This window comes from Phyllobates terribilis, unplaced genomic scaffold, assembly GCF_046119375.1.
Source record: "Phyllobates terribilis strain yellow unplaced genomic scaffold, ASM4611937v1 Scaffold_3__8_contigs__length_932513732, whole genome shotgun sequence".
Taxonomy (NCBI): domain Eukaryota; kingdom Metazoa; phylum Chordata; class Amphibia; order Anura; family Dendrobatidae; genus Phyllobates; species Phyllobates terribilis.
The window spans coordinates 353,176,808-353,320,986 of record NW_027362763.1 but is presented as its reverse complement, the minus strand read 5'-3'; the positions used below and the strand labels follow the sequence as shown (position 1 = coordinate 353,320,986).

General features: G+C 44.4%; 1 protein-coding gene across 1 annotated transcript; it reads right to left on the bottom strand.

Moving 5' to 3' along the window:
- Window positions 1–33,481: 33,481 nt before the first annotated feature.
- PDE6D (phosphodiesterase 6D) lies at window positions 33,482–111,957 on the bottom strand. Its single transcript, XM_073675262.1, has 5 exons — window positions 111,059–111,957; window positions 45,031–45,119; window positions 39,336–39,461; window positions 38,006–38,111; window positions 33,482–36,116 (listed from the first exon to the last, which is right to left on the bottom strand). The coding sequence occupies exons 1-5, from the start codon at window positions 111,103–111,105 to the stop codon at window positions 36,035–36,037; spliced, it is 450 nt and encodes a 149-aa protein (XP_073531363.1). The 5' UTR covers window positions 111,106–111,957; the 3' UTR covers window positions 33,482–36,034.
- Window positions 111,958–144,179: the final 32,222 nt, after the last annotated feature.

Genomic DNA, 144,179 nt, shown 5'->3' with positions numbered 1-144,179 from the left:
TCTCCCTGCTCTACCTCGGGGCTTAACTGTATCGGCGCTCTGCACACTCCAATACAGTTAAGGGTAGAGTAGATCTGTGTAGGCCCCTCTGAGAGCAGGGCCTGGGGGGACCACACCCTCTGCCCCCCCGGTAGCTAGGCTACTGGGTCACATGGGAAAGCCTCACAAGCATTTAGTACCCCTTGGGATGTTTTTTTCCAACTACAATGCTTATTTGAGCCAAGTACCGATGGCTGTCAGCCAACATACTTAGGGCTATTGAAATATGACTGCCGTCTGTGTGCTGTTCATGATTTTCATGTAAACATGCAGACACATTATATTCTACAGGGTTATTCACATGTATGTTCCTTTGTTTACAAGGTTAGTCACATGCATATTCGACAGAATCCTTAATAATTAATCAGGAGAACCAGTGTTTCTTTGGCCAGAAAGGGGCTACCAGAATTATTTGTGGTCAATCCTACCTGATCTTTTTTAGAACCCTCAAAATCAGTGCTATTGCAGGGATTGCACAGGCCAGGTGGAAATTCCATTCCTGTAGAAGAGTCTACTGCATGGGGACTTTCCCGTTGTTATAATTACTGGGTATGAGTTCTTCCAGGAGATTTCCTTGGACAAATTTTCTTTCTGTAGTTACCATTGGAGAGACTGACGAGTTGAAGAATATAGGATTACTTTGTTGTCCAGGTGACCCCTAAGAAGTCTTGCTTCTGAAAGGATTTCCCACTGTAGTGCCTATGCCACAGCCGGAATACAATCAATCAGGGTACCCAGCACTGACAAGACATGACTCAGTGATGTAAGCAGATTTTCCACTAGATCTGAAACTCGAGAAACCACTTTCACTATTTTCTGTCTTGAAAGAAAACATTTTTGATGACTTGAGTCCTAGGTGATTCTTAAATACGTCTGCACCTTCTCTCGAATGAGCCTTGACTTTTCTGGGTTGACTTTCCACTCCTGCCTTGTTATTATAATTTTATAATGGTACTGTAAGAGTCATCTGTTGTTTTTCTTTACTAGAAAGAGAGGTACATAGTAAACTATGCTTTCTTCTTGTACTGGAACTAACACAAATACTGCTTTCTTTAGCAGATTTGAGGCTTCCTCTTCTAGCGCTGATTGTACCACCCGGGAACCCTGACTTCTTCTAAGCATGAATTTTTGAGGTGGCGTAGAGAGTAACTCTAGTTTCAGGCCCAGTGGTTCGATTATATCTTTAGTCATTCAGGAATTGGTCTGTGGCATTGCTGGGTGTTTTTCTTCTGCAAACAGGAAGCCTGACCCCTGAACATAAAGCCTTTATTCTTCTTTTTAGAGTCCCCCCAACTATCATTATCTTTTGGTAGTTTTCCTTGACTGTACCTCCTTTTGACCTGAAAGGACTTCCTAAAGGCTGAAAAGAATATAGTAGAAAAACCTGTCTCCCACCTTTTCTAAGATGTCATCCAGAGCAGGCCCAAAGAGCAACTGTACCTGGCAAGGTATGGTGAACAATCTGGACTTAGATTGGACTAGCCTAACATTCTAGCCATAGAGCTCGACGAGCTGCATTTGATAGGGCTTCGGACCTTGCGATCAGGCTTACTGTGTCGGCCGAAGCATATGCTAGAAAGTCTGCTGCTCTCTGGATCATAGGGAGAGATGACGGGATATTTCCTCTAGGGGCTTCACTTTTTATCTGTGCCTCCAATTGATTAAGCCAGGTGGTTGCTGTGGCTGATTTGAAGGTGCCTGCTGCACATTCACAGGTATTTTTAAGGAACTATCAGCCTTCCTGAATAAAGAATCGTGCCAAATATCAGCTATCTCTTCCTCAAAAGGATATTTGTGTTTATTCATGGACGGGATAAAACCTTTCTTGTTTGGTTTCTTCCATACTTGCTTTATTAGGGAGAGAACATTTTTGTGCATAGGGAAAGACCTGCGTTTACGATGCTCCAGCCCTCCAAGCATTATACCCTGATCGGATCTAGGAGTTTGTGTTCCTCAGTATTCATGGTAATTCTAACTACCTTGATCAGCTTATTGGTATCCTCTACTTGGAAGCAAGGTGTTATGCTAGAGTAGCAACTCACTCAGGATAATAGTTAAAGCTGAAAAACTGCAACTGACCCTGCCGCTTCCTGTCCAGACTAGAGATCCTGACCCTGCAGTGATTCCTGTGTGAGCTGAGATAGCTCTAACCACAAACTAGAAGATGGCAGCTCTGACCTATGCTGCACAATGTATGTCCCACTCCCATCTGAATTCTCCAACATCTCCTCAGTCCAAGGGGAGTGACACCGAGCACCTATTAAAGTGAGCCATAGCTTTAAATTAATTATTTATGTCAGTTTTAATCATAGATCTGATATCCGTGCCAGAGAACGGGGTTTCTTCATGGATAGTTTTCTCTATGCATGACTAACAGCTTCTTGTCAGATTGACTGAATAGTTTAGCCTTACAAAGTGTGCATTCTCTGTGTTTAGTTTTAGAGACTCAATTTGTAGGTCTATCCTATAACATAGAACATAAAAGGGCTATTAGAATAGGTGCATTTACGGAGGATCTCTTACTGACATAAAATCATCTATAACACTGGGAGGATGGTTTGGGTCTTCGGAGTGGTCACCTCTGGATGCTGCTGAATCATCCATGTTCAAACTGGATGGAGATTTTCATTCTGTAGTGAGGCAACCAACACAGGCCACTCGGCATCGCCGGGAGAAAGAGAGCCATTGACTGAGGGACCTGTAACTCTTTTATCCATTGTTTCCACTGCCTTCACAGCCCCATACTTCTGGTCTAGGAAGTAAGTACATGCTGATGATGTCATCCAGATGTGACTGGATGTCGGCATGGTGATGGTGTTTCGGCACAACCCATGCTGCGTATGCACACTTACAGGGAATTCCGAGCCGGTTTCACTGGAGCACCTATTCTGGGAGCTTCCGTACAATGCCATCAGTGGGAAATTCTGTCTTGGAAGCGCTGCGGCACCCAATTTCATGCAGAATAGTGAGCAACCACACACTGCTCAGGGAAGCTTGTCTAGAATCAGCAGGACTGTACGTAAGATGATCGAAGCAGCAGCTACTGCTTCCATAAAATTCCATAGATCCCTATGAAGCGCTAGAGAGGCTCCACCTTTTTGTCTTGTAGGTTTCCTGTCCTTAGAGGTGGATTCTCTCTCATGTGCTGTCACAGATGTCAGGAAAAATTTAGTTTTTTTCTGGATGAAAAACGGATGATTTTTTATTAGGTCGTCTGAACTCGGCCTAATGCGGAGGACCAGAAGGCCTATAGATCATGTCCATCTCTGCTGAAGTGTTAAAAAAACAGGTGGACAAGTTGGAGACCTACTGGTGACTGGCACTCGCCCCAGGTACTTTTCATTAGATTTATATGTGTACTTTGTGTATTTTGATATAATGTACCATTTTATCTAGGTTCACATGGCCATGTGAAACCTATAGTCCTGGTGTCCACTATAGATATACTTTTGTATTCTGTCATTGGAGATGTGATACATGTAATTGTATATGGGTACTCCCGCTGTGTGCTTGTCTTTTCACATTTTAATCGTTCATTCTTGTCCCCTATATCTCCCCAATTGCCTATATGACTTTTATCCATAAAGTTTTCTATTTTTGTTCACTATCTATGGACCTCTTTGATCATCTGTTCTGGCTATCCAGCCTTCCCCTTTGCATAGTATACAGTGTATAGTGTCAGTGTATAGGTAATACCGGGATCACCCGTGACATTATACACAGGAGCTCTGTATATAGTGTCAGTGTACAGGTAATACAGGGATCACCAGTGACATTATACACAGGAGTTCTGTATATAGTGTACAGGTTATAAAGTGATCACCAGTAACATTATACACAGGAGCTCTGTATGTCAGTGTACAGGTAATACAGCGATCACCAGTGACATTATACACTGGAGCTCTGTATGTCAGTGTACAGGTAATACAGCGATCACCAGTGACATTATACACAGGAGCTCTGTACATAGTATATAGTGTCAGTGTACAGGTAATAATACACTGACTCACCAGTGATGTCTCTAGTTGAAATCCTTCATCTTCGCTTTTCTTCTTCATCCAGGACAGACCGCCATCACTTTTTCCAGCCAGGACTTGTCTGTGCAGAAAATAACGCACAGTTATCTAGAGCACCGCTTCCAGAACAAATTCTCAATTTTTTTTCCCAACTGCTACACTACACCAGTTGAAGAAATAAAAGCGACAGTGTCGCCCTGCATAGTAACAGGAACCCCCCCCCCTAACTGAAAAGAGTATCTTCAAAAATAAAATACATCACAGCAGTAATAATATCCCTTAATTAGCCCCTACAGTAATAATGTTTCACATATTGGTTCACATATTGGTCCCATATGTACTCCATTCTGGACCCCACATGTCTCATTCCTGGCCCCTTGTGTTCTCCCATTCCTGGCCCCTTGTGACTTCATCCTGCCCCCCATATGTCTCCATTCTGCCCCCAAATTTCTCAATTCTGACCCCTTGTCATCTCCATTCTGCCCCCTTGTCCTCCTTTACAAAAAAGTAAAAAAAAAAAATGTTCTCCTTACTTGCTGCAGTCCAGCTGCGTCCTCTCCCTCATCCATCTGAGGTGCGGACACATGACAGGGACGTCATACGCCGGCAACGTGCACACCGACGTCAGCTGCTGTCCAGTGTTTGGCTGGTGGCTGTTATCTATTGTCATTCGGGAAGCCACCGGCTTCCCACACAGCAATAGATTGCAATTGATCGTGCGTCCAAGGACCCACGTTCAGCTACTGAACCGGCAGAATCCTGCTGCTGGGGCCCGGTGAGCAGAAGCAGAAAGAGGGGGCCCGATCCGGGTCCCCCTCTGCTCTCCGGGCCCTATACGCCAGTAAGGGCAGTAATGCCCTGATGGCGGCCCTGACAACAGTCATAGCAATAACCACTATATGCTACACATTTCTTAAGGATTTATCATGAACTATTTCCTAGCATGAATTTTCCACCTTGTTCTAGAAAATAATCAGTGTGAAGAATAATGGGTTATGGTAAATGTTACGTTATGGTTCTGTACAAATTCCTTTTGCTGCCAAGAAGAATATTTTCTCAAGAACTAATACTTGTAGTAGAGAATACAGCATGCATTTATGCATACCAATTTTTTTAATATTTTATAAAATGCTGGTCTTGAAGGCTTTTTAGGACTTGGCTGTTAAAGGGCTAAATCTCCAGCTTTTCTACGGTCAACATTTCAGTTGTCCACACCAGTCTTTGTATACTTTTCTATGACAATGATGTCCTCTAGCTGCACTTAACTGCTGAAGTAAATAACGGGCCTCAGCAGTGATCTTAGTATGTACAAACTTTGTCCTCATATTTTCTGAAACTGGTTTATTTACCTTTCAGAGACTACTCCTTTAAAAGGTGATGTTGCATTTAATATTATGACCACCAGATGGCACTGTTTCACTAAGCTTGATGTAGAGTTGATGTTAATTGGACTTTCACATAATCTTTAGTGGTATGTTGAGTAGACATGCCAGTAATGTCTGAACAGTGTGCACAGTGCGGCCACTAGGACATTCACTTGGTAATGCCCAGGAACCCATCTGTACCAACTAGCATGTGACGATGACAAAATATAATCGGAAAACTCCAAAAACATACTGATAGGGAATTTAGATTGTGAGCCCCAATGAGGATAGTGCCGATAATGTTTGTAAATTGTCTGAATTGTAAAGCGCTGCGGACTATGTTGGCGCTATATAAAAAGATTATTAAAGCCCCATTAAAGGATCACAATTATAATTTTTACCTAAGCACCTCTGTCCTCAAAACTAGAAAATCTTGACTGCTTCACATCCGATATATATATATTTGGGAAATCTGCATCTTTTACGCTCAGCTGTAATCTTATAGCAGGAGACATGAGTGTCATCACTATTGGATGCAATGCCTTCATTCAATACTGCAAAGGCTTTCAATATCATCCTGGAGACAGCCATTAGGAAGGCTTTTATCAGAATCCTTTTGTCCAAAAGGGTTACGGCTGCGTGCCCACTATGCGTTTTTCAAGTGTTTTTGCAGCGGAATTTCCGCAGCGAAAACGCTTGGTAATATGTGCCCCATGGTTCCCAATGATAATCCACATGTGCTGTGCACATGCTGCGGAAATTTCCGCTACGGATTATCATTGCAGAAAAATCCGCAGCATGTCCATTAATTTTGCGGATACGCAGCGTAATTGCTGCCATTGACTTGCATTTAATCGCTTAATATCCGCATGACTACACGTGCACATGCGGATATTAAGCGATTCAATGCGCAGATGGTACCCGGGTCTGGAGAAGAGGAGACTCTCCTCCAGACCCGGGTACCATAGAACCTGTTAAAAAAAAAGAATTTAAAATAAAAACGTCGGCGGTAGCGTGACCTGTCACATGATTAAATGATGTCATGGAAGGTCCTTTTACACCACCGCGAGCCATACAAGAGACCGGACGCACTGGAGAGAAGACCACGGGCCACCAGAAGGTGAGAATAATGGGTTTTTTTTTACCATTTTTATTCTTTTTTTAACTATTACTTGGTCACACTATATAAATCCATGCCGGTTGCATGGATTTATATAGTGTGACCAAGTTGTCAAGTACTTTTCCAAGTGATGCTAAAATTGCCTGGAAAAGCGCTTGATAACCCGCATGCAGGAATGCATGCAAAAACGCTTGACAAACGCTTCTACCTGGCAGGAAAAAAAGCATGTAGAATCCACATGTGTTTTTTCCTGCCCGGGAGATGCAGAAAAAAACTGCAGCATTTCTGCATCGTGGGCACTTAGCCTTACAAGGCTTTACTTCACCTTAGCAGAGGCACGGAGATCCTTGGCAGATGTGATGAAATTTGCCTACTATGGAACAAGAAATGAAAAGGTCATCATGCCAATTGTGTTTTACTGTACTGCAACCAAATCTCTCATTGGTGATTTTGGGGAATATTCTGGTTCATATCAATTGATATGCACAAATATGGCTCCCAGTTGCTACAGCACACCTGCCCGCCTCTATATTCCTCTCCAATATGCGTTTTTAGCGAGATGAAGGCAGGTCATAAGAATGGCCATTTTACATATGTATGGGTAAATGTTAAATGAATATTGCAGTTCCTTTATCTTCCATACTGTGAGGTGAGTGGTGTATCATGGGTAAACATACAGTATCTTCTGGAACGTGTGTGTGATTATTTATTATTATAACGACATTTATTCCATGGCGCTTTACATGTGAAAGGGGTATACACAGCAAAAAGGGGTATACACAGCAAAAACAATTACAATAATCTTGAACAATACAAGTCAGCGACTGGTACAGGAGGAGAGAGGACCCTGCATGAGAGCTGACAATCTACAAGGGATGGGTGAGGATACAGTAGGTGAGGGTAGAGCTGGTCGTGCAGCGGTGTGGTGGAGTGAGGGTTACTGCAGGTTGTACGCTTGTCGGAAGAGGTGGGTCTTCAGGTTCCTTTTGAAGGTTTCCACGGTAGGCGAGAGTCTGATATGTTGGGGTAGAGAGTTCCAGAGTAGGGGGGATGCACGGGAGAAATCTTGTATGTGATTGTGGGAAGAGGAGAAAAGAGTAGAGAAGAAGATCTTGTGAGGATCGGAGGTTGCGTGTAGGTGAGACTAGGTCACAGATGTATGGAGGAGACAAGTTGTGGATGGCTTTGTATGCCATGGTTAGGGTTTTGAACTGGAGTCTCTGGGTAATGGGGAGCCAGTGAAGGGACTGACAGAGAGGAGAGGCTGGGGAATAGTGGGGGAGACAGGTGGATTAGTCGGGCAGCAGAGTTTAGGATAGATTGGAGGGGTCAAGAGTGTTAGAAGGGAAGCCACAGAACAGGAGGTTGCATAGTTGAGGCAGGAGATGATGACGGCATGTACTAGTGTTTTTGCAGATTCGTGGTTGAGGAATGTGTGGATCCGGGAGATACTTTTGAGTTGGAGTCGGCAGGAAGTGGAAAGGTCTTGGATATGTGGTTTGAAGGAGAGATTAGAGTCCAGGGTTACCCTGAGGCAGCCAGCTTGCAGGACTGGGGAGAGTGAGCAGCCGTTGACTATGATGGATAGGTCAGATGAGGGGGTTGAATGAGATAGTGGAAAAATGATGAATTCAGTTTTATCCATGTTAAGTTTTAGAAATCTATCAGAGAAGGATGAAATAGTGGACAGACATTGTGGGATTTTGGTTAGTAAGGAGGTGATATCAGGTCCAGAGAGGTAGATCTTTGTGTCATTAGCATAGAGATGATACTGAAAGCTGTGGGACTCCATGAGCTGTCCTAGGCCGAAGGTGTAGATGGAGAAGAGCAGGGGTCCTAGAACTGAACCTTGGGGGACACCGACAGATAGCGGGTGAGATCAGGAGGTGGTGTTTGAGTGGGAGACACTGAAAGTCTGGACTGTTAGGTATGAAGAGATCCAAGATAGGGCCAAGTCTGTGATGCCAGGAGATGAGAGAGTTTGTAGTAAGATAGAATGGTCCACTGTGTCAAAGGCAGATGACAGGTCCAGGAGGAGGAGGACAGAGTAGTGTCGCTTGGATTTGGCAGTTAGTAGGTCGTTTGTGACTTTAGTCAGGGCAGTTTCAGCGGAGTGATACGGTCGGAAGCCAGATTGTAAGCGGTCAAAGAGAGAGCAGGAGGAGAGGTGGGAGGACAGTTCAGAATGGACGTGTTGTTCCAGTAGTTTTGAGCTCTAGGGGAGAAGTGATATGGGGCGATAGCTAGTCAGAGAGGATGGGTCAAGGGAGGGCTTTTTGAGGATGGGTGTGATCGAGGCATGTTTGAAGCATGAGGGGAAGACACCAGTTGTTAGTGACAGGTTGAAAAGGTGGGTTAGGGTTGGGATGAGGATTGTGGTAAGGTTAGGGATGAGGTGGGATGGGATTGAGTCAAGTTCGCAGGTCGTGAGGTGTGATTTGGAGAGTAAAAAGGAAACTTGATCGTCCGTGATGGTGAAGAAGCCAGTTTTGGAGGAGAGTTGTATAGTTATGAGGAGGGGCTTTAAGCAAAAGCTTTGCCTTATGTTGTCAATCTTCTGCTTGAAGAATGAGGCAAAGTCTTCAGCTGAGATGAGAGGAGAGGGAGAAGGCGCTGGGGGACGGAGGAGAGAATTATAATTTGTTAAATTATTATGAAATGGTATTTTCCCTGATTTTCCTAAATGATCAATGCAAATGAGTCAGTATAACCATTCGAATATAACTTACATTTTATTGGACAAACCTCCCATTAATTACAGCATTTTTTTCAAAAGTAAAAAAACCCTCAAAATCCACTGTTCAAAATTACTATGCACAATATAGTTTCCAAACATTTTATAGGTTGCAAAGAACTGAAAAAGGTAGTTTGTTTAATTTGCAGCATTAAGAGGTCACATTTACTGAAATCAAAAGCTTTTTGAATCAAAAACATCTTAACAGGCCAAGTTACATGTTAACATAGGACCCTTTCTTTGAAATCATCTTCACAATTCTCACATCCATTGAGCTTGTGCGTCTTTGGATGGCTTCTGCCTGAATTTCCTTGCAGGATGTCAAAATAGCCTCCCAGAGTTGCTGTTTTGATATCAACTGCCTCCCACCCTTATACTGTAGATATTTTGCATGAGGATACTCCAAAGGTTCTCAATGGTTGAGGTCAGGGAGGATGGTTGAGACACTATGAGTTTCTAATTTTATGCCCATAGCAGCCAATGACTCAGATATTCTTTACAGCATGAGATGGTGCATTACCATACATGATAATTTTGCTATAGGTGGCATGGTTCTTCTTTAAGTACTGTGGAAGAAAATGGTCAGTCAGAAACTCTTATTTTTCCAAGGTCATTTTCACATCTTCAGAGGCCCTAAAAGGGCCTACTAGTTCCCTCCCCATGATTCCAACCAAATACATGACTCTGCCACCTCCTTGCTGACATCACAGCCTTGTTGGGACATGGTGGCCATCCACTACTCCATCCCATTGGACCATCTAAGGTTGCACGTCACTCATCAGTAAACAAGACTTTTAGAATTAGCCTTCATATATGTCTTGACCCACTGTAACCATTTTTGCTTGTGAGCTCTGTTAAGGGGTGGTCAAATAGTAGGTCTATGCACAACCTTTGGCCTTTGGAGGATCCTACATCTTGAGGTTAGCAGGGCTCCAGTAGCTTTAAATACCTGTTAGCTGCTCTCTTAATCTGATGAATTTGTCTGGCAGATACCTTCCTGCCTTTATCTGCGCTAACCCATTTGTGCTCTGTACCAGCCAAAAATCTCTTTACAGTATGATGTTCATGTTACATTTTCGTGAAATATGTTTTCATACCTTGTCTAAAACATTTGCACTGCTTTTTGGTAGCAGATAGATCTTTTTTCTTTCCCATTTTCATTGAAACCTGTGGCCTACTTAATAATATGGAGCATCCTTCTTAAATAGTTTTACTAATTGGGCTCACATGGCAAACTAATTATCACAAGTGTTTGAGATTGATTTCAGTGATCCAAAGAGCCCTGAGACACAAGACAAAACCATCCATGAGTTTATTTGAAAAACACAAAATTTAATCCTTATGACACTTAAATCCAATTTGTACAATAATTTGGAATGTTGTGTATATATAGAGAGATGTCATCTTTCATAGTAATCATGACTGCTAAAAAGTCTCTCTATAGAACAGTAAGGTTCTATTATAAGGCTCATGCCCTTGGTGCAATTTTTTTTTCTATTGACTCATTTCATATAACGCATATAATGCATCTATAAAAGAGGTCCAACATCTTATACAGTAGTGTTCAAAAACATGAATTAAGCCCAAAATCTTTATACTAGTTTTTATTTACATGCATTGGGAACATTGCACACTGTTTTCTAATTCAAAACAAGGAGAAATGTATATAATTTTTAACTATTTTACAGAAAATAACAAAAAATGAACATTGGGCTGTTCTAAAAAATAGCAATGTCTGCATTTCTTTACAAACTCATAATATGTACTCTTTTTTGGGGATTTGCATTCCTGTGAATCAGTAACCTAATATTTAGTTGTATACCCACCGTTTTATAGAACTGCTTCACATAAATGTTGAGTAGAGTCAACCAACTTCTGGCACCTGTCAACTGTTATTCCAGCCCAGGATGCTTTGACTATTTGACTACATCCCACAATTTTTTGGCATTTGTTGGCTTTGCCTCAGAAATGGAATTTTTTATGTCACCCCACAAGTGTTCTATCGGATTAAGGTCCAGGGATTGGGCTGGCCACTCCATAACCTCAATTTTGGTGGACTGGAACCAAGATTTTGCTTGTTTACTGGTGTGTTTAGGGTCGTTGTCTTGTTGAAACACCCATTTCAAGAGCATATCCACTTCCGAGTAAGGCAACATGACCTCTTCAAGTATTTTAATATATGGAAACTGGTCCATGATCCCTGGTATGCGGTAAATAGGTCCGGCACCATAGTAAGAGAAACATGCCCATATCGCGATGCTTGCACCACCATATTGCACTGTCTTCAGAATGTACTGTGGCTTGAATGCTGAGTTTGATTTACGGTCTATGGCCCTTGGACCCAAAAAGAACAATTTTACTTTCAGAAGCACAAAATGTTTCTCCATTTCTCTTTAGGCCAGTTGATGTGTTCTACGGCAAATTGTATCCACTTCAGTACATGTATTTGTTTTTCTTCTTTTTTTTTTTGTTTTGTTAACAGCGGGACTAAAGGCCCCGTCACACTAAGCGATATCGCTAGCGAGATCGCTGCTGTGTCACGGTTTTGGTGACTCACCAGCGACCTCACCAGCGATGTCGCTATGTGTGACACTTTGCAGCGATCAGGCCCCTGCTGTGAGGTCGCTGATCGTTGCAAAGTGTCCTGGACCATTTTTTGGTCGTTGGCCTCCTGCTGGCCAGCACACATCGCTGTGTGTGACCAGCGGGACCAACGATCTGGCTGGTAACTATGGTAAACATCGGGTTACTAGGGGCACACGCGCACTTAGTAACCCGCTGTTTACCATAGATACCACTCTGCTACAGTGAGCGGAGGCTCCAGCGCACCGTAGCAGAGTGGTATCCATGGTAAACAGCGGGTTACTAGGGGCACACGCGCACTTAGTAACCCGATGTTTACCATAGTTACCAGCCTGCTCCTGCTTAAGCAGCAGGCTGGGAACGGGAGCAGGACATCGTGGAACGATTCTTTCCACGATATCACTGCTCCCCTCATCGCTGGTGAGCCTGCCTGTTTGACAGCTCACCAGCGATGTATTAGCGATGCAGCAACGATTCCTGACAGGTCGTATCGTTGTCGGGATCGCTGCTGCATCGCTTAGTGTGACGGGGCCTTTAGTGGGGACTTCTTGCTAAGAGATTAGCTTCTCACCTGCATCTTCTAACTGTCACAGTACTCACAGGTAACTTGAGACTGTCTTTGATCATCCTGGAGCCTGATCATTGGCTGAGCCTTTGCCATTCTGGCTATTCTTTGATCCATTCGAATGGTAGTCTTCTGTTTTCTGCCATGTATCTGTGGTTTTGCTTTCTATTTTAAAGCATTGGAGATCATTTTAGCTGAACAGCCCATCATTGGTAAAACTTATAAAGAAGTGCAGACAATCAACTTTTTAATCGAAGTACGCTGTTCTTCTGAACAATGTCTCGAATGACCCATATTTCTCAGGCTTTCAAGGAGAAATGCATGTACAACATGTGCTTGCTTCACCCTTAAATAAAGGTCACCTGGTTCATACCTGTTTCTTCACAGAATGATTGACCTCACTAATTGAACTCCACACTCCCATTATTTTGAACACACACCCTTTCAATTAATTATTCAAATACACAAACGCAAAAACATGCAGATTATGAATGCTGAGTCTGGTGGTTTTCTTAGAATCTACTGCACCAACTGGTAAATTGTTTGACATGTGGTAATATAATTTATACCAAAAACAATGATTACTCTGGTTAGGGTACGTTCCCATGATCTGGAGCCACCTGCGGCCCCGACGCAGCCTTGTGACTTCCGTCCTCATATGCAAATCGGAGGCGATTTTTTTTTCCCACATGCAGACTTCCATCATAGATGTTAATCTACAGGGAAAGTCCACATGCGGACCCACAAGAGAAATTAACATGCTGCGGGTCTGAAAGAAGCTCCACATGTCAGTTCCCGCGGATGATCTGCAGGTGCACAGAGACGCATAGTGGACATGGGATTTCTAGAAATCCCATCCACTACACTAACATCTGGCCACAGCATAAATACGCAGCATCAAACCCGCAGCAAATCTTGATCGTGGGCACATACCCTATGTCATATTGGACTGCTATTATTTTGAACACTACTATATGTGGCTTGGGTTTCTGTTTCTCTAAAACATCACTTCAACCTCCTTGTTTCACTTTCTCCGTTATCCCTTAGGCAACAGGGGCTTTTTTAATATTTTTCTCCTCACCTTTCAAGAATCACAATTTTTTTTATTTTTCTGTCGACATGTCCGTATGAGTGCTTGTTTTTTGTGTGATGTGTTGTAGTTTTCAATGACACCATTCATTTTACCATATAATGAACTGGTAACTTTCTCTATAGGACAGTGTGATTATGGTGATAAGTGTATATACAGTGCCTACAAGTAGTATTCAACCCCCTGCAGATTTAGCTGGTTTGATAAGATGCAAATAAGTTAGAGCCTTCAAACTGCAAACGAGAGTAGGTTTTATGAACAGAACCATAAATCTTACAAACCAAAAAGTTATTCTGCTCAGTTGAATTTTATTAAATTTTAAACATAAAAGTGTGGGTCAATTATTCTTCAACCCCTATGTTTAATATTTTGTGGAATAACCCTTGTTTGCAATTACAGCTAATAATCGTCTTTTATAAGACCTGATCAGGCCGGCACAGGTCTGTGGAGTTATCTTGGCCCACTCCTCCATGCAGATCTTCTCCAAGTTATCTAGGTTCTTTGGGTGTCTCATGTGGACTTTATTCTTGAGCTCCTTCCACAAGTTTTCAATTGGGTTAAGGTCAGGAGACTGACTAGGCCACTCCAACACCTTGACTTTTTCCCTCTTGAACAAGGCCTTGGTTTTCTTGGCTGTGTGCTTTGGGTCGTTGTCTTGTTGGAAGATGAAATTACGACCCATCTTAAGATCCTTGATGGAGGAGCGGAGGTTCTTGGCCAAAATCTCCAGGTAGGCCGTGCTATCCATCTTCCCATGGATGCGGACCAGATGGCCATACCCCTTGGCAGAGAAACAGCCCCACAGCATGATGCTGCCACCACCATGCTTGACTGTAGGGATGGTATTCTTGGGGTCGTATGCAGTGCCATCCAGTCTCCAAACGTCACGTGTGTGGTTGGCACCAAAGATTTCGATCTTGGTCTCATCAGACCATAGAACCTTGAACCAGTCTGTCTCAGAGTCCTCCAAGTGATCATGAGCAAACTGTAGACGAGCCTTGACATGACGCTTTGAAAGTAAAGGTACCTTACGGGCTCGTCTGGAACGGAGACCATTGCGGTGGAGTACGTTACTTATGGTATTGACTGAAACCAATGTCCCCACTGCCATGAGATCTTCCCGGAGCTACTTCCTTGTTGTCCTTGGGTTAGCCTTGACTCTTCGGACAAGCCTGGCCTCGGCACGGGAGGACACTTTCAAAGGCTGTCCTGGCCGTGGAAGGCTAACAGTAGTTCCATAAGCCTTCCACTTACGGATGATGCTCTCAACAGTGGAAACAGGTAGGCCCAACTCTTTGGAAAGGGTTTTGTACCCCTTGCCAGCCTTGTGACCCTCCACGATCTTGTCTCTGATGGCCTTGGAATGCTCCTTTGTCTTTCCCATGTTGACCATGTCTGAGTGCTGTTCACAAGTTTGGGGAGGGTCTTAAATAGTCAGAAAAGGCTGGCAAAAGAGATCTTTAATCCACACATGTGAAGCTCATTATTCTTGGTGCCTGAACTACTTCTTAATACTTTAGGGGGACCAAACAGAATTCTTGTGGTTTGAGGGGTTGAATAATAAATGACACTCTGAATTAACGTTTTAAAAAAAAAAAAAAAGCAAAAACAAAATTTGCTGCAGTGCATTTCCCACTTCCAGGCTGATCTACAGTACAAATGTCACAATGCCAAGTTAATTCCGCATGTGTCAACCAGCTAAATCTGCAGGGGGTTGAATACTACTTGTAGGCACTGTATATATATATATTTTTTGCTTTAAAAAAAAAAAAAAAAACTTGGCTTCAGTTGCCAAGTTGTGAAAGCCATATCTTTTTTTTATATTTCACTTCTTGTTTTTGAGAGGGTAGCAGTAGATGATGCCATTATTGCTGTGATTTTGGGTTCATGTGACTTTCTAATCTCTTTTTATTGCATTTTTTTGTAGCTGACGTGACTGAAAAACAGCAAGTCTGACATGTTAATTTTTTTCCCAGTTTGGCATTTGCCATATGCGATATTTTATTATGTCAAACAATTACACACACGGAAATACTAAATATGTAAATGTGTTTTTGTTTTTTTTTCCAATTTTGGTACTTACAGTGGCTTTCGAAAGTATACACCCTTTGGTTTTTTACCTATTTTGTTTCATGACAACTTGTGTTTAAATATTTTTGTAATCCGATTTGTGTGTGATGCATCAACACTAAATAGTCTAAGTTAGTGAAGTGAGAAAAATATAGGCATAAATTAAATTTATGGGTTCAAATAACTAAAAATTGGCATGTGCATATGTACTCACCACTTTTGCAATGAATCCCCTAAAAATTTCTGCTGCAAGCAATTACCTTCATAAGTCACATGCTTAGTGAAGAGAAGTCCACCTGTGTGCAATCTAAGTGTCACATGGTCTGTCAGTATATACACACCTTTTCTGAAAGGCCACAGAGGCTGCAAAACCATTAAGCAAGAGACACCACTAACCAAACAACACCATGAAGACCAAGTAGATCTCCAAACAAGTCAGGGACAAAGCTGTTTAGAAGTACAAGACAGGGTTAAGTTATAAAAAAATATCCCAATCTCTGATGATCCTCAATGGATTTGATGGTGCTCCTATCATGAAATGGAAAGAACATGACACCACAACAAACCTGCTAAGAGACGGCTGCCCACCAAAACTCTCAGCCCGGGCAAAGAGGGCATTAATCAGAGAGGCAGAACAGAGACCAAAGGTAACCCTGAAGGAGTTGTTGAGTTCCCAAGCAGAGACTGGAATATCGGTCCATACGACCGGGGAGCCGGAGCTGTCCTTACCACCTGCTCCGACACAGCATCACCAGGGAACGGTGGACGGCGCTTCCACACCCTGAAAGCCGGAGCCTGTTCTTCTGCACACCGGGACAGGGCTGGGTAAGTGAACAACTTCTTTCTTTTTTTTTTTTTCTCAGCCGTATTCCAGACTAGGTTCCCATTAAGGACAGGAAACCAACTGATGCGAGGGAGAAGGTACCGCCCTTTTATTTCAGATGGTTTCCTGTCCTTGGGGCGGATCCCTGTCTCTCAGGTGTGTTGTCATGGGTGAAATGAAAAAAGCCTTTACTTACACAGAAATTGTAAGGCTCATTTTGAGTTTGCCAAAAGACATGTGGGAGACTCCCCAAATATATATGTAGGAAGGTGATGTGGTCAGATGAGACCAAAATTCTACTTTTTGGCCATCAAGCTAAACACTATGTCTTGCGAAAAAACCAACACAGCTCGAGAACAAAATAGAAAAGGCCAATACATCATAATTATTATAATTATATATAAAAATACATCTTTAATGAACACCAAGAGACATACAGAATGTACATGATAAAAGCATCTAAAAACACATATCAAAAGGAACAACAATAAGACACCCCTGGGTTTGAAATGGACAAGGCAACCGTAGAATACGTGATCTATGGTTGATAGTGCATTAAGCACCACCTCTATTGCCAATACTACTAGCCCTCATCGGATATAGCATGCCAAAAACTAATAAGGATCCCCAGAGAAAGACAAGAGAATATGAGAAAACTATGTAAGCAACGCTTGGGCTACCCAGGCAAGTAAGCACAAGATTCATATAGTCGCAGGGTATCCCAAAACAATTGCTAGCAAATCATGAGGAAAATGAGAGTGCATGATATTAAAGTAAGAGAAAAAGGAGGAAAAAGTGATATGTAGAATCTGTAAGACTATACAGAATTCCCAATAATAAGCTGCCAAATAGATCTGGAGCGGACACCAACTCACGTATATTCATAGAATAAAAAGAAGGACCATGGTGGGTTGTTGCTAAAAAGAACAGGAGTGTGAGGAGGGACCCCACGCGTATCGATGTTACAACAGCTTCGTCAGGGAATATATCATGTACATTCTGCAAGGCTCTTGGTGTTCAATAAAGACGGATTTTGGTAAGACCTTACTTGTAAAATCCTTTTCAGCGAAGGAAGGAAGGGAGACACAGATCCATTACTAGTGGGTAGGCGGAGCCCCACAGGATAGTTCACCTCAGATTAGAAAAAGTGACGACCGGCCCCTCCAGCTTAGGCTCCTCCTACTCCCATGTTCTTCAGTCCGTACACAAGCTAAGGAAGAGCAGACAACACCAGCGGAACAACACAACCCCTTCCGAAAATTCAGAAATGCGAGAGAACAGGTTATGCATATAACAGAAAAAACACTCAGTCCCAGGCACTACTTACTGGACCTGACAACTGCGATGAGCTGGCAATGCTGGAACAGAGCCCTAGTGCGCCGACCCCCGCCCAGATGACCGCCATCAGAGAGGAGTCGCGCCGCATCTAGAAAACAATAATGCACTTCTGCCATGGGAGGGTGCTGTGTCTCCCTTCCTTCCTTCGCTGAAAAGGATTTTACAGGTAAGGTCTTACCAAAATCCGTCTTTCAGCAGCAGAAGGTAAGGAAGGGAGACACAGATCCATTACTAGTGGGACGTCCCAAAGCAGTCCAGAACTCAAGGGTGGGAAACAGTGGCAGAATCGCCAACACCCCAACAACTTATTCAAGCGTGCAACAAGCACCAAAACTAGATAAAGAGATAGCCTAAACCACCGCCGCCTGCAGGACCCTGCGTCCCAAGGCCTCATCGGCGGAAGCACTCACGTCCACTTTATAAAATTTAGTAAAAGTGTGAACGGAGCGCCAGGTAGCCGCCCGGCAGAGCTGCGCTGCCGAGGCCCCCTGATGAAAAGCCCACGACGAACCAACAGCTCTTGTGGAATGAGCTCGAACTTTAACCGGACAAGGCTCGCCCTTGAGCCGGTACGCTTCCAGGATAGCCGAACGTATCCACCGAGCTATAGTGTCCTTGGAGGCCCGCTGACCATGCCGACGACCAGCAGGAATCACAAAAAGAGTCCGACTTCCGAAACCCTTGCGTGATTGAAAGATAGAACTTTAAAGCCCGCACCAAATCCAACGAGTGCAAGGCTCGCTCCTTTGGACTTTTCGGATTCGGACAGAGGGAGGGCAACACGATGTCCTGATTGACGTGGAAATGCAACACCACTTTAGGCAGAAAATCGCCACGGGTACGAAGCACCACACGATCCGAGTGGAACTCCAGAAAAGGGGGCGAGCAAGACAGTGCCGCCAACTCAGAAACCCTTCTCAAAGAGGTGACCGCCACAAGGAAGGCCACCTTCCAAGAAAGTAAGTAAAGTGTAGCTGAATCCATAGGCTCAAACGGCCCATGCTGAAGAGCCTCCAAGACTAGATTGAGCCGCCAAGGAGCCACAAACGCCCTCCGAGGCGGAAACTGACGTGCAACCCCGCGAAAAAAGGAGCGCACATCCCTGCGCGAGGCAATAGCCTTCCGAAAAAGCAAGGATAGTGCAGATACCTGACCCCTCAAGGTACCAACCGCCAGACCCTTGGCCAAACCACATTGCAGAAAAGCCAATAAGTTGGGAATGGAAAAAACCCTTGGGTTCCTTGACGATCCAGAACAGCATGAATAGAAGGCCTCCCAAGTTCTGTGATAAATCCTAGTCGTAGCTGGACCTCTGGCCGCCCGCAAGGTGGCAATGACCTCGGCCGAAAACCCACGACGGGTCAAGATCTCGGTCTCAAGTGCCACGCCGTCAAACGAAGTGACTTCAGGTCCGGATGACGAATGGGCCCTTGGGATAACAGGTCCGGTCGAAGAGGCAATGGAAACGGAGGCGCCGCCAGAAGAGACACCAGCGTTGAATACCACGCCCTCCGCGGCCAATCCGGCGCCACCAAAATTGCCAGAATTCGTTCGAGTTTGATCCGCCGGATGACCAGAGGAAGCAAGGATACCGGCGGAAACACGTAGATCAGCTCGAACTGGTCCCACGGGGCCACTAGAGCATCTACCGCCACAGCCTCCGGGTCCCTGTACCTGGACATGAACGTCGGAATCCTGGCGTTCAGCCTGGATGCCATCAAGTCCACCTGGGGAGTCCCCCAACGGGAGCACAGCAGTGTAAAAACTTCCGGATGAAGACTCCATTCTCCGGGATCCACCTGCTCGCGACTGAGGAAGTCCGCCGTGATATTCAGCACTCCTGGGATGTGAATCGCGGAGATGGCTGGGACCCTGGACTCGGCCATACCAGGATCCGAGAGACCTCCATCATGAGTCTGGAACTCCTCGTCCCGCCCTGATTGTTGATATACGCGACCGCTGTCGCATTGTCCGTTTGAATCCGGACCGGCAGACCGCTCAAGGGGACCGTCCAATGTCGGAGGCAGAGAAATATCGCTCTCAACTCCAGGATGTTGATCGGCAGAGACGACTCCTCTGACGACCAGACCCCCTGAACCCAGAGATCGTTCCAAACCCCCCCCCCAGCCAGTCAGGCTGGCATCGGTGGTAATGACCGACCACCGTGGGAGGAGGAAGGATTTCCCCAGGGATAAAGCCTCCGGACGTAACCACCATCCAAGAGACTCTCGCACCCTGCGGGAGATACCGACACAGCGATCTAGCGAAGCCGGCGATCGGTCCCAACGGGTCAGAATAAGATTTTGGAGACCCTGGGAATGAAATTGTGCAAACGGTACTGCTTCCATTGCTGCCACCATCAGACCCAGAAGGCTCATGCACTTCCGAAGGGACATCGCCATCGCCGACCTCATATCCTGGACATGGTGACGAAGGTTCGCTTGTTTGTCCGGAGGCAGGGACACCACTGCTCGTACCGTGTCGAAATGCATCCCCAAGAACAGGATTGACTGCGACGGCTCCAAAGACGACTTCTTCCAATTGACCAGCCACCCGAAGTCCTCCAGGTGCTGAAGGGAGAGATCGCGAGCCGTCACCGCCTCCTCCGCTGTGGATGACACAATTAACAGGTCGTCCAGGTAGGGGCGAATCGTAACTCCTTGCCTTCGAAGGAGCGCCATGAGCGGAGCCAGAATTTTTGTAAAAACCCTGGGCGCCGAGGCCAACCCGAATGGTAGGGCCACAAACTGGTAATGGGCCTGACCAATGGCGAAACGCAGGAAGCGCTGGTGAGCCCTGCCGATAGGGACATGCAAATAGGCGTCGCAGATGTCGATCGACACCAAGAAATTATACTGCGACAGGGCCGCCACGACAGAGCGAAAAGACTCCATACGGAATTTCCGGGTCCGGACATGAACATTCAATTCTTTGAGGTCCAGAATGGGGCGAAACTTGTCCTCCTTTTTGGGGACCACAAAAAGGTTGGAGTAAAACCCCCTTCCCCGGTCCTCCGGCGGAACCGGAACCACCACCCCCTGCTGCAGAAGAGAGTCGACCTCCCGCAGCAGTGCGGCAGCGAGCTTGGGCTCGGACGGGATGCGTGACTGACGAAATCTGTCCGGGGGTCGAGAATGAAACTCTATGAAATAGCCTGCCGACATAACCCGCGTCACCCAGGCGTCCGATACGTGAGACACCCAAATCGACCCGAATTGTAGCAGACGACTTCCCACCCGAGAGCCCTCGAGAGGGTTCCTGGCGTCAGTCCGCCTTAGCGGGCTTTTTGTCAACCTCCCGTTTGTCCTGACGGAAATGTTGTTTCCAGGGTGTACGGGATTTCTGGGTGGTCTTCTTTCCGGAAGACGAGGGACGACCCGATCTCCAAGAGGGCTGACCGAACCGTCCCCTGGGCCGAAAGGACCGACGACCACTACCGGCACTTGACTTGCCAGACGTAGAAGCCGCTGCTTTCCGCTGCGGCAAAGCCGAATCCTTGGCCTTGGCAATCAGCTCCGTGAGGTCCGAACCAAAAAGTTGACCGCCCTTGTACGCCAGACTCAGCAAACCTTGTTTGGATACCGCGTCTCCAGTCCACTGTTTAAGCCACAGTGCTCTCCTGACTGAGACGGCCGAGGATTGAGCCCTGGACAGAACCGAAGTAGTATCCAGCACTGCATCCCTGCCATATCGGGCCGCCTCTTCCAACAGCTGGAAGAGCCTTTCCACCTCAGACAGCGGAGTCCCATCTTGCCACGCCGTCCGCAGCTGATCCAACCACCGCAGAGAAGCCTCACTAGCCCACATGGCCCCCAAGGCCGCTCGGAATCCATGATCCGCGGCCTCGTAGATGGACTTCGCCGCTAACTCCGTCCTTCTATCCAGCGGGTCCTGTAGACTCGCCTTCCCTTTAACAGGAAGCAAAGAGGATTTGCTCAGCTGAGACAATGGCACGTCCACTTCAGGAGAGGGGACCCAATTAGCAATCGTCTCTGTGGAGCAGGGATACAGGGCATCAAAAAACCGCATCCCCTGGAAACATTTATCCGGACACAGGCATTCTTTCTCCACCGCCTCGTTAAGTTCATCGTGCGCTGGCAGTATCGAACGAGCCCGAAGCTGATACAGCCGGGCCGACTTGCCAGGGCGTCTCGTCACCTCTTCAGACAGCTGTAACGCTTCCCGCATAGCTCCAATAAAAGCGTCCACGCGGCCCGAAAGTGAAGCAGAGCGACTCTGTCGATCCTCTTCATCAGAATCGGAGATCTCACCAGCAGAGTCTGTCGGAGATTCCGAAGCCTCTGACGCACTGCGCGGAGGAGACAGCGCCACCACAGGCCTGTGGCGCTTCTTGCCTCATGACGTCGGTTGGGACTTAGCTGATACCCAATGACCCAAGAGGTCAGACAGACTGTCAATGGAGCGAGTGAGCGCTTCCACTTTAACATCACTGAGACCCCCGACCAGTGTCGAACCTGACGCCGTCAAAGACCCCGGCGTATCAGATACGCGTGACCGATCCTGAAGAGGACCGGGAGAGAGGTCCGCGGCCCCTGGTCCCTGATCCGACATGCCCCCACACAGTTGCGAGCGTCGTGGATAAGGCGGTAATAACCCCTTACAATGGGTACGGGAACCGAGAATGTGTGATTCTGCTACCACAGCCTGTTCCTACACACAAAACCCCCAAACACTGAAGGGTTAAAGCTCCTCCTTAAAGGGAGAAGAGCTACCCCAGCTGCCTGCAGAGCAAAAGTTAACCTAACAGACTAGGGTCCAGAAAGGGTGAGGCCAGACCCCTCAGAAGGGGTTAATGCTGCTGACCACGCAATACGCCTTTGCCTTAGAAGGATAGTGGTGTGCGAGTCCCTCAGCAGGGAAGTAGCAGCGCTGTATATAGCACACCCTGTCTGCCTTAAGAGGCCAGCAGTAAGGTGCTCTGCGCTGCAATAGTGTGAGAAAGGAATCTTCTGCCTTAAAAACAGAAGTGACTCACCAGCTGGCCGGGGTGACTGCTCTTCCTTACACAGTGCTCGGTGTCTGGTGTAGAGAGCGGGGAGCAGGGAGCAGGAGGTAGCACGAGGTAATGGCCGGAAGAAGAAGAGGGGGCTGGGACAGCTCCAGCGCGCGCTTTCCTGGCACTTCCTGTCTGAGCTATGATGACAGGCAGCAGAGAGGTGCGAAGCCACGCCCCCCGCCGCCGCTACCAATGAAGCCCGCGCTCCTCCGTCCCTGCTCCCCTGCCGATAACACAAACGCCTGCAGCGGAGATATCCTCCTGCAGGGACAAAACAAGCAGTCACCACTTGAAAACAGTAACAGCGGCTGCCACAGCAGCCGCTGAAGCACTCAGACCACAGAGAGCACTTACCCAGCTGAGCGCCACAGGGACCCCCAGGGATGTGTGGCGCCGTGGCCCTTTTCTCCCCCCCACGGTGGAGCGCGCAGGGACCCCACAGAAGCGGTGTGCGTCTCCGCCAGGGAGCGCCCTGTATCCCCCGGGGCCGGCAGGCTTCTGCGGGGACCTCCTTAGGGGGTACACAGATCTGCCAGGGGAGGGTCAGGGGTCCCAGCAGCGCCGAGACCCCCTGAGACCTCTAGACCACGGGGGGTCCAGGTCTCCGGAGTAAAATAAAAAATTCTTCTGAGGAGCTGCAAAGGCAGCGACTATCCTCTGCGACCTCAAATTTTAGACTGAAGAACATGGGAGTAGGAGGAGCCTAAGCTGGAGGGGCCGGTCGTCACTTTTTCTAATCTGAGGTGAACTATCCTGTGGGGCTCCACCTACCCACTAGTAATGGATCCGTGTCTCCCTTCCTTCCCTTCTGCTGCTGAAAGATGTATATTTATATACAATTAGGTGTGCGCATCACTCATGTATTAGCCTTTTCTTCTTGCATTATTGTTTCCATACATGATGTAGCACCCTTGCATTTATATTAGTCTTTTATTATTTTTGCATATTTTCATGCACCTTGTCTGCTACAAATAAACCAACACAGCTCATCACCTTAAGAACACCATCCCCACAGTGAAACATGGTGGTGGCAGCATCATGCTGTTGGGATGTTTTTCGGCAGGAGGGACAGGGAAAGTGGATGGTGCAAAATACAGGGATATTCTTGAGCAAAACCTGTTTCAGTCGGTCAGTGATTTGAGACTGGCACAGAGGTTCACCTTCCAACAAGATAATGATCCAAAGCATACTGCTAAAGCAACACTTAAGTGGTTTAAGAGAAAACATGTAAGGCTGTGTGCCCACTATGCGTTTTTTAAGCGTTTCCGCAGCGGCAATTCCGCTGCAAAAACGCTTGGTCGAAGGCCTGTCATGTTCCCCAATGATAATCCGCATGTGCTATGCACATGCTGTGGAAATTTCCGCTGTGGATTATCATTGCGGAAGAATCCGCAGCACTACCAATTATTTTGCGGAAGCACGGCGTTTTCGCCGCCATTGACTTGCATTGGAACGCATGGAATCTGCATGACTGCATCTGTATATGCGGATTCCATGCGTTTAAACGTACGGATGGTACCCGGGTTTGGAGAAGAGGAGACTCTCCTCCGGACCTGGGTACCATAGTACCTGTATAAAAAAATATATATATTATACTTGCCTTCTGATGGCCCCCGGTGTCCTAAAGACTAAAGGACCTGCGGTGACGTCATTTAGTCATGTGACGGGTCATGCGACCGCTGACGTCGGCAGGTCCTTTAGTCTACCGCGAGCTGCCGGCAAGCCAAGACAAGGACACCGGGGGCCATCAGAAGGTAAGTATAATATTTATTTTTTACCATTCTTTCGGTCACACTATATAAATCCATGCCGGTTGTAAGGATTTATATAGTGTAACCAAGTTGTCAAGCACTTTCCAAGTCATGCTAAAATCGCTTGGAAAGCTCTTGACAACCCGCATGCGCAAATGGATGTGAAGAAAGCTTCACTTCCGCTTGTCCCTGGCCTGGCAGGAAAAACGCATGTACAATCCGCATGCATTTTTTCTGCCAGGGAGATGCAGAAACGCTCAGGAAAAATCCAGAACATTTCTGCATCGTGGGCACATAGCCTAAATGTTTTGGAATGGCCTAGTCAAAGCCCAAACCTTAATCCAATTGAGAATCTGTGGTCAGACCTGAAGATTGCTGTTCAGCAGAAGAAACCGTCTAACTTGAAGGAGATGGAGCAGTTTTGCCTTGAGGAATGGGCAAATATCCCAGTGGCAAGATGTGGAAAACTCCTAGGGACTTATCCAAAGCAACTTGAAGCTGTAATTGCCGCAAAAGGAGGCTCTACAAAAGTACTGACTTTAGGGGGGTGAATAGTTATGCACATTGAAGTTTTTAGTTATTTTGTCCTATTTGTTGTTTGCTTCACAATAAAAAGAAAACCAAATGTTCACAGTTGTAGGCATGTTCTTTACATGAACTGATGCAACCTCTCAAAAAAAAAAGAAAACAGTGAAATTCCAGGTTGTGAGGTAGCAAAACACAAAAAATGCCAAGAGGGGTGAATACTTTCGCAAGCCACTAAGTTTTGGGAAAAGGATAGGGGATGTGATTTCATGTGGTCTATTGTATAATTACTAAAACGCAGCCACAGACTTAGCTTCTAAGGCCACGGCCCCACTATCAGTATTTGGTCAGTATTTTTTCTCAGGAGTGGGAGCCAAAACCAGGTGAGGAACAGTCAGAGAAAAGGTATAATAGAAACAAGTCACCAATTCTGCATTTATCACCCACTCCTGGTTTTGGTTCCCACTCCTGAGAAAAAATACTGACCGAATACTGACCAAATACTGATAGCGGGGCCGTGGCCTTAGGTGTATAAACATGGCAGATACTGGGTCATTCAATTGGCTCAGTTCGTAGCACAGTTTGCAGCAGTTACTCTCGGGTGCTGGCTATATAATGCAGCTGCCAAGTCCTGAACCCACTTTATACATTAAAGAGTAACAGTAAGAAACTTTGTTTATATATCTTATTTGAGAAATCCACTTCTTTCTACTTCAGAACTGATCATTTATTCTCAATTCACGGGTAAAATATGTTTTCAATGAAGACAAATTTTCCCATTAATGAAATAGAAGATGACAGTTTTCCACAGAACTTTATGAGCACTAACTGTCGTTTCAGAAGAACTTGAAGCAGAATATCTATGTGTTTTCCCCCGGTTACCTATAGCTCTTTCCAAGTGGAAAGTGGAGTTGTGTACTGTTGGATCTTCAAGGGCAGCAGAATAAATTATCTGCTTGGTGTAAATTTTGTTATACAACCAAAAAAAAAAAAAAAAAAAAAAAAAAAAAAAAAATCGATTTTTTTTTTTTTTTTTAAATAATTTTTTTTAACATTTGCAAATTAACAATAAGACAATTTCAGAGCAAAGGTCTCAAAACCATTACATGATAAAACGCACTAAGAATGGGCATGGGAATTTACTTTGCATCAATTTACCTAATATTTTCATATGCAGTAAGTGCTTCATACTGCAGGCAAACAGAAATTGATATTTTAAAGCTATGGTTATATAATGGAAAGTAGGTGATTTTAGACCTTCTAAAAAGTGGAACTCTTAAAAAGAACCCTTCAAAAAACTTTTCATGTTGAACTAGACACAATGTAATAGTGGCTGCCGAGCAGAATAAAACATGTTTTCTTTTCTTTTTAATTTTGACTCTCTGTTCCACAGATATCAGAAAAGTATTTGGCAGCTAATGAGATAAAAAAAAAAAGTTAAGCCTAAATGGGTGTTATTAGACAGTTTTCATTGGGGGGTGTATGTCTTCGCCCTTTATGATGCTGGCCAATCACAATCAGGCAGCAACACAGCAGAACCCCCCCCCCCACCATAGCTTGTTTCACAATATGTCAGATGTAATAAATAGCCCTGATCTCCAGGTCTAACCACCTGTATGATTAAAAAGTGCTGGGAGATTAGAGCACAGATGACTCACACCTTTCAGATAAGGTCCCTGTGGGGGAAGAGGCAGCAGAGCTGAGCTTAGCTGTGTCACATTACAAACCCTTCTATCAGCTCTCCTTGCACTGTCATGTCTACCCCTTTCCCCACAATGCCTGTCCAGTGATAAATTCCATTTGTGTCTGTTGTGCTAAGGGTAACTTGTAATCCCTCTGCAGTGAGAGAATAATAAGCTACTCCTTCGAGAGATGTAATGACACCCAGCTCTGATCTCACTGGAGAGCGATTACAAGATGCTGTGAGCACAAAAGACATCAGTGTGACTCATTTCTGGATAGGCAGTGTGAGGAGAGATGCAGTACAGCAGAGCTGACAGTGCTATGAAAGGAGAGCTGATAGAAGTGTAATGTAATGTAACACAGCGAAACTTAGCTGCACTATGTAATTGTGCAAGAGGTTAGATCAAGAGATCAGCGCTGCTTCATTATATCTCACTCACTGAAAATCCAGCTATAACCTATGATGGAGGGCGTGTTCTTTCCTTTGAGTGCTACTACCTGCTTATGATTGGGCAACTTACACAGAGAGAAGAAGTACACGCCCCCAGGGAAAAATATCACATCCACTTGTTAACTCATTAGGTGCCAAATATTTTTATTGCCAATATCCCCACACAGGAGAGGTGAGATTAAAAAGGAGAACAATTCAACATATAAAATTTGGTGATAGATCTGTTTTATATAAATCATGCAATGAATTGTAAAAACACCTATTAAAGTGGAAAAAAAAGTTACACATTTTTACAATATATATACATACACATATACACACACATTTACACACACATACATATATAGACACATGCAAACACACACACTATATAATTTATGTCTAAGGACTTGAATTCTGTCTCTGTAGTGGGAAGTGACTCGTTAGTCATAGCCATGCAAGATATTTAGTAAAAACTAGAGGCAGAAAGTCAGTTTTGAAAGTAAAGTGGCAGATCAGTGCGAGCATAGAGTAGCCTGTAAGTCATGATTAACAGAGGCATTTATCAAGAGCTGATAGACATTTTAATAAATATATGTCAGATATTGCTTATGAAGACAGTTTTTACATAGAGCCATTAATTAGCCCGGTAACAATATTGATAAATGTGTGTATATTTTTTGTGTTCAGCAATGGCTATCGTGGGCGACAGACTACAACCACCTGTATACCACAAACTTCAAAATACGGTAATGGTTACACACAATAGAACTGATATACGTTGTTTACAGAGACTTCTCCGACAAAGATAGTTATTAAACCCCTTTATCCTACTATATAGATATACAAATCCTTTTTAGGCTCAACTCTATTAAAATGACTGGGAAATTCATTAAAGGGAACCTGTCACCATGAAAATGCTGTCCAATCTGCTGTCACCATATTATAGAGCAGGATGAGCTGAGTAGACTGATATATAGTTTTGTGAGAAAAGATGCGGTATAACTGAGATCTTTTTTTCCAGTGGGCGGTCCTATCAGTGACTGAAAGCTTCCTTTGTATAAGTGTGCATACAGAGAAAGCTGTCAATCACTGATAGGACCGCCCACTGGACCAAAGATCTCAGTTATACCGCATCTTTTCTCACAAAACTATATATCAGTCTACTCAGCTCATCCTGCTCTATAATATGGTGACAGCGGATTGGACAGCATTTTCGTGGTGACAGGTTCTCTTTAACATATTGAAAAGCCACCTAAACATGTTTGTGATTTTGCTCTAGAGCTGTTCACGAGGCGTACAATGCAGTCTCCGCTTCACAAAGGTTAGGCAGCATTATGCCTTATAGAGTCTACGTTTGATCCAACGATCAATGGAAAGACCTGGATGCTAAAACAGTGCAGCAGGAAAATGATACATTGACCAAGTATGTTGAAAAAAATAAAATAAAAATCTGCACTTCACATAAAGACAGACTTTTACAGATGTATGGCTCCTGAATAATATGAAGCTTCCCAGGACTTTAGAAAAAAACACCTGTTTAGAAAGACTGTGTGTCATTTTATTTCCACAGACCATAAATTAGTACTCCAAGGTATTGTGACTGACTAATGCTCTCCAGAAAGCATCATTTATAACGCCTCCAGAAAATGGAAATTTGCTCCACATCACAAACTAACTTTTCCATGCCTGGGTGGGCAGACGCTCCTGCCCATTCCATCTACACTATACAAGTTTGTTATAAAACACAAAATAAGCCAAAAAACACTGCCATTTTCAATCCACGCATAATGTAATGTGCACAGTGTTTTACATGTGGATGCAAATTTAAAGTGAAACTCAGACCATTGTCATAATTAGTAAAATGGACGTACAAGGGTTAAGTAACATAACCGGGGCCATTTATTATTTCACTGTAGGAATTAACAAAAAGGCTGCACTTCAGCTATTGGCTAAACTGGTACCTCTCAGACTCCTGTTCTTCCAAAGCGTTGTATTCAGATCTTTGCTCCATGTGAATGGATTATTCCTGCATTTATACAGGAAAGAACTATCTGAATGGAAACTCTCAGGCCTCACTTGATTATGGGCTTTACACTAGAATTCTGTTCAGGCATAAAATGCATTCAAAATGTCACACAATGTTTTCTCAACATGAAGTTGCACAAAAATTTTGCGACTTTTGGCATTTTCATGCCAGTTTCGGGCAGCTCCACCAAAAAGAGGTGTCGCAACACCCACCTGACAAATTCATTAAAAGTGGTGGCGTTCCTTATGCCAGTAACACTTCTGGCAGGGAGCACACCTCTGATAAAATGGGCCTAATTCATAAACTGGCGAGTGCCTCTAAATGCATTAGGAACGTTTTATTCGTGCACCCCAATCTAAGACTGGAGTACGAAACCCCAGTTTTAATGAATCAGGGCATCACTATTTTGTGCATTCAGTGGACGGGCACAAATGGAAGTCAAATGGGTACAGCTTTAGCAAAGTATCACAAAGCAGGAAGTAATTTCATAGGCGGGACGTAATTTGGGCAATTTTTCCTGTACAGACCAATAACATGCAAACTTTTTTTTTTTTTTTTTTTTTATTTAGTCCTTTGTTTTACATAACACATTAGAAAATTTGTATTCGAGGAATCAGAGTAAAAAGAATTAAGGTCCTGTTATGGTAGATGACCCTAGTAGATCCATTTTAATTCTGAAAATTTGCCCAATAAAACTAGGTTCTCTTGGTAAATTAGGAAGGGTTCTTAAAAGCTTTGTCTAAACAGCCTTCATTATAATTAAAGGGGTTATTTGGGACTTTGCTTATTTATTGTTATGGGGCTAAGAACTTACCAGCAGATAATTGCTAGCTACCTGCCCAACAACGATCTCTGCCGGCTCAGAGCGGTCACAGACTACTCTTGCCGGCAATTCTGCGGCTTCCAGTGATGTCAACAGAGAAGCTTCTTTTTCACTCTGCTCTGTTGACAGGACATCTCTGCCGAGGTCATGCTGATTGACATCTGGGTCCCCGCTGCCTAACTGCGGGGAGCCAGCTGTTAAACAGCATGACATCAGCAGCTGATCTGACATCACCAGAAGCTGCAGAATTGCCAGCAGTAGCCCATGACCACTCTGAGCCGGCAGAGATCGGCGCTGGACAGAACAGGCAGGTAGTTAGCAACTACTAGCTTGTAAGATCTTAGCCACATAACAAAAAATAACCAACATATTGGATAAACCATTTAACTCTATAAACTGCTGTGTGACCTATGAGTTTAATAGACTTTTAAATCTGGTAAGATGGGCATGTATCTAAAATAAATAAACTAGAATAACTTAGAAGGGTTGTCCACTGCTGGGTGATTCTGCTTAATCACTTCAATACCCCGAAATACGGGACAACCCCTTTAAAATGTCTACTTTTAATTGCAAATTAAATTTGCTACCATTATATTTTAACTTAGTTAACTAATTTGGTATCTAAAGTATAATAAACAATTCAGTGGGGAGTATAATCTATATGGTATGGACATGGGGCCTACTAGGGTAAACTATGTTAGTTTTCTCTGCAAAATAATGAAAAACCACTGAAAGATCAAATTAGATCAGTTACAAATGGTACACTCTATGGACAAGGTTAATTTCTTGAAATGGAAAAAATGAAAGGGTAATGATGAACAATGTAGTATATAGCTGTACAGATCTGAGACATTGCCCAAGATTAGACCAGATAATATTGATACATATAGCTACAAGCAATGGCCATAAACACTGCATTAGGGACAATTTCCAGACCATGATGCCCTAGGCTGCATTCACACATTCAAGCGACACGTCCTAGTGATGTCAGATTTTTTATTTCTTTCATTGGACAGCACTCGGACCCATTGAATAGAATGGATGTATTAACACATCCGTTAAAATCACGGATCCAAGAGTGAGATCTATGAGAGTCAGAGCAGGTCCTATTCTCATCCATTTGTCGGATCAGACTAAGCCATGAAAGTCTATGGCAGGGGTGAGGAACCTTTTTTCTGCCAAGAGCCATATTTATCCCATCCTTTGGGGGCGTACAGACCACATGCTAACTCCACCCACAAAGAGCGTCATGAAGCTGGCACTGGCGTCAAGACGCAATCTTTCATTGCACACGCCTCAGTGTCGAGTATTGAACACTGTGTGCTCGTATTCACGGAGCAAGAACAAATTAAAGGGCCAATGGCAGTCAAAACTCATCTGCCGGCCCAAGCACTGCAGTCCCCTGCAATCTACCCAAGGGCCGGAGAAAAGGTAATTGTGGGCAGTAAATGGCCTGTGGCCCTGAGGTTTCCCACCCCTGGTCTATGGGGATCCGTGTAAAATGGACTGCCAGCTTTCAGTCATGCAGGCGTGGCTACAGTCATCACTCACTATACTGTGACTGACAGCAGGCTCTGCAGTACATCAGTATAGGGCTGGCTGTCAGTCAAACTTCCAGGGTGTGCTTAAAGCTGCCACTCACAATGCTGTGAACAGTAACTACAGTTACGCCTGCACAGCTGTATGACTGAAAGCAGGCCGCTGAATCTACTTAATTTTTTTGTACCTTGTACTCCCAATTTCCATCCAGGTTTCATCCTATTTGAATTGATCTGTTAAGAGTTAATATATTAAAATAGTTGAGTCTTCTCAGAGGAAAAAAAAAAGGAGGAGAAAAAAGACAAATGAAACAAGGATTAGGTCTGTTTGACACCAGTTTTTGGTGTACTTGACATATCCGTTTGTACTTTAAAAAGGTGCCTAAAATTCACACGTGGTCAAAATTGTTGGTACCCCTCGTTTATTGAAAGAAAAACACACAATGGTCACAGAAATACTTTTGTCAGATTCAAGTTATTAATAAATTAAACATCTATGAAAATGAACAAATGAAAGTCAGACATTGCTTTTCAACCCTGCTTCCACGGAATTTAAAAAAAAATTAAACTCATGAAATAGTCCTGGACAGAAATGAGGGTACCCCTGAAAATAATGTGACAAAAGGGACATGTTAAATCAAGTTGTGTCCACTAATTAGCATCACAGGTGTCTACAATCTTGTAATCAGTCAGTGGGCCTGTATATACGGCTACAGATACTCACTGTGCTGTTTGGTGACATGGTGTGTACCACATTCAACATGGACCAGAGAAAGCAAAGGAAAGAGCTGTTTCAGGAGATTAGAAAGAAAATTATAGACAAGCATGTTAAAGGTAAAGGTTATAAGACCATCTCCAAGCAGCTTGATGTTCTTGTGACTACAGTTGCACATATTATTCAGAAATTTAAGATCCATGGGACTGTAGCCAACCTCCCTGGACATGGCCGCAGGAGGAAAATTGATGACAAATCAAAGAGACGGATAATACGAATGGTAACAAAACAGCCCAGGATAACTTCTAAAGAGATTAAAGGTGAACTTCAAGCTCAAGGAACATCAGTGTCAGATCGCACCATCTGCCGTTGTTTGATCAAAAATGGGACTTCATGGGAGACTACCAAGGAGAACGCCATTGTTGGAATAAAATCATAAAAAAGCCAGACTGGAATTTGCCAAACTACATGTTGACAAGCCACAAAGCTTCTGGGAGAATGTCCTATGGACAGATGAGACAAAAATGGAAGTTTTTGGCAAGGCACATCAGCTCTATGTTCACACACGGAAAAATGAAGCATATCAGGAAAAGAACACTGTCCCTACTGTGAAACATGGAGGAGGCTCTGTTATGTTCTGGGGCTACTTTGCTGCATCTGGCACAGGGTGTCTTGAATCTGTGCAGTGTACAATGAAATCTCAAGACTATCAAGGTATTCTAGAGAGAAATGTGCTGCCCAGTGTGAGAAAGCTTGGTCTCAGTCGCAGGTCATGGGTCTTGCAACAGGATAATGACTCAAAACACACAGCTAAAAACACCCAAGAATGGCTAAGAGGAAAACATTGGACTATTCTGAAGTGGCCTTCTATGAGCCCTGACCTAAATCCTAAAGAGCTGAAACATGCCGTGTGGAAAAGGCAACCTTCAAACACGAGACAACTGGAGCAGTTTGCTCATGAGGAGTGGGCCAAAATACCTGTCGAGAGGTGCAGAAGTCTCATTGACAGTTACAGGAATCGTTTGATTGCAGGGATTGCCTCAAAAGGTTGTTCAACAAAATATTAAGTTAAGAGTACCATCATTTCTGTCCAGGTCGATTTCATGAGTTTAATTTTTTTTTTAATTCTGTGGAAGCAGGGTTGAAAAGCAATGTCTGACTTTCATTTGTTCATTTTCAAAGATTTTTAATTTATTATTACTTTTGTCAGATTCAAGTTATTTCTGTGACCATTGTAGGTTTTTCTTTCATTAAACGAGGGATACTAACAATTTTGACCACGTGTGTGTATCTGGCTATCAGTTTGACGTACTTTTGTGCACACTTTGGTTTCAATCTATTTTTACAGGATGTATATATAAAGTACCTTGCTGCGCTTTTTTATCCTTTATAAATACAAATGAAAAAACAGATCAGTTTTTCTAACGTTGCAATCTATGATAGACATAGGCAAACGTACTGTCATATTTGCAAAGGCTTTTGTTTTTTGCATGGGTTTCCCCCCACCCCAGAAAACAAGTCACATGATCTCCGGCACACCATCCTATGCCTATTAAACAAAACAGACGTTTTATCATTAAAAAAAAGAATGTTAAAAAACAGATGTACTAGCTTTAAAATGTAGAAGTTAGTATCAGTTTTACAATTAGTTTTTTTTTTTTTTTTTAAAGTATAGCTTTCAAAAGTTACAAAAACGTGGTATGAAACTGGCTCGACACCTGAGAAAAAAAAGAAGGATCTGCTTCTCTCGGATGGTAACACTCACAGGGATGTGTGCATGCAGCCTTAAGACATTGTGTAGGTGAAGGGAAAGTCCATGCTCTACAAACATCTCAAGCTCCGAGCCGCAGTAGTCAGGTTTTCAGCTACATGCTCCACAGTGTCTCAGATTATGCTGAATCAATGGTGTTTTCACAGGTCAGAAATGTTGCAGATTTTACGCATGTTCTCACATTGTGAGTTTTGCTGCCAACACAGTAAGATCACAAGTATCTGCAAGGAAGTCAACAACAGATATTCCTGCAAGATAGCGACATTTTTATTATTTTAAAGGGAACCTGACATGTCTAATAATACTATTAACATGCAGATATAGGGTTAATCTGTAGGTTAATAAGGTTATGAAGGTGCACGGCCTCTATACTGAAAGTGCAGCACCAGGGAGAAAATGCACTTTATTCCTCCCGGGAGCTGCCGGCTTTCAGTCATGCAGTTGTGCCGGCACAGCTACAGTCTTCACTCACTATACTGTGACTGACAGCAGGCTCGGCAGTACATCAATACAGAGCTGGCTGTCAGTCAACTTCTAGGGCATAATTAAAGTTGCCACTCACAGTGCTGTGAGTGGTAACTGTAGTGATCCCTGCACACCTGTATGACTGAACCAGGCCGCTGAATCTACTTCATTTTTTCCCAGGTGCCGCTCTTTCAGTCCATGGCCGGGCACCTCCATAACACTATTAATCTGCAGATTAACGCTATATCTGAAGGTTAATAGCCTTATCTGACATGACAGGTTCCCTTTAATTTTTCACCTGAAGATGTTGCTGTTTGTCCATAAACTCAGCTGTAGTGTGTTTTACTATAGATTTGAAGGGGTTGTCTGGTCAAAACTGTTAAGTCTGTAGTTACTCTGTGTGACTGCAGAGTTATGAATCCCCCCAGTGCAGGCACTGTGGGCTGCGGGGATTCGCTGGTTTCGCCGGTTTCTTGTATTGAGCAAGGCTACACCCCGTCTAGTGATGTGGACGGCCAGTGTATGGAGAGCGAGGCTGCGCCCACTGCCCGGGGTATGTATAACTCATACATACCTTCAGGTCCCGGGTCAGACACCGGAAAATCCTCGCAGTGCACAGTGCATGTGCTGGGGGGATTCATAAGTCTGCAGTCACACAGAATGACTACAGACTTATCGACTTTGATCGGACAACCCCTTTAAGCAACCCCATTCATGTCTATGGGGAAAATCAGCAATAAAATAAGCAGGTGACATTGACAAGTTGCAGCCCACTTTACTGGTACTGTGTTCCCCTGATATTCTGTCCAAAATTCCAGAAATCTGCAGCAAATTTATAACGCGTGAACGTGAACGTGAACATACCATTTACCGGTGTATTTCCAAAGTTAAAATTTGCAACGGATTACAGTCCTGGATATGTGGATTCCCTTTAAAAATATCATCCATGTGCTACGGACTTATTCCACACAAACAACTGACTTGCGGTGTGGAATTTTATATCCGCAGCTTTTTAAATTTCACTGCAGATTTCACCTATTTCAAAAGGAGGTATGACATTAATATCAAAATCCGCAGGCTGATTAGAGGTGAAAATAATGCAAATGTATGCTATCTGCCCTTACAGTTATATGAAGTCTAATGGGAAAAGGAAATGTTGGGCAGTTGGAGATTTCATTAATTGAATTTTCATGTACCTGAACCGTTGCCTAACCATTTGCTTGCCAGGAAGAAATCATTTTAATAATAGAGAACAGTAAACTTGGACAAAAAGTAGAGAAAACATAACATGTGGGTTAGCAGTCTGTTGTGAACAAACTAAATAGCATTGTACCGGAGGATGCCGCGGACTGAATAACAGATACGGCTCCACGTGAGGACAGGGTCATGTGCATCGTGCTGCATGGTGTGCCCTCCGTAACATGGGCATAGTCCCGTAATGCATTCAAGTCCATAGCACTCGACAAATGTTTTTTTTTACTTCCCCAGAAGAGAATAAAATGTAAATTAGAAAGAGAACAGAGGGTAAAAAAAAATCCTTATTTTTCAAACGTAGAAGAGCCTGACTCTGGATGTACTGACAAGAAGTTCAGCATCGTAGAACTTGGTTTCTATGATGACATTACCACTGTAAAGGAAGAAGAGAAACTGTTAAACTATTACTGCAACACACCTATCTATATTACCACAGGGTTTCACAAAGGCTCTCTATTAGAATAGGTAAAGATTTAATTGGAATATGTTGGAATGTTTTTGCTATGTAATCTCAGAGCAGCATAATGTAGGGGCTGAGACCGTGATTCCAGTCATGTGTCACTTGCTGGTCTATAAGCTGTCATTTTGATTCAAATCACTGCTTTTTCTGCTGTAGATTTAGCAGTGCTCAGAATGCTAAGCCCTGTATAGCCTGCCCACAACACTGACAACTTTCTGTGTACAATGTGCATAGGCAGAAAGCTGATAATTAGTGGTGGGGGTGACAATAAACAGAGCAGAAGGACTAGGAGGCACAAAAAGTCTAGTCCTGTAGTGATAAAACACTGATTTTATTGATTAACAGCAACACACAGTATTTTAAGTGACATATCATTAGAATCAGGCTCTCTGCCCCTACATCAAGCTGCTCTCGGATTACATGGCAAACACTGCCCTGTAAGTAGTTTTGGTGTAAGGCATTTTTCTCCATGGTCTGTATAAGTTCCTCTAATTATCTTCATTGATGCCCAGTCATCTGCATCAAAGGGACCTATTCCTCCTAATAAACTAAAAAAAAAAAGTCTAGAAATTTAGATAAAAATACAGACAATGAAATCTTAGTTTTGCATTGTGACATGGTATTTTATGATTTCCAACAGTATCACATTACAACCTGCACCTGCACCTAGAGCATGGCCTGCTCCATGATCTAGGACTGTAAAGAAGGAGATATTATCATGGTGCTGGCTGCTGCTAGCAGTGGGGAGCAGGCCACCACTGATATCCCACTGAATACAAACAGATGGTATCAGGGGACTGACTGCAGGCGTGCCCCCTGATGTGTGACGTAACATCCCATAAGGGAGGGGGGCACCAAGGAGCAGCTCCAGAGCCACAGAATTACAGCTACTGTGAGGATGGAAAACAGCACTATTCTTGTTATCCTAATAGTCTGTGAAGGTATGAGCATTAGGATAATTTTTTATCACCCAGAATACCCCTTTAACTTCTGGACCTTCAAGGGACTGCATTTACACACAGATTTACAGATCTTACAATCAAAAATTTTACCTCGCCTAATGATGATGATTTGTGGGATTTTGACTTGATCTATATATTTTTTTTTTTTATAGGTTGAGACCATCATAAACAGCAAAAAGAAATTAACTGAATCATATGCTCTCTTGAAGGGGCTATAGGGACCCTTAATTTTAAGAAGCAACTAGACTATTGTTAAGACATAATTCATTTTAGAAGTTACTCATAACAGGTAGCATACTTCAAGACAGAAGTAGAAACCCGGTATGCTGTACCTGTACTGACGGGTGTGCAATGCTTCCCAGTCTGTAGTCTGTTACCAATCACTATTTTTATACGGTTAGGCTCCTTTAGTGGTCATTGTAAGGGGGCCTCTGTCTGTAGTCCAGAAAACCAGGATTCTGACAGAACCCGTCCTAGCCATTAAGTATAATGAGGCAAATGGAGTCCAAAATCTGCAACTTTGGAGACCACTTAATATTTTTTCCCGTTGTGTTCGTCTGTTATGCCTCACACAATAGCGTAATCTGCTGCAACGTAAAAGACTTTGTCAGACAAAATGTCAAACAGAATCTAAAGTTGGAGACTTTGGACTCCATTTGCCTCATTATGCTCAACGGCTTCAACAGGGTTCCAGGAGAATTCCAGTTTTCTAGGCTTCAGACAGAGGCTTGTGATGGACCAAAAAAGAGGAAAACTTTGTGTGAGAGTAGCCTAAATGTTATCAAAATATAGGTTTCAAATCCAATTACTACTATGCCAGCATACTGGCCAAGTCCTTACGTTAAAACATTAGCTGGCATCATTTGAGACTCCGGTGCTGCTTCTATCATGGACTGCCAGGTGTTCACAGAATTGGGCATTACAAAGCCGAACTCAAAAGACCATTCTGAAAAACAACACAAAAAATAATTAACACATAACGAAATATTTAAAGGTTAAAACAAATGCATTGCTTGTGTGGGACCTTCATGAAACAATATCTGCAGTATCATCCCAAAGAAAAGCGCAATGGACAAGAATAAGATTCACAGCAGTAAAATATAGAGCTGGTGAGAATCAATTTACAGGACGCGGTCCATAGACCATATCCGTAACCTATGGCCGCTGGACGGGAGCCTTGTGAACCACCTAATACATGATGGCATCTGCAGTTTCTCTTTTGATTAGTCGGCCTGATGAGACGTCATCATTGCTGCGTAAGGCACATGTGACGTCACGCCAGGCCGGCATATCAAAAGAAGAGGTGCAGATGCGTTACGTAAGTGGCGGCTTTCAAGGCTCCTGTCCTGCGGCTGCTGATTACAGATGTGCTTGATCGACACGGTCCTGTGAATAGATTGGCACCAACTGTAGTAAAATACCTTTAAATATGACATCAACATGACCACACAGACCTGCACATTTTACCGCTGAATGTGAACCTAAAATATAACTGTTTTTTAATGAAAATGTTATTGTTACATAGCTCATCCCTGGTAGGAGGGTATAGCTAGTACATAAAACATCAAAGATCAACCAGTGCATTACATTTAGAAAACTAATGAAGTCATTATACTACCGCCTGTCTTTAAAGGGGTTCTCCACTACTAGGACAACCCCTTCTTGAACTAAATGTTTGCCCCCGATAAAATAAAAAAGCCTATACTCCCCTCCCGGGCTGGCGCCGTTCCAGTGGTGTTGGCACTCACGTTCCCGGGGCTCTTGTGCGGTTGTTGTGACACATGAGCCAGGCTCCCAATCAGCGCTGGCGTCACTGTCTCCACCTTCTGTCGAATTGAACATGAAGAGGAAGTCCGGGCTGCAGCTGATCTCTGACTTCCTCTTCATGTTCAATTTGTCCAAAATCGGAGGCAATGACGCCAGCGATGATTGGGAGCCAGGCTCACGTGTCACAACAACCACACAAGAGCCCCTGAAAAGCGAGTACTGACACCGCTGGAGGTGAGTAAAGGCTTTTTTATTTTATCGGAGTCAAGCGCGGGTTATGAGAAGGAGTTGTCCAAGTAGTGGACAACTTCTTTAAAGAGACAACCCGAATGGCAAATAGTATACTTTTTAAAATCAATCTCCAGGTTTGAGAATAGCATTCATTTCTTTGAAGAAACCATACCTTCTAAACACTGCCCCTTAAAGTACACTTTCTGTTCTAGTCTAAAATTCTCCATCTCTTCTTCAGATGCAAAGTTTATCTCTCTGGACACAGATTTACATTTCAAGATTTTCTTAGGCACCCGAGCTGTAGGAAGAAGTACACCATGTAAAAAACAAACAAACATCACAATTCTATAATCTACAATAGATGCATTGCTATAATTGGTACAATATACAGTGCCTACAAGTAGTATTCAACCCCCTGCAGATTTAGCTGGTTTGATAAGATGCAAATAAGTTAGAGCCTTCAAACTGCAAACGAGAGTAGGTTTTATGAACAGAATCATAAATCTTACAAACCAAAAAGTTATGTTGCTCAGTTGAATTTTATTAAATTTTAAACATAAAAGTGTGGGTCAATTATTATACAACCCCTATGTTTAATATTTTGTGGAATAACCCTTGTTTGCAATTACAGCTAATAATCGTCTTTTATAAGACCTGATCAGGCCGGCACAGGTCTGTGGAGTTATCTTGGCCCACTCCTCCATGCAGATCTTCTCCAAGTTATCTAGGTTCTTTGGGTGTCTCATGTGGACTTTATTCTTGAGCTCCTTCCACAAGTTTTCAATTGGGTTAAGGTCAGGAGACTGACTAGGCCACTCCAACACCTTGACTTTTTCCCTCTTGAACCAGGCCTTGGTTTTCTTGGCTGTGTGCTTTGGGTCGTTGTCTTGTTGGAAGATGAAATTACGACCCATCTTAAGATCCTTGATGGAGGAGCGGAGGTTCTTGGCCAAAATCTCCAGGTAGGCCGTGCTATCCATCTTCCCATGGATGCGGACCAGATGGCCAGGCCCCTTGGCAGAGAAACAGCCCCACAGCATGATGCTGCCACCACCATGCTTGACTGTAGGGATGGTATTCTTGGGGTCGTATGCAGTGCCATCCAGTCTCCAAACGTCACGTGTGTGGTTGGCACCAAAGATCTCGATCTTGGTCTCATCAGACCATAGAACCTTGAACCAGTCTGTCTCAGAGTCCTCCAAGTGATCATGAGCAAACTGTAGACGAGTCTTGACATGACGCTTTGAAAGTAAAGGTACCTTACGGGCTCGTCTGGAACGGAGACCATTGCGGTGGAGTACGTTACTTATGGTATTGACTGAAACCAATGTCCCCACTGCCATGAGATCTTCCCGGAGCTCCTTCCTTGTTGTCCTTGGGTTAGCCTTGACTCTTCGGACAAGCCTGGCCTCGGCACGGGAGGACACTTTCAAAGGCTGTCCTGGCCGTGGAAGGCTAACAGTAGTTCCATAAGCCTTCCACTTACGGATGATGCTCCCAACAGTGGAGACAGGTAGGCCCAACTCCTTGGAAAGGGTTTTGTACCCCTTGCCAGCCTTGTGACCCTCCACGATCTTGTCTTCCACAGCCTTGGAATGCTCCTTTGTCTTTCCCATGTTGACCATGTCTGAGTGCTGCTCACAAGTTTGGGGAGGGTCTTAAATAGTCAGAAAAGGCTGTCAAAAGAGATCTTTAATCCACACATGTGAAGCTCATTATTCTTGGTGCCTGAACTACTTCTTAATACTTTTGGGGGACCAAACAGAATTCTTGTGGTTTGAGGGGTTGAATAATAAATGACACTCTGAATTAACTTTTAACGTTTTTTTTAAAAAAAAAAAAAAAAATTTGCTGCAGTGCATTTCCCACTTCCAGGCTGATCTACAGTACAAATGTCACAATGCCAAGTTAATTCCGCATGTGTCAACCAGCTAAATCTGCAGGGAGTTGAATACTACTTGTAGGCACTGTATCTCTATTATCTTATCTGAAGGACATCATGGCTTGCTTTTGGGAAGTAAGTGCCTTTGTTTTTGCAGCATTTAGAGTTGAGCAAAGATTCACGGGACTGTGGTCCAGTGGCCAAGTTGATAGTCTGTGGCTGCTAGACCAGAGCTTTGCAAACCTCAATTGTATGGGGGAGATTGATCTTTAAAGGGAGCCTGTCACTAGAATAAACGCCATTAACCTGTAGATATGGGGTTAACTTTCAGGTTAATAGAGTTATTATGCTGCCCGGTGCCTGCAAGTAGCCTAACGCGGCGGGTGAGATAATTAACTTTATTCCCCCCAGCAGCGTCTCGGTTTCAGTCACGGGACACGGATTCAGTCACCGCTCTGAATATATAGAGCGGTGTCTGTAGCTGCGTCCCCGGTCCTGACTGACGCTGGCTCTGCCTGAAAACTGGCTGTCAGTCAGGGCCACAGGTGCTGCTCTGTATACTCAGAGGAGTGACCCAATCCGTGCCCCCAATACAGAGTCAGTGTGAGTCAGTCAATGGGGTGGGGCCAGCGCACTGAGAATAGAGAGCGGCGTCTGTAACCGCGCCCCCGGCATTAGGGCCAGCTGTCAGTCAGGGCCGGTGGCGCGGTTACAGCTGCCACTCTCTATTCTCAGAGCGGTGACTGAACCAGCGCCGCCCCCATGACTGAAACGAGAACACTGCCGAGGAGAATAAAGTTCATTTACTCCCCGCAGTGCTAGGCTAACTGTGGGCACTGGGCAGCATAATAACACTATTAACCGGCAGATTAACCCCATATCTGCAGGTTAATAGTGTTTCTTTTTCTGGAGACAGGTTCCCTTTAATATGTGAATGCGATACAGGGGTTAGGGTATATCCACAAAAAAAAAATTAATTAGTATTTTTTCTGCATGAAACAAAAGATTTAAAATCGATAACCTTTCGGTGCTGGACTTCTTCATTCTTGCCATTGTATCCTTTGCATATACCACAAACATTCTTGATGGAAATACCCCTATAAGTAAGGTTATCAATGAGGCTAAGCCGCAGTACCAGTCACAGCCACTAATACAGACTGTGCCTGTATAAGCAATGATTAACAGGGTTCCCAAAGGTTAAACTAATGAAACTTGAGTCTTTTTTTTACTGGTGTAACATTGTGAGTCTACTACATCTGGGTGTCCGCCTCCATTAGGTGTACACGCCCGAAAATGATGCATGATAGAGTGCATGGTCACTCTGTCGGCACCATTATAGTCTATGGCCCCGTCAGCGCATACGCCCGAATCCCTTTTTGTGGGGAGTTCAGACGCAAGCCCCAACGGGACCAATGAACGAGTGCCAAAACGCAGTGTGCAAGCACCCTAAATATTTACAGGGATCAATACTTTTAACAGGTACTGTACGCAACATCGCAAACAGAAAATGGTATCCAGAAGCCGAAAAACAAATAAAAGATTATCACTTTCTATTGTCTGTATAGCTATTTAAGTGCCCAACTTTGCTGGCAGAAAATACTGATATCTTCTATGTAACCTTCACAACCACACCTGGAAACGAGGAGAACCACACATTTCATGCAGGTCATAAAATCATGAAATTGCTTGTTAGACGTTAATTCATACAGTGCATGTTCTACTATGAACAGTTTGTATCGTTTTCATGTGGATACTATCTACAGAAAAGCTGAGTAAAGATCATACATTGCATTACTCAATTACTTTAAAGGACAAAGTGACTTAGTTTTTTGATATTTTTTTTCGATTTTAGCAACTCAACAGGATTCTGAACTGAAATCCCCAGTAATCCCCTCTGGCTTTAAGGCCCCGTCACACTTGTACAGAGCTTATTGCTCATGATCTGCACAACTGATATAGTGGATTCTTCAAAAATCCAGCACTCTATAAAAACAGAGTCCTTTACTGATACACTTTAAAAAAACTGTGCATATTATGCTTTTCAGGCAATACTGCTCATAATCCTAGAGAAAACCTATAAGTTAGGGGGGAGTGCAAGGCACATTAACGCAAAGAATAATTGAATTATTGAATAATAATTAAAACTATACATACAAAAGTTAAGACATGGAAATACACACCAGTTTTATATTTCTATCAAAGAGGTAGATGCATAAATCAATCCAAAAAAGTAAATGGTAAAAATACAGTCACAATATTGTAAACGGATACCCAAGAAAATCTAGGTCCAGAATAGGATTTGCATAAAATATAAAAATATACGAATGCACCAGCCAGGAAAGGTACAAGTAGATGTCCAGTAAGGATAGATTGAAGGTAGAAGTGCACAGTGGCATATAAATAACCTCAACAGTCAAGAAAAACGCACCCGACGCGCGTTTCAAACTTGTGTGGATCTCTTGTATCTTTAATGCGTCTCCGTAGCGCAAACACTAAAAATTCAAAATTCCTTTTGTATCTGTGTATTTTCCGCATCTAATAAAATTCTATGGGGAATATAGAACTCGACGTACCCCTGAGAGAAATGAACGTGTTCCATATTTGAAAAAATTTATTGCATCCTTCATTTTTTTTAATAACCACGTTGCGGAGAATCATTAATTTTACACTGATTTTGGAGAAAAAAAAAAGCAATGATGAAGAGCGGAAATGTGTAAGATGGACATGCACTCGTTTTTAAAGTAACTCGATAAAAGTTTCTGGTTTCATGGAGTGCCGGATTTTTCAAGAATCTGTTGTCATATCTTGAAGCCAGCAAGAATTCCACTGGGTCCCGGGTGAGATTATACACTAGAGCATTTTTCTATTTATATATTTAACTACTGATATAGTCTTCACATTAGGAAGTGTACAGTAGATGCAGTAAAAGGAAAAATGTGTTTCATTAGAGTGCAGTGCATGAGAGGGCAGTATATTAGACTGGGTTCACACTACATCTACAATGTGCATTTGGTCAAGTGTTATGTCTGGGGACCAGAGAAAAAAAAAAAGGTATATAAATGTGCCCCTTGGTCTAGCTATGATTATGTGTTGTAGCTGCAGCCTTATCTGTAATGGGCTACAATAATTTTAAATTCTGTAAATATTGGAGCCAAATTAATCAAAATTTTTGGCATAAAATCCATGAAAAGTTCCCAAGTTTTTGCGCAACAAAGAGTTGCGCAAAAATTTGGGGACATTTGATGTTTTCACGCCACTTTGGTTCAGCTCAATGAAATGAGCGGAGATGGGAAGAAGTGTCATTGCACCCAACATCAAGTTCTTAAAATCTGCCAGCACTTTATAAGCCAGAAATGCTACTCCAGTCCCTGACTGAAGTAGCAGTTCTGGTGCAGCGCATGGAGGTGCATGACACTTACTAGAGGCGCCAAATTCATTAAGTGTCATGTGCCTCTTAATGAATTTGCACCATGTACTCTGTCAAGAATGGCATAGCACGCGCTTGTTCCATGGCGGTCTTGATGAATTGCCCAGCTGATTATTTATAGTGCTTTACTTCCTGAGACTTCCGGTTCTAGTACCAGCATTCACTATGGATTCTCAAATGGACATCATCAGGAGGATGGACCTGCAGTCAGTTCTCCGCAGCTTTGATCAAACACCCCCTGGAACAGGACGTCATCAGGAAGCGGCGGTGCAGTCACTACCAATACTTTTATCACTGCAGCCCAGATCAGGGCTGTGATAAAAGCTGTGGGGCAGCGCTGTGGTCACTTATCCCTGCTTCTTTCACTATGGTCACGGTGACTGAATTGATATGTCATCAGAGCGCAGAGGTGAGAGATGCTGTGGAAAATGAATGCAACGTTGCCTTCTGAGGACATCCTGTTTCATAATAGTGAAATTTGGTGACAGATCCGATTTAGTGGGAAAAAAAAAAAATCATGCCAAGAACTACACTTTAAAATTACATAATGAAACTTACCTTCATGTTCAACTCCTGGAAATGACAAATCTTCTGCTCCCTGCCACATAGTCTTCCCTGTTTCACCATCCCGGAGAATCATTGAATTTCTAGTAGGATTAAGGAATACAACCGGCAGTGATCTAGAACACAACGGCATTCGGCCATTCATACATTTCTGATTAAGAAGCAAAGATGCAGCTGGGTTATCATGTAACTCATACTCAATATCCAAAAATGATGTACATTTGGCTATAGTCTCCAGGACGTCCACACGCCATTTTTCAGTACATGGACAGAGCTTGCTGCAGTGAGACAACATCTTCAAAATGTTTTGATTTTTTTTTTTTACGGGGAAAATATATATCTTTGTACCGTGTTCGAAACATATTTAAATCTAGTGGCTATCTAAATAATTTTTTTTACGAGCATTCAATGACCACACAGATCTTGAATCCTGGACGTTAATCTCCACTAAAAAAGTCACTGCTGCCACTAAATACTTTTAATGCAGTTAAATGGAGATGGACCTTGCACACCAAACTTGTCTTCACCAGTGATGGATCAGCAATGATTTTACAAGTTACTTGAAGCATTTTTCTAGTCCAGAATTGCACATCCTTGCTTAGTTTGCTGCAGTGTTTCAGAGTAAACATAGTTTAAAAACTATGTTTGTGGAGAACGGTCATCTGGGTTGCTTCTCCAAGACCAGCACGATTGACAGGACCACTAGTGGCCACAGTCATTAGAGGGCCCCTATGCAAGAACAATATATGGGCCCTTTCAGTCCATTAGCTCATCATAATGCAGTGGCTCAGCGGTTAGCACTGCAGCCTTGCAGGTTCAAGTCCCACCAAGGACAACTGCAAGGAGTTTTTTTATCTTCTCCCCATGTTTGTGTGGGTTTCCTCAGGGTTCTCCGGTTTCCTACCAAACTCCAAAGACATACTGATAGTGAATCTAGATTGTGAGCCCCAATGCGGACAATGATGATAATGTCTGTAAAGTGCCATGGAATCAATGGCGTTATATAAGAGAGTACAATAAATAAAAATAATGTACAATTCCACCTGCTTTAGAGGTGGAAATGGGCCCCCTTTCTTTTTGGGCCCCTGTGCAGCTGCACCAATGATATTCCCTCCCCCCCCCCCCCCCCCATGGACAGGATATAGCCATAGGCCAGTCAACTAAACTGAGCCACAATGGAAAAAGCCAGCAGGTACCTGCCAAAATGATTGGTCTCCCAATTCAAATTTTTATTTTAGGCTAGGTTTTCTCGGAAACCGTATGCCTGCAAAGAGGGAGCCTGTCCCTGATTTCTGCTGCCTGTGGTTGGGGAAGCAGGAATCACCAGATAGGTTCCTTTGATGCAATGCATATCCTGATAACATGTATTGGACCCAAATGATTGCAGTGTGACGGCTCACAACGTGAATGTACATACTGAGGGGTAGAGAATAGGCCCTACAGCATGGCTGAGGCCTTATCTGCTAATGTGATTAAACAGCTTATGTGTCTTCATCCTGACTACAGGCAGAGGACAACTGTGATTACCACCTTCACACAATGAATTCAAGAATAGCATAAAGTGGTTATATCACATGTAACATCACAACCATTAGGCTAGGTGAACACCAAGCACTGAATCAGGTTACCGTCTGAATCCTAGAAAAACAGGAATCCAATGAAAACCACATCAGAGCCAATCGCCATCATGAGGATGATGGAGTCCCTTTGGACTCCTGGCCTCCATCCTAGCATGTCCATGGTGGACTACGCTTTTAGGTCAGATGAAGCCCAAAGTGACTCCTGTTGGCCTCATAATAGTGAAAGTTTTAGTCAGGGTTCTGTCAGAGTGAAGAGCAGTGATGACTTGAACCAAGCCTTAGAATAATTACCAATCATTTCCTACAATAAGGCCACATTCACATGCTCAGTATTTGGTCAGTATTTTACCTCAGTATTTGTAAGCCAAGACCAGGAGTGGGTGATAAATACAGAAGTGGTGACATGTTCCTTTTATACTTTTCCTCTGACTGTCCCACTCCTGGTTTGGCTTACACATACTGATGTAAAGTACTGACCAAATACTGAACGTGTGAACGTGGTCTAAAGCTTACATTATGCCTATAAATCTACAAACAAGCAGCGGCTCATTTACTGACAGAACAAAAGGATCCTCATCTTCCCGTTACAGACAAAAATCTATGATTATTGTTTCAGGATAATAATGGGCAAGAATAAAATCCTACATTTTCTTGCGCTGGATGGTTAATGTTAGGGTATGATCATACAGAGACTTATGATGTAGAGTCTGCAGTGGATTCTGCTCTAAAATCCACGTTAAAAACACTTCACAATAATCTTCAAAAAGTCTTTCTATTAAACGTTCCCACAATGAGTTTTTTTACCCCGCATATTTTTTTTAAAAAAATGCAAGTAACCCATTGTACTTAATAGGGCTGAGAATCTGCAACATCAAAAACGTTTCCTTGATGTGTTTTTTTTTTTTTTTTTAAAAACAGACATGCAACTTCTTTATAGTGGGTTCTATTATTCCTAATAGAATTTACACCAAATTTTACACTTATGTCAAAAAGTTGCAAAAAATGTGTGAAAGAAAAATACAGGGTCAGAACTAAAAAAGAAATTTGGAATGCGGTTCCTGGATTTTATATGTGATGGCGAAACCAGCAAAAGGCAGCCAAAGTCAGACAGGACTCGGCACTCTAGGATTGTGACCCAACTGATCAAACTTTTATGGGACGTCTATCTGATAGGACTTACCAGGGTATCAGTGAATAATACATTTCCAGTGCACTCCCAACGGCCTACGCGCACTAAGCGTCACAGCGGCGGCCCACACGCACTAAGCACCACAGCGGCGGCCCACGCGCACTAAGAGGCAGCCCATGAGCACTAAGTGGCACAGCGGCAGCCCATGCACACTAAGCGATCTCTGACAGATCACTCTGTGTATCGTTTACTATGGTCTGTATATGTAATCAGGCTATTATACGACCACTGATCTATAATATTTACTGATCAGAGGTCATTTAGTGCCACTGGTTGGTCAGTGTAAACAGACCCCAATAAATAGGTATTGTCCAAAGTGGAGGATTTCTTTACCATGGGATCATCACCTACAAACCGGTTGCCCATCCACTAGAGTCCCATATAAACTTATCACTCTCACCCACAAACCTCTCCACCGTCCTGCACCACCCTACATCTCCTCCCTCATCTCAGTCTATCACCCAACCCGTGCCCTCCGTTCAGGTAATTATCCAAGGCTAACATCCTAGTCCAAACCTTCCACTTCCGTCTCCAAGATTTCTCATGAGCTGTGCCAATTCTCTGGACTGTACTACCTAGGACAATTCAATTAATTCCCAATACCCCAGAGATTTAAGCGTGCTCTAAAAACCCACTTCTTTAGACTGGCCTATCGTCTCACCCCACTTATGTAACTTCTCGTCTTTTCTTTCCAACTGCGGTTCACGCAGTGTTATGTGAATACCTTATTTATTATACTGATGGCTGGACCGTACAATACAAGCACTTTTTACCATTTACCTTTCGTGTCCCCCCTATTTCCTCATAGATTGTAAGCTTGTGAGCAGGACCATCACTCCTCTTGGTATCTGTTGAATTATGTGTTACTCTGTAATGTTTTTATTGTCCGTACAATTTCCCACTGTGATGTAAAGTGCTGCGGAATATGTTAGCGCTATAGAAATAAAAATTATTATTATTACAAACCTATTTGAATGGGTTTTCCCATAAATAAAAGTACACTTATATTAATAAATCTTGGAATAAAATATATTCCCCAATTGGATGTGTGAAGATAATTTAGAATATATGTACAATAGAAAATATATCATTTCTCATTCTATAAAACAAAGTCACAAAAATTATAACTGGAATAGCTGTTTAATTTTTTGCTAAACTGGTTACTGAGGGAACTTAATTGATATAAACCTTGTTTTGCTATTCACTACTCTCCGACACGACGTAATACTCTGAAATGACACTCGACTGCAGGGGAGATGTATGCTCGGTTTTACGTTGCAGTCTGAACAGCTGGTTACACTGTGGCATGCAGCATTTAGAAAGAAGCCATAGACCTTCTCAAACAAGTAATAAATTGTCTGGGAGAGAAGTTACCAGCGCTCTATATCAAGGCATAGACAAAACTGAACGTCTCACCAATGATACATTGCTGCATGCAGAAACGCTACAGGCATCAGTTTAACCACTGTAATGGAGTAATAGTATTCCCAGACGGAGAGCTGGTAGAGCTGATCAGAGGGAGAAGTTTCCAGGGTGAGGATTGTGTGCATAGGGTTGATATGAAAAACATTTGCTGAAAAGCTTCAGGCAAACAACATCATTGTGTTAGAAGAGGTTGTTATACCTTTAAGGCCGCCCCTTCCCCAGAGCTCCCCATACATAGCAGGTGCTGATTGTTATACCTTCTAGGCTGCCCCTTCCCCAGAGCTCCCCATATACAGCAGGTGCTGATTGTTATACCTTCTAGGCCGCCCCTTCCCCAGAGCTCCCCATATACAGCAGGTGCTGATTGTTATACCTTCTAGGCCGCCCCTTCCCCAGAGCTCCCCATATACAGCAGGTGCTGATTGTTATACCTTCTAGGCCACCCCTTCCCCAGAGCTCCCCATACACAGCAGGTGCTGATTGTTATACCTTCTAGGCCACCCCTTCCCCAGAGCTCCCCATATACAGCAGGTGCTGATTGTTATACCTTCTAGGCCGCCCCTTCCCCAGAGCTCCCCATACACAGCAGGTGCTGATTGTTATACCTTCTAGGCTGCCCCTTCCCCAGAGCTCCCCATACACAGCAGGTGCTGATTGTTATACCTTCTAGGCCGCCCCTTCCCCAGAGCTCCCCATACACAGCAGGTGCTGATTGTTATACCTCTAGGCTGCCCCTTCCCCAGAGCTCCCCATACACAGCAGGTGCTGATTGTTATACCTTCTAGGCGGCCCCTTCCCCAGAGCTCCCAATACACAGCAGATGCTGCTCTGGGGATATCTCAGGCTTCTGACACAGAAAAGTGGTTAACACTAGGATTACAGCAAGTCCAGTCTGAGGTAACAGTGCTTTGTAACCTCTAGGAATAAGTACTTTAATCTGACAGACACTGTGGAGATGGGGGATGGGGCTTAATTTATTAAAGCAGCCGCAAGCTATATTCTGACCACTCGCAAAAAATATAACACAGCCTGGATGTGTAACTGTGCCATGAGTGGCTTATAGGCACATTAGGATTAGTAAAGGGGGAGAAAACATTATGAAATCTCTCTGCCTAATGCTCTGATGCAGCCAAGGACCACCAAAAATATCTATGGAGTCTCATGAACCATCACCCAACATTTCCAGGATGTGATTCGATCATTGCTTACACACACAACACTAAAAAGGTACATTCTTTCCTCCACTAGAATAACACATATTTAAACAAACCAAACACCCATTTATGGTGGGGTTAAGGCTGGGTAATTTAGGCAAATCACTGATATCACACCCGATGTATTATTTAATGTGCACAAAACACAAATACAGTTTGTACTAAAGTTTGCTTTAGGATGGAAACCCTTCTACTTTATTACCTAAAAAAATTTTTTAACGGGAGTCTGTCAGTAGGATCAACCCTGCTAAGATCTAAGGGCCGGATACAGATCTCCCTGAGAATCTGTCTTCTGAGCTTATTTTAAATGAAAGGGGGTGTTACCCATGTTAGACATGTAATGACTGACAGTTTGCTCTCCTCATCTCACTGCAGAGCTGTGTTGTGACTACAACTAATACAGTGCGGCAGAACTGAGGTTCATCTCATTACAAACACATCTGCAGTTGTGGCTGTCTACTCACAGTGCTGTCAGTGCGGCTGTATTCTTCTCCATCCACACTGACTGCCTTTGAGATGAAAGCTGAAGAAGTGCTACTTGTAATCAGTCATAGCTCTGAAGCAGCAATGCTTACTGTACTATGAAAAGAGAGACACAGCTGCAGATGTGTTTGTAATGAGATAAAGGTCAGGTCTGCGGTCCTGTTTTACAACACAGCATTGAAGTGAGATCAGGAAAGCGGATTGTCAGTCATTACAAGTCTCACACTATCAACACCCCCTTGCATTTAAAATAAGGTCTGGAGGCAGATTCTCAGGAAGATTTCTGTCCTGCCCATAGATAATAGCAGCTCATTTAACATTAAGAAAACCATGGTTTTCTCTGGAATAAGACATTGGATCGCAGATATCAAGATATTTTATTCAACTTTCTATCACCTGCATGCCCATATAGACTGCTTTGGAAGGGGGGAGGGTTGATCCTACTGACAGATTCCCTTTAAATATATTTAAAAATGTTTTCCAACCACTTACATAAATGGTTGGAATGATGATGTGAAATAATAGAATTAGTAATGCTCACTTACGGATCCTGCTGCTCTCATTCCAACACTTCAAGAGTACCATGCCAGTCTCTGTGCTTTTTGCAATATCTGAACGGACATGCGAATGCTGCAGAGGTAAACAATAGGTCACAGCTATAGTCAGGAATCGGCCTCAGTGGTCCCACGTCTGTCTAAAAACCACAGCAAGAGTCAGAATCAGAGCACCATGGAGTCATTTGGGTGATTAATCATTATTTTACACCATTCCACATTGTTTTTAACTAAATTTAGGTCCCCTCACAACCCCTTTAAGTATTAGAATTGTACTCTAACTATATTCAGGCGTTTCAGCCACTATATCTGCCAACAGAGTTTTATAGGGGAGTCACTCAGCGTTGTCCAGCTCATGCAGAGTACATTGGGCTATCTGTGCAGTGATACAATGCCTTCTCCCTTATTCATGAATACCGAAGATTTCCCATTCAGGAGCCTCGGAGAGATGGTTTACAAGCTCTGACCATATTGGTTGATTTTCTATTCGACAGCCGGAGGGGTTTTTTTGTTTGTTTTTTTAACCAAAGAAGACTTATAATGCCCTAACCCGACAACTACAGCTTCCATTAGCTTAAAAAAATCTCGAATAAGCCATGGATGATGATAGTTGTAATTTTGAGCCAGATGTTGTGCGGCTCCTACAATGGTTACTGCTAGAATAAATTTTCCCTTTTAAACATAATCTACTCTGGATGCAGTCCTAGGAACCTCACATAAAGGAAAAAAAATAAAAATAAAAACAGATGTAACTGATTTTTTCCCCTAACATGTTTAACGGATTACACATTTTAAATATTTAATGCAGAGTAGTTGACGGCAGGCTCAAGTTAAGGTTTTGCCCGAGTTATTGGAATATTATCCGTCTCCCTCCATCTATCCCATAATGACACCATGTATTAGCAATCTTCCTGAGAGCATTAAAAGTCCATCATACTTATGGCAGAGGCGAGCGCCGCAGAAAATAGACCTGGCCCTGATCACTGTTATAAATGACAACAAGATGTGTACACCTGCATTAAACACATTAACAAGAATGTGTGCCTGTCATGAACACCGCGCTGCGGTGCTAATTTCCTAGATGCACCATAAATTCCATACGTGCAGGCCACTCAATAAACCCACACAACAAGAGCCAAAGCCTTCTTGCTACCTGCCATGAGCAGCACTAAAGCTAGCTTTCATTGTGGTCACAAAGCACTTCATTACTGAGCCAGGGCTGTGAATACATTCTGTCCACGAGCTGAGAGCATTACCTAATAAAGCTGCCCACCGAATGGAGAGTCCGCGAAGTGGGAAATCTCATTGATTTACGGTGTATGAAGTCTTTCCAAATGTGATATATGGCAAGAATATAGCAGATAGGATTACACCTACAGCCCTGACCTAGAAACCTAGAAGGGTTACTAGAAAGAATACTGAGAAGAGAATTGTAAGGTCTACACATACATACATATATATATATATATATATATATATATATATATATATATATATATATATATATATATATATATATATATATATATATATATATATACATACATACATACATACATACATACATACATACATACATACATACATACATACATACATACACACACACACACAATACCACACCCCTTTACCCCAATCTAGACCCAAATCAGAGTGATGGATTTTCAATCTCTCTCCTTTCCTACGTATACTCTCTTCATATCTGAATTACGATGTCTTATTCCAGGAATATCCACGTTTTCTTCTATGTAAATGAGCTGTTCCAGATTATGGGTCGGACACTGATCTGCATGAAAATCCACCTCCAAAGCTTATTATACAGGAAAGGGGGAGTTACCAGTGTGATGTGTAATGGCCGATCTCTGCTCCCCTAATCTAACTGCAGAGCTGTGTGTGATTATATCTGACACATCTGCAGGTTCCTCTCAGCTTCAGCTTCCATATCACAGGCCCACAGGGTTGTAATATTGTTGCAGTACAGCAGAGCTGTGAGAGTTGCAGCTGCTAACTTGTTTGTAAGAAGACAAAAGTTCAGTTCTACTGTACTGAGTTACTGGTAACGCCCCCTTTCATTTAAAATAATCTCTGGAGGCAGGGTCTCATTCAAATAATTGTCCGGTACATAGTCCTGAACAGCTCATTTACATAGAAGCAAAACATAGATTTCTCCGGAATAAGACATCAGATTACAGATATCAAGGTATCATTTTATTCAGCTTCCAATGACCTCCATGCCAATATAAATGGCTTAGGAGGGTTGATCCTAGTGACACATGCCCCTTAACTCCTTTACGATCTTGGATGTACGAGTACATCCAAGGTCTCCTCCCCCTGTTTAATGTGGGCTCCGGCGCTGAGCTCGCATCTTTTCCAGCACATGTTTGGTATCTGCAAACTCGTAGTGACCTGGAGAATCATATTGGCAGGTCAGTTTTAGCATATAGCGAGCATAGTAAAAAACAAAACAAAAAAAAACTATTGTGAAATTGCACATTTTTTTGCAATTTTACCACACTTGGATTTTTTTCCCGCTTTCCAGTACACAATATGGTAAAACCAATGGTGTCTTTCAAAAGTACAACTCATCCCACAAAAAATAAAGCCCTCACATGGCCATATTGATCAAAAAATAAAAAAAGTTATGGCTCTGGAAAGACAGGGAGCAAAAAACGAAAACGCAAAAACTCAAGATGGTAAAGGGGTTAAAGACGTCTGTGCACCGCAATTTTTCAGAGGTCACTGAAAGACACTTCATCATATTAATTATACACAGAGGGTTACTGTGTCTGCAGCATAATTTAAGGTATAGTCACATGTTGCATTTTTTACCACGTTTTTTCCATGTATTTTTGCAGTGAAAAAATAAATAAATCACTTTGCTTTTATCTTAGGTTCTGCATCTTAAATGGCCACAGTGCGAATATACACCTATGCATTGCACTTACACCAACATATGCTATAGCTCAAAATTTTTTAAGTTTTAGTTTCTTTTTGGGTCCTTTGTACAAAAAGGGGTGTACTCGTTTTTTGAGCTGTTCATTTTGCTTACATAGCTCTCCACAGGCAGGTGTCTGAACAGTCAGGACCCAGGCTCTACTCTACCACATAGTGAAGTGAACTACAAGAGTTAGGTACCTTCCCGATTAGGGTACACCTTGTCGTGGTAAAAACGACTTTTGCATTTTTTTTTTTTATCAAATGAATGGGGGAAAAAAAGCATGAAAAACGCATATAACAGTAGTAAAAACAAAAAACCAAGCAATGTGAACTGAGGTCTAAGATGGTAGACATGCAAGAAATAGGAGCATGTTCACACTAGCAAAAAGAAGCAAAACCTACAAAAGACAAAAATATATCTCATACCCTACCATCATTATATATAAATGTAAAGCAAAGTTGCATAATAAATATAGGGTACTTAGTGAACTATTTTTGATCAAAAAAAGTATACAAGCCGTCCCACCAGCGGCAAGGTGACCCTAAATTGGGACAGTACCTATACTGCCTATATTAAAAACCTTACTGTATTTCAAAGTTGAAGTAATGCATATAAAAGGGTAGACAAATAGGACCGGGTCCCAACTCCAGACCACCCAGGCCCGTGGTAAGCTACATATTTATTATGCAACTTTGCTTTACATTTATATATAATGATGGTAGGGTATGAGATATATTTTTGTCTTTTGTAGGTTTTGCTTCTTTTTGCTAGTGTGAACATGCTCCTATTTCTTGCATGTCTACCATCTTAGACCTCAGTTCACATTGCTTGGTTTTTTGTCTTGTTTGCATTCTGTGCAATTTAAGGGTGTGGCATCCCCTTTGTTGAGCTGATTGGTATATATGTAGCTTACCACGGGCCTGGGTGGTCTGGAGTTGGGACCAGGTTCTATTTGTCTACCCTTTTATATGCATTACTTCAACTTTGAAATACAGTAAGGTTTTTAATATAGGCAGTAACTGGCAGGTAACTGGCAAGGGACCTGAGGGCTGAAGCAGAGTAGAACGGTGCAACAACATTGCTCGGGCACCTCCATTTTGGAGGAGGTGCCTTATATATGGTAAAGTCCTCCGGCCATTGGCCGGGGACTCCTTAGGACGGCGCGCGCACCCTAAGCACAGTGGCCGGGAAGGAGCGCGCGCTGCCAGCAGAGTGGGAGAGGGACGCCGGGCACGGAGCAGAGCGGTGAGGGGAACAGCGTCCCTGCCTAACAGAGGGCAGGGACGCCGGCACTACAGTACCCCCCCCTTTAGGCCCCCCCTTTTTTAGGCCAGATAGAAATTTAGCTAGGATGAGAGGGGCATGGATGTTCTCCCGGGGCTCCCACGTTTACTCCTCAGGACCAAACCCCTTCCAATCTACCAGAAAAAAGGTCTTTCCTCTTACCCTTTTGGTGGCAAGAATGTTCTCTACCTCAAACTCGTCCTCAGCAGAAACCGGAGCAGGAGGCGTACCTGTAGACTTGGAAAAAGAGTTAAGCACCACGGGTTTGAGGAGAGATACATGGAAGGAGTTAGGGATCCGTAAGTTGGCCGGGAGTTTCAATTTATAGGCCACCGGGTTGATCTGACTGATGACCTCCAGAGGACCGATGAACCGAGGTCCTAACTTGTAAGAAGGTATCTTGAGTCGAACATATTTAGATGAGAGCCAGACTTTATCTCCTGGACGAAATTATGGAGGATCCAGGCGTTTTTTGTCAGCGTGTCTTTTCATACGCTCGGATGACAGAAGGAGTGCGGACCGGGTACTCTCCCATATGGAGGAAAATTTGCTAACGAGAGATTCCGCAGCCGGGTTGTCCACAGAGGTGGAGACAGGAAAAGGAATCCGAGGATGCTGACCAAAGACTACAAAAAACGGGGATTTGGAGGAGGATTCGCTCTCGTGATTATTATAAGAGAACTCGGCCCATGGTAGGAGATCCACCCAGTCAGAATGGTGGGCATTAACGAAGTGCCGGAGGTAACTGGTCAGGTTCTGATTGATCCGCTCCACTTGACCATTGGACTGTGGGTGGTAAGCGGAAGAGAAGTCCAGGGTGACGTCTAGTAGTTTACAAGTGGCTCTCCAGAAACGTGAGGTGAACTGTACCCCACGATCCGACACGATGTGGAGGGGCAGGCCATGAAGACGGAAGATGTGGCGGATAAAGTCTTTAGCCAGCTCGGGTGCAGACGGAAGGCCTGGCAGGGGAATAAAGTGAGCCATCTTGGAAAAGCGGTCAGCGACCACCCAAATGACCGTACAACCGGCAGAGACGGGGAGATCAGTTATAAAGTCCATTGCTATATGCTGCCAAGGGGCAGCAGGTACAGGAAGCGGAAGGAGGCGTCCGGCTGGCAGATGTCTCGGGACTTTGTTGCGGGCGCAGGACACACAGGCAGAAACAAAGTCTATTATGTCCTTGTGCAGGGTAGGCCACCAATAGTGCCGGGCAATAAGCTGGAGGGTCTTTTTCTGACCGGCGTGGCCAGCTAGTTTAGACGAATGGCCCCAGTGTAGGATCTTCTCCCGATCAGGTACTGAAACAAACGTCTTACCGGGAGGGAGACGATTTAGACTCACGGGAGCCACCTGCATTACTCTGGCGGGATCGATGATATGTTTAGGTTCTTCCTCGAGATCGGACACCAGAAAGGATCGGGACAAGGCGTCTGCTTTGACGTTTTTGTCAGCCGGGCGAAAATGAAGAACAAAATCAAAGCGAGCAAAAAACAAGGACCACCGGGCTTGGCGCGGGTTAAGTCTCTGGGCATGCTGGAGGTAAGCCAAGTTCTTGTGGTCAGTGTAAATTATTACCGGATGAAGAGCCCCCTCGAGTAGGTAACGCCACTCCTCCAACGCCAGCTTGATGGCCAATAACTCTCGGTCTCCTATGGAATAGTTGCGCTCAGAAGAGGAGAAGAGTTTGGAGAAGAAGCCACAAGTTACCATTCTCCCGGAAGATGATTTTTGAGTAAGTACCGCTCCGGCTCCAGAGGAGGAGGCGTCAACTTCCAGGAAGAACTGCTTGTTGCCGTCCGGGCGATGCAGCACCGGGGCGGAAGAGAAGGCCTGTTTTAGGGAAAGAAAGGCCTCCTCTGCTTCGGGCGGCCACTCTTTGGGATTAGTACCCTTACGGGTGAGCGCGGAAATTGGGGCAGTCCGGGAAGAGAAGTGCGGGATGAAGAGGCGGTAATAGTTGGCGAAGCCCAGGAACCGTTGAAGAGCCTTCAACCCCTCTGGTCGGGGCCATTTCTCGATGGCAGACAGTTTCTCAGGATCCATTTGTAGGCCGGTCTGAGAGATAATGTAGCCCAGAAACGGAAGCGAGGTCTGCTCAAAGAGGCACTTCTCATATTTAGCGTAGAGATGGTTCTGCCTGAGCCTGAGCAGGACCTGACGAACATCCCTCCGGTGAGTCTGGAGATCCGGAGAGAAGACCAAGATGTCGTCCAGGTACACCACTACGCAGGAGTAGAGAAGGTCCCGGAAGATGTCTTTGACCAACTCTTGAAAGACGGCAGGAGCGTTACAGAGGCCAAAGGGCATTACCAGATATTCATAGTGGCCGTCCCGGGTGTTGAATGCCGTCTTCCATTCATCCCCCTGACGGATACGAACCAGGTTGTACGCCCCACGGAGGTCCAGTTTGGTGAAGATTCTAGCCCCCCTCAGACGATCAAATAACTCCGGAATGAGCGGAAGGGGGTACTTATTCTTCACCGTGATCTGGTTAAGGCCTCTATAGTCTATACAGGGACGGAGAGAGCCGTCCTTCTTTTTGACGAAAAAGAAGCCTGCTCCCGCCGGGGAGGTAGATTTCCGGATGAATCCCCTGGCCAGATTCTCCTCAATATATTCGGACATCGACCGGGTCTCAGCAGCGGATAATGGATAAATACGCCCACGGGGAGGAGAAGTACCAGGTAACAGGTCGATAGGGCAGTCGTATGGTCTATGAGGGGGTAGTGTCTCTGCCTCCTTTTTATTAAAGACATCAGCATAAGACCAATAAGGAATCGGAAGTCCAGGTAGATTAGCTGGGGTAGGAGAAGGACGGACGGGATGAACGGGAACCAGACAGGTCTTATGGCAGCCCTGTCCCCAGCGAAGGACTTCTCCGGTCTGCCAGTCAAGAACGGGTGCATGTTTCTGGAGCCAAGGTAGGCCTAGCAAGAGGGCGTGAGAGAGTCCAGGCAGAACATGGAAGGAGATACTTTCAGAATGCAGCATTCCCACCTGCAGAGTAATGGATTCGGTGATGAGTTGGATGGGGCGTGGTAAGAGCCCCCCATCCACGGCAGCAACAGACAAGGGTACAGCCAGAGGTTTGGTGGGGATGCGGTATTTCTCTACCAGGGACTGTGAAATAAGATTCCCGGCTGCTCCAGAGTCCAGTTGGGCTAGTTCGAAATAACGGTTCTCCCCGTAGACGATTGAAACTGACAACAGCAGGGATGGAGAGGATTTATTCTTGTCTAGGTGGACCTCTCTGAGCGAACCTAGACACAGGCGTTTCCCGACCTCTCCGGGCAGGCATGGATCCGGTGCTCCTTACTGCCACAGTAGAAGCAGGTCCCCTCGGCACGGCGTAAGTCCTGACGGGTCTTGACCATCTTGGTCTGGTCGACCTGCATAGGCTCAGGAGGGTATACCTGGTTAGAGACAGAAGGAGTGACGGGTTTCTGAAAAGTAGGAGCTAGACGTGGTAACCTCCTCTCACGGGTGACCTCTCTGGCACGCTCCTGGAACCGTAGGTCAATCCGGGTGGCAAGAGTTATTAAGTCATCGAGAGTGGTAGGAATGTCCCGACCGGCAAGTTCATCTTTAATACGGCCGGACAGACCCTCCCAGAAGACGGAAACCAGAGCGTCGTTATCCCAGGCCAGCTCCGAGGCAAGGGTACGGAACCGTATGGCATATTGGCCCACGGTGAGACTTTCCTGACGGAGGCGTAGCAACGATGAAGCGGATGAGGTCTTCCGTCCGGGTTCGTCGAAGACTTTCCGGAAAGCCGTGAGAAAAGCAGGCAAGTTGGACACCAGGGGGTCTCCTCTCTCCCATAGAGGATTTAGCCAGGCCAGGGCCTCCCCGGTGAGATGGGACATGATGAATGCAATTTTGGCTCGGTCGGAGTTAAACTGGTGGGACAATAGTTCAAAGTGCAGGGTGCACTGATTTATGAAGCCCCGAGCCTGGGCTGAGTCGCCTCCGAAGCGAGGAGGTGCAGAAAGTCGAGGTCCGGGGTAGGATATCATGGTGTTAGTGGACAGCGGAGCTGCCGGATTGCGAGACATGGCACTGGCGGAGGTTGTTGGTGGAGCAGTCAGAGTGTCCAGGCGAGTATTGACATTCCGCAGGTGACCCAGGATGGACTCCTGTTGGGACCTCTGACGGGACAGTTCATGACACAGGTCCGAGAGCGAGGGAGCTTGGGTGCCACCGGGTTCCATGGCCCGAGCAAACTGTAACGGGTCTGGGAGGCGGAACCTCTGGGCTACTATACAAGGGAGCGGTCCTTGTAAGGGAGCGGGTGGCGACCAGGCAGGCAGTCACAGCAGGTGACCGGGACAGTCTCTGGGTGTACAGGCAGGAGGTCACGGCAAGTGATCAGGGCAGTCTCTGGAAGAACGGGCTGGAGGTCACGGCAAGTGACCGGGGTAGTCTCTGGAAGAACGGGCTGGAGGTCACGGCAAGTGACCGGGGCAGTCTCTAGGTAAAGGGTAGGTACGACCTGTGATGGCTGAACCTCCAGGTAGGCTAGCAAGGCAGATGGAGGATGTGTGCTCCCAGGTGAGCAAGCGAGAGTCTCTGGAATAGCAGGTGGTCACAGCACGTGACGGCGGAGCCTCCAGGTAGGCAAGCAGGCAGGTAGCGGGGAAGCGCTCCCAGGTGAGCGGGCAAGAGTCTGGAATAGCTGGTGGTCACAGCACGTGACAGCGGATCCTCCGGGCTGGCAAGCAGGCAGGTAGCGGAGAAGCGCTCCCAGGTGAGCGGGCAAGAGTCTGGAATAGCTGGTGGTCACAGCACGTGACAGCGGAGCCTCCGGGCAGGCAAGCAGGCAGGTAGCGGAGAAGCGCTCCCAGGTGAGCGGGCAAGCTGGTCCATAGACAGACTGACCGGAGTTGTAAGGCAGACCGTCGGACCTCAGGCAAGCAGGCAGGTAGCTGATGTGCGCTCCCAGGTGAGCGGGCTAGTTGGTCCTTAGACAGACTGACCGGAGTTGTAAGGCAGACCGTCGGACCTCAGGCAGGCAGGCAGGTAACAGGAAATCAGGCAGGATTAGGACAGCAAGCTGGCAGGAATCTGGCAGGTAACTGGCAAGGGACCTGAGGGCTGAAGCAGAGTAGAACGGTGCAACAACATTGCACGGGCACCTCCATTTTGGAGGAGGTGCCTTATATATGGTAAAGTCCTCCGGCCATTGGCCGGGGACTCCTTAGGACGGCGCGCGCGGCCCCTTTAAGAGGGAGGGAGGGCACGCGCGCGCGCCCTAAGCACAGTGGCCGGGAAGGAGCGCGCGCTGCCAGCAGAGCGGGAGAGGGACGCCGGGCACGGAGCAGAGCGGTGAGGGGAACAGCGTCCCTGCCTAGCAGAGGGCAGGGACGCCGGCACTACAACCAAGAAGACTAGGAAGCGTCAGCACAGTACCAGCAAAAGTTTAGTAAGATAAATACACCAACCTTACAGCCAACTTTTATACCATCATCTGCCATTTGTAAAAACAAAATAAAAAAATGGCTGGTGAAAAATTAGCTTCTTAAATTATTTTTCCTTACGGTGTTTTTTGGGATTTTTGTTTCTCTTCTTTTTTTAAAATAATGGGTTTCGGTACCTCCTGCAGACATGGGTGTGCGTGCGCGCGTGTGTGTGTGTGTGTGTGTGTGTGTGTGTGTGTGTGTGTGTGTGTGTGTGTGTGTGTGTGTGTGTGTGTGTGTGTGTGTGTGTGTGTGTGTGTGTGTTAATGCATTTTCAACATTCAAAGCTGTGTGACTAAAAGATTAAAAGATTCATGTTCTTACCCATCATGGTTTATGTGAAAAACTGTATAATAGAAAAAAGCAAACTAAAACGCAAAACACATTGACTGGATACAATATATGTATTATTTATATTTTTACTAAAAATCAAACTATAATGGAGGTCTGGGACAAAAAAAAACAAATGCCAGTAACTGCAACAACTGGCTGAAATGAGAGATAAACTGCAGTGTACGAGGCAATGGCCTCTACACAATGCACGGAGCTGTCGTTCCGCTACAGTCATCGCTTACATCCGTCTGCTATTATTGCCGATATTAGCTGGGGGTGCCAAGTGTTCAGAACTCCACCAATGTCAGATTGATTAACTATCCTATGAACTCGGCCATGGATAGTCTTGGACAACCCCTCTAAAATATCTACATTGGCTTACAGCAAACTTCTTGCAGCAACATTATTTTTATGATAGGAAAAAAAAAATACAAAAAAATGTTTTTCAGAAAAAGTCCTAAGTTACTTACTGGTAACGGGATTTCTCGTAGACCATGACAGCACCACGAGAGAGGGTCCGCCCACCAAGAACAGGAAACCTACAGGCTTAAAAAGGGCAGTACCCCTCTCCGCCTCCGTTGGATTACAGAGCATGAGAGGACCGCCAGGTTAATAAACACAACAAATAATCATAAAGTCTTTCCATAGCACACGACACTTATTAAGCGTGAGACTATAATTACCATGGTCTCCGAGAAATCCCGTTACCGGTAAGTAACTTAGGACTTTAATAGGCTGACCATGACAGCACCACGAGAGAATTACCCAGATGAAAGTAATCTACGGAGGGACCACAGCGTGGAGCACTCTTCTCCCAAAGTTGAGGTCAGCCGATACACCCTTCTCTAAACTATAGTGTCTATAGAACGTAGAAGGAGAGGACCAGGTAGCAGCCTTACACATGTCTTCTATGGAGACACCGGTCTTCTCAGCCCAGGAGGTCGCTACAGCCCGAGTGGAATGAGCCTTCAACCTTTCAGGCACTTCCTCGCCGCTAGATGTATATATTAGAGAAATGGCCTCCCTAATCCATCTAGCCTAAGGTGTACTTTTTGACTTTAAGCCCCTTCCTAGCCCCTTGGTAAGATATAAACAAGAAGCTATCTTTCCTAAAGTCTTTGGTAACTAAAAGGTACCTAACCACACATCTTTTCACATCCAACATATGTAATTGTGCTTCTTTCTGATTACTTGGATTGGGACAAAAGGAGGGTAGAATGACTTAATGAAGCCTGTGGAAGTGAGTGGCCACTTTAGGGAGATAGGCAGGATCCGGTCTAAAAAGGACTGTCGTCCAGGATGTGTAAATGGCGAGCCTATAGACAGGGCCTGAATGTCACATTCTCCTGGCCGAGGTTAAAGCTATCAGTAAAGCTGTCTTAAGGGAGAGGTTTTTGAGAGTTGCTGACTCTATTGGCTCAAAAGGCGCGCCAGTCAAGGCCGTTAGAACCAGATTTAGGTCCCAAGGGACCAAGCTATTTTTTAACAATGGGTCTGGATCTAAAAGCTGCCATGATCAAACGAGAAATCCAGTAGTTACCTGCTAGATCGCAGCTATACAGGGCGCCCAGGGCAGATACCTGAACTTTTAGGGTGCTGGTGGACAACCCCAGCGCAAGACCTTTTGGTAGAAATTCTAGGATTTTCCCTATTGGTGCCCCCTCGCCAACTGTAGACCCGGAGAAGGATAAGAATTTATTCCAGGTTCTGGCATAAATCCAGGTTGTAACCGGTTTTCTGCTCTGCATCAGGGTAGTTATTCGATTTTGGGAAAACCCTTTTTGTTTCAGCAACGATATTTCAAGTTCCATGCCGTCAAGTGGAGGCCCGCTGCTTGAGGATGGGATATCGGCCCCTGGAAGAGGAAAACCGGAACTTCGGTAAAGACCCAAGGGTCGGAGATAGACATGCTCCTCAGGCACGATAACCAGGGTCTCTTGGGTCAGAAGGGTGCGATCAAAAGAAACCTCGCCTTGTCTTCCCTGATTTTTCTTATGACCCTGGGAAGTAGTAACAGTGGGGTGTGGGGAAGGCATCCGCCAGGTGGAAGTTCCAAGGTACAAGGAGAGCATCCACTGCCAAGGGATTTTCTTTGGGATTCAGAGAACAGAAGATTTTTGTCTTCCGATTTAGCTTTGTGGCAAATAAGTCAACTACTGGAGACCCCCATCTTCTGACTATTTGGGAAAAGATATAATGATTTAGCTCCCATTCCCCTTGCAACAGAAGACAGTGGCTTAGGTTATCCGCTCTGGAGTTTTCTGTTCCCCTTATATGGAGGGCCATCAAGGAAAGGAGATGACTTTCTGCAATCTGAAAGAGATGATCTATTACTCTCATAAGTGATCTTGACCTTGTACCCCCTTGATGGTTCACATAAAAGCTACTATAACTTGATTATCTGAGAAAACCTTAACGTTTTGACCTTGGAGGGAGACTAAGCAACTATTCACCGCCTTATCCACTGCCAGAAGTTCTTTTGCACGGGAGGAATGGTTCTTCTCATTATCTGACCAAGTACCCTGAATCACCATATCCCCAGGTGGGCTCCCCACCCCCTGGGACTAGCGTCTGTGGTTATTATCCTAGTAACCTTAGGTGCCCAGGGAACCCCTCGGGATAGATGTAACTCATCCTGCCACCATTGTAAGGCTTTCACTGACCGAGGTGATAGAGAAAATTCCTTCTAAGTGCCCTTTAAGAGAAACTTCATTATGCAACACATCCCACTGCAAAACCCTGGAATGGTATTGTGCCCATAGAACCCCTGGGAAACACGACGTGAGGGTACCTAACAGGAACATTGCTCCTCTAAGGGACATGACCAGATTGGCTATGGCTTTCTCCACCTGGCTCTTAATCCTTTGTATTTTAGTTTCCGGAAAGTAACATTTTTGAGCTACTGAATCTAGCATAATCGCTAAAAATTGTTGAACCCTTGTGAGTACCAACGTGGATTTTTCTAAATTCAGCACCCAGCCCAGATTATTAAGGATGGACAGGTGCTCTCTACATTGGTAGGCCAAATTCCCTACCACTAAAAAATCATCCAGATAAGGAAAAATTAGAATATCATGTTCCCGTATATGAGTCATAATTTCTGCCACTACTTTAGTAAATGCCCGAGAAGCTATGGCAAGACCGAATGGAAGGGCCCTGAATTGAAAATGTTTTATTTCTCCGTCAATAATTATGGCCACCCTGAAGTATCTTTGATATTCTTCATGTATATGAACGTGATACTACTAGTGTTGAGCGAGTATGTTATATTAACCCTTTCGCCGAGTACGCTCGGGCCAAGCTCCGAGTATTTACAGCTGCTCGGTGATGAGGTTAAATCGCTTCCGTGTACATGTTTTATTACATGGGAGGAATGTCTATTTCTTACACATTCCTCACATGTAAAAAAAGCTGTCAAACAGTTACAAATCATGCACACGGGAGCGATTTAACCTTATCACCGAGCAGCTGTAAATATTCCGAGCTCGGCCTGAGCATACTCTGACAGAACATACTCGCTCAACCTTAGATACTACGCATCTTTCAAATCCAATATTACCATGTAACGCCCAGAAAAAAGTAATTTTATGGTCGAACTAATGGACTCCATTATAAATGTGCAAACCTTCAAGACCTATTTAGGGCTTTCAGGTTAATGATCGTTCTAAAGGAACAGTCAGGTTTAGAAACCAGGAAGAGGAGAGAGTAAAACCCCAACCTTTTTTCTGACGCTGGGACCTCCACCAGGACTGCCTTCTGCACTAAGTCCAGCACCTCTTTTTGTAGGGCTAGTTGTCCTCTCTCAGAGGAACGGACCGGTGTCAAGGTTAATCTCTTGTGAGGGATTGCCTGGAACTCAAACCTCAGACCCGAACCTATCAGATCAAGGACCCAGTTACTGGCTGAAATATTTGTCCAGGCAAGTAAGAAGCCCAACAGCCCCCCCCCGCATATCTTTGCTAAAAGTCCCTGGGAAGAAGAACTGAACATAAGCCCTCTACCTTTTGGCCTGCGATCCTCCCACTTGTCATGATCTTTTTGCGGTCTTTTAAGAACAAAATTTTCTTTTGCGAAATGAGCAGCTATAGGTAGACATGGATAGATTAGGGAATCCCTTCTTCACACTGCTTGCTTTGTTGCTTTGTCCAAAATTTCATATAGAGCCGGCCCAAAGAGATAATCTCCCTCGCATGGAATAGAGCACAGTCTCGTTCTGGCCTGGATATCACCCGGCCAACACTTAAGCCATAAAGCTCTACGAGCTGCATTGGACAGGGCGGCCGATCTTGCTGCCAACATGGCCAAATCTGCCGAGGCATCCGCCAGGAAAGCGGCAGCTCCTTGTAAGAGCAGGATGACAGACAATATATCCTCTCTGGGCGTGCTATCTTTCAGATGGGACTCAAGCTGTTCCAGCCATATCATCAAAGTCCTGTCCGTACAGGTTGCTAAAACCACCGGCTTTAAAGCTCCAGCAGTTGTCTCCCAGGTTCCCTTAAGAAAGGTATCGACTTTTCTGTCCAAAGGGTCCTTGAGGGCTCCCATATCATCAAAAGGGAAGAGATGACTTCCTAGATGCTTGCATTATAGCCACATCAAGTCTTGGGGCTTTCTCCCAAGAGGATGAGGCTGAGTCCTCAAAGGGGTATTTTCTTTTAAAGGAAAGGAAGAAGGGGAGAGAGCCCTTTTTATCTGGTCTTTCCCACTCTCTTCGTATCAGGCCCTGAACTCTATCATGAACTGGAAAACATTTTCTTTTCCTTTGTTCTAGGCCCCTAAACATGACGTCTTGGACAGATTTCTCTGGCCTAGTGTCCAAAATACCCATAGTCGTACGCACTGTTTTAACCAGACCATCGATTTAATTTAACGGGAAACAATGTCACCCAGCCCCACTATCTGAGGACGAGGAAGAAGAGCCGTCAGATTCTTCCTCATAGTCCGATGGGTGTGTGTGTGTGTGTGTGTGTGTGTGTGTGGGGGGGGGGGGGGGGGGGGGCGTCCAAAACTGGGGAACCCTCCCAATCCACAACCTCCTTCAGCTTTCCTTTTTTAGAGAAGAGAAGGCCCTGATGATCTCTGACTTGACCAGGGATTTTAATTCTGATGAAAAACTAGGGGTCTCGTCTGTTAGTGTCTGGTTTACACAGGACTGACACAGCCTTTTTGGGAATGAGTCCGCTAACAGGGCTTTACACAATGCACACTCCTTGTGCCTAGTTTGGTGGCGCACTTCTTCCCCTAGTAAAAAATAGACAAGAAGAAGGGACACCCTATTATTAAGTGAACTTTCTCGAAGATCACTTACCCATAGGACTCAAATGGCTGGTACCGGTTTGGAGGAAGGATCTTTCTCAGCCGGGAGATCGTCCCTTGAGGTTGAAGATTCATCCACCCTGCTGGAGCTACGGTGACTGGACCTGCTTGCAGATCCACGCCTTTCTGAGGTCCGGTTACCTCCGCTCATCCGAAGGCGCAGTTTCTCCTGGGGCTCCCCAAGCAGCTGCTGAGATGGTGATGGCGGCAGCTGCTGTAACTGCTGCTCACTCACTGTCTCCATTTGGAATATGGGTCAGAAGTAGCTGGGAAGCACAGGGCTATAGTGCCAGACCTAATTTATAGGTGCACTAGCCCTTCTCCACTTTTTTTTTTTGATTGAGACTGGGCGATTTTCTCCACCCCCCCCCCCCATCTGTTAGCAGGTGCACTGCCCACCAGGCGCGTCACATGAGGTGGTCAGGAGGCATAAAACCCGCGCTCCCCAGGCGTTCTGGCCGCACGTAACCGCCAGGGACTCACACCGCATCATCATGATGTGCCCTCTACTCTCAGATGAGTCCTGAGGTGGTTGGCAGCCAGACCATGGAGGGGGAGACCTGGAAGCCGCAGCCATGACGTCGGAGCTGCAAAAAACCCAGACAGGGGAGCCACTCAACAGTTCCTCCACCAGCTACGGTGCCTTGGACGCACCATAGCCCAGATCCAGAGCCAGCTCAGACCGCCAATCTTCGACAGGTAAGCCTGCCACAGGTTCCCCATCAAAGACAGGAAACCAACTGAGGCGGAGAGGGGTGCCGCCCTTTATAAGCCTGTAGGTTTCCTATCCTTGGTGGGCGGACCCTCTCTCGTGGTGCTGTCATGGTCGACCGATAAACATGGAATGTTAAGGGTACCCTAAAGATCACGTTCATAGGCTCAGTTTGGTCAGTACTTTACATCAGGTTTTGTAAGCCAAAACCAGGAGTGGGTGATAAATGCAGAAGTGGTGACGCGTTTCTATTATAAAATATTATTTTATAATAAATTTTGCTGCCAACAATCCATAGTGATGATCAATACACGTATAAAAGGGATTCAACATCCCCACTTACAATATACATATCTGGCTCAAATGTTATCTCCTGTAGTCTCTGCAACACATCTCCTGAGTCCTTTAGATATGATGGAAGTTCTAATACACAAGGTTTCAAGTAGAAATCTAAAAATCTACACACTGCCTCACACAAACCACCATAGCCTGAAACTATGGGCCTTCCAGGAAGATTATGTAGATCCTTATGGATCTTTGGAAGAAAGTAGATGGTAGGTACAATAGGATGCAGGGTACTCAACCCTTCCCAGATGACTTTTGAGGATCGGGGGTTAATATTGCTACATTTTGTTAATTATATATAATGTCTTAATGTTTATTATCTATGATTGAGGCGTTTGAGATGTTACATTAATATTATTTTATCAGATATTTATGCTTTGTATAATTGCATTTAAAGTATGTGCATCTTATAAATGGGGATATGCATTGTGGCGAGATCTGGGATGCTGAAATCTAGCTTACTCATACACATTTGTGGTTTATTTTTTTTCCTTTTTTTTTGTGTATTTTATTTCTGTTCACTAATGTGATGATGCCTAATTTAATATACTGGGGCTTGGTTCGCTTGTGCCTGTATATATACACTCTAATATATTTGGTTTTGTCCTCATCCCATTGTTAATATTGTGCCATTAATGTGATGATGCCTGACTCAGTATTTGAGGATTAGCCTATTCATTTCCGCATGTATACTCCAGTATATTTGGTTTTGCCCTCACTTTTGCCCATCGTTAATATGGTACCTGGACGTGTGCGAATGTCCTCCTTACTTCCGTGCTCGCGCTATGGCGCGCGCTGGGCGGTGGCATCACGGGCGGTGCGACCGCGTCTCCTTGTGACGCCGCGGCTGGGCGCGTGGTGGAGGAGCGATCATGGCGGCGGGATGCAATCATGCGCCCGGTAATGAGCGTCCAGTGGAGATTTTGCCACTAATTAATTTAGGGTGTATATATATCATGCTACACTCCCTATCATTTATCACTCCCTGAGGAAGCATATCTGTGAAACGCGCGTTGGAGTGCGTCTATCTTTGCGTATGGTGTTTGCAGGATGAATACAGGTATATTAACAATTGCCTTGCTTTACGTAGTACCACTTGCAGGCTTTACATGAGTATTTCATTATTGCACTATGTCACTTTAGGATTGGATCCTTTGTGCACTGCACTTTACATATTTATTTTTGAGAAATTTGTATTTATTAATTTAATCAATGTTGATACATAATTTCATAATTAATCATAAAAGGATCTATTTCTATGTCTGACCTATTTGTGGATAGTAGTGCTTTGTTTCATATTGCAAGATGCTGATTCATTTATCTCCTTACTGTGCCACTTTGGCATTTGATAGTACGATTTTTTGGAAAAAAGGTTTGAGGTTGTGATAGATGTATTTATTCGCAGCTTGTTCTATGAATTTTTATGAATTTTTTCTTTGAAATTGATCATGATATTTAATCCTTAGTAAACATCTCCTGTATCATTGCTTACACCATTTCGCTTTTTAATGTTGTGTCTTGAGTCTTATTCGAATTTCTTTTTGGTGTTTTGATTAATCAATAACATTTAAATTGTTTGATAATGAAATCATGGATGTTGTGATTAAGTTCTGAGCGTCTATATATTAAATGTTTAGTTTTGGCTTGGACTACGCCCTTTGAGGCGTTATTTTTTGATATATAGTGATGATTGGGGACTCCACTCCTCCTCTTTTTTTGGTATCTAGTGGAGTCCCACACAGGGACCAGGCCTCTCGCCCTCCAAGGCTACTGGTATCTTAAACACAGGGGTATCCAGCTTCTGCCTTCCAGGCTTCAAAAGGCCCCTCTTTCTAGGCCTCACCAGGCCACTCTCTCTCTAGGCCTCACCAGGCCACTCTTTCTCCGTTTCAAAACTACCAGGGTTTATATATCCTTTTGTGCACACAGGACCTGTGATGATGTCACAGTCACGTGATCAGTCACCTGAGGGGGAGGTAAATGGTCAGTTAGAGCACACCCCCTGGACCATCTAGCAATGTCGCAAGCCGCAGCATTACATATTGCCCCCCTCTGTTCAAACTTGTGGGGTTGAACACATAGCATACACAATCACATTATAACCCACGGTTCACACAGAGACCATGTACTTGACAACTGCGCTGCTCAGCCCCTGGAACATTAGCCATCGACATTATCCCATTCCTTAGGGACCTACCGTCTGTCATTGTCACTACCTTCGTCAAGTCACATTTCCGAGTAGTAACCTTGTCAGACCTCCCCCGCTCCCAGCGGTCAATACAGCAGTGTGACTTACTTGCCCTTGTATCTACGGTCAGGTCTGACTTCATGCTGTCCCGTGCTCTATTGGGTCGTTTGTATGGCCTCTCAGACCTAAGTTACTGGAGGTCTCACTACCTCTAAACCCACGCCCACTATCCTAAGGACATCTTGATAGGTCTCTAACTTCTACTGTAGCCGTCCTATTATTTGAAGGGCCCTTTCTCTGTCTGATCTCCCAATTTATAGACGGCTGCCATCTTCTGCTGCTCAGACGATGCGGTCTTTCCATTCGCAATCTGGTGAGATTCAACTGTTCTACCTCTCGCAGGTAGGTCACTCGGTACTCCATCAGCATGCGTATATATGCAAGATTTTCTTTCTTTCCTATAGCGGAGAATGACACCATGCCGTCTTCATCTGGTATCCAGTCCTGATGATCACGTGGACTGCTTACTTTCATCACACCAGACTTCTTTACCATCATTTGCATGGCTTGGCCATTTCTCCCAATGAGCTTTCTTACCAGACCATGAGGTACCCAGATGACTTCTTCCCGCAGACTTTGAGCTTCTCTCATAAGCTCCAGTTGTCTAATGGCTTGTTCCGTCTTCAATCGGACTAACCGCTTCGTGCAAATACATCGCCAGTGCATGTCACTTAGGATAGCCACCCTCTACACTGTGACTTCGGTTGTGGACAGGACCACCAGCTGTTTAGCTTCTGAGGTCGAGTACACCTTACAGGCTCCCACGGCCTTCTTAAACTCTTCATGCACTGACTCTGTGGTGCATTCTTCTCTCAAATCCTCGGGTACATCTATGAGACACTTGTACCGAGACGTTTCTGTCTCACCAGTGGTCTTCAAATGATCATCTGGTTCAGGTTTCAGGGACAACTGACTTTCAGCTTCTTCACCCTGCATGCTTCCCCTGAGCTGACTCACAGCTATGAACTCAGAATTCTCGTCTTGACCACCCCCATTTCATACTTATTTTCTTTCAACACTTTCTCATCTCTCCTCAGGTCCACCCTCTCATGGCCCAAAGGACTGAGCGCAACTTGTTTGCCCTTCTCCTTCTCCAAGGAGGCCTTGTTCACCGATTGGTACTTTGCCAGGCGACCTTTGAGCTCGACAACTTCTATCTCTAGCTCAGCTATTCGCCTCTCAGCAGCCCATGTCTGAAGCTCTTCCAGCTTCAACTGCTCCTTTATCAGCAGAATTTTCTCAGAGCTCTCTGTCTCCAATGCGCCCACTTGGCTCTCGACAGCCAGTCTCTCAAACTTCTCTTGCTTCAAATGGGCTTGTAGCGTCTCCTTGAGCTCCTTGATCTTGGCTCTTACATCCACCGAATCATCCAAGCTCGCATTATTCGAAGAGGCATTTGCTTCATACCTCCCTTCTCCAATGGACTCTTCCATCCTGCAGATTCTATCCTTAAGGCACATCTCTGCCCTCTTGCGTTCACCACAGAACGTCTGCAGCTCCTTCACCTGAGCTTCCAGACCTGGGATCTTTCTGCGGAGATCATCATTCTCATCATGGGTGTCCTGTAGAGTAGTCTCAATCACTTGGCGTATGTGCTCTGCATCAGTTTTATCATCCTCTAGTTTTTCCTTAACCTTGAGGAGATCCTCATAGTCTCTCTTGATTTGTTGCAGTTCCCTACTGAACTTTTCATGCCTCTTTTCTGCCTCATGGTTGTGACCAGACACTTCATCTTTTATTGACTCTTTCAGGGCGGATAGCTCCCGGTCTCGCTGGTACAGAGAGTCCACCAGCCGCTCCTTCTCCTGCATTAGAGGCTTTACTTGGTCCTGGAATTGCTGCAGCTCCCTCATGAGTTCACCATACTCCTTCTTGGATTCACACAGCTCCCGGTTGAACTGTTCGAGCAGTCGTTCTAGGTCTTGATCACGTCCAGAAACTTCATCCTGCAGCGCCCCGTTTAAGGCAGATAGCTCCCTATCCCTCTGGTGTAGACCCTCATCCAGCCTTTGCTTCTCCTGCATCAGCTGCTTCACCTGCTCCTGAAATCTCTGCACTTCCTTTGAGACCTCTGCTTCTTCTGCATCCACAGAGCCTTCTCTTCACTTGGTGCAGCTCTAACTGTACCAGGGAGAAACGATCGTTCATCTCGTACAGCTCATCTTCAAACACCGCTTTGTCAAACTTCAACCGAACAACCTCCTCTTGGGTTCTGCGGAGGTCCTCTTTAATTTTCTGGTACATCTCCTTCCATTTGTTGATTTCCTCGCTGCTTTCCTCTAGTTTTTGCGGCAAGTTCCTCACAACCTGGTTTATTTTCTGCCGTTCAGACTCCAGGCTCAGCGGGTCTGAGGACACGTTCTCCAGGTTTTTCCTTAGTTGCTGCACGTCACTCTGATACTGCAGCCTGACAGGCTCCAGCTCTTGGTCAGGATTGGCCACCTCCTCCTTCAGGGCTGCCGGTTCCTGATCCTTCTGTCTCAGTAGATGTTAGAACCCTCCTGTTAGTTCTTTTTCTATTTTGTTTGTCACATGACTTTCTGCCTATATAATCCAGCTCCGCCCTTCTGGCCTTGCTGGACTTCAGTGTTTCATTTACTCTTAAGCTAGCCAGGTGCCTTGTACCTAACTCTGTAGTTTGCTTGGTCTTTGGACCACTAGTACTTTTTGTTTGTTTGTCTTTGCTCTGTTACAATTTCTGCTAGGAGGTGTCCATCTATATCCCAGTCCTTAGTTCTTGTAGGGACCCCTCCCTTATATCTATAGGTCTGCGTTCAGACTAGCCGAGGACTTAGGCGGGTCTGTTCACAAGGAACAGGTCCCCCGCTGCATCGTAGGGAATCAGCTTAGTCCTATTGTAGGGACAGTTCTCCTATCTTTCCTTAGTGCTTGTAGCAGTTCATAACAGTAAGTCCAGCCCAAAACAAAAATAAAACACTCTAAGGAAAGAAATCCAGATATCAGCATGGTGTCGGTTCAGGAGTTGGCTCATCGCCTACAGGGACTGTCTTTGGAGGTGGCCGAGCTCCAGTAACACGTGAGTAGCTGTCCTGGAGCGCATTTTGTGGAATCGAAGGTAGGACTGCCAGACTTTTTTTTATGGTAAAAAGCAAGATTTTTTTTCCTTTAAAAACGCTTGTTTATTATATTTTCGTTTAAGACCCAGATCCTCTGGGAATGAATCACAGCGCATTGCGTTTATAATGTCACTTTTGCGCAAAGAACCACAGGGATGGGCCTTTTCTCTCCAACCTAATGATCCGTGTTTTAGATCAGTGGAAGATTTTTTTTTCTGCTATGGGGTTGTTGTATGACGATCCTGATCGAGTCTCATCTGCTGAAACTGAATTAAGACGTTTGAAGTAGGGATCAGGTGATGTGGAAAATTATTGTACATACTTCAGAAGATGGTCGGCCGAAGTGGAATGGAATGACTCCGCATTAAAATGTCTGTTTCTTGCTGGTCTAGGTGAAAGGGTTAAGGATCTGCTGATTGCCTTCCCAACACCTGGAACCTTGCAGGAGGCAATGCAATTAGCTATACGTGTGGACAGGAGACTGCGTGCTAGGATTAATGAAGAGAAATCTACTGCTATGGCAGCTCCTAGTTTTCAGAGGGTCTGCTCGGAAGGTGGAGAACCGATGGAGATTGGGGCGATGTCACCCCATTCTCAGGAAAAAGACCGCAGGTTTGCTAAGGGATTATGTTTTTATTGCGGTAAATCTGACCACTTTATTAAGAACTATGTGCTTTGTTTGAACAAAGAAAAAAAAAAAAAGGTCAGTTACGCCCGTATAGCTTGTTTAAACTCAAAGGGAGTATTTCTTTCTGGGAGCACCTCATTTCAGGAGTTGATTGAATTTCGGGTATTTGTGGATTGTGGTTCTACACTCAATGTGATTGATAAGGGATTTTTGCAGTTGTTAAGTGACAATTCACTTTTTGCTAAGCTGGATAAATGTGAGTTCGCTTTGCAGAGAATTAGTTTTTTGGGCTACATTATTTCCAGCGAGGGCTTTGAGATGGGCCCGGTGAAGGTTCAGGCGGTGCAGGAATGGCCTCGGCCTATTGGTTTGAAATCGATAGAGATTTTTGGGTTTCGCCAATTATTACAGAAAATTCATTAAGAATTTTTCTATAATTGTTAAGCCGCTGACCGATCTTACCAGGAAAGGTGCGAATACGGTTCAGTGGACTACGGAGGCCATTGAAGCTTTTGTGTATCTCAAGGAGAGGTTCAGTTCTGCCCCCATCCTTATGCAGCCTGATGAGACCAAGCCTTTTTTGGTCGAGGTTGATGCTTCTTCGGTGGGGGTCGGGGCTGTTTTGTCTCAGGAAAACAAGGATGGAGTACATCTCTGTGCTTTTTTTTCCAAAAAAATTTCTGAGACCGAACTTAATTACGATGTTGGTAATCGGGAATTGCTGGCTATTAAACTCGCATTTGAACATTGGCGTCATCTCTTGGAAGGTGCTAAATTTCCCATTCAGGTTTTCACTGATCATAAGAATCTGATCTATCTTGATGCTGCCAAGCGCTTGAGTGCCCGTCAGGCTAGGTGGGCACTTTTTTTTTTGCGGTTTAATTTTTCTGTTACTTACATCCCGGGTACCAAGAATGTAAAAGCTGATGCTTTATCTCGCAGCTTTTCTCCCATGGTTGGTACCGAGGAGGAGGAGAGCATTTTACAGGAAGGTGTTGTGATAGCAGCATTGGACTCCGTTTTGGAAGATGGGATTCTGAAAGCCCAGGAAGATGTCCCATCTAACACCCCCCATGGGAGGTTGTTTGAGCCTATGAACTTTAGGAGAGATTTGTTTGTGGAGTGTCATGAGTCTCAGTTGGCAGGTCATCCAGGAATTTCTGAGACTAAGACTTGTAGGTCGCAGTTTTTGGTGGCCTGGGTGGCAGAAGGAAGTCATTAAGTGGGTGCGTCAATGTACTGTGTGTGCTAGATCTAAGTCTTCACATGCTCCTGCTGCGGGGTTGCTTTGCCCTCTGGAGGTTCCTAGTGCACCTTGGACGCATCTTGCTATGGATTTTATTACTGACCTTCCTGCCTCTGAGGGTTTCACTGTCATCTGGGTGGTCGTGGACCGTTTTAGCAAGATGTGTCACTTGGTTCCTTTCATCAAACTGCCCTGCGCTAAGACACTCGCTAAGGCTTTTGTTAAGGAAATTGTCAGACTCCATGGCGTTCCTACCGACATTGTTTCCGATAGGGGACCTCAGTTCGTGGCTCGTTTTTGGCGTGCCTTTTGTGACAGGTTGGGAGTTCATTTGTCATTTTCATCTGGATATCATCCTGAGTCTAATGGACAGACAGAAAGAACCAGGATGTTGAACAGTTTTTGCGTTGTTTTGTGGCTGACAATCAAGAGGGGTGGTCTGAGTTTCTGCCACCTGCTGAATTTGCTCTTAACAACCATACATGCTCTTCTGCTGGGTGTTCTCCTTTTTTTTGTTGTACTGGGAGACATCCGTCTTTTGGGTCATTCTCCAAATTGGCATCGGCTGTGCCAGAGGAGGAGAATTTTTCCGGTGATTTGGAGAGAGTTTGGACTGATGTACGTTGTAACCTTCAAGAGGCTAACAAAAAATCTAAGAGGTACTTTGACAGGAAACGTCAAGAGGTTTTGTTTACGGTTGGTGACATGGTTTGGTTGTCCTCTAAGAATCTGCGGTTGAGGATTCCTTCTAAGAAATTGGGCCCGAAATTTGTAGGGCCGTTTAAGGTACTTCAGGTAGGTAACCAATCTGCTGTTAGGTTGGAGGTTCCCACCTCCTGGAAGATTAATCCGGTGTTTCATGTTTCCTTATTGAAAAAAGCTGATGTTTCGGATAGGGACGCCACTGTCTCTGTTCCTCCGGTGGTGGAAGACGGTGAATATGAAATTTCTCGCATTCTTAATTCTAGATGGCATAGAGGGAGATTGCAGTATCTCGTCGCTTGGAAAGGTTTCGGTCCAGAGGATAACTCCTGGGTAAAGGCGGATGATGTCTCTGCTCCTAGACTTGTCGGAGCGTTTCACAGGAGGTTTCCTGATAAACCTGGGCCTGGAGGATCCGGAGGATCCTCATAGAAGAGGGGGTACTGTTAGAACCCTCCTGTTAGTTCTTTTTCTATTTTGTTGGTCGCATGACTTTCTGCCTATATAATCCAGCTCCGCCCTTCTGGCCTTGCTGGACTTCAGTGTTTCATTTACTCTTAAGCTAGCCAGGTGCCTTGTACCCAACTCTGTAGTTTGCTTGGTCTTTGGACCACTAGTACTTTTTGTTTGTTTGTCTTTGCTCTGCTACAATTTCTGCTAGGAGGTGTCCATCTATATCCCAGTCCTTAGTTCTTGTAGGGACCCCTCCCTTATATCTATAGGTCTGCGTTCAGACTAGCTGAGGACTTAGGCGGGTCTGTTCACAAGGAACAGGTCCCCCGCTGCATCGTAGGGAATCAGCTTAGTCCTATTGTAGGGACAGTTTTCCTATCTTTCCTTAGTGCTTGTATCAGTTCATAACAGTAGATCATCCTGCTTGTAACTAATCTGCAGAACTGCATCCAACGCTTCCTCCTTATCTTCAGCTTCTAAAGGAGGATCCACACTCGGAATAAAGGCACACAACATTGCATTTTCTTTATTTGCCCTTTCAGCAAAGTCTACAGGAGCAACTTTTTTGTGGCCCTTGCGCCGTCGACGACGAGAGGGGGACTGAACTCTTTCTACTTTCGTAGTGTCACCGTCAGCTATGGGGTCTGTGTCACTCCCCATGGTGTTGTGGACCAACAAGTCATCTCCCACTTTGACGTCAACCCCCTCTACTGGAGCTACCCCGTTATCAACGGTCAAATTGTCATTTTTAGGCGGTACCAACCCGCAACCAGTAACCAATTTTGGTTTTCTATACTCCACGCTTTTGAAACTCCGCCCCCCTTTTGAGACCCCGCCCCCTTTTGGACACCCACACCTGTAGGGGGATTTTTACAATAAAAACCAGCAATAGTCTTAGGACCCAGTTCACAACATCTCTTACCAGCTCCCAGGGCACTCTGGGACAATACCGGCGCCCCAGGAGAACTCACAGAATGGTCCGCTGTTGCCATTCTATACGGTGCCAACAGCTCCTGCCGTTCCTGCACCATGTCCTGTTGCTGTAATTTTAACAGGTACCTTAACCGCTCAGCAGCTTCAGTCTCATCTGCTGCTCCCTTCACAGCCATCTTTATCTGCTTTTGCATTTCTTCAGAACACTATTTTGCTGAAGAGTGTTTGCAGCCGGTCATCTAACCACTTCTCCATTCCGTCTGGAGATACTGCTCCATTCATAGCTATCGCGGTACACTGTTCACACTAGACACTTCACACCGCTCTCCCCGGAAAATTTTCGTGGCCCCACCAAGCCACAGCAAACCAGGTTTGAGTGAGACGACAATTTTCGTAACCCCACCGAGTTACAGCAAGATGTTTTAATCTTCGTGACCCCGCCGAGCCACAGCAAACTAGGTTTAAGTGCGACGACAATTTTCGTAACCCCGCCGAGTTACAGCCAGATGCTTTAATCATCGTGACCCCGCCGAGCCACAGCGAGATGCTTGCATCCACAATCGTCGTCCTGTGCCGTTACCCCTAGCAACCAGGCTGCCGTTGCCCGCATTCTCCACTACATGTAACGTAGCGCTATTCATCACGCTGGGGGGTACTCGCTTCACCGGGTCAATTAAAGCACACATGCAACGTTTTTCCGGTAATTCACAGTCCAGCAGTTTATTACATCTCATAAACCGCTCAATAACATAGCCCATCTCAGTGGCTCACCAACATGTTACACATAATATCCCAGAGCCTTTCTAGTGACAGACATGCCCACTTGGCTCCAGACACAGCCTTCAGCAAGGTAACAATATCAATGTCCACATCAAGCAGTGTTTTTATTTTTGCCGGGTCGTAGCTGCTTCAGTTGGCTTGGTTCTGCCACAGCTGTGGCTTTAAGGCTTCCCAGATGGGGCCTCCGGGCCACGTACCTTCAAAGGCTACTGGTATCTCAAACACAGGGGGATCCAGCCTCTGCCTTCCAGGCTTCAAAAGGCCTCTCTTTCTAGGCCTCACCAGGCCACTCTCTCTCTAGGCCTCACCAGGCCACTCTTTCTCTGTTTCAAAACTACCAGGGTTTATGTATCCTTTTGTGCACACAGGACCTGTGATGATGTCATAATCACGTGATCAGTCACCTGAGGGGGAGGTAAATGGTCAGCTAGAGCACACCCCCTGGACATTCTAGCAATGCCGCAAGCCGCTGCATTACAATATACACTGAGTTTGTATTATTTTGTATACATTATCATGCAAAGGTTTATAATTAACCCTATTTCCGTGTTCTTTGCCCCTCCCATTTTTCTCCTCCCACTAATTACTTTCTCTATTTAAGCAACCATGAGGTACCATGTGCTCATGCTTAAACTATGATAAAGAACTAGTTTCAGTTCGAAACACGTCGTTGCATGCATGCATGCGGTTGCATCCGCGACCAGTTTTTAACCTCATGTTACAAAAAAAAAAATTTTTTTCCCATAATGGATGCTGGACTTTTTTCTCCACCATTATGTCCGTGTCTCCAGTACGTGTGGCGACAGTTTCCACACGTACTGGAGACACTGACACACGTAGACCCATTCAAATCCATGGGTCTGCGCACATATCGGTGTGTTTCCACGGAATGTGTGCTCCACACGCTTGCATGTCCGTTTTTTTGCGGATGCACGGTCCGCAAAAGTGTCTCACGCTGAACACATAGGGATGACATCCATGTGTCATCAGTGTAACACGTACCGGCACCTGGAAATCAGCGCTACAGTTAGCGCTGTTGCCAAGAGCCGGGTGCTGAACGCTGCCCTCATCATGGTACCTTGCCGGCGCTGCGATCAGCACCAGCACGGACAATGATGAGGGTAGTAGCGTCTGCTCCTGTTGTGTCCCTGTGTAAAAATAATAAAATCCATATACTCACCTGTCCTTAGTGTCTCCCCGATGTAATCCTCTGACCGCTGACGCCGAGGAGCCATGGAGAATGAGCCACTCCAGTGAGCGAGCCCCGGAGCTGAGCTCAGGAGCGGTGTCACTCATTGAGCACAGCTCCGGAGCCACTCACTGGAGCGTCTTATTCTCCCTGGCTCCTCGGCATCAGCAGTCAGAGGATTACAGTGGGGGACATCTCCGGACAGGTGAGTATATGGATTTTATTATTTTATTCTTATTTTTACACAGGGACACTGCGGGAGCAGACACTACTACCCTCATCATTGTCCCTGCTGGTGCCGATTGCAGCGCTGGCAAGGAACCATGATGAGGGCAGCATTCAGCACCCAGCACTTGGGAACTGCGCTAACTGTAGTGCCGATTCCCAGGCGTTGGTACGTGTGATCCTGATGGAGCACACGGGCAGCACACGTGTGACACACACGGACATCTCCGGTATCGTTTTTTCCGGTGCCGGAAATATACGGAGGTGTGAAACCAGCCTAAATACGGAACGTGTGAACCGTGGCCTTAAATCACAACAGCAGTGTCAAATAAGTTTGTATGACAGCTAAGGCCACAGCATGACAGCAGAAGCTGCTCCTGCAGAACTCCAGTCAGGCAGAAAATAGTGTTTGATATTGCGTCAAATCCTCAACATCCTCATGCAACACATGCAATTTAACCATGGTTTGGGGTGAAATCCACCATGGCAAATCCTCCCTGAGTGCATGCAGCCTTAGATAATATCTTGAACAATTAGATGATCGTTGTGTGACAACCAAAGCAATTTAAGGCGTTGCCAGAGTGGAAACTGGTTGGTCTTATATATTGAATCCTTTCCGGTTTAACATGCATGTAATAATTAATGTTACATAGTAAGTTAAAGCATTCTTCTGCAGGCAATTATCTTGGTCTGATTCTCTACAGAAAATCTTATTTATCATACGTTATATAGAAAATTATAAACCAGCTATGTAGTAAAACAATGATGAATTACACAAAAAAAAAAAAAAACTACTCCACCTCCTTGTGTGAAGCCAGCCTTAGGCCTCTTTCACACGTCAGTGTGTCTGGTACGTGTGGTGACAGTTTCCACACATAACGGAGACACTGACACACAGACCCATTCAAATGAATGGGTCTGTGCACGTCAGGGTGTTTCCACGGACTGCGTGTCCATGGGCAAAACACTTTGACATGTCCGGTTATTTTCGCGCTACACGGGCCGCAAACGTTCCACACGGATGACATCCATGTGTCAGTGACACATACCGGCGCCTGGGAATCAGCGTACAGTTAGCGTTGTTCCCAAGCGCCAGGTGCTGAACGCTGCCCTCATCATAGTCCCCTGCTTGCGCTGCGATCAAGGGACAATGTTGTGAATAGTATTCTGCTCCCGCTGTGTCCTGGTGTAAAAATAAGAAAAAAATAAAAAATCCTTATACTCAACTGTCCTAAGTGTCCCACGCTGTAATCCATCTGACCGCTCACGCTAAGTAGCCAGGGAGAATGACTCGCTCCAGCAAGCGGGCCCTTATCCTCTGCTGAGCTCAGTAAGCGGTGTCCTGTCACTCACTGAGTGCAGCTCCGGGGCCCGCTAGCTGCAGTGCGTCATTCTCCTCGGCTTGAGAGGTCAGATGGGTTTCGGAGGGGGACATCTTCGGACAGGTGAGTATAACGATATTTTTATTTTATTCTTATTTTTACACCAGGACACAGCGGGAGCAGACTACTACTCTCAACGTGGCCCTTTGCTCGTGCTGATCACAGCGCGGGCAGGGGACAATGATGATGGCAGCGTTTAACACCAGGAACTTGGGAACAGCACTAACTGTACGCTGATTCTCAGGAGCCCATACGTGTGCTCCTGATGCGGCACACGGATGCCACACAGGTGCACACAGACATCTCTGGTACTAGTTTTACCGGTACCGGAAATATCAACTTGTGAAACCGGACTTAAAGAGCACGTATCACTAAATCATGGGCTGATATTTTATTGATTAAAATAGGCAGCCCCAGACTGATGATTTTATTAGAGCGAGTACAATTGGCTAAGTACCACCAGCACTGGGTTGGTGCAAAGAGCGAGATGTCACAAACTGCTTGAAAAAGCCACAGATAGTTGAGGGATCTGCATGATGGGGTTCCCACAACCTGGAAGTTCAGGCCTGACTTTAGTAGAAAAATGGAACCCTTTTGGGGTGACATTAGCACTTTTGACACCAACTAGTATGTAATAACATAACCAATCTGTGGCTGCCCACACGGTCATTAAATAGACCGGCAGCCCCAGACTAGGGATAGGAGCTGTTTAAGGTCCCAGCAGCAATAGAATAACTAGACACTAGCTCAATTGCAGTGCACAGGAGAATTAGCATTAAAAAAGGAAAATACAGTCACAGCAGTGCCTTCACTGAGGTGGTACTCCTCTATTATACCATATTGGCACTACCGTACCCAGGTCTTGTCTAGTTCTTCCAGGTTTGGTGCAGTGGGAGCAGTAAAACAGAAGGCTGAAACATACAACACTTACTTAGCACAGTAATCCCTTTTCCCCTGGTCTCTGCATGACGCAGGTTCATGTCTAATACTTTGCCAATAATTCAAAAGGAAAGTTAGCAGATACAAAGAATGAAAATAAAGAAGGACTGGGCCACATATGATCTATTCATGATCTCTCCACAGGAAAATTAGTATCCATCTGGTCCCAGAGGAACCAGAGTCATTACAGCACAATACTCCGATGAGAATATGGTTCTCCTGAGGCCACGTCCAGTATTTCACATCAGTATTTGTAAGCCAAAACCAGGAGTGGGTGATAAATACAGAAGTGGTGACGTGTTTCTATTATACTATTTCTATGATTGTTCCTCCCTGGTTTTGGCTTACAAATACTGACCAAATACTGAATGTGTGAACATTGCCTTAGAGAGTGACAAAATGAGAGCAGACTCCAGCTAAAGTAGCATTTTTCAGGGGAGTGTGGCTGCCAGACCCCACTGCTTGGCCGGGAGGTACTTATTTTTTAAACTGTGCAGAATAGGAGTTGTTCCAGGCAGAATATCTACATTGTGGTAGAATTAAACAAAATTGTTACTTCACTAATAAATGGTATAAAGCGCTTTTACATAAGCAGATCTAGCTGAAAAATGTTCATATGGCTCATGTGGTCAGGTCCACTGCTTACATGACAAATGAGCGGATGGTCGTTTGTCATTTGATCACATCTTTTTTGTAGACATTAAAAGAGGTTGTTCACTACTGATCAACCGGAAATACAGTACACTGGTTAACCCTTCTTTAAATTAGCGCAAGGCCCCACAGAGTTAAAAAAATAATAAACAAAACAGAACGAAGTATACTCACTTCCCACAGCGGTGCCATTCCAGAAATGGCAGAGCTGCTGTTCCCAGCGGGTGATCGCCACAGCCAATCAGTGGTCGCTGACCAACTGCAGCCTTTACTGAGTCATCAAAGTGGATGTCTCCTCTGGCAGAATATTGACGAGTGGCTGAAAGTTTTGACCAAACATTTTCTAAAATAGTCAGGTCTTTTAAAGGGAACGGGGTCATTATTAATAGGTGATATTTAGAAAAAAAAATTAAAATGTTATTGCAGACTAAGCTGCTTGCAGGAGATTGTACAGATGCACGAGGGGGAGGGGCGAGTTGACTGTGGACAGCCAGACTCCCCATAGAGATGTCAGAGATCATTTATTATTGTGTTTGCCTTCCTGATCACTGTCTACACAACGCTGAATCAGCACTGTGTATATAGATAAGTATGTACCGATGGTGCTTCCTTATTCGGACCCAGTTATGTGACCGCTTGGTGTAGTAAGCCAGCCAGTAAACCGAATTTCCCCTGTAACTGGGGCTAACATACCATCCACAGTTACAGGTTAAATCAGCAATAACCATTATGTATTAATATGTTCAAATGCCCAACATAAGTCTTTAAAGGCCATATGGGGGACCCAGTAAAATAACAGAGAAAAAACATCGCCAGTCTGATTCTATGTTTGTAGCTACTCCCCAGTAGAAATAAAAATATGTCCAATATATACAAATAATTCCTAACACAATTTTTTTTTTTTTTTTTTTAGCGGTCCTTTGGGGTCATAAAAAATAAAATATGAAAAATAAATAAGCATTTCATCTTTCTCTTCACATCACCCTCCCACCCCGATATCAGCAAAACAAAAGTAATATTATTAAGCCCCAGGAATTGCAAAAAAAAATAAAAAAATTATTTGAATTTCCAAATGAGAAAAATGGCCTTAAAAGCACATGTACAATAAATCCAAAAAATGTGCTTGGTCAAGAATCGGGGAAAATTGCCCTGTCATGAACTGGTTGAAGACTCTATACACAGATAAAAATCATCCAAACCCGCCAACCATCTGATGGGGGCCTCCCGACCCAAAAGATGGTGCCAGAAGACAGGAGGATTGGACTGTTGGAATTTCAATGCCGACCCTTGTGTTCAGGGATGATCAGCCACTGCCAGAGGTGTAAGCAGCTTTGCACTCTGTCCACACTTAAAAACAAATGAAGGCTTGACTGATGTTAGCTCTTATGTGTATGAGGGAGTTAGGAGAGATCATTCGGCCAACGTTTATATTAGGTGTATGGCCAGTTATACACCTGCTCTTTTTTTTTTTTTAATCAAACCCTGCTCCTCATATGCAGCATGACTTGATTCTTCCATGTTCATTGAATAATGTAGATATTGTGTCTATTTCATGCAAGTACAAAGTGGTCACTGTGGAAAAAAAGCCATCCTGAAGATACAGTAATGGGTTACATGGTTTTTATTGGTATTCAATTCCAGAACACTGGTTTTACAAGTGGGGCGAAGCTTTAATAAAGATCAACTCTTTACAAATTTTACCTTAGCACCAAGACAACAACCAAAGGATTCATCAGGAAATGAGGATCACTCCCTTAGCTAAACAAACATCTGGGATCTTATGCAGACACTCAAAATGGAACGGAGTTATTATTGGCCATGCGAGGCTCACCCCAGCTGCCCACAGATCTAGAAGTGGATGTCAAAAAAATGGGAAAATCTCATCAGCCTATCAAACAGAAGTCAGACAAAAATGTGTTCTCGAAGGAACCAACACAACGCAAGATGACCTTCACTCTTCTGCCACTAGCTCTTTACGGATTAGGGCTTGTTCAGAGTGGGCTTGTTGAGCGAAGCTTCTCATTTTGTGCTATGCCAAGAAGTCCGACAATGAATATGGAATGTTACATGATGATCAGTACTGTATGTGTGAGGAAAATGCGAGAGATCGTTGCATCATCTCTGCGAGCAACTGTCAGGAACACGGAATCAGAAGTGTATGACAAGGGACAGGGACTCAAAGGACCACTTGGCAGTAAACAACTTACAAACTGTTTCTGGTCTGTACATAGGGACACCTTAATCATAATGGTGATGCAGCTGACGCTACAGGCAAACATTGTTGATACCCTGGGACACTGTTCTTGTCTGTTACTCATAGGAGTAGGAACTTTACATACAAATGTGTCCCTGTGCCTCGTATGTCTCACTCCCTTTATATCTGTCAAAAGGGACAAAGGGAAGCAAGGAAGCTTTTCTTTTTCTTTAGGTCTTCTTTTTGACTTTCATTCGACATTGTTGAAATCCAATCCAATTTTTTTTGCAATGACATGTAAAGAGAATACCAGATGGCAAACACAGCCTAGTACAGGACCCCCACATCTGTGCATCCAGGGCTAATCTGCTCAATCCCTCATAAATGAGATACATGTCCCACCCCTTCCCCCACACAAAGATGGTGGTAAGAATAAAATGTATCATGTAACAATATTTTAACACTATAAGGATTAGACCTGTTTATTGTTTTCTCTTTATCCATCGTCAGATCCCAGAAGAAATATTTTTTTCTGGCGACGTAGCTGTAGGAGGGCCGAGGGCCTGTGTTTGTTTTTTTTTTTGAGGGATGAGATAAATTTGTCAGGTCGCCCTGTCGTGGCTGGTGGGCATATACAAAAAGGCCAATAAGCCTGTTAAGTACCTAAGTATATTCTATACGGCAGTAATGCAGTTTACATATTCGATGTTAGTATTATATCGTCCTGCATACAGAGTGCTGTTGGGCTTTTCGGCTGGTGTATGATACAGTCACAGCAGCTTCACCAGTTCACGCTTGCTTCATTCTGTTCGGGGGTGTTGATCAGTTGTCTTTTTTGCAGAATATTTGGAGATGGTGACTGCCTCCTTTTCTGACTGAGCAAGTGTCCCATCAGTCCATAACTGTTTTTATTTAGCACTGGATCCTACTTGCCCTTTTTGTTTCTAGGCTTTTGGCCCAGGAGACGCATGTTTGATAGAAATGATTAGGGTCCCATCAAAAGAAAGGTCAGCTTGTCATGGATGGTGGGCAAACACAAATTGGCCAATTTGTGCACTAAGTACTTTAATTTTATAAGTATAGTCTATAATGCAGTTTAAATTATTTTTATATAAAACTTAGCTCATACACGGTGCTGCTGCGCTCTAGGTTGTATATAATGCAAGCAGCTGTGATTGTGCATGGTCCTGTCCCTGCTTGTACAAAGCTGTAGTTACCATTTCTTCTGCTGGTTTTCTTTCTCCAGCTCTCCACATGTTACGGCCATGTCCTGGTATCTGCTCTATGCCTTTAAAACAGTGTTTGCCAACACAGCAAACCTCCCTACGATGGCACATGAGGATGTGCCCTCCTGGATGAGCAGGACTATTTGTGCAAACTGAATGGGCTATAGGTACCATCTCATGCTACAAGTACTGACAAGGACACTAGCCAAACACAAAAATAAAGAAGAATCATTCTCTTTTAGGGAGTTGTCTTGCTGTTGCCTTTCCAGTACAACTGCTGTCACTCATTTGGACCAAAGCAGTAATACACACATTGAAATTGCAATAAAAGACAGGAAAATGGTGAAATTATGGGAATCACAGGATGGGCAGACATGTTAGCAATATCCAAATAATGAAAAAAAAAAAGGAAATATTTTTCAAAACACCTTGTTTTTTTCAGCATCAAGAATGAGCACCATGTAAATTATTACACGCACTTACTCACCTTGGCTGCTATCAGTGAGGTAATTCATGGTTGTCTGAGGAATGTTCTGCCATACTGAACACTCTTGGGCACGCAAATAATCAAGATTCGCTGCTGGCAGCTCCCTTTGCAATTGCTGACCAATTTTCTCTAAAGTGTCAAGAAACCGTATTTCCAGCATAACAATGCCAGGTCACATGTTGCTACTACTATAATGAGAACCCTATGCAACTTACACGTGCTACCATGTTCTGCAGTCTCCGGACTGGTCTTTTATAGAGTACGTCAGGGATATCATTGTAATTGCAAACGGAGCTGCCAGCAGTGGATCTTCATGATTTGTGTGCCCAAGTGTATTCAGAGTGGCAGAACATTCCTCAGACCTCATGGATAGCTGCCAAGGGGTGTAAGTGTGTTTATTTCTGCTCCTGGCGCTCATCATACACTGAATACGTCGAAATGTTTTGAAAACATCCTTCTTCTCATTATCATGAACATGGCTATCCATCCTGTGATTTTGATAATTCCACAACTTTTCCTTTTAGGTGTTACAGTTTCAATGTTGAGGAGTGTAGATTCACAAAAGTTTGAGCATCCTGAGTAGACATATTGATATTTCTGAATATGCAGTAAAGTGGGGGTTATCAGGGCTAGGATTAACTTTTGGCAGGCACTGTAAGGCTCTGTTCACACATGTTGGGTTTTTCAGTGCCACAAATCTGTAGCAAAACCTACTCTCTGGCAGGAAATCAGCTGCGTCAAAAACGCAGGTTTTGCTGCGTTTTTTTTGAGTCTTTTTTTCACTGTCCTTCTGTTTCTACTTATGCATATACACTGTGTTCCAAATTATTATGCAAATAATATTTTCTCAGATTTCCCCAAATTACCTATATGAATTGCAGTCATTGTAATTTTCCAGTCAAATAACTATTAGAGTACAATTGAATGGTTTTTGTACAAACTGCCTATGATAACAGTATATTTTTAAAAAAATAAAAAACTCAAACTGCACTCAAAATGCATGTTCCAAATTATTATGCACAGCAGAGTTTTCAACCTTTTCATTTTAATAAAGAACAAAAAATGGTCATTTTTGAAATTATAAGCATTAGCAGGTTATTACAAACTGAAATCAAACAGTTTTCAACTCAAAACTTTATTCTAGGTGATGTTACATTTGTACATAGGACCCCTTGTTCGAAAGGAGCTTCAGAACTCTCTCGTCCATTGAATTTGTCAGGTTTTGGATGGTTTCTGCTTTAATTGTTTTGCATGAGGACAGAATACCCTCCCAGAGCTGTTGCTTAGATGTGAACTGCCTCCCGCCATCATAGACACTCCTTTTGATGATGCTCCAGAGGTTCTCAATGGGGTTGAGGTCAGGGGAGCATGGGTGCCACACCATAAGTTTGTCCCCCTTTATGCCCATAGCAGCCAGTGATGCAGATGTGTTATGTACAGCATGAGACGGGGCATTATCATGCATGAAATGATCTCGATGGTCCAGATGGATGGAGTGGAGGATGGCTGGTTGATGGACACCCCATGCAAACACGGCTACGGCGCTAACAAGGAGGAGGTGGAGTAATGTTTTGGGCTGGAATCATGGGGAGAGAGATTGTCGGCCCTTTTAGGATCCCTGAAGGGGTAAAGATGAACTCCATAATGTATGTTGAGTTTCTCAAACAGCACTTCCTGCCATGGTTCAAGAAGAAGAACCGTGTATTCCGCAGAAAGATCATTTTCATGCATGATAATGCCCCGTCTTATGCTGCACATAACACATCTGCATCTCTGGCTGATATGGGCATAAAAGGGGACAAACTTATGGTGTGACCCCCATGCTCCCCTGACCTCAACCCCATTGAGAACCTCTGGAGCATCATCAAAAGGAGTGTCTATGATGGCGGGAGGCAGTTCACATCTAAGCAACAGCTCTGGGAGGGTATTCTGTCCTCATGCAAAACAATTAAAGCAGAAACCATCCAAAACCTGACAAATTCAATGGACGAGAGAGTTCAGAAGATCCTTTCGAACAAGCGGTCCTATGTGCAAATGTAACATCACCTAGAATAAAGTTTTGAGTTGAAAACTGTTTGATTTCAGTTTGTAATAACCTGCTAATGCTTAGAATTTCAAAAATGACCATTTTTTTGTTCTTTATTAAAATGAAAAGGTTGAAAACTCTGCTGTGCATAATAATTTGGAACATGCATTTTGAGTGCAGTTTGAGTGTTTTATTTTTTTAAAAATATACTGTTATCATAGGCAGTTTGTACAAAAACCTTTCAATTGTACTCTAATAGTTATTTGACTGGAAAATTACAATGACTGCAATTCATATAGGTAATTTGGGAAAATCTGAGAAAAGATTATTAGCATAATAATTTGGAACACAGTGTACATAAAGTTCTGTGAAAAAAAAGAACCCCATTCTATTTTGCCATCAAAAACGTTGAAAATAAGCTGATACAAATTTTGGTGCATTTTTCAGCGTTTTTTCTCCACCCATTACTTCCTATGGGTGAAAAAAACGCTGAAAGAAGGGACATGCTCTATTCTCCAAAAACCAAACCAAGGCAAAAAATATGCAGCAAAAAAAAAAAAAAAAAAAAAAAAAAAGAAGTGGTGTGAACAGAGAATTCTTGTTTCTCATAGACTTTGCTGGTACTGCAAAACGCAGCTGAAAACTTGCGTAAAAATCTGCAGCAAAAAAACGTTGAAAAACCCAATGTGTGTGATCATAGCCTTCAGCAAAGTCTATGGGAATTCTCTGTTCACACATCGTTTTTCGGGTTTTTTTGCTGCGTATTTTGTGCCTTGGTTTGGTTTTTGGAAAATAGAGCATGTCACTTCTTTCAGCGTTTTTTCATCCATTGGAAGTAATGGGTGGTGAAAAAAATGCTGAAAAACGCATCAAAAATGCACCAAAATTTGCATCAGTGTTTTTTATGGCAAAATAAAATGGGGTTCTTTTTTTTCAGAGAACCTTATGTACTTGCATAAATAGACAGCGGGACAGTGAAAAAAAACACTGAAAAAATGCACACAAAAAACACAGCAAAACACCCTGGACAAACGGTGGACACCGCGTCCTGACTTCTCAATCCACAGCTGACAGCACCTACCGGGCCTCTGCCTTATACACACACCTACTTCCATATACTGTACACCGAGGAAGGTCTTATGTGACCGAAACGTCTGTTTGTTGCACTACTTTGCTATTAAAAATTCATAAAAAAATTCACGAGTCCATTGAGTGGCAGGTTATTTATCTACTTTACACAGAACTTGACCGATTGTTTCCTTGTAATGTAATGTATCTTGCTGCTGGAAGCAGACTAAGTGCCCAAGGTTCTAGACATGGAATCGTCATTTACCCCGCTAAAACTGGACAAAATTTTGCCACACCAGTATGTTCTTAGTCTAGAGGTCTATTATCAGAAATCTGAACAGCGTCTGAAAGATAAAGTACTCCATGTAAAATTCCAATGTGACAATTGTGCTATCCTGGATAGAAAGTCGGCGATATAAATGCTTATATCTACCTTGGCATTATCCATAATCTAAATACAGTAAAGGAATAGGTTAGACTTTGCACACATAAACACCATGACTCTATCCATACATAGCACAGACAGACATCCAAAAATCATTAAAGACACACTCCCATCAAAATTTTTATCCTCTTAATATATTGTAGTCAACATATTATATAGCACAGTGTACTTACAATTGCTCATTTTGCCCTTCTACCCATTTAATTCCACTTTCTTCCATTAGGTCCATGACATCAAGTAATTACAAACAGACTAGCTGAATCCTACAAAGCTCTAAGTAGAAACAGAGTCTTTTTTCCCCTGCATGAGTCATCATTAGAAATACAACTCTAGATCACTGTGAAATCACTGGCAGATGGGTATAATTGTAGTTGTAATGATGACTTTTACAGGGAAAAATGACCTCCTGTTTCTACATAGAGCTTAGAAGGATTCTGCTAGTCTGTTTGTAATCACATGATGTCATAGACCTAACGGAAAACAGAAGAATTAACTGGGTTAAAAAGGCAAAATGAGCAATTGTAAGTACACAATGCTATAAAATAAATATTAAGAGGATAAAAACTTTGATGGTAGTGCTTCATTAAAGAACAGCAAAACCAGAACATGACAACCAACCTCATAGTGTCTTCTTGTACAAATACTATAAGGTCTGAATACTGCATTAAAGCGCACCTGTCAGCAGGATTGTGCTCAGTAAGCCACATACACTGTCAGGTGGGCGCCATTACACTGAGTAAAATGATACCTTTGTTGATGAAATCCGTCCAGTGGTTCTTTTATAATCTTTATTTTCAGTTCTGCCATAATATGCTCGTGCTCTGAAATGGGACTTTGGGGAGGGGCTGTAAATGGTGCTCTCATTATGTATTCCTATCTCTTGCCTCTGACAGGTCACTGTGCTTTCAGTGACCTGCCAACTAGTTTACATATTGCCTTTGTAATTTCTCTGTCAATATGAAATTTACATGTCCCAAAATGGCCGCCCGCGCATGTGCAGTAGAATATTTCGGTTACCGAGAGAAGCTACTGCACAAGCGCGGGGGCCATATTGCTGCAAGCAAGTTTCTTTTTCTTGTAGCAAAATGGCGCCCGGGTGTGCGCAGTAGCATCGGCAAGCCATGGCTAAGTGGTCTCCAGAAGTTGAGACGGTTTTCCGGAAGCTAAAGTAGGCTCTGTGCAAACAGCTAGTGCGGGTGGCACCGGATTTCTCAAAGGAGTTTGTGGTCCAGACGGACGCGTCAGGTGGCGGACTGGGGGCTGTCCTATCACAAGAGGTGAACGGGGGAAGAGAACCCCATAATGTATTTAAGACGGAAGCTGACATCTTGTGAGAAAAATTACTCCATAGTGGAGAAGGAATGTTTGGCCATCAAGTGGGCATTGGACACTCTAAAATACTACCTCTTAGGCAGGAAGTTCAGGCTGGTGTCAGACCATGCCCCACTAAGGTGGAAGAACGAGAAGAAAGGGAACAATGCCCGAGTGACCAGGTGGTTCCTAGCCCTCCAGGACTTTAGCTTCCAAGTAGAGCATAGGCCTGGGAAACTGCATGGCAATGATGACACATTGTCAAGGGTCCACTGTATGTTAGCAGATGGTGCCAAGACCCACCGGCTTTGGGCAGGGGGGTATGTAAGATGGCCACCAGACATGTTCTTGAGGGGAGATATGCATCGCTGAAGTTGGTAGCTTCAGTGATGTAAAAGCAGGAAAGCATGATCCAGCACACAGTGCTGAGAGGGTTAATAGGGCGTATCAGGGCCGGTTTCTACGAGCAGTCATAAGAGAAGGGAGGTATTGGCTGCTCACATATCCCCACCCCAGGGCGTGTGTATAAAATGGAGACCGAGTGTCTCATTCAGTGTCTGTGGCTGGAGGTGTGGAGACCTCTAGAGTGTTCGTGCTAAAGGACACTGACCGTGAGCGGGCAAACCTGCCATACTGTATGGACTATTTATTTTTTGTTTTGTTACACTGTGCCGGACAAGGCTGTCTTTTGTTTACTTCTAAAAGTGTGGTTTATGAAAGTATAATAAACCTGCCTCGGATGTTTTTAAAGAAACAGTATCCTGTGCCTATGTCTAACGCGTCTAAGTGAGTACCAAACCCTACAATATACACTGCTCAAAAAAAATAAAGGGAACACTTAAACAACAGAATATAACACCAAGTAAATCAAACTTCTGTGAAATCAAACTGTCCACTTAGGAAGCAACACTGATTGACAATCAATTTCACATGCTGTTGTGCAAATGGAATAGACAATAGATGGAAATTATTGGCAATTATCAAGACACCCTTAATAAAGGAGTGGTTCCGCACGTGGGGACCACAGACCACATCTAAGTACCAATGCTTTCTGGTTGATGTTTTGGTCACTTTTGAATGTTGGTTGTGCTTTCACACTCATGGTAGCATGAGATGGACTCTACAACTCCCAGAAGTTGCTCAGGTAGTGCAGCTCATCCAGGATGGCACATCAATGCGAGCTGTGGCAAGAAGGTTTGCTGTGTCTGTCAGCGTAGTGTCCAGAGGTTGGAGGCACTAGCAGGAGACAGGCCAGTACACCAGGACAAGTGGAGGGGGCCGTAGGAGGGCAATAACCCAGCAGCAGGACAGCTACCTCCGCCTTTGTGCAAGGAGGAACAGGAGGAGCACTGCCAGAGCCCTGCAAAATGACCTCCAGCAGGCCACAAATGTGCACAAACGATTAGAAACCGACTCCATGAGGGTGGTATGAGAGCCCGACGTCCACAGATGTGGGTTGTGCTCACAGCCCAACACTGTGCAGAACGCTTGCCATTTGCCACAGTACACCAGGTTTGGCAAAGTCGCCACTGGCGCCCTGTGCTCTTCACAGATGAAAGCAGGTTCACACTGAGCACATGTGACAAACGTGGCACAGTCTGGAGACGCCGTGGAGAGCGATCTGCTGCCTGCACCATCCTTCAGAATGACCGGTTTGACAGTGGGTCAGTAATGGTGTGGGGTGGCCTTTCTTTGGAGGGCCGCACAGACCTCCATGTGCTCGCCAGAGGTAGCCTGACTGCCATTAGGTACCGAGATGAGATCCTCAGACCCCCTGTGAGACCATATGCTCGTGCGGTGGGCCCTGGGTTCCTCCTAATGCAGGACAATGCCAGACCTCATGTGGCTGGAGTGTGTCAGCAGTTCCAGCAAGCTGAAGGCATTGAAGCTATGGACTGGCCCGCCCGTTCCCCAGACCTGAATCCGATTGAGTACATCTGGGACATTATGTCTCGCTCCATCCACCAACATCACGTTGCACCACAGACTGTACAGGAGTTTGCGGATGCTTTAGTCCAGGTCTGGGAGGAGATCCCACAGGAGACCATCCGCAACCTCATCAGGTGCATGCCCAGGCGTTGTAGGGAGGTCATACAGGCACGTGGAGGACACACACAATACTGACTTGTTTTAAGGACATTACATCAAAGTTGGATCAGCCTGTAGTGTGTTTTTCCACCTTAATTTTGGGGGTGACTCCAAATCCAGGCCTCCATTGGTTAATAAATTTGATTTCCATCAATGATTTTTGTCTGATTTTGTTGTCAGCACATTCAACTTTGTACAGAACAAAGTGTTCAATGAGAATATTTCATTCACTCAGATCTAGGACGTTTTATTTGAGTGTTCCCTTTATTTTTCTTGAGTAATTATATATATATATATATATATATATATATATATATATATATATATATATATATATATATATATATATATATATATATATATATATATATATATATATATATATATATTATATACATACAGTTATATGAAAAAGTTTGGGCACCCCTATTAATCTTAAGCTTTTTGTTTTATAAAAATTGGTGTTTTTGCAACAGCTATTTCAGTTTGATATATGTAATAACTGTTGGACATAGTAATGTTTCTGCCTTGAAATTAGGTTTATTGTACTAACAGAAAATGTGCAATCTGCATTCAAACAAAATTTGACAGGTGCATAAGTATGGGCACCCTTATCATTTTCTTGTTTTAAATACTCCTACCTACTTTTTACTGACTTACTAAAGCACTTTTTTTGGTTTTGTAACCTCATTGAGCTTTGAACTTCATAGCCAGGTGTATGCAATCATGAGAAAAGCTACTTAAAGTGGCCTCTTGCAAGTTGTTCTCCTGTTTGAATCTCCTCTGAAGAGTGGCATCATGGGCTCCTCAAAACAACTGTCAAATGATCTGAAAACAAAGATTATTCAACATAGTTGTTCAGGGGAAGGATACAAAAACCTGTCTCAGAGATTTAACCTGTCAGTTTCCACTGTGAGGAACATAGTAAGGAAGTGGAAGAACACAGGGACAGTTCTTGTTAAGGCCAGAAGTGGCAGGCCAAGAAAAACATCAGAAAGGCAGAGAAGAAGAATGGTGAGATCAGTCAAGGACAATCCTCAGACCACCTCCAGAGAGCTGCAGCATCAACTTGCTGCAGATGGTGTCACTGTGAATCGGTCAACTATACAACACACTTTGCACAAGGAGAAGCTGTATGGGAGAGTGATGCGAAAGAAGCCATTTCTGCAAGCACGCCACAAACAGAGTCGGCTGAGGTATGCAAAAGCACATTTGGAGAAGCCAATTTCTTTTTGGAAGAAGGTCCTGTGGACTGATGAAACCAAGATTGAGTTGTTTGGTCATACAAAAAGGCGTTATGCATGGCGGCAAAAAAACACAGCATTCCAAGAAAACACTTGCTACCCACGGTAAAATTTGGTGGAGGTTCCATCATGCTTTGGGGCTGTGTGGCCAATGCAGACACCGGGAATCTTGTTAAAGTTGAGGGACGCATGGATTCCACTCAGTATCAGCAGATTCTTGACAATAATGTTCAAGAATCAGTGATAAAGTTGAAGTTACGCAGGGGATGGATCTTTCAGCAAGACAAAGATCCAAAACACCGCTCCAAATCTACTCAGGCATTCATGCAGAGGAACAATTACAATGTTCTGGAATGGCCATCCCTGTCCCCAGACCTGAATATCATTGAACATCTGTGGGATCATTTGAAGAGGGCTGTCCATGCTCAGCGACCATCAAACTTAACTGAACTGGAATTGTTTTGTCTAGAGGAATGGTCAAAAATACCTTCATCCAGGATCCAGGAACTCATTAAAAGCTACAGGAAGCAACTAGAGGCTGTTATTTTTGCAAAAGGAGGATCTACTAAATATTAATGTCACTTTTCTGGTGAGGTGCCCATACTTATGCACCTGTCAAATTTTGTTTGAATGCAGATTGCACATTTTCTGTTAGTACAATAAACCTAATTTCAAGGCAGAAACATTACTGTGTCCAACAGTTATTACATATATCTAACTGAAATAGCTGATGCAGGGGCCGCCGGACAGGTGAATATAAACTTTATTTTTTTTTTTTTTTTTTTACAGGTACAATGGTACCCAGGTCTGGATGAGAGTCTTCTCTCCTCCAGAACTGGGTACCATCCGCACATAGAGAAGCATAAAATCCGCTTGTACAAATGTACAGACACGGATTCTATGCGTCTCAATGCAAGTCAATGGCGGCGCTTCCGCAAAATTAATGAACATGCTGCGGATTTATTTGCGCTGCAGAAACGCTGCGGAAAAATCCGTAGCATGTGCATTGACATTGCGGAACGCAATTGGGGACCATGGGGTGCGGATTACCATGCGTTTTTGATGCGTTTCCGCAGCTTAAACGCATGAAAAACGCATCGTGTGCACACAGCCTTAAAGCTTTACTTACAGCAAAGTCAGAAGTTTACATAAATTTCATTAGTATTTGGTACCATTGTCCTTAAACTGAATGATTTGGGTCAAACGTTTGGGATATCCTTCCACAATGGTCTCACAATAATTGATCAGAATTTGGGCCCATTCCTCCTGACAAAACTGGTGTAACTGATCCAGGTTTGTAGGTTGCCTTGCTCGCACCTGCCTTTTCAGCTTTGCCCATAAATTTTCAATAGGATTGAGATCAGGGCTTTGTGATGGCCACTCCAAAACATTGACTTTATCCTTAAGCCACTTTGTTACCATTTTGGCAGTATGCTTCGGGTCATTATAAATTTGGAAGACTCATTTCCGCCTAAGCTTTAACTTCTTGGCTGAGGTGACAACTGATGAAGGTGGCTGTTTCCACCGAAACGCGTTGTGTGTATTAATAAATCAGTCCTTTTAATATTTTTGCCCTGTTATTGGCGCTCTGGTACCGCTATTCACATTTAATGATTGTCCTTTTCCCCCTGTTGGGGTGCGGTAGAGCTGCCTTTAATCTATTGTTCTTTCACCTGTGGGAGCAATTTAATTAGAACTACTACCCTGGTTTTCCAAGCTGCGCTGCCCTAACCCCTCCGGAACGCTGCCGGGGGTGTTGGTGAAGCTGGGCGTCTATCTCGGCGTTACATGCTACTAACCTGACCACTTGATCCACCACCGAGAGATCAGGATCTGTGAACGCCGCTGGAAATAGATGACAGCCACCAACAGAGCGGAGCTTGTGGAGCTTTACACTGGGGTTGTGCAGAGGTGCACAACTTCATAAGGTTAGTAGCCATCCCCACACCCCTCTAACAATTGCAATACTGAGTCACCCATTGCGCCTTGTTCTCTCCTCTCTTTACAACACTGGGCACAGGCACATGATGGACCGAACCTAAAATGTACTTTACATACACTGAACTAAGTCTATAGGGAACCAGTGTAGCCTGACACAGTAGCATGTAAAAGTTTGGGAAGCCCTTTTCAAAATGACGGTTATTGTAAACAGTTAAGCAAGTTGAAGATTAATTGATCTCTAAAAGGCCTAAAGTTAACAATGACACATTTCCTTTGTATTTTAGGAAAAAAATGGTATTATAATATATACTGCTCAAAAAAAATAAAGGGAACACTTAAACAACAGAATATAACTCCAAGTCAATCACACTTCTGTGAAATCAAACATGCTATTGTGCAAATGGAATAGACAATAGATGGAAATTATAGGCAATTATCAACACCCTCAATAAAGGAGTGGCTCTGCAGGTGGGGACCACAGACCACATCTCAGTACCAATGCTTTCTGGCTGATGTTTTGGTCACTTTTGAATGTTGGTTGTGCTTTCACACTCGTGGTAGCATGAGACGGACTCTGCAACCCACAGAAGTTGCTCAGGTAGTGCAGCTCATCCAGGATGGCACATCAAAGCAAACTGTGGCAAGAAGGTTTGCTGTGTCTGTCAGCGTAGTGTCCAGAGGCTGGAGGCGCTACCAGGAGACAGGCCAGTACAACAGGAGACATGGAGGGGGCCGTAGGAGGGTAACAACCCAGCAGCAGGACTGCTACCTCCGCCTTTGTGCAAGGAGGAACATGAGGAGCACTGCCAGAGCCCTGCAAAATGACCTCCAGCAGGCCACAAATGTGCATGTGTCTGCACAAACGGTTAGAAACCGACTCCATGAGAGTAGTATGAGAGCCCGACGTCTACAGATGGGGGTTGTGCTCACAGCCCAACACCATGCAGAACGCTTGGCATTTGCCACAGAACACCAGGATTGGCAAAGTCACCACTGGCGCCCTGTGCTCTTCACAGATGAAAGCAGGGTCACACTGAGCACATGTGACAGACATGACTGAGTCTGGAGACGCCGTGGAGGGCGATCTGCTGCCTGCAACAACCTTCAGCATGACCGGTTTGGCAGTGGGTCAGCAATGGTGTGGGGTGGCATTTCTGTGTACTTGCCAGAGGTAGCCTGACTGGCATTAGGTACCGAGATGAGATCCTCAGACCCCTTGTGAGACCATATGCTGATGCGGTTGGCTCTGGGTTCCTCCAAATGCAGGACAATGCCAGACCTCATGTGGCTGGAGTGTGTCAGCAGTTCATGCAAGATGAAGGCAATGAAGCTATGTATTGGCCTGCCCGTTCCCCAGACCTGAATCCAATTGAACACATCTGGGACATGAGGTCTCGCTCCATCCACCAACGTCACGTTGCACCACAGACTGTCCAGGAGTTGGCGGATGCTTTAGTCCAGGTCTGGACGAAGATCCCACAGGAGACCATCCGCAACCTCAACAGGAGCATGGCCAGGCGTTGTAGGGAGGTCATACAGGCACGTGGAGGACACACACAATACTGACTTGTTTTAAGGACATTACATCAAAGTTGGATCAGCCTGTAGTGTGTTTTTCCACCTTAATTTTGGGGGTGACTCCAAATCCAGGCCTCCATTGGTTAATAAATTTGATTTCCATCGATGATTTTTGTCTGATTTTGTTGTCAGCACATTCAACTTTGTACAGAACAAAGTGTTCAATGAGAATATTTCATTCACTCAGATCTAGGACGTTTTATTTGAGTGTTCCCTTTATTTTTCTTGAGTAATATATATATATATATATATATATATATATATATATATATATATATATATATATATATATATATATATATATATATATATATATATTTATATTATATTATAATATATATATATATATATATATATATATATATATATATATATACATACATATATATATATACACATATACACACATATACACACACACACACACACACATATATGTACATACATACACAGTACAGACCAAAAGTTTGGACACTCCTCATTTAAAGATTTTTCTGTATTTTCATGACTTTGAAAATTGTACATTCACACTGAAGGCATCAAAACTATGAATTAACACATGTGGAATTATATAGTTAACAAAAAAGTGTGAAACAACTGAAAATATGTCTTATATTCTAGGTTCTTCAAAGTAGACACCTTTTGCTTTGATGACTGCTTTGCACACTCTTGGCATTCTCTTCATGAGCTTCAAGAGGTAGTCACCGGAAATGGTCTTCCAACAATCTTGAAGGAGTTCCCAGAGATGCTTAGCACTTGTTGGCCCTTTTGCCTTCACTCTGCGGTCCAGCTCACCCCAAACCATCTCGATTGGGTTCAGGTCTGGTGACTGTGGAGGCCAGGTAATCTGGCGTAGCACCCCATCACTCTCCTTCGTGGTCAAATAGCCCTTACACAGCCTGGAGGTGTGTTTGGGGTCATTGTCCTGTTGAAAAATAAATGATGGTCCAACTAAACGCAAACCGGATGGAATAGCATGCCACTGCAAGATGCTGTGGTAGTCATGCTGGTTTAGTATGCCTTCAATTTTGAATAAATCCCCAACAGTGTCACCAGCTAAGCACCCCCACACCATCACACCTCCTCCTCCATGCTTCACGGTGGAAACCAGGCATGTAGAGTCCATCCGTTCACCTTTTCTTCGTCGCACAAAGACACGGTGGTTGGAAGCAAAGATCTCAAATTTGGACTCATCAGAGCAAAGCACAGATTTCCACTCGTCTAATATCCATTCCTTGTGTTCTTTAGCCCAAACAAGTCTCTTCTGCTTGTTGCCTGTCCTTAGCAGTGGTTTCCTAGCAGCTATTTTACCATGAAGTCCTGCTGCACAAAGTCTCCTCTTAACAGTTGTTGTAGAGATGTGTCTGCTGCTAGAACTCTGTGTGGCATTAACCTGGTCTCTAATCTGAGCTGCTGTTAACCTGCGATTTCTGAGGCTGGTGACTCAGATAAACTTATCCTCAGAAGCAGAGGTGACTCTTGGTCTTCCTTTCCTGGGGCGGTCCTCATGTGAGCCAGTTTCTTTGTAGCGCTTGATGGTTTTTGCAACTGCACTTGGGGACACTTTCAAAGTTTTCCCAATTTTTCGCACTGACTGACCTTCATTTCTTAAAGTAATGATGGCCACTCGTTTTTCTTTACTTAGCTGCTTTTTACTTGCCATAATACAAATTATAACAGTCTATTCAGTAGGACTATCAGCTGTGTATTCACCAGACTTCTGCACAACATAACTGATGGTCCCAACCCCATTTATAAGGCAAGAAATCCCACTTATTAAACCTGACAGGGCACACCTGTGAAGTGAAAACCATTTCCGGTGACTACCTCTTGAAACTCATCAAGAGAATGCCAAGAGTTTGCAAAGCAGTCATCAAAGCAAAAAGTGGCTACTTTGAAGAACCTAGAATATAAGACATATTTTCAGTTGTTTCACACTTTTTTGTTAAGTATATAATTCCACATGTGTTAATTCATAGTTTTGATGCCTTCAGTGTGAATGTACAATTTTCATAGTCATGAAAATACAGAAAATCTTTAAATGAGAAGGTGTGTCCAAACTTTTGGTCTGTACTGTATATATACACACACACACACACCTTTAGAAAAAGGTTCTGTGAACCAAAACGTTGCTTCTTGGGCTCATTAAAGTCCATTTTTTTCTAAAAAATTATTTGGAGTGCTGCCTTTTGATATACCTTCTCATTATATATATATATACATATACACACACACACACACACACACACACACACACACACACACACACACACACACACACACACACACACACACACACACAGTGGTGGCCAAAAGTATTGGCACCCCTGCAATTCTGTCAGATAATACTCAGTTTCTTCCTGAAAATTATTGCAATCACAAATTCTTTGGTCTTATTATCTTCATTTAATTTGCTTGCAAAGAAAAAACACAAAAGAGAATGAAGCAAAAATCAAATCATTGATCATTTCACACAAAACTCCAAAAATGGGCCAGACAAAAGTATTGGCACCCTCAGCCTAATACTGGGTTGCACAACCTATAGCCAAAATAACTGCGAACAACCGCTTCCGGTAACCATCAATGAGTTTCTTACAATGCTCTCCTGGAATTGTAGACCATTCTTCTTTGGCAAACTGCTCCAGGTCCCTGATATTTGAAGGGTGCCTTCTCCAAACTGCCATTTTGAGATCTCTCCACAGGTGTTCTATGGGATTCAGGTCTGGACTCATTGCTGGCCACCTTAGAAGTCTCCAGTGCTTTCTCTCAAACCATTTTATAGTGCTTTTGGAAGTGTGTTCTGGGTCATTGTCCTGCTGGAAGACCCATGACCTCTGAGGGAGACCCAGCTTTCTCACACTGGGCCCTACATTATGCTGCAAAATTTGATGGTAGTCTTCAGACTTCATAATGCCATGCACACGGTCAAGCAGTCCAGTGCCAGAGGCAGCAAAGCAACCCCAAAACATCAGGGAACCTCCGCCATGTTTAACTGTAGGGACCGTGTTCTTTTCTTTGAATGCCTCTTTTTTTTTTTCCTGTACACTCTATGTTGATGCTTTTTCCCAAAAAGCTCTACTTTTGTCTTATCTGACCAGAGAACATTCTTCCAAAACGTTTTAGGCTTTCTCAGGTAAGTTTTGGCAAACTCCAGCCTGGCTTTTTTATGTCTCGGGGTAAGAAGTGGGGTCTTCCTGGGTATCCTACCATACAGCCCTTTTTCATTCAGACGCCGACAGATAGTAAGGGTTGACAGTGTTGTACCCTCGGACTGCAGGGCAGCTTGAACTTGTTTGGATGTTAGTCGAGGTTCTTTATCCACCATCCGCACAATCTTGCGTTGAAATCTCTCGTCAATTTTTCTTTTCCGTCCACATCTAGGGAGGTTAGCCACAGTGCCATGGGCTTTAAACTTCTTGATGACACTGCGCACGGAAGACACAGGAACATTCAGGTCTTTGGAGATGGACTTGTAGCCTTGAGATTGCTCATGCTTCCTCACAATTTGGTTTCTCAAGTCCTCAGACAGTTCTTTGGTCTTCTTTCTTTTCACCATGCTCAATGTGGTACACACAAGGACACAGGACAGAGGTTGAGTCAACTTTAATCCATGTTAACTGGCTGCAAGTGTGATTTAGCTATTGCCAACACCTGTTACGTGCCACAGGTATGTTACAGGTGCTGTTAATTACACGAATTAGAGAAGCATCACATGATTTTTCAAACAGTGCCAATACTTTTGTCCACCCCCTTTTTTAGGTTTGGTGTGGAATTATATCCAATTTGGCTTTAGGACAATTCTTTTTGTGTTTTTTCATTGAAGACAAATTAAATGAAGAGAATAATACCAAAGAATTTGTGATTGAAATCATTTTCAGGAAGAAACTGAGTATTATCTGACAGAATTGGAGAGGTGCCAATACTTTTGGCCACCACTGTATATATACATACACACGCACATAGTATTTTTTTTTGTTGTTGCCTAAAATACAAAGGAAATGTGTCATCTTTAACTTTAGGCCTCTTAAAGATCATTTCAACTTGCTTAACTGTTCACAATAACAGGAATTTTGACCAGGGGTACCCAAACTTTTACATGCCACTGTACATGCAGTCTGATTTATGGACAGCAAGGTATAGAGAAGGAGAAGCTGAGCAGCATCGTATATCTTTGTTGGAAAAGATTAAGTATGTCTTGTATTTTCTTAATTGAAATCCCTGGTGTTTGTATGTATGAGTCAAGTGGGCGGTCCTACTCAGTGATTAACTCCTTAATGACAAATGACATATAGAGTACATCAAATGCCGTCTCCCTGCCTTTGATGCAGGCTCGCAAGCATCTTTGCTGGCAGATGATGGCTGTAGCGGAGCTCCACCAGCAGCTGTTAACCTCTCAAATATAGCTGTCAATCTGCAATTGCAACATGCCGGCAGGGGGGGTGCGTCATTCTATGCACCCATTGGCTCGCCCATGGCATGCTCACGGGAAGCCGATGGGTTGCCATGACAGCCAAGGGTCTGCTGTAGACTCGTGGCTGCAGTTCATAAGAGACCGTGATTTTTGCTATACATAGCAATGCTATGGTATTGCTGTATATAGCACAAGTGATCAGATGATGGCAGGTTCAAGTGCCCTAAGGGGACTAACAAATACAGTGAAAAGTTTTAAAAAAAGTTTTAAAAAATAATAAAAGTTCATATCACCTCAGCTTCCCCCCATTAAAAATTAAGAAATAAAACGAATTAAATGAACACACATATTTGATATTGTTGTGTTTGTAAAAGTCCGCTCTATCAAAATATTATAAGAATAATACGAACGGTAAACGGCGTAATGAGAAAAATTGTACCTACCCCAAAAGGATATCAATAAAAACATGGGCTCTGTGCGCAAAAAAACTAGCACTCACGCAGCTCCATATCCTGAAAATTAAAAACGGTTATTGCTCTCGGAATATAGTAACTTAAGTGGTGAAAAAAAAAAGAGAAAAAGCTTAAGTAAAACAAAAACTATGCATGGTTTGTATCTGCGTAATTGTACTGACCTGGAGAATCATATTGCCAGGTAATTTTTACTGTAAAATGAACACTAATTAAAAAAAACAGAAAAAAATTGCGGAAATGTGTTTTTTTTGCTTTTTCGCCACACTTTGATTTTTTTCCCACCCTTTTCAGTACATCACATGATAAAATGGGTGGTGTCATTCAAACGTACAGTTCGTCCGGCAAAAAACAAGCCCTGACACGGATATGTCGAAGGAATAAAAAAAATAAATAAAAATAAAAAAAATAAATAAATAAAAAAAAAAAGGTATGGCTCTTGGAATAAGGGGAGAAAAAAAAAAAACAAAGGCGCAAAAGTTAAAAATCATCCAGTCCTTATGGGGTTAACAGCCATCTATACATGCACAGTCACACAGGGAAGACTGTCAATCACTGAATAGGACCACACACAAAGTATTCAATGAAATACCTGGCGTTTTCTATGTATAACATGCAAGGTTTACTAAATCGTTTCCAAAAATGTCTATCAATCTGATCAGCTCCTCCTGCTCTATAACATCCGGCCTGCAGGTCAGGTACAATTTTCAACATGGCAGGTTCCCTTTAAAGTGAATATTTCAGCTTGGAAACAGTATGCAATGTACATCCAGTTTATTATATAACTTGGATGATCTGAACAGGTTGATATACGGTATATCATTTTATGGGAAATGATCACTTCTCATTCTTGTGTGGTAGATAGGGGGTATCTTCCCTGTAGATTATACACAGAGAGCTGTCAATCACTAAGTAGGACCACTCCAGTGACTCCAAAACCCAGAATGAGCAGAGGTTTCAATGCATAAAGCACAAGTTAAGGCAGCATTCACACATCTGTGTGAGTATTCTGGCTCATTCACACATTAGTGATTTTTCTAATACGCAAAAACGGTCCGAGTTTCATCAGTTTCAGTTTTTACCATCAGTTTCATCAGATTTTCTTAGATGGAAAAAAAATCACAAACTGATGGAGGCTTCGTAAGCTTCTTTCATTAACCAGTCTTTTGAAAAACGTACAGCGTATGGATGCCATCCGATTATTGTCCAATTTTTGCACTAATCTATAGACTTGCATTGAAGAGATTGATCCGAGCCTTGGATCAATATCGGGCAAGTCTCCATGCTTTTGTGAGAACAATTCAGTAGGAGGGGAAAAAAATAAATAAATGAAATTGGACATGTGAATTACCCCATAAACTACTATAAGTACGTATGCTATCTGTGAAAAACACTAATAATACTCGTATAAGAAAAACTAATGTCTGAATGAGCCCTTAGGCTACGTTCACATGAGAGTATAAAAGAAAAAAAAATAATTGCCCGATTTTTATCCAGAAAAAAACATATGGTATGTAATCAGTACGGCAGTCATTTTTATACATCAGTAGAGAATTTAGATTTACAAGACCAAAAACAGTTTGTGATGCCAATAATGGCATTGTATCTGGATCAGAAGCTATACGGCTGATCTGTATGGGATCGGATTTCTTTTTTGCTCCGCACAGACTTGAACATGAGAGTCTCATGTGAAATACGGGGAACACTAGTGCATGGTGAGATTTTGTTTTTCCCAAGTATTTCGTCCGTGGATAAAAAGAAATATTAATTTGATCAGCCCAACAGAATAACATTGATCAGAGTACTGTCCGTTTTCTTCCATACAGTCATGTGAACGCTGCCTTAGCATCTGAGAGAACGGGACAGATTTTGTTTTCTCAGGCGTCATCCCAGTTGCTTCTGTTTTTCGCATCTATTTTTCTTCACTGAAGCAGGTACTGTTATCCCAGTGATTTTAAGACTGGTTTTTCTTTTACTTTATATTAATTGTAAATTTAGGTCGATATAGTTTGTGCTTATTTTAAAAACATCAGAAATTTGACAAAAATTTAAAAAAAAATTAGCAGTTTTAAAACTTTGAATGCTTATACATTTAAGGGCTCGCTGACACAAGCGTAGATTCTCTCATGGGAGAGAATCGGGTGGATGTTAATGGCACTCAGCTCAAACGGTTATCAGAGATTGATCGGAGCGTCAGCTTAGTGTGATCTGATTGAGAATTGGTGCACAGGTGAGGAGACGATGGAGAACAAAATTTCTCCATCTTCTCCATTGTGGGAGTTTGCGGATGTCATCCGAGTGCAGTCTGATGTTTTCTACGCATCCATAGACTTGAATGGGTGAGTGGCATCCAAATTACAGCATGCAGAGATCAGCACTGCCACATACACTTGTATGGAGAGAGGCCACGCCCTGTCCTAGTGATGTGGGCGGCCAGTGGGCGCGTCCGACTAGAAGGCACGGCCTCGCTCAATACAAGTGTATGGAAAGCAAGACCACGCCCACTGGCCGTGGGTATGTATAACACATACATACCCTCCATTACCGGGTCTCATACCGGTGAGTCCCCGCAGCGCACAGTGCATGCGCTGGGGGGATTCATAAGTCTGCAGTCAAACAGAGTGACTGCAGACTTATCACTTATCACTTTTGACAGACAACCCCTTTAATATTTTTGTGCGGTATGACTATCGGGATTAAAGGGATAGTCATTCAAAGTTTGAAAACTGCAATTTTTAAAACATTTTTGGCAAATTTCTGATATTTTTAAAAAATAAACACAAAACATATCAACCTAAATTTACCATTATTATAAAGTATTATGTGTCACAAAAAAATAAATAAATCTCAAAATCAATAGGATATGTGGGAGTGTTCCAGAGTTATTACTACATAAAGTGACACTGATCAGATTTCAAAAAATGGATCCGGTTACTAAGGGGTTAAAATCTGTATAACCTTTATGAGCCCAGGTGGACAGCTGCTTTAGGCCTCCTTCACACAAACAATGTTATCTTTTTTTTTAAAACGTATTAAAATAATCAGGGCGCAAAATACACAGTCGGACTCCACATAGAAATGTAGAGAGGGTTTATTACCAGCTCTGCCCTCCCAATCGCTGTATACACAGGGCTGTAGTACAGTGTATACGGATATCTGGCAACACTTCATCTTCCGGACCCATTGATCATGCGATAGTTGGTTGTAGGGATGGAGCAGGTACTGATGGATCCTAAGGGTATGTGCCCACGCTGCGGCCCACACGCTGCAGAAGAGCCGCCTGCGGCTTCCGCTTATTTTATGCAAATGAGCGACGGACATTTTTTTTTTCCACATTCGGACTTTCCTCATAAAGATTAGGTCTATGAGGAAAGCCCGCATGCGGACCCGCCGGAGAAATTTACATGCTGCGGTCTGGAAAGACGTGCCGCATGTCAGTTTCCATGGGTGAGCCACAGACGCATAGTGGACATGGAGGATTTCTAGAAATCCCATCCACTAAGCTGTAATATCTGGCCGCTGCGGGTTTGACGCTGCATAAGTCCACAGAGTCAAACCCGCAGGCGGCTCCAGATTTTGGGCACATACCCTAAAAGATCCAGATAAGCTCTGCTGTGCAGCCAGAAGGCTGAATCTGCCCTGCAACTAGTGCTAATACCAGCACCAGATACAGGGAAAATCAGATATTTAAAAATATATATATATTTTTTTTTTTTTTTTTTTTTAAGACAGAGTAAACTTTGAATAGACAAACCTAAAATGCCCCAAATTTATGGTAAGTTTTAACCATCTATTGGTTGGCATACTTTTTTTTTTGAGAGAAATTTGCTACTAAATGTGGGCCATTTTTGGAGTACAGCTGTCACGCAAGGTGTGGGAAAGACTAAGTGCAACACGAAGGGAATGGGGAAAAGGGGGTAGTGGAGACCTCCTAGGCTGATCTAATATCACCCTGTCTCCACTAAAGTCCCTATATTGGTTCCGCACCAGTCCCCGCACAGGAACCTCGCCCTGTCTTTGCCTGGTGTTTGGCCCTGGCTAGGGAAGAGAGGGTATGAGCGCTAGTCGATCCCCAGTGACAACTAAAAACAACATGGGGGAACAAACAAGGGAAAATAGCTTAGCTTTAGTCAACTTCAGAGGGATGAACACATGTCTTCTTAGCACCAGAGAGGAAGAAGCACTGCACTAGCTCCAAGCCATCACACGGGGTCATGTGATTATCGCCGGCATCTCCCACTAGCAAACAGCAGGTATTTATACACCCAGGCCAGGGTGTTAATTAGCAAGAGGAAGGTAGCTGCTGGGTCCTAGAGAGAAAGATTCTAAGAAGGTGTCTGTAATGCCAAACGAAGAGATCTCCTGCAACCAACTGCAGGGTGACTGTCTGTCACCTCTGACACACCCGTGACAACAGCTTTGCATATTAAGCTACACCCATTCCCACAAAGCCGTACAAAGGAAGGAGGATGACTAATGGGTTTAAAACACAAAATAAATGTGGTGCGGTGAGCGCAAAACAGTTGTATGGTGCAAATTGTGTTAGAATTCCGTGGCATGTAACTAAGTAAATCTTCCATAATTTCTTTGGGCAAATGGTCCCCCTCACCTGCTAAGCGTGGGGATTGGATAGTGTTTACACAGCATCGATTAAGGTGGATCAAGCCCTTATAGGGCATGTGAAGGGGGTCGTTTTAACAGGCTTAGGCTAGTTATATATGGCATTTGGTAGCCACTGGTGAGAACATACTTTCAGGAAGAATGGCAGGAGTACGGATGTATGCCTAGGCATCTGTCCACTAATAAATATATATATATATATATATATATATATATATATATATATATATATATATATATATATATATATATATATATATATATATATATATATATATATATATATATATATATATATATATATATATATACACACATATACATATACCATGCATACATACACATATACAGTACAGACCAAAAGTTTGGACACACCTTCTCATTTAAAGATTTTTCTGTATTTTCTTGACTATGAAAATTGTACATTCACACTGAAGGCATCAAAACTATGAATTAACACATGTGGAATTATATACTTAACAAAAAAAGTGTGAAACAACTGAAAATATGTCTTATATTCTAGGTTCTTCAAAGTAGCCACATTTTGCTTTGATGACTGCTTTGCACACTCTTGGCATTCTCTTGATGAGCTTCAAGAGGTAGTCACCGGAAATGGTCTTCCAACAACCTTGAGGGAGTTCCCAGAGATGCTTAGCACTTGTTGGCCCTTTTGCCTTCACTCTGCGGTCCAGCTCACCCCAAACCATCTCAATTGGGTTCAGGTCTGGTGACTGTGGAGGCCAGGTCATCTGGCGTAGCACCCCATCACTCTCCTTCTTGGTCAAATAGCCCTTACACAGCGTGGAGGTGTGTTTGGGGTCATTGTCCTGTTGAAAAATAAATGATGGCCCAACTAAACGCAAACCGGATGGAATAGCATGCCGCTGCAAGATGCTGTGGTAGCCATGCTGGTTCAGTATGCCTTCAATTTAGAATAAATCCCCAACAGTGTCACCAGCAAAGCACCCCCACACCATCACACCTCCTCCTCCATGCTTCACGGTGGGAACCAGGCATGTAGAGTCCATCCGTTCACCTTTTCTGCGTCGCACAAAGACACGGTGGTTGGAACCAAAGATCTCAAATTTGGACTCATCAGAGCAAAGCACAGATTTCCACTGGTCTAATGTCCATTCCTTGTGTTCTTTACCCCAAACAAGTCTCTTCTGCTTGTTGCCTGTCCTTAGCTGTGGTTTCCTAGCAGCTATTTTACCATGAAGGCCTGCTGCACAAAGTCTCCTCTTAACAGTTCTTGTAGAGATGTGTCTGCTGCTAGAACTCTGTGTGGCATTGACCTGGTCTCTAATCTGAGCTGCTGTTAACATGCGATTTCTGAGGCTGGTGACTCGGATAAACTTATCCTCAGAAGCAGAGGTGACTCTTGGTCTTCCTTTCCTGGGGCGGTCCTCATGTGAGCCAATTTCTTTGTAGCGCTTTATGGTTTTTGCAACTGCACTTGGGGACACTTTCAAAGTTTTCCCAATTTTTCGCACTGACTGACCTTCATTTCTTAAAGTAATGATGGCCACTCATTTTTCTTTACTTAGCTGCTTTTTTCTTGCCATGATACAAATTCTAACAGTCTATTCAGTAGGACTATCAGCTGTGTATCCACCTGACTTCTGCACAACACAACTGATGGTCCCAACCCCATTTATAAGGCAAGAAATCCCACTTATTAAACCTGACAGGGCACACCTGTGAAGTGAAAAACATTTCCGGTGACTACCTCTTGAAGCTCATGAAGAGAATGCCAAGAGTGTGCAAAGCAGTCATCAAAGCAAAAGGTGGCTACTTTGAAGAACCTAGAATATAAGACATATTTTCAGTTGTTTCACACTTTTTTGTTAAGTATATAATTCCACATGTGTTAATTCATAGTTTTGATGCCTTCAGTGTGAATGTACAATTTTCATAGTAATGAAAATACAGAAAAATCTTTAAATGAGGTGTGTCCAAACTTTTGGTCTGTACTGTATATATATATATATATATATATATATATATATATATATATATATATATATATATATATATATATATATATATATATATATATATATATATATATATATATATAACATAGTGCATGCGTAGTGAAGCTGGTAATAACAGCCTCACAGCGCATGTGCGGGGAATAGAGCGTCATAGCGCATGCGCAGTGCAGCTGGTAAATACACAGCTTCACTGCGCATGCGCTATGACGCACTATGTTCCCCGCGCATGTGTAGTGAAGCTGGTAATCACACAGCTTCACTGTGCAGGCGGCCAGACATATACAAGTGCGCCTGCGCCCCCACAATATCAGCGCTTGCCGGGAGCAGAATTCAAATACATGAATGCTGCTCCCGCCCAGGACGGAATATGACAAGCACGCCCCTATGACTGAAAGCGCAGGTAGGATCTAAGTATATTAAACGTTATAAAATCATTATAGCTGCACCAATTTTTATGAAAACAGCTTGTTAGTGATGCACATTGCATCACTAACTACGCTATGGGGGCAGTGTAGAGGGCACCTAGGATGTGACAGGTTCCCTTTAATAATGAGTACAAAGGCACAGAAAGAAGTATTTCATAAGTGGAGAAAGAAGCACATTTTTCTGATAAGATACATTACAAAGTTTCTTATAGTCACCTCTACTATTAATTTATACAAAGTTAGTTACAATTGTCATATGTTAAAGGGGTATTCCCAACTTCATAGATGGATATTTGTAGTTTAATGAACTTTTGAAGTTTACTGCTTATTAAAATTTGCAGCCATTCTTTAGATATTACCCTTTTTTTTTTTTTTTATAGCTTGTTGTCAAGGAGACCGACCACCGTTGCTGTCTAGCTTGTAATCACTTCGCTGGCCAGGATTTGGAGGTAACCGAAGGCTCCGGTGATCTTGATCAGCTTCAAAAAAGTACTTACAAGCTCAGTGTAAAAAACGCTTGCAAGTCTTGCACTTTTCCTACTGTCAAACAGCAGTGCTCGGTCTCCAAGGCAGCGAGCTGTAAAAAAAAAAAAAAAAAAAAAAAAAAAAAAGAATATTTAAAGAATGGCTACAAATTTTAGTAAGCAAGCAATAAATTGTAAAGTTGCTTTTATTTATAAGCACTATCCAATGATATCCATATATGAAGATGGAAATAACTCTTGACATTTAAACCACCAGAATAGTCCTGGTCTTGCAACCGTCCAAGGTAGCCCAATTAGATATGTAAATTGGCAGAAAATAGGGATCAATGTTCACTCACACCATAGGAGTTGCTAGATTGTCTACACCGAATATGGCACGACTTATGACCCCAAGAGCATGACTGGTGATAATATTCCCTGTCTAAGGGTACATGAATCAAGCTATATAAAGGTGGAGGATAAGGTATGGACCACATAACGCCACAACCTGGACCTAATTAACACAAGGCACAAATGGCCTTCATACTTCATTGACTAAGGACACCTTTGGGGACTGTAGGAAGAGAACCATCAGGTATTGATGTCTGATTGCGGCAAAAATAACCTGACCGGTTATCTTTAAAGTGAAAGATGAAGACATAATGTGATAATTATGGGATGACGCATGTAGCCAAAGCCCAGAGGAGCCCAGACTGACCCCACCTTACACACATTAGGATACAGCTTGAATCCCTCCATGATCTTCTTGGCCCGCTCGTTGTTGGACATGGTGAGGGTCTTCCCGCAGTCTATTCCGTATCGGGAGTGATGAAGACTCTTCTACTATGATGAAACTGGTGGCAGCAAGTCCAGATGTCACTTGTCCCCTGGTACCTGTCACCTAGGCTGGGTACATGGAAATGGTGCCACACACCGGCAGCAGAGTGGATCACAGACTGGCGGCACAGTGGATCACACACCGGCGGCACAGTGGATCACACACCGGCGGCACAGAGGATCACACACCGGCGGCACAGAGGATCACAGACTGGGGGCACAGAGGATCACAGACTGGCGGCACAGAGGATCACAGACTGGTGGCAGAGTGGATCACAGACTGGATCACAGACTGGCGGCACAGAGGATCACAGACTGGCGGCACAGAGGATCACAGACTGGCGGCAGAATGGATCACAGACTGGTGGCAGAGTGGATCACAGACTGGATCACAGACTGGCGGCAGAGTGGATCACAGACTGGCGGCAGAGTGGATCACAGACTGGCGGCAGAGTGGATCACAGACTGGCACCGGTTACTGCTGAAGGGCAAACCAAAGCCGGAGGGCTGAGCACCGGTGACAAGCGCTGCACTCCAGTAACGGATGGGACTTGTCTCTTGTACCAAAGTTTTTCAGTGGCAGATTCTTGAAGGAAGTGTCTGACTCCGCAAGTCTGTGCTCTTATTACCACAGACAGTGGCGACTTTACATTGACGTGGGCAGAAACGGCCTTTCGGATGCCACAATCCCGGTGCGGAGGCCGCTATTCAATATCATGTAGTCTTCGGCTCCAGATAAGCGGATTTATGGAAGCGACTACAGCGCCTCCCTCAGCTCTCTGTAACGCCTTGTGTGTGCAGCTAAACTCCGTAACTGTCCTATACCTGTCAGGATACTGCGTACCGAAAAGCGCTTTACACCAATCAGAAGCCGGGTAACATCTAAGGCCGCCCTCAATGGGCGTGGCATAATCGACAGAAGTTAGGCTGTGCTCATAACGTTCTGGAGCAGACATATGCGCGTCACTCTGCCCAGCAACGTGACGTTCCATAGAAACGGCGAAATGTGTACGGGCAGCGAGGGAGGACAAAAGAGTAACCGCTTCTATCTAGCAAAAGGGTGATACTGATAGTGATCTCCTGCTTGAAACTGACACTACGAGATAAAAAAGCACATTATACCATGGCAATATAATGTCTGATGATACACATTAATAAAATATAAATGATGATGATAATGCCGTAGAAAAAAAGTTGTTAGAAATGCAATGGCAGTATATGTTAATATAGTGCAAAACACACAACATAGCACCAATTTCTAATTTACACTAATTTTGCACAACCTCTCTTATCTCTCCCAGACAGGGGGTGTACATAGGAATCATGGGGCCCCATAGCAGAAGTTCTAATGGCCCCCCTCCCCCCCCAAAAAAAAAATTAATGTCGGGGTCACAGAAGAGCAGAACTCACAACTTTCCATCCTTTACATAGTTATTTTCCTCCTGCTGCAGTCCTACATTCCTATTTCATTGCCCTATAAAGTGTGATTCCAACAAAAGTGCCCCCCAGACACAGTATGATTCCCCCCATGCACAGTATAAGGACCCTACTGTACCCCACCTCAACTCCCAGGGCAAAGTATGGTGGCCCCAACACAGTATAATCCCCCAACTGGGATAAATTGGGGAGTTGGGCCAAAAAATGGCAAATGGGGTTCAATGCCGATAAATGTAAGGTCATGCACATGGGAAAGAAAAACAGCAGTCACCCATACATATTAAATGGGAAACCGTTGGGGAAATCTGACATGGAGAAGGACCTGGGCGTCTTGGTTAATAGCAAATTAAATTGGAGTGCCCAGTGTCAGGCAGCAGCTGCGAAGGCAAATAGAGTCATAGCATGCATCAGAAGAGGAATAGGGGCATATGATGAGAACATTGTTCTTCCTCTGTATAAAGCGCTGGTAAGGCCGCACTTAGAATATTGTGCACAGTTCTGGGCTCCGGTGATCAGGAAAGACATATTGGAGCTAGAGAGGGTACAAAGGAGGGTGACTAAGGTAATAAAGGGAATGGAGGGACTAGAATACCCAGAGAGGTTGTCAAAATTAGGCCTATTTACGTTGGAAAAGAGAAGGCTTAGGGGAGACCTCATAAACATGTATAAATACATCAGGGGGCAGTACAGAGATCTCTCCCATGACCTGTTTATACCAAGGATGGTGACAAAGACGAGAGGGCACACTATGCGTCTGGAGGAAAGGAGGTTCCTGCACCAGCATAGAAGGGGATTCTTTATGGTCAGAGCCGTGAGACTCTGGAACTCTCTGGGAGAGGAAGTGGTGATGTCCAACTCACTTCATGAGTTCAAGAGAGGCCTGGACGCCTTTCTTGAGAACAATAAAATTACATCTTATGCTTAGTGATAGTTAATTAATCCAGGGATTTAATCTGACTGCCAGGTTGGTGTCGGGAAGTGAATTTTTCCTCAATGATGTAAATTGGCCTATACCGCATGGTTTTTTTTTTGCCTTACCCTGGATCAACGCTGCGGAATAGCTGCAGTGCACAAGAAATAGGCTGAACTGGATGGACGCTTGTCTTTTTTCGGCCTTATAAACTATGTAACTATGTAACTGTGACCCCCACACAGCTTTCCATGCAGTATAATGGCCCCACACCTCTCCACACTCCATAGAGTATAATGCACTCGCCATGGTCCTCCACACAGTATAAGACACTCGCCATGGTCCTCCACACACTATAATGCACTCGCCATTGTCCTGCACACAGTATAATGCACTTCCCATGGTCCTGCAAACAGTGTAATGCACTCGCCATGGTCATGCACACAGTATAATGCACTCGCCATGGTCCTGCACACAGTATAATGCACTCGCCATGGTCCTGCACACAGTATAATGCACTCGCCATGGTCCTGCACACAGTATAATGCACTCGCCATGGTCCTGCACACAGTATAATGCACTCGCCATGGTCCTGCACACAGTATAATGCACTCGCCATGGTCCTCCACACAGTATAATGCACTTGCCATGGTCCTCCACACAGTATAATGCACTTTCCATGGTCCTCCACACAGTATAATGCACTTTCCATGGTCCTCCACACAGTATAATGCACTTTCCATGGTCCTCCACACAGTATAATGCACTTACCATGGTCCTCCACACAGTATAATGCACTCGCTCACGGTCCTCCACACAGTATAATGCACTTGCTCATGGTCCTACACACAGTATAATGCACTCGCCATGGTCCTGCACACAGTATAATGCACTCTCTCATGGTCCTCCACACAGCATAATACACTCGCCATGGTCCTGCACACAGTATAATGCTCTCACCATGGTCCTGCACACAGTATAATGCACTTACCATGGTCCTCCACACAGTATAATGCACTCGCTCATGGTCCTCCACACAGTATAATGCACTCGCCATGGTCCTGCACACAGCATAATGCACTCACCATGGTCCTCCACACTGTATACTGCACTCACCATGGTCCTCCACACAGTATAATGCACTCCCTATGGTCCTCCATGCAGTATAATGCACTCCCTATGGTCGTCCACAGATTATAATGCACCCCATGGTCCTGTACGCAGTATAATGCACTCACCATGGTCCTCCACGCAGTATAATGCACTCCCTATGGCCCTCTACACAGTATAATGCAGTCCCCATGGTCCTCCACGCAGTATAATGCAGTCCCCATGGTCCTCCACACAGTATAAGACACTCGCCATGGTCCTCCACACACTATAATGCACTCGCCATTGTCCTGCACACAGTATAATGCACTTCCCATGGTCCTGCACACAGTATAATGCACTCGCCATTGTCCTGCACACAGTATAATGCACTTCCCATGGTCCTGCACACAGTATAATGCACTCGCCATGGTCCTGCACACAGTATAATGCACTCGCCATGGTCCTGCACACAGTATAATGCACTCGCCATGGTCCTGCACACAGTATAATGCACTCGCCATGGTCCTGCACACAGTATAATGCACTCGCCATGGTCCTGCACACAGTATAATGCACTTTCCATGGTCCTCCACACAGTATAATGCACTTTCCATGGTCCTCCACACAGTATAATGCACTTTCCATGGTCCTGCACACAGTATAATGCTCTCACCATGATCCTGCACACAGTATAATGCACTTACCATGGTCCTCCACACAGTATAATGCACTCGCTCATGGTCCTCCACACAGTATAATGCACTCGCCATGGTCCTGCACACAGCATAATGCACTCACCATGGTCCTCCACACTGTATACTGCACTCACCATGGTCCTCCACGCAGTATAATGCACTCCCTATGGTCGTCCACAGATTATAATGCACCCCATGGTCCTGTACACAGTATAATGCACTCACCATGGTCCTCCACGCAGTATAATGCACTCCCTATGGTCCTCCATGCAGTATAATGCACTCCCTATGGTCGTCCACAGATTATAATGCACCCCATGGTCCTGTACGCAGTATAATGCACTCACCATGGTCCTCCACGCAGTATAATGCACTCCCTATGGCCCTCTACACAGTATAATGCAGTCCCTATGGTCCTCCACGCAGTATAATGCACTCCCTATGGTCCTCCATGCAGTATAATGCAGTCCCCATGGTCCTCCACGCAGTATAATGCAGTCCCCATGGTCCTCCACGCAGTACAATGCAGTCCCCATGGTCTTCCACATAGTATAATGCAGTCCCCTGGTCCTCCACACAGTATAATGCAGTCCCCATGGTCCTCCACACATTATAATGCACCCCATGGTCCTCCACGCAGTATAATGCACTCACCATGGTCCTCCACACAGTATAATGCTGTCCCTATGGTCCTTTACACAGTATAATGCAGTCCCTATGTTCCTCCACACAGTATAATGCACTCCCTAAGGTCCTCCACACAGTATAATGCAGTCCCCATGATCCTCCACGCAGTATAATGAACTCCCTATAGTCCTCCACACAACATAATGCACCCCATGGTCCTGTACGTCCAAAATGCAGCTCACCCCCCCACCCCACCCCCCATAGGGTAAAATGCAGCCCAAGTCCTCCAGTATTATCAGTACACATTGATTTAAAAGGGTTGTCCACTACTTATTATCCCCTCCCCAATGTATCCCCCTAGGGCTCATAAGTGTCTTTCTAATTGTCTTGTGTTGCAGATACTGCCTGTGAGCAGCGCTATCGCTGGCCGCTCACAGGCATCACGTGACCCACGACTGCAGCCGGTTCTGACATCCGCTGATGTCACGACAAGTCCAGGCTGCAGCCGAGGGTCCCTGTTCTGCGTTCCACCGGTGGATGCTTGGTTGTGGGCGGGGTTACCCCGCACATCACACCCAGCATCCACCGCGCGCTCTCCCTTTCCCCATTCACGCGGTGGATGCTGGGTGTGACACAGAGAATAACCCCGCCCACAACCTAGCAGCCACCACGGGGACCCCATCGCTGAGTCACTCCTCACTTATCGTGACACCAGCGCGGGGTTACGTGATGCCTGTGAGCAGCCACCGATAGCGCTGCTCACAGGCAGTATCTGCAACAGAAGGTAATTAGAAAGACACTTATGGGCCTCGTGGGGATACATTGGGGGCATAATAAAAAATTGTGGCTAACTTCTTTAAAGAAAAAAAATAAATGCATACTACTTACCGCTCCTCGTTCCCCGCTGCTTCAGTCTCTACAGCGCGTCTCTGTCATCACCTCGGCAGTTGCCAGCTTCGCTGTGACATTCCGTGGCGCATCATCACGTCAATGTATCAGACGCAGAGGAGGAATGATGAGAGAGGGACTGTCACATGACGTTCCCTCCTCCATCATTGCTTTCAACCAGGGCCGGCTCCAGGTTTTTGTGGGCCCATGGCGAGAGAGTCTCAGTGGGCCCCTTTAACACATACCACGATTCATGATGCACAGATACGCAGAGAAATATAGGTATACAACACAGGGTCCAGCCAGCCCCCTCATCCTTCACATATGCAAACACGCACACACACACACGGGTGTGTCAGAAATGACAGACATGCAAAGATACAAGAACTACCGCACTCCTGATTTGTTCTTGGTGCACGGGTAAGGTACCAAGCCGCAAATACTATGTTAGAAAAACCCGGCACTCAAGGAATTAGTAAAATGGGTATAGAGTTTTTAATGAAGTAGGTACAATCAAATTGACAAACGTTTCGGTCCCTCAGGACCTTCATCAGTGTACAAGGTAAGGGTCATGAAGGTGGAATAAATCCACTATGGTTGCTGAGCAGTGAACTGGAACGTATACTTAGGAGTATAGACCAGGAATGGTACGTCAGTAGAGATAGCTGAGGTGTGAAGTCCAGAGTGGAGTTCAGAATAAACGCGGTGTCCACCGCTTGTCAAAGGTGATGCCCACAGTATGCTGTCCTCACAGCCTACACACAATATGATGTCCCCAGAGCCCATACCCAGTATGATGTCCCTACATCCCACATACGGTATATCTCCACAGCCAACGTACAGTACATTGGTACACATGGGCCCAAGAGGTAAGGGGGCCCACTTTCACCTCCAAAGTATTAAACAGCTTTTGTTCCAGACACAAAGAGGGGCCCATATACAGTTCTTGTGTGTCACCCTGGCCTGGATGCCACAAATATAATAAAGCTGTGTCTGAGAGCAAGGTGGAGGTTCTCTAGTCAAGGAACATTAGCATGCAATACCTCCTGTCCCAGGCCAGTAGGGGGAGCAGGCTGCCCCTATAAAAGCAGGAGCTGGGGGCAGGGTTAGGGAGAACTGGACGACCTGTCTCTGGATTGAGAGGTGTCCCAGAGCAGTGAGGGACAGTTGTATTGCACCCTAAGAGGATGTGTGGCAGTAGGAGAGCCACAAGCCAGGGACAAGAGGTGAAGTACGCCTCTCCTGGCAGATAAAGAACCAAATTTACCAGACTTTGGTGTCTGAGGCTGGGAGGATTCCACGTCCTACAACAGATAACCAGTCCGCAGGGGACTGTACGTTCCTTGGCCTAAGAAGCCCGGAGGTTCCGCTACACCAGAAGGGACCAGCAAAGCCGTACCAGGCCGGGAGTAGAAAGGAACCCACGTTGCAAACCATACGGGCGAGAGGACACGGTGAGCTCGGGACCGTGGGCTGTTACCCTACCAGGAGGAGATAGCCAGAAGGAGCGCAGAGAGCACGGTAGGCCTACACCCTCACCCTGACCAGGGCCAATTTCCCAATTGCTCTCAGACATCCAGGTCCCCTCCTAGCCGGGACTGTTTGTGGGTCAGTTCACCTGTTCTAGTAAAGACCCTGGACTGCAACCTGTTGTCTGTGTGCTCCTTGCTCCTCCAGCACTAACGGTACTGGGACGCCCTACACCATCACCCCCATCTTCCATTATACTGCCCTGGGGCCGCACTGTTCCCGTGGGGAGTCACACTATCCCAGCTGCATACATCATCAGCCCCGGCGGTCTACCTGGCAGCGGCGGTCCGCACTGACCGCAATCAACGGGTGGCGTAGTCGGACACACCAACAGCGCGTCGCAGACTACCATTGGTCTGACCACCCTGAGCCACGGAACCGGGTAGCCACTACTACCCCCATCGTTCCCCTATTGCCCGGATCCGAGTGCCCCACGGCCCAGGGGGCGAGTCACTTGCACGGGAGCATTCTTCTGTCTTGAGCAGCCACTGCCATAGCCCATACATAGTATGATGTCCCCACAGCCCACACACAGTATGGTGCACTCACAGCTGCCCACACAGTTTGATGCCAAAACAGCCCTCACACAGTATAATTTCCCCACAGCCCACACACAGGATGATGCCCCCATAGTCTATACACATCATGATGTCGCACAGCTCACACACAGTATGATGCCCTCATAATACACTGCTCAAAAAAATAAAGGGAACGCTTAAACAACAGAATATAGCTCCAAGTGAATCAAACTTCTGTGAACTCAAGCTGTCCACATAGGAAGCAACACTGATTGACAATCAATTTCACATGCTGCTGTGCAAATGGATTAGACAATAGATGGAAATTATTGGCAATTATCAAGACACCCTCAATAAAGTAGTGGTTCTGCCGGTGGGGACAGGGCTGGTGTCAGCACCCGGCGTACCCGGGCAAGTGCCGGGGCCCTGGACCATCAGGGGGGCCCACTCATTATCGGGGCCCGGGCCGCTTCCCCGGCATCCGTGCAGGGCCTACAGTGCTGTTCAAGCCCTGCTCTGCTTCATGCAGCAGCAGTCAGTGTGCGGTCAGTGTGCTGCTGCTCCACCAATCAGGCCCAGTGTTGTCACTTTCCAGACATGGCCGCGCGCTGTGCGGCTGTGTCTGGTAGTAATGACACACAGACACATTAGAAATATTTTTAATATGGGGATTGGGGAAGCGGGCAGCAAGCCTCGCTCACCTGCCCCCAGCATGTGTCCCGTCCTGCTCCTCGGGCATATGGCTGTGCAGGGCCGCTGGCATGTCTTTGATGGCCGTCACAGACTTGGCCCTGAACCATCAGGGGGCTCACTCGCCGTCGGGGCCCAAGTTGCTCCAGCATCTGTGCAGGACCTCTGGCCCTGCTTGATTGCCAGCACTTCACCAGAAATGGCGGCCACGTGCAGTGCGCTGTATGGCTGTGTCTGGTAGTAATGACGTGACAGGGGCGACACACAAGCACAATTAAAGGTGCAGTGTTGCCCCTGCCGCGTCATTACTACCAGACACAGCCGCACAGAGCACAGCGCGCGGCCATATCTGGAAAGTGACAGCACTGGGCCTGATTGGTGGAGCAGCAGCGCACTGACCGCACACTGCTGCTGCATGTAGCAGAGCAGGGCTTGAACAGCACCGGAGGTCCTGCACAGATGCTAGGGAAGCGGCCTCGGCCTTGTTGGCGAGTGGGCCCCCCTGATTGTCCAGGGACATGTGACACGCCTGAGGCCCTGCACTGCCACATGACTGAGGAGCTGGACGGGACACAGGCCAGGGGGCAGGTGAGCGAGCTTCCCCAATCCCCATATAAAAAATATTTCTTATGAGTGTGTGCATGTATGATGTGTATGTCAGTGTGTATGACTGTGTATATATATTTATGTCTGTTTTATATGTGTTTTTAAGAATGTGTTCAAATATGTATGTGTATGTATCTGTGCGTGTCTGCGTATTGTGTGTGTATATCTGAGTACCATGTTCATGTGTGTATGTGTGTGCATGCCTGCGTACCGTGTACATGCGCATTTCTTCGTATTGTGTGTGCATGTCTGCGTATTGTGTGTGCGCGTGTCTGCATATTGTGTGTGTGCGTGTCTGCGTATTGTGTGTGTGCGTGTCTGCGTATTGTGTGTGTGTGCGTGTCTGCGTATTGTGTGTGTGCGTGTCCGCGTATTGTGTGTGTGTGTGCGTGTCTGCGTATTGTGTGTTCGTGTCTGCGTATTGTGTGTGTGCGTGTCTGTGTATTGTGTGTGTGCGTGTCTGCGTATTGTGTGTGTGCGTGTCTGCGTATTGTGTGTGTGTGCGTGCGTACTGCGTGTGTGTGCATGCATGTCTGCGTACTGTGTGTGCGTGCCTGTTTGCATATGTGAAGGATGAGGTGGCAGGCTGGGCCCTGTGTTGTATACCTATATTTCTCCGCCGTATCTGTGCATCATGAATCGTGGTATGTGCTAAAGCGGCCCACTGAGACTCTTTCACCCGGGGCCCACAAAAACCTGGAGCCGGCCCTGGGTGGGGACCACAGGCCACATCTCAGTACCAATGCATTCTGGCTCATGTTTTGGTCACTTTTGGATGTTGGTTGTGCTTTCACACTCGTGGTAGCATAAGACGGACTCTGCAACCCACAGAAGTTGCTCAGGTAGTGCAGCTCATCCAGGATGGTACATCAATGCGAGCTGTGGCAAGAAGGTTTGCTGGGTCTTTCAGAGTAGTGTCCAGAGGCTGGAGGCACTACCAGGAGACAGGCCAGTACACCTGGAGACGTGGAGGGGGCCGTAGGAGAGCAACAACCCAGCAGCAGGACCGCTACCTCCGCCTTTGTGCAAAGAGGAACAGGAGGAGCACAGCCAGAGCCCTGCAAAATGACCTCCAGCAGGCCACAAATGTGCATGTGTCTGCACAAATGGTTAGAAACCGACTCCATGAGGGTGGTATGAGGGCCCGACGTCCACAGATGGGGGTTGTGCTCACAGCCCAACACCGTGCAGGACGCTTGGCATTTGCTACAGAACACCAGGATTGGCAAAGTCGCCACTGGCGCCCTGTGCTCTTCACAGATGAAAGCAGGTTCACACTGAGCATATGTGACAGACGTGACAGAGTCTGGAGACACTGTGGAGAGAGATCTGCTGCCTGAAACATCCTCCGGCATGACCGGTTTGGCAGTGGGTCAGTAATGGTGTGGAGTGGCATTTCTTTGGAGGGCCGCACAGCCCTCCATGAGCTCACCAGACAGGTTTTCAGGAGGTAGGGACGAGGTTTTTTTGTGTTCAAGGAAGCTTGCAAGTTATATTTTAAACTTCATCCTTATCCCTCTGGAGAAGAGGTGCAGCGAGTGGGGATTGTGATCTCACTGTTGCAAGGAGATCCTCAATCCTGGGCTTTCTCTTTGCCACAGGGTTCTGTTTGTCTCCAGTCAGTGGAGGGGTTTTTCGGGGCTCTAGCCCTCATCTATGATGATCCTGACCGAATCTCCTTGACTGAGTCCAGACTGTGTCGCCTTCAGCAGGGAAATCCGTCAGTGGAGACGTACAGCTCTGAATTCCGTAGATGGGCAAGGGATACAAAATGGAATGACTCAGCTCTTAGAAGCCAATTTTGTCAGGGCCTTACTGAAAGGTTGAAAGATGTTTTGGCAGTGTATGAAACCCCTGAATCCTTAGAGGCTGCCATGTCATTTGCTATTCGTGTTGATAGATGTCTTTGGGATAGGTAGGTGAGACCACCTTCTCCGGAGCCATCTTTTTGGGGTAATGCCCCTTTGCCACGGGAGCGCTTTAGGAGTGAACCAGTACTGGTGGAGCTGGAAGAACCCATTCAGTTAGGGGGTGCCTCTGCATCGTACGTTTCACCTGAGATCCACAAAAAGAAGGGCGTGTGGGTTTTTTTGTGGAAAAAAAGGACATTTTATTGGGTCCTGTCCCTCGATTCCTAACCAAAATAAAACTCGACTCAGCACCACTTGCACAGAAAGCTATAACTCAGATAGTACATAATGTAAAACTGAGGGTGGGGTCGGTTCTTTGTGAGATAATCCCTTGCTATGTCCTTGACAGTCTTCCCACCCCAATTATTTAGGGTCTCCCTGGTTGGTGAAACATAATCCGTTGGTGGATTAGCAAGCCAGGGATATCATTGAACAGAGAGATTACTTCCATGAGAACTGTTTAGATATTTCCCTTTCTACAGTCTCTACGGAAATGTTACCTGCTTTTCTGTCTGGTTTTGAGAATGTTTTTCCTGAGAGGGGGTGTCAGGATTTCCCCTGGAGCTAAACTACCAAAATCCAGACTGTATAATCTTTCTGGCCCTGAGAGACAAGCCATGAAGGATTTCATTGCGGAAAGTCTGGAGAAGGGACATATCAGACCCTCATCTTCGCCTGTGGCGGCAGGGTTCTTCTTCGTGAAGAAATAAGATGGTGGTCTACATCCCTGTTTAGATTTCCGGGAATTAAATCAAATTACCATCCGAGATCCATACCCTCTTCCTCTGATTCCAGATTTGTTCAGCCAGGTTGTGAGAGCTAAAGTACCAAATATGTGTACTTTTTTACACAGATAGATAAATGTATTTATTGGATTAATATTTTTTATTTTTTTTCTGTTCTTTATTTTGTGATTTTTAAAAAATATTTTTATAATTTTTATTAACTTTTTTTTTTTATTACTGCTTCACATTTGTAGTGCCGGCGTCCCTGCCCTCTGCTAGGCAGGGACGCTGTTCCCCTCACCGCTCTGCTCCGTGCCCGGCGTCCCTCTCCCGCTCTGCTGGCAGCGCGCGCTCCTTCCTGGCCACTATGCTTAGGGCGCGCGCGCGCGCCCTCCCTCCCTCTTAAAGGGGCCGCGCGCGCCGTCCTAAGGTGTCCCCGGCCAATGGCCGGAGGACTTTACCATATATAAGGCACCTCCTTCAAAATGGAGGTGCCCGAGCAATGTTGTTGCACCGTTCTACTCTGCTTCAGCCCTCAGGTCCCGTTGCCAGTTACCTGCCAGTTACCTGCCAGATGCCTGCCAGCTTGCTGTCCTAATCCTGCCTGATTTCCTGTTACCTGCCTGCCTGCCTGAGGTCCGACGGTCTGCCTTACAACTCCGGTCAGTCTGTCTAAGGACCAACTTGCCCGCTCACCTGGGAGCGCACATCAGCTACCTGCCTGCTTGCCTGAGGTCCGACGGTCTGCCTTACAACTCCGGTTAGTCTGTCTATGGACCAGCTTGCCCGCTCACCTGGGAGCGCTTCTCCGCTACCTGCCTGCTTGCCTGCCCGGAGGCTCCGCTGTCACATGCTGTGACCACCAGCTATTCCAGACTCTTGCCCGCTCACCTGGGAGCGCTTCTCCGCTACCTGTCTGCTTGCCTGCCCGGGGCCTCCGCTGTCACGTGCTGTGACCACCAGCTATTCCAGAGACTCTTGCCCGCTCACCTGGGAGCGCTTCTCCGCTACCTGCCTGCTTGCCTACCTGGAGGCTCCGCCGTCACGTGCTGTGACCACCTGCTATTCCAGAGACTCTCGCTTGCTCACCTGGGAGCACACATCCTCCATCTGCCTTGCTAGCCTACCTGGAGGTTCAGCCATCACAGGTCGTACCTACCCTCTACCTAGAGACTGCCCCGATCACTTGCCGTGACCTCCTGCCCGTACTCCCAGAGACTGTCCCGGTCACCTGCTGTGACTGCCTGCCTGGTCGCCACCCACTCCCTTACAAGGATCGCCCCCTTGTATAGTAGCCTAGAGGTTCCGCCTCCCAGACCCGTTACAACATTGTCCCAGGATGGGACATCAACTTTCCCTGCCCTGATCACTGATCAGGGTCTGACAGGCAGGAAGGAGGCGTTTCAGCTCCGGCTCTCTGATGGACTCTGAAAAACCCTGAGGCCATCTTGGGACCAGGGGTCACCATGGAGACCATCAGCACAACGCGATCGCATCGCATTTGTGCTGTTGGAAGCACAGAAGGAGCTCAACTCCCTCTGCGATACCCTGCGATGTCGCTGTCACTATTGACAGCAGCATGACAAGGGTTAAACGCCCGTGATCGGGGCTAGCACCGATCGTGGGTGTTGCTGTTGCCCACACTCGATTGAGGCAGCGCTCAGCTCCCGAAGAGCAGTATATATACAGCGCATGTCGGGAAATGGTTAATGAGAAATGTAGTAAAGTTCTTCTGAATCGCTATGTCGCTTACCCCATTTGTACGGCATTGTAGTAGCTTAGGTATACATGGATATGACCACTCATATAGTGACAGTTAGTTAGCTGTTAGTGGTAGTAACCATGGGTACCTAAGCTACTGCAATGCCCTGCACATGGGGTAAGCGACATAGCGAATCAGAAGAATTATACTACATTTCTAATCAGAAGTATTTGGTAATAGGGGAGTATAGAAGGAGATCTTGTGAGGATCGGAGGTTGCGTGCTGGTAAGTATCGGGAGACTAGGTCACAGATATATGGAGGAGATAGGTTGTGGATGGCTTTGTATGCCAAAGTTAGGGTTTTGCACTTGAGTCTCTGGGCAATGGGAAGCCAATGCAGGGATTGACAGAGGGGAGAGGCCGGGGAATAGCAGGGTGAGAGGTGGATTAGTCGGGCAGCAGAGTTTGAGATAGATTGAAGTGGTATGAGAGTGTTAGAAGGGAGGCCATAGCGCACAAGGTTGCAGTAGTTAAGGCGGGAGATGATGAGAGCATGCACTAGTGTTTTTGCAAATTCATGGTTGAGGAATGTGTGGATCCGGGAGATATTTTTGAGTTGGAGTCGGCAGGAAGTGGAAAGGGCTTGGATATGAGGATTGAAGGAGAGATCAGAGTCCAGGGTTACCCACAAGGCAGCGAGCTTGTGGGACTGGGCAGCCTTTGACTTTGATGGATAGGTCAGTTGGGGGAAGGGGTAGAATGAGATGGTGGAAAGATGATGAATTCAGTTTTATCCATGTAAAGTTTTAGAAATCTAGCACTGTAAATACTTGTATGACAAAAATGACAAAAGTATTCTTGGGGTGATACCTTTATTGGCTAATCAGAAAATATATATATATTCTGGTTAGCCAATAAAGGTATCACCCCAAGAATACTTTTGTCATTTTTGGCATACAAGTATTTACATCGATTTTTCTGGCTAACACGGTACCACAATATAACTTTGTATTGTACATCAGAAATCTAGCAGAGAAGAAGGATGAAATAGCGGACAGACATTGTTGGGATTCTGGTTAGTAAGGAGGTGATATCAGGTCTAGAGAAACAGATCTGTGTGTCATCAGCAAAGAGGTGATACTGAAAGGATCTGTAATAATAATAATAATAATAATAATAATAATCTTTTTATTTATATAACGCCAACATAATCAGCAGCGCTTTACAATTCAGACTCTATGAGCTGTCCTAGGCCCAAGGTGTAGATGGAGAAGAACAGGGGTCCTAGAACTGAACCTTGGGGGACACTGACAGATAGGGGGCGTAATGAAGAGGTGGTATGTGAGTGAGAGACGCTGAATGTCCGGTCTGTTAGGTATGAGGAGATGTAAGATAGGGCCAAGTCTGTAATGCCAAGAGATGAGAGAGTCTGTAGTAAAGAGGGAATGGTCTACTGTGTCAAAGGCAGATGACAGGTCCAGGAGGAGGAGGACAGTAGTGTTGTTTGAATTTGGTGGTTAATAGGTTGTTGGTGACTTTAGTCTGGGCAGTGTTCTCGGATCTACCAGGCTGTACTCAGGTCATAGAGCATGAGGTGCTTACGGAGCCTCATGTTCGTGTGAATATGAAGCCATATCGAATTCCTGAAGCCCGCCGAGAGGTAATCTCAAAGGAGATGAAGCGCATGCTCAATCTGGGGTCATCGAGGAGTCCAAGAGTGGCTGGTCCAGTCCCATAGTCTTAGTGCTGGAGTTGGTGGCACAGGGTCTTTGTTCTACCAGTAACGTGGGACCCCCCTATAGTTCCAGTGACAGATGACGGACCTGAGTGGGGGCTGGTTTTGTGCGGGATAAATTAGGGTTTTTATTGGTAACATTTTGGGGTACATAATATTTTTTGATTGCTTCCAGAACAAGGCTGGGATCACAATCTTGTGTTCTACGCTAAGCACTTACATCGGGGTTTCCGTTTGAATTCCACAAAAATGCGATTCAGATGAAACCCCTGACGGAACCACCCACCATAATGAGGCAGATTGAGAAACTTTGGGGTTTGTTTGGCGACTGCTTCAGTGGTAGCCATCTTTTTAGATGTGCACAGATCTGTGGTCGCCCACACTTATGCGCTAAAAAGACGCCTAAAATGATGGGACACTGCTGGAACACAGACGAGTCCAAAGTGACTCCATCTGCCTCATATGTGAGTGATTCCTTACAAGGTTTTGTCTGAATCACATTTTTTGAGAATCTACATGGCAATCCCACTGTAAGTGCTCAGCGGAGAGTGCAGGATAAATGTGAGCCAAGCCTTATTCCGATTTTTGGGAGGCAGAATGAACATATAGACAGCAGTACCAGAATAGTTCTTATTTTTATTTTTGCGCCGTTTTCCGTGCGGTATAAGTGATAAGGCAAATTTATTCTTCAGGTTGGTGCGATTACAGCGATACCAGATTTATATGTTTTTTTTTGTTGTTTTTTTAGGTTTTCCTGCTATCACACAGTAAAAATACTTTTTTTATAAAAAGTAGATTTTTTTGTCACCATATTCTGAGAGCTGTAACTTTTTTATTTTTTGGCGAACAGAGCATTACAAGGGCTTATTTTTTGCAGGACGAGTTGCAGATTTTTTTGGTACCATTTTGGGGCACATAATATATTTATTTATCACTTTTTATTCAGATTTTTCAGACACTGAACAAACTACAGTAATTCAGTTATTGTTTTTATTTTTTGCGCCGTTCACCATGTGGGAAAAGTGATAAGTCTGATTTGTTCGTCGGGCTGGTACAATTACAGCGATACCAGATGTATATATTTTTTTATGTTTTGCTATTTTTACGGACTAAAAATAATATTTTACAAAAATGAATTTGTTTTTGTATCGTCATATTCTAAGAGCTGTAACTTTTTTATTATTTTGCAGAATGAGCCATATTAGGGCTTGTTTTTTTGCGGGACGGTTTGACATTTTCATTTATACCACTTTTTTTTTTTACATACGACTTTTTGATCACTTGTTATTCACTTTTTTGTGAGTCAGTATGATGAAAACATTTTTGGAGTGTTTTTTATTATTTTTTTTTACGGTGTTCAACAAACGAAATAAATAACGTGCCAGTTTTATAGAGCGTTCGAGACGCGGCAATACCAATTATGTGTACTTTTTTTTTTTTTTTTTTTGTTTGATTACAAACACTGCGTTTTGAGTGGCGAAATGGATTTTAGTGATTGGTGTGCACTTTTTTGTTTTTTTTCTTACTTTTTTACATATTTTATTTTACATTTTTACTTTTTCACTGAGTCCCACTCAGGGGCTGGCTGGCAAATTTTGGCTTAGGGAGCAAGCATACAGCAGTGGCCCATCTTTTTTGTATTTACCTATGGCTACTTCATAAAGGGAGCAGAGGTTGCAAGACTTTAAAAAGATAAGGCCAGAGTAATGATGGGATAGCTATGGTCAAATGCCGACTAGATTCTCATCCACTTCTTGCAGTGAGCTACTGAGAGAGGTGTCAGACTTTAGTCGGCATGTGACCATAACTATGCAAACTCTTACTTGCGATCACTATGCTGGCAATATGGAGGAATCGTGACTGTGTGCACAGCGCTCTATCACGATTCAGCAATCTGCAGTGACATAGGGACTACAGAAATTTGAGCTCTGAAAAGTGTGTTGGAAACAAAAAGTTTGCGGCAGGTAAATTGCATGATGTCTTCAGGATTGATTAATATATTCTTGCCTCTATTGTAAACCTAATTGTCAGTGTAGTGTATGTAATTTTATTAATGCACTAACCTACCGCCGCCTTCTTCAGGACCAGCACCGTTCTGCTCCTCTTCTCAGTGACGTCATAGCTCTGCAGACTCTCTGGGTCATTCTGTGCTCTGCGTGACCTGGAAGTGACTTTCACAAAATAAGTCTGTGGAGCATAAGAATGAGGCTCATAACAAGGGTCCATAGACTTACATTGTAAAAGAGATTTCCACGTCAGATAAAGCATAAGGTGAGCCAGAAAGTCTGAAGAGCGATGACGTCACTCAGAAGAGGAGCAGAACGGCGCTGGATACGGGAGAAGACGCTAAGTGAATATATTAATGACGCGCCCCCTGGGCCAGTGTTGTTTGGGGGATACCTGGAGCCGGATCAGATGGGGGTTGTAGTCTCCGAGTGGCGGTGACCCGGTCCGTGCCCAGGGTGTCAAGCTCAGTGTGTGGCAGTCCTACAGATGTTACTGGATGTTCTTTAGTGTCGACTACGCCACCCGTTGATTTGCGGTCACTACGGCCGCCGCTGCAGCAGGGTCCGCTGAGGCTGGTGGTGTGTGTGCAGCTCAGGTAGTATAACCCCCAACGGGAGGGGTATAGCCTCAGGGGGTCAGTTGTAGAGGGTGGTGGTTGTGGTGGTGCAGTGAGAGTGGTAATAAGACTCCGAGTCGGGCTGTGCAGTTCAGGGTTTTACTTACTGCTTTTGTGTTGGTCACTCCGGCCTTGAGTGACCACCCGAGCCATGCTGCGTCCACCAGGTCCTGGACTCGGCCAACCCCCAGGTGATTCTGGAGCGTGGTCCTGAGCTCCCTTTCTGACTTGTCCTTCTCTCTGGCCTTCCCCACCAGGGATCCACCTAAGTCCGGCTCCCTTGGGCCTCTTGTTGGTAAAACCCTTGTCTCTGGGTTCCCTGACCCTATTCTTGGTTTGCCTTCCGGGTGGATTTAGTGGGTGGTCGTGGCAGATCCTGCCCACGACCTCCGGTCTCTGGCTAAGGATTAGGGCCCTCCACCAGCTTGGGATCCGGTACCCTTGTGCCAACTCTTCACCCTCTGGTCTAATTTTGGGTTCTTGGAGTTCCCTCTTCTCCCCCTCTGGGTCCTTCTTTCTCCTCTCTCTCTCTCTTGGCCTTGGAGCTGGCTGAGCTGCTCTGCTTCTCTGACTCAACTCTGACAGACTGACCCTGATCTAAGATGGTTCCCACCTTATATACTCCCTCTATGTGTGAGCTCAGGTGACCAGCACCCAATGAGCTCCTAGCATTACCCAGACTGCTCCCCCTATCTGCCCCTACACTACTGGGATGTTCCACCCCCCTCCCACTCCAGCCAGGGACAGACACTGTCGTACCTGCACATTCCTCTAGTGGGAGTACCATTGGTCTGTCCCCCGGAAATGGGATGTATGTAGTGCATGCAGCCTACTGAGCTCAGTTCCACACTCCATCCTTACCCGGGAGTGGAATACCACACCTCTGGCTTGAGGCGTAATACCCCTGTAGCAGCCGAATCCTCAGGGTGCTACATTAACACAAATTGTCTCTTCAGAGAGGAAGAGGACCAGAACTCTCGTGCCACCTACAGGAAGTAGCAATCCTAAAAGTCAATAGTGACCCTTTAACTAGCCTTATCACATGATTTAGGATATAAGCCAAAACCAGAAACTCAATTTGCAGACACTGTTTTGGGGTACTGCCCCTTGTCAGTGCAAAGTGTGAGTTCTGGTTTGGCTGGGTGAGAGGCATCAGACCGGTATCTAAGGGGTAACATTTCTCCTTATGGAGAGTGACATGTTAAGCACTTCAAGGTGAGGAGACTTTTAAAGCTGCAATGCTTTATATTAACACAGTCACACTACAGTACACTAACATTTACACAGAATCGGGAGGGGGGAGTTAATTGGAGACTTCTTTAAAGCAGAATATGAGTGACTACAGTCATATCCTTTCCTTGTAGAAGACCTGGCTACATTTTGAAATAAGAAGACAGGAGAATGTGACTGGTGAATGATATATCGGTGACATAGCCTGTATAACATCTGATGTCTGTGCACATAGTATATTACATCCAGTATACAGGAGAATACATGACTGGTATATGCTACACTATGACTGCAGACACCAGATGGAATGTACTGGATAATATGTGACTGCTGTATATTATACCAGGGGTGGACACTGACAGCTTGGGGCCCCTGTGCAAGAAATGTGTCTGGGCCCCCCTCCCTGCCCGGCACGCTGCTTATAATGAGGGCAATCTGGCAATAGGACCCCCGAAACCTTGGGCTCTATAGATAATGAATAGAGCAAAGGCCAAGCATGCAAAACTCGGCTTCATTCAGCACGAGACTGCAGAGCCCTGTTCTCAGAAATCTCTGGGGGCCTAGTGGTCGAATCCCTAGTGATCAGCAAGTTATCCCCGATCTGATGGATCGGGGATAACTTGATTATTTGGTGAATAACCCTTTAAAAAGCCAGGTTGATTCTCCTATTCTTTACAATTACAGTATCATACATGAACTGAAAACAAATATGTTCACACACATACATACACACATGCCATACATACATACACACATACCATACATACACACATACCGTACATACACACACATACATATACCGTACATACAACCCCTGGCAAAAATTATTGAATCACCGGGCTCGGAGGATGTTCATTCAGTTGTTTAATGTTGTTGAAAAAAAAGCAGATCACAGACATGGCACAAAACTAAAGTCCTTTCAAATGGCAACTTTAGGGGTTTAAGAAACACTAAAAGAAATCAAGATTAAAAATGTGGTACTCAGTAAGGGTAATTTTTTTTCAGACCAAGCAGAGGGAAAAAATTATGGAATCACTCAATTCTGAGGAAGAAATTATGGAATCATGAAAAATAAACACACAAAAGAACACTCCAATACATCACTAGTATTTTGTTGCACCACCTCTGGCTTTAATAACAGCTTGCAGTCTCTGAGGAATGGAGTTAATGAGTGACAAACAGTACTCTTCATTAATCTGGCTCCAACTTTCTCTGATTGCTGTTGCCAGATCAGCTTTGCAGGTTGGAGCCTTGTCATGGACCATTTTCAACTTCCACCAAAGATTTTCAATTGGATTGAGATCCGGACTATTTGCAGGCCATGACCTTGACCTTATGTTTCGTCTTTCAAGGAATGTTTTCACAGTTTTTGCTCTATGGCAGGATGCATTATCATCTTGAAAAATGATGTCATCATCCCTAAACATCCTTTCAATTGATGGGATAAGAAAACTGTCCAAAATATCAATGTAAAATTGGGCATTTATTGAAGATGTAATGACAGCCATCTCCCGAGTGCCTTTACCTGACATGCAGCCCCATATCATCAATGACTGAGGAAATTTGCATATTCGCTTCATGCAGTCATCTTTATAAATCTCATTGGAACGGCACCAAACAAAAGTTCCAGCATCTTTGCCTTGCCCAATGCAGATTCGCGATTCATCACTGAATATGACTTTCATCCAGTCATCCACAGTCCACGATTGCTTTTCCTTAGCCCATTGTAACCTTGTTTTTTTCTGTTTAGGTGTTAATGATGGCTTATGTTTAGCTTTTCTGTATGTAAATCCCATTTCCTTTAGGCGGTTTCTTACAGTTCAGTCACAGACATTGACTCTAGTTTCCTCCCATTCATTCCTCATTTGTTTTGTTGTGCATTTCCTGTTTTGGAGACATATTGCTTTAAGTTTCCAGTCTTGACGCTTTGATGTCTTCCTTGGTCTACCAGTATGTTTGCCTTTAACAACCTTCCCATGTTGCTTGTATTTGGTTCAGATTTTAGACACAGCTGACTGTGAACAACCAACATCTTTTGCAACATTGGTGATGATTTACCTTCTTTTAAGAGTTTGATAATCCTCTCCTTTGTTTCAATTGACATCTCTCGTGTTGGAGCCATGATTCATGTCAGTCCACTTGGTGCAACAGCTCTCCAATGTGTGATCACTCCTTTTTAGATGCAGACTAAAGAGCAGATCTAATTTGATGCAGGCGTTAGTTTTGGAAATGAAAATTTACAGGGTGATTCCATGATTTTTTCCTCAGAATTGAGTGATTCCATAATTTTTTTCTCTCTGCTTGGTCTGAAAAAAATTACCCTTACTGAGTACCACATTTTTAATCTTGATTTCTTTTAGTGTTTCTTAAAGCCCTAAAGTTGCCATTTGAAAGGACTTTAGTTTTGTGCCATGTCTGTGATCTTTTTTTCAACAACATTAAACAACTGAATGAACATCCTCTGAGTCTGGTGATTTCATAATTTTTGCCAGGGGTTGTACATACATACACATATACCGTACATACACACAGATATACACACATATACTGTACATACACACAGATATACAGGCATATACCGTAAATATGTACACACATGTACCATACATACAGATATACCATACATACACACATATACCATATATACACATATACATATTCCATGCATACATACACATAGTCCATGCATACATACGCATATACATACGCATATACCATGCATACATACACATACATATACCATGCATACATATACATACACATTTACCATGCATACATACACATTTACCATGCATACATACACATGTATATATACCATGCATATATACATACACCATGTATATATACATACACATATACCATACATACATACATACACATATACCATACATACATACACACCATGCATACATACACACACACATATACACACACATATATACATAAAAACACACACACACACACGTACGTACTAATCTATATCACGTGTTCAGATTGACTGTGTAGCTGGTCAGCCACATAGTGCAGAGATCAGCTTGAGAGGGCTGCAGAAACCACTGTGGGTGATGGGGACACCGTATACTTAGAGCAGCTCCTTGCTGCAGTGGTGTCCTGTGCTTCCCCGTGTGAGCCGACCTCTTCTCTGACAGATGCTGCTGGGACTGGAACAGTGGAGGAAGCAGAATACATACAGTAAGTTCTGCTCTTCCTCCACTATTGTCACCACCCCTGTGTGCCGTGCGGCCCGGGCCCCTGGCTACAAGTGAGTACTCACCATTGGGACGCGCCATGCAGGAGCCAGAGCCAGCAGCCAGTGAGCGGTCTCACCGGTCTGGTGGGGAAAGAGTTCATTGGCCAGATCTCTCTCCCTGCATGACACGCCCCTTTTTGAATTCCTGCACCGTGCGCACCACTCTCTCCCGGTCTCCCCGGCTCTATGTATCAGAATGATTATGGACGCGATTGAGAGGGGCCTGGTGCTGCTTGACATCGGGCCCCTCTCACTCCCGCCCATAATCTTGACTAAGTGGCTCCATTTTCCCTGCATGGTCTGCCACTGTGGGCAGTATGCTCCTGCCTGCAAGTGCCCCCCTCCAGCTTCGCCCGGTGCAGCTGCACCAGCGGTATGTCCGCCCCTGTAGTATACTATGAGTACAGACATCAGATGTTGTACCGTTCACATATTATCCTGTAGATAACATCAGATGTCTGTGCACATAGTATATTATGTACAAAATACAGGAGAATATGTGACAGAATATACACTGTGATACAGACATCAGATAATATGAAGGTCATATAATATATGTCATATAATCTATTATCTACATATAAGATCAGATACCTGTGCACATCCAGTATACAGGATAGTATGTGAATTGTAGAAGACATACCATCATACAGACATCAGATATTATACCATTCACATATTATCCTGTATATAACCTCAGATGCCTGTGCACATAATATAGCACATACAGTATACAGGATATCTGACGGTATATATTATAATATGACTACAGACTTCAAATATTACACCAGTCACATATTAGCCTGTATATATCAGATGTCTGTGCACATAATATAGCACATACAGTATAAAGAATAATACATGACTGATATATATTATACTAGGAGTACAAGTATCAAATGTCTTATACAGATATGTGATGGTATATATACCATCGCATGCTATCCTGTATATAACATCTGATGTCTGTAGTCACATTATATCATATACCAGTCACATATTCTCCTGTATACTTGATGTGCTATACCAGTGATGGCGAACATTTTAGAGACCGAGTGCCCAAACTGCAGTCCAAAATCCGCTTATTTATCGCAAAGTGCCAACACGGCAATTTAACCTGAATACTGAGGTTTTAGTTTAGAGAAACAGCTCATACATTAGCGCAGTATAGAGTCTGTAGCAAAGAGCTTGTAAGCACTGCACTCCAAGCCTAAGATACTAGCCACCAATTGCAGTGGAGGTCTGTTCTTGAGAATGGAGAGGATTTTTAATCAAAATAAAATTGCAAAGTTGTTTGTTCTTACAATCTCTTTGTAATTGTAACCCTTTATCATTATGAGAATAATCCTTAAAGGGAACCTGCCATGTCCTAGCTATTATCTACAGTACACTGCCCCCATTGCTTTGTTAGTGATGCAATGTGCATCACTAACAAGCTTTTTTCATTAAAATTGGTGGTGTTATAATGATTTTATAACATTATATATACTTTGTCCTACCTGCTCGTTTTCAGTCATAGGGGTGTGATCCTCATATTCAGTCAGCGGCATGCTATTCCATCCGGTTTGCGTTTAGTTGGACCATCATTTATTTTTCAACAGGACAATGAGCCCAAACACACCTCCAGGATGTGTAAGGGCTATTTGATCAAGAAGGAGAGTGATAGGGTGCTACGCCAGATGACCTGGCCTCCACAGTCACCAGACCTGAACCCAATCGAGATGGTTTGGGGTGAGCTGGAACGCAGAGTGGAGGCAAAAGGGCCAACAAGTGCTAAGCATCTCTGGGAACTCCTTCAAGATTGTTGGAAGACCATTTCCGGTGACTACCTCTTGAAGCTCATCAAGAGAATGCCAAGAGTGTGCAAAGCAGTCATCAAAGCAAAAGGTGGCTACTTTGAAGAACCTAGAACATAAGACACATTTTCAGTTGTTTCATACTTTTTTGTTAAGTATATAATTCCACATGTGTTAATTCATAGTTTTGATGCCTTCAGTGTGAATGTACAATTTTCATAGTCATGAAAATACAGAAAAATCTTTAAATGAGAAGGTGTGTCCAAACTTTTGGTCTGTACTGTACACTGCACAGTACCACTCCTCCTGTCCTGTATATATACACTGCACAGTACCACTCCTCCTGTCCTGTATATACAGTGCCTACAAGTAGTATTCAACCCCCTGCAGATTTAGCTGGTTGACACATGTGGAATTAACTTGGCATTGTGACATTTGTACTGTAGATCAGCCTGGAAGTGGGAAATACAAAAACAAAATTTGCTGCAGTGCTTTTTTTTTTTTTTTTTTTTTTAAACGTTAAAAGTTAATTCAGAGTGTCATTTATTATTCAACCCCTCAAACCACAAGAATTCTGTTTGGTCCCCCTAAAGTATTAAGAAGTAGTTCAGGCACCAAGAATAATGAGCTTCACATGTGTGGATTAAAGATCTCTTTTGCCAGCCTTTTCTGACTATTTAAGACCCTCCCCAAACTTGTGAACAGCACTCAGACATGGTCAACATGGGAAAGACAAAGGAGCATTCCAAGGCCATCAGAGACAAGATCGTGGAGGGTCACAAGGCTGGCAAGGGGTACAAAACCCTTTACAAGGAGTTGGGCCTACCTGTCTCCACTGTTGGGAGCATCATCCATAAGTGGAAGGCTTATGGAACTACTGTTAGCCTTCCACGGCCAGGACAGCCTTTGAAAGTGTCCTCCCGTGCCGAGGCCAGGCTTGTCCAAAGAGTCAAGGCTAACCCAAGGACAACAAGGAAGGAGCTCCGGGAAGATCTTATGGCAGTGGGGACATTGGTTTCAGTCAATACCATAAGTAACGTACTCCACCGCAATGGTCTCCGTTCCAGACGAGCCCGTAAGGTACCTTTACTTTCAAAGCGTCATGTCAAGGCTCGTCTACAGTTTGCTCATGATCACTTGGAGGACTCTGAGACAGACTGGTTCAAGGTTCTATGGTCTGATGAGACCAAGATCGAGATCTTTGTGCCAACCACACACGTGACGTTTGGAGACTGGATGGCACTGCATACGACCCCAAGAATACCATCCCTACAGTCAAGCATGGTGGTGGCAGCATCATGCTGTGGGGCTGTTTCTCTGCCAAGGGGCCTGGCCATCTGGTCCGCATCCATGGGAAGATGGATAGCACAGCCTACCTGGAGATTTTGGCCAAGAACCTCCGCTCCTCCATCAAGGATCTTAAGATGGGTCGTAATTTCATCTTCCAACAAGACAACGACCCAAAGCACACAGCCAAGAAAACCAAGGCGTGGTTCAATAGGGAAAAAGTCAAGGTGTTGGAGTGGCCTAGTCAGTCTCCTGACCTTAACCCAATTGAAAACTTGTGGAAGGAGCTCAAGAATAAAGTCCACATGAGACACCCAAAGAACCTAGATAACTTGGAGAAGATCTGCATGGAGGAGTGGGCCAAGATAACTCCACACACCTGTGCCGGCCTGATCAGGTCTTATAAAAGACGATTATTAGCTGTAATTGCAAACAAGGGTTATTCCACAAAATATTAAACATAGGGGTTGAATAATAATTGACCCACACTTTTATGTTTAAAATTTAATAAAATTCAACTGAGCAACATAACTTTTTGGTTTGTAAGATTTATGCTTCTGTTCATAAAACCTACTCTCGTTTGCAGTTTGAAGGCTCTAACTTATTTGCATCTTATCAAACCAGCTAAATCTGCAGGGGGTTGAATACTACTTGTAGGCACTGTATATACTACACAGTACCACTATCTACCAAGACCTGGCCGTCTCTCAAAACTTTCATCTCGAACAAGGAGAAGACTGATCAGAGATGCAGCCAAAAGGCCCATGATCACTCTGGATGAACTGCAGAGATCTACAGCTGAGGTGGGAGAGTCTGTCCATAGGACAACAATCAGTCTTACACTGCACAAATCTGGCCTTTATGGAAGAGTGGCAAGAAGAAAGCAATTTCTCAAAGATATCCATAAAAAGTCTCATTTGAAGTTTGCCACAAGCCACCTGGGAGACACACCAAACATGTGGAATAAGGTGCTCTGGTCAGATGAAACCAAAATCGAACTTTTTGGCCACAATGCAAAACGATATGTTTGGCGTAAAAGCAACACAGCTCATCACCCTCAAAACACCATCCCCACTGTCAAACATGGTGGTGGCAGCATCATGGTTTGGGCCTGCTTTTCTTCAGCAGGGACAGGGAAGATGGTTAAAATTGATGGGAAGATGGAAGGAGCCAAATAGAGGACCATTCTGGAAGAAAACCTGTTGGAGTCTGCAAAAGACCTGAGACTGGAACGGAGATTTATCTTCCAACAAGACAATGATCCCAAACAAAACAAAATCTACAATGGAATGGTTCAAAAATAAACATATCCAGGTGTTAGAATGGCCAAGTCAAAGTCCAGACCTGAATCCAATCGAGAATCTCTGGTAAGAGCTGAAAACTGCTGTTTAGAAACGCCCTCCATCCATCCTCAATGAGCTCGAGCTGTTTTGCAAGGAGGAATGGGCAAGAATTTCAGCCTCTCGATGTGCAAAACTGATAGAGACATACCCCAAGCGACTTGCAGCTGTATTCACAGCAAAAGATGGCGCTGCAAAGTATTAACTCAAGGGGGCCGAATAATATTGCACGCACCACTTTTCAGTTTTTAATTTGTTAAAAAATTTAAAATATCCAATAAATTTCGTTCCACTTCACGATTGTGTCCCACTTGTTGTTGATTCTTCCAAAAAAAAATTATTTTTTTTTATATCTTTATGTTTGAAGCCAGAAATGTGGCACAAGGTAGAAAAGTTGAAGGGGGCCATATACTTTTACAATGCACTGTATATACACTGCACAGTACCAATTCTCCAGTCCTGTTGTTGGAGAGGCATCAATATTGGATAAGTATTTTCAATATTACTATGGCCAAATAAGAATAAATATTGGAAAACCTGTTTAAATTGGTTATCCCAAGTGTCTAATAACTGTCTAATCGTTGGAGATCCGACTGTTGGGACCCCATGATCCCGAGAATCGGAGCTCTGTAGAGAATCATGTAAATGGAGCTGTGGCCAATCATACGCACTGTGGCGCCATTCAAATGCGGCTCTTCAAATAACTCCTTTTAGGAGAGTGAGGGGCACAACAAAGTAAAGCAAAATTCACTGGTTGGGAGTAATGAGTGTTGGGGTGCGTGCACACTATCAGTAAATGCTGCACTTGCGCTGCGTGCAATCCGCAGCGGCCAGATGTTACAGCATAGAGGATGGATTTGTAGAAATCCCATATTCACTATGCGTCTCCGTGCACCTGCGGATCACCTGCGGACACGGATATGTGGCGATTCTTTCCAGACTGCAGCATGTCAATTTTTCTTGCGGAGATGCTAGTTTCCGCAAGAGAAATTCTATTAGTGCAATGTATAGGATGCAGTGAATGAACAAATGCGGATTCACCTGCGTGTAGCACTTTGCTGCGTTCAAAGGGCTGCCAATACAGACCGTGTGCACATACCCTTATAGTATGTGAGCTGGTGGGTTTTGTGCGGCAAGGCTGCTTTTTTGACCCAGTCTGACCCTGCACAGCGGGTTTAGGATGCTACCATGTCCAACCCCACGAGCCCGGCCTTGGGAGGAGGACTGGAGAGGAAATACAGCAGCAACAAGAAACTGTAACTACAGGAGCTGTGCCAGCTTCAACGGCTTGAATACCAGGCCACCAACACTCATTGGATTTAATTCAGGAACCATAGGATGCTGAGGACCGTATGTGTAGATGCAATGGATACAAGTCGGTTCTCGTCAATTACGTGTGGAGTTTATTCGCAAGGAAGACATGGCATATGCTCTGAGGAAACTGGATGATACAAAATTTTGTTCTCATGAAGGTGAGACCTCTTACATTCGTGTCTGTGCTTAAAGACAGTCCATCAGCATGTCTCCAATAAGTGGAGAAGAATGATTGGGATCCTATCATGTCTGGCTGATTATGATGGGGGCACAATGTGACGAAACAGGTTCTAATCTTAATCAGACAGACATCTAGATTTGTTAAGACAAGAGAAATAGATTTGTTACGCCAAGAGAAATACACTATTGTGTTTGTGTTGACTTGTGAATGTATGTATTTTTCTTTGGCTGATCAAGAAGGACAGTAACTCAGTGTTTATGAACAATGATAGTTTGCTAAATATGTTGATTACCCATTGTCTGGACCCTGTGGCTTGTTGACTCACAAAAAGGGAGAACAAACTACGCAAATTAATTAAATGCACAAACAAGGAGACCTGGGCCCTGTGGAATAAAATCATCCCTAATCCTTGACCTGTGGAGGTGTGCTTGACAGAACAATTGTAACTATTTAAGGGATATATGCCTCTGTTGCAGGGACAATTGAAAGAGAATCAAAGATCAGTCAAACTCTTCAGGACATCAGCTTGGTAGCATGGCTTCATCCAGAGAGGAACAGATTTGGATTCTGCATGATTCCAGCCTAAGGGTACATGACCTTGACTGGAAGGATACAGAGCTGATCCATTGACCACCAGAGAAACCATGGATACATTTGAGGAGACCAGGTTGGGACGATGAAGTCACCTGGCCCCATATAATCGTTGTTTGGGGTTGCCAGGTGGGACCCTCCGGTCGCCTGGAACCCATGGAGACATTCGGAGAAACCAGATTGGGACCAGCCGGTCATCTGGCCCCATGGAAACTCTTGGAGAGGCCAGGGTGAGACCCTTGGGTCTCTTGGCCTTGTACCTCGATGGACTGTCAGCTTCCTAAGCTTGCCGCTACCTCCTCTCTGTGGGTGCCCGCCAAAACCAGGGGGCCACTGGTTGAAGTAGTTGGCCCAGGAAGTCCCAAAGTCGTAGCTGTTCTATTCCCAGGCTGACCAGCAGAAGGGTGAGACTGTAATTTTGCACCATCTTGGGTATTTGCTGGGACTGTTCAATGTGTTTATTGTCCTTTTGGTGGTTCAATAAAGTATTGCCACACTGTTTTTTTTTTACCCTCACCCTGTGTTATCTGAGTAGTATTACATCCACGGAAGACCCCAGGTCTTCACAATGTGTTTAAAGCAGGAAAAATGGGCAAGAGTATTGGAGGTTTCAGATGTTCATGTACGGATCGCGATGTCCAGACCAGTCGCAGGTCTCATGACCTGAACTCGTCCGTTTCATAGACATGTATGTGGCTGTTGAGCTCAGGTCTGAAGCCATTCTGCCAGTCTAGATACTGTGGTCCACACATGTACCATGGTTAGTATCTATACTAATAGGATTACAATAGCTGCTAGGCACTCCTTAGCGTGGAGTGGTTGGAAAGCTAGCTGTAGACCTAAACCATTTTGAGGAATACTGGACACACTATCACTGTTCTCAGGAACGTCAATATTTCTGTAAATGTTCCACACTTTGTGGTGGAGAGACTAGGGTTAGTGGGGCCAGATTAATACTCTAGGAGTGACACTGAGTTACTTCTCATGGACAAGCCGTGCGTTGAAGAAGTCCAGGAGTCCAAGGTCAAGAGCCAGGAGGGTACGTCATAAACAGAGGGAAGAGACAAAGGCATAGTCAGGTCATAGTCTGGGGTCAGAATCCTGAGGTCAGAGTGCGTCAAGGCAAAGTTGGTAATACAAACTGGTAATCAAAAGGCAAATCAAAAGTTCGGCAACAATGATCAGAATATCAGAGTTCAGAGCACAGAGCAAACACCACTGAGCTGAAAGCTACGACTGGCAATAGTCAAAGCATAAAGCATAGCCAGCCAGCTAAACAACCAAATAATAACCCTGAAAGGGTGACACCTGGACGATTTCCAGCACACTCGGCCTAATTGGGCTGCAAGAAAATCCCATACATAAAACTGACATGCCTCTGCATACTATAGGACGGCCGGGCTGTCACTCAAAATGCCGACAGTCACTCAAAATGCTGTGACTCACTGCATCCCTAGGACACACTGAGCAGCGGGATCGTGACACTAGGTTGCTCTTCTTTGGCTCTGACTTCAACACTGCAGTGTGTCAAAACATAAAGTAAGAAAAAATAAAATTAAATATCATCAAAATAATTACAAACTTTTTGTTCTGCACAGTATTACTTATAAATATTTCTTAGGAGCTTTTTTTTAATTATACAACTATGCTACAACCAGATGCTTTCAATGTTAGGAAAAATCCCCTTACAAATTGCCAGATACTGGCAAATACAGTTTGGTGGATCTTCCATATGGAAAAGCTTATTAATCCCCCTAAGGCCAAATTAAAAATTTGAAATAACTTATTTCCCAAAGTTTTAGAAAATGTCAGATTCCAACAATAGCACAGTCTGTAAATTTACTTTAAACTGAATTCTAGATTTGACTTTTTATTTATAGATCATTTCCATAAAAACCTGATTGCAAAGAAATGAAAAAAGCGGCCCACGCTGCTAATGCTAGGAAACTATTATAGGAAGAAATATTCATGACATTTGTAATTTGATGAAAAACAGATTCTAGGGGTGATTTCACACTAATATTGGCAATAAATGCCATTTTATTGCGGTGATATCTTTTTTAATCCTTCATTTTTACCATTGCTCAGAGATTTAAGCGGAATCTGTCATCTTGTGTTTGCCACCTAATCTGCGAGCAGCATAATGTAGATACAGAGAAGCTGATTCCAGCAATGTGTCACTTACTGGACTACTTGCTGGAGTTTTAATAAAATCACTGTTCTATCAGCAGATTATCACTACAGGACTAATAAACCTGTTGCCATGTAGTACTCCATTTTCATGAGCTCTGTATAACCCTGCCACTACCACTGATTGTCAGCTTTCTCTATGCACAGTGTATTCAGAAAGCTGCCAATCAGTGGTGTGGCTGGGGTTATACTGAGCTCAGTATTCCGAGACCACTGCTTTTTATCAAAACTGCAGCAAGCAGCCCAGTGACATCTCTGGAATAAGGGTCTCTGCCCCTACATCATGTTGCTGTCAGAGGGCTAGCAAAAACCTGGTGACAGATTAAATTTAAGGTGCCTATACACCCTTAGTAATTGCATTAATCTCTCAAAACACTGACTGTGACACAACAGTGGTAGTGTTGAAGCAAGCTATCAATCACATTGAGAAGCTCAAGGAGCGCAATACAAAAGAGTGTACAGAAGTTACATGTATGAAAGTATTTTTACTTTTTTTAATGTATTGTTTGCTTCTTTTAATATATTACAGTTCTATATTGCATGTTATTTGCAGTATATGTGTTTTACATGGGAATACAGAGCAAAACATGCGCTCTGGAGGAAGGCATCGACGTAAGATAGCTTTACTGGGTGATCTGGTTAAGGGTTACATAGCTGTACTGTGAACAATTACCATGCAACAAAACTGCACGGTTTACCACGGTATTACGATGTTCTTTTTTTTTTCTTTCTTTTTAAATCGTTTGTTACATATTGGTATTAGACAATATTAAAAACTGAACTGTCCTTGTATCAAACTTCTCTTTCTTAGGTCAGACTTTTTTCTGCTCTAGTGCTGTCAGAACAGGGTCCTGATGTTGCTCTAACAGTTACAGGAGACAGGGAGGGTTTTAGCAGAGCCCCAGGGGGATTGTGGGGAAGTTGTTTACTGTCTGGCTGGAGCCGAAGAGAAAGGTGGTGTGTGTGTGTTCTGCATCTGACAGAAGCGCCCCTGCAAGTGAAAAGGATTCAAGTCAGGAGTGAAGCTAAGCACAGGTCAGGTAGAGTTCCTGAACTAGCAGTGCAAAGTATTGTCAAGCAGAAAGATAAGGACTGTAAGAAATGGTGTCACAGGGATCATCTCCCTCAGCAAACCCTCCCCCCTCCTCCATCTCACTGTGCTGTAAAGAATGATGTGTTCATTAATGTGCCTTTGCATTAGAACTGTGATGTCCTGTACTACTGGGAAGACTGTGAACTGCTGTGCTACTAAGGAAACTGTACTGTTTGTCACTGGCGCCTGTTGCTGATAAGACTTAACTTGCACTGGCTGTATGGCTTCTTATTAAATGCTACTGTTCCACCATTTATAAGGACTCTTGTCAAGTATGTCTGGTCAGCAAGTGAAACAACCTACGTGTCTGTGCCTGAGGGAAACTGCAGCACATGGTCTATGGTCGCCCTGAGTAACGGTTCCCCCGGGATTCCAAAGAATTCATGTAACCTGTCTCGTCCCTATCTGAACCTAGCGGCGTGCGTGTAACATTGCCTATCATCAGGACATTTACCCAGATTCATCAAAATGTTTTCGCCAGAAAGCTGGAGTAAAACACTTTGAAAAGTCGCAAAATTATAGTGCAACAAGGAGTTGTACACAAATTTTGTCCAAGACTGGATTAAGAGTAAGATTTGTGGCTTAAGGAGCACCGACACTAGCTACACCCTGTCATATACCTATCCCGGCCTAGTTCTGCCTTCTTGTCGGAGCTGGACGAAAATGGCGTGAAAGCGTCAAAAGTCACAAAATTTTTGCACTGCCTCAAGTTGCACAAAAATTATTCAACTTGTCAAAACTTTTTATGTGAGAATTCTGGCATAAAAGCTTTGATGAGTCGGGGACATTGTCTTGGCATTCACCAAAGTCAGAATATCATATATAGTGGCGTTTAGCATAAACTGAGAGAAACAATGAAAGATAAGAATTTAATCTCTGGTCTGAATTTTGGGATCTGAGTGTCAGAATTAAGGATCTGGTATGGGGCATGGTTAGAGGTTTTAATATTAGCTTTTAATATAGGGTCTCAATCTCTATTTTGGAGTCTGGTATGAGATATAGTCTATGTTTGAATCATGGGGTATGGATTCATTATCAGGTGGTTTGGTCTGATGTCTGCATTTGC

What these genes read in the sequence shown, in the direction of transcription:
- PDE6D (XM_073675262.1), bottom strand. Translation starts at nt 111,105, where the DNA reads ATGTCCAACAACGAGCGGGCCAAGAAGATCATGGAGGGATTCAAGCT. An exon ending in TCCAGGAGTTGAACATGAAG is followed by an intron (nt 39,462 to 45,030) that starts GTAAGTTTCATT and finishes TTCTTCCTACAG; the next exon opens with CTCGGGTGCCTAAGAAAATC. An exon ending in ATGCCAGCTAATGTTTTAAC is followed by an intron (nt 36,117 to 38,005) that starts GTAAGGACTTGG and finishes CTTCCTTTACAG; the next exon opens with TGGTAATGTCATCATAGAAA.